The sequence below is a fragment of the Physcomitrium patens genome, chromosome 3 (genome assembly GCF_059467195.1).
Source record: "Physcomitrium patens ecotype Gransden chromosome 3, ASM5946719v1, whole genome shotgun sequence".
NCBI classification, from domain to species: Eukaryota; Viridiplantae; Streptophyta; class Bryopsida; order Funariales; family Funariaceae; genus Physcomitrium; species Physcomitrium patens.
Window position 1 is genome coordinate 20,516,608 of NC_143412.1, and position 144,179 is coordinate 20,660,786.

General features: G+C 34.2%; 8 protein-coding genes across 11 annotated transcripts; 2 read left to right on the forward strand and 6 right to left on the reverse strand.

Moving 5' to 3' along the window:
* Nucleotides 1–26,095: 26,095 nt before the first annotated feature.
* LOC112279867 (uncharacterized) lies at nt 26,096–29,370 on the reverse strand. Its single transcript, XM_024514600.3, has 3 exons — nt 28,684–29,370; nt 27,347–27,979; nt 26,096–27,101 (listed from the first exon to the last, which is right to left on the reverse strand). The coding sequence occupies exons 1-3, from the start codon at nt 29,368–29,370 to the stop codon at nt 26,598–26,600; spliced, it is 1,824 nt and encodes a 607-aa protein (XP_024370368.1). The 3' UTR covers nt 26,096–26,597.
* Nucleotides 29,371–31,268: 1,898 nt separating this feature from the next.
* Nucleotides 31,269–33,164, reverse strand: LOC112279423 (uncharacterized). 2 transcript variants are annotated; one of them, XM_073532912.2, is made up of 3 exons: nt 32,768–33,164; nt 32,395–32,476; nt 31,269–32,119 (listed from the first exon to the last, which is right to left on the reverse strand). In XM_073532912.2, exon 3 carries the CDS (start codon nt 32,112–32,114, stop codon nt 31,794–31,796), a length of 321 nt encoding a protein of 106 aa, XP_073389013.1. In that variant the 5' UTR covers nt 32,115–32,119; nt 32,395–32,476; nt 32,768–33,164; the 3' UTR covers nt 31,269–31,793. The 2 variants fall into 2 exon arrangements, with proteins under 2 accessions (XP_073389013.1, XP_073389012.1); XM_073532911.2 differs by lacking the exon at nt 32,395–32,476.
* A 2,806-nt stretch (nt 33,165–35,970) lies between these two features.
* LOC112279376 (uncharacterized) lies at nt 35,971–39,090 on the reverse strand. The gene is made up of 5 exons (XM_024513761.3): nt 38,761–39,090; nt 38,145–38,514; nt 37,419–37,826; nt 36,500–37,165; nt 35,971–36,187 (listed from the first exon to the last, which is right to left on the reverse strand). Exons 1-4 carry the CDS (start codon nt 38,973–38,975, stop codon nt 36,686–36,688), a joined length of 1,473 nt encoding a protein of 490 aa, XP_024369529.1. The 5' UTR covers nt 38,976–39,090; the 3' UTR covers nt 35,971–36,187; nt 36,500–36,685.
* A 5,519-nt stretch (nt 39,091–44,609) lies between these two features.
* Nucleotides 44,610–47,007, reverse strand: LOC112279819 (uncharacterized). Of its 3 annotated transcripts, none has more exons than XM_073532914.2 (3): nt 46,405–47,007; nt 46,046–46,261; nt 44,610–45,520 (listed from the first exon to the last, which is right to left on the reverse strand). In XM_073532914.2, exons 1-2 carry the CDS (start codon nt 46,891–46,893, stop codon nt 46,070–46,072), a joined length of 681 nt encoding a protein of 226 aa, XP_073389015.1. In that variant the 5' UTR covers nt 46,894–47,007; the 3' UTR covers nt 44,610–45,520; nt 46,046–46,069. The 3 variants fall into 3 exon arrangements, with proteins under 3 accessions (XP_073389015.1, XP_024370327.1, XP_024370326.1); XM_024514559.3 differs by having other exon boundaries at nt 45,321–45,710; XM_024514558.3 differs by lacking the exon at nt 44,610–45,520 and having other exon boundaries at nt 45,870–46,261.
* On the forward strand, nt 44,627–45,761 carry LOC112279818 (uncharacterized). Its single transcript, XM_024514557.3, has 2 exons — nt 44,627–45,193; nt 45,374–45,761. Exons 1-2 carry the CDS (start codon nt 44,687–44,689, stop codon nt 45,563–45,565), a joined length of 699 nt encoding a protein of 232 aa, XP_024370325.1. The 5' UTR covers nt 44,627–44,686; the 3' UTR covers nt 45,566–45,761.
* Nucleotides 47,008–48,264: 1,257 nt separating the features above from the next.
* LOC112279820 (uncharacterized) lies at nt 48,265–49,393 on the reverse strand. The gene is made up of 2 exons (XM_024514560.3): nt 48,794–49,393; nt 48,265–48,650 (listed from the first exon to the last, which is right to left on the reverse strand). Exons 1-2 carry the CDS (start codon nt 49,280–49,282, stop codon nt 48,459–48,461), a joined length of 681 nt encoding a protein of 226 aa, XP_024370328.1. The 5' UTR covers nt 49,283–49,393; the 3' UTR covers nt 48,265–48,458.
* Nucleotides 49,394–49,461: 68 nt separating this feature from the next.
* Nucleotides 49,462–52,591, forward strand: LOC112279822 (uncharacterized). Its single transcript, XM_073532915.2, has 2 exons — nt 49,462–50,437; nt 50,577–52,591. Exon 1 carries the CDS (start codon nt 49,462–49,464, stop codon nt 49,840–49,842), a length of 381 nt encoding a protein of 126 aa, XP_073389016.1. The 3' UTR covers nt 49,843–50,437; nt 50,577–52,591.
* An 11,469-nt stretch (nt 52,592–64,060) lies between these two features.
* Nucleotides 64,061–74,229, reverse strand: LOC112279942 (SAC3 family protein B). The gene is made up of 13 exons (XM_024514752.3): nt 74,069–74,229; nt 72,075–72,550; nt 71,298–71,557; nt 71,043–71,143; nt 70,470–70,685; nt 69,985–70,212; nt 69,738–69,829; nt 69,008–69,101; nt 68,667–68,759; nt 67,505–68,418; nt 67,099–67,225; nt 65,864–66,901; nt 64,061–65,432 (listed from the first exon to the last, which is right to left on the reverse strand). Exons 2-13 carry the CDS (start codon nt 72,437–72,439, stop codon nt 64,311–64,313), a joined length of 4,650 nt encoding a protein of 1,549 aa, XP_024370520.1. The 5' UTR covers nt 72,440–72,550; nt 74,069–74,229; the 3' UTR covers nt 64,061–64,310.
* Between the last annotated feature and the right edge of the window lie 69,950 nt (nt 74,230–144,179).

Below are 144,179 nucleotides of genomic sequence, written 5' to 3' on the forward strand. Positions count from 1 at the left end.
ATAGAACGTCGCCACGTAGCCCCTAGTTAGATAGTATATATAGAGACAAGAGTGAAGGCTTCTTCACTCTTGTCAACTCCTTTCTTGCTTCTAGTGTCACGGACATACATATAATTACCTATATGAATAGATAAAAGTATGTAAAAGTAGGTTAATTGTGTAATATCTTCTAGAGAAGCTTCTTAGAAGCTTCATAGACGCTGCTTTGACTTTATAGGAGTCTATAGTTGACTTTTAGGTTAGAAACTTGGTCAACAAGTTAGCCATGTGCCACGCATGTTAGAAGCTTAAAGAACAAGCTAACTACGTGGTCCATCCATAGAAAACTTGCCTTGCAAGCAAAGGCATGTGGCCTAGAAAGTCAACATATATTGGAGGTCTTATAGAACATCGCCACGTGGCTTCTAGTTAGATAGTATATATAGAGGCAAGAGTGAAGCCCTCTTCACTCTTGTCAACTCCTTTCTTGCTTCTAGTCTAGTTTCAAGGGTCTCTAGTTTTCTTGTATTTTGGCAATAGCCATTCCAGTTTCTTTCTTAATATACATATTCCTATTTTGTCCTATTTCTTTTTGAGAAAAGTCTCACTTACTCTTTAGCTTTCATCGAGTTCTTCTCCCTGACAGATTGACAAGAGTACACTTACAATATCAGAGCTTTGTCTTTTCTTGATTAAGAGTGGATTACCCCTTTTTCTTGATAAGACATAAGCGCATTAGAAGTTGCGGATTACCCTCTTTTAAACTGATATTGTTCTTAATATTTTCTTTGTTATCAATTCCTCTCTTCTATTTGTTTTGAGCATTGTTAGACATCTTCTCTTTTCTAAGTGCTACTATGGCAGAGCTTGTTGAAATGAAGAGTGCAATGGCACAGATGCAAGAACAATTGAGGGAGTTAATGCTTGCGATGCATCAACTCAATTTACCACCACAAGGAGCAACAAGAATGGTAGGAAGTGAAGATATAGAGATGATTGGGGCTGCTTCAACATCTGCACCAAACCATGTCCCTTCTCCCAGAATGGAACACCCTTCGAGTGTTAGAGAACCGAGAGTTGCCTTGCCCGAGAAGTTTGATGGTACCAGATCCAAGTTTCGAGGATTCATCAATCAGGTCCAACTAGTGATTGAACTTCAACCCCAGAGGTATCCAACTCCAGGGTCACAAGTAAGATTCATTGGTACACTTCTTTCAGGTTCAGCATTGTCATGGTTTTCATCTTTTCTTGAACGACGAGATCCAATATTGGATAATCTGGAGGCTTTTTTGGCGGAGTTTCGATTCATGTTTGGAGAACATGATGCAATTCGTGTTGCAACCAACAAGATCCGTATTTTGCGACAAGGCAATCGATCAGTAACATTATATGCTTCGCAATTTCGACAACTTGCAACTGATATCAAGTGGGATGATGCCGCACTTGTGAGTCAATTTCTCTACGGATTACAATATGAGGTAAAGAAATTGATGCTTAATTTACCTGATCCTCAAACATTGAGTCAAGCAATTGACTTTGCTGTGAAGTGCGACAATCGACTTTTTGAATTTCGATCCGAGAGTCGCACAAGTAGGCCTCAACGTTACTACAATTCAATGGCAACACCGACGTCTCCTCAACACATACCTTCAGAAGTGGAGGATATGCAAATTGATGCGGTACGTTTCAAACCTCTTACTGAGCAAGAAAAGTCTCGTCGTCGACAAGAAGGATTGTGCTTATATTGTGGAGAACCTAAGCACACTGCTCAACATTGTCCAAAGAAGCGACGTAACTACAAAATGAGGAGTACGGCTATCAAAGAAGACAGTATGTCGGAAAACGAGTACGTCCAGCTACAATAGGGACCGTGCGGCTGGAATCTTGTACAACTTCTAATGAAGGTCCTATCCTCTCCTCAGAACCATCTCCTTGTTTTATAATAGATGTGCGTTTAGGACCTAATAATTACAAAGCCTCTGCCTTGATAGATTCAGGAGCCTCAGCTTGTTTCTTAGATGAAGAATTTGCTAGATGTCATAGAATATCATTAATACAAAAAACTAAACCTGTACACGTAGAAGTCATAGATGGTCGTCCGTTGTCTTCTGGAGATGTAACTCACGAAACACTTCCTGTAGATGTAGTAATAAATGGTCATAGTAGTTGCATAATTTTTAATATAATTAGGTCTCCCTCTAATCCAGTAATTTTAGGCTTATCATGGTTAGAAAAGTATAATCCTCGAATAGATTGGATTTCTCGTAAACTTGATTTTCCTCGGAGCATTAGTAACAGTTCTATTAATCAAGTAAAAAACCATGAGTCTAGTATAGTAAAACCCGCACTTATAGGTGCAAAAGCATTTATACACGCAGCAAAAGAAGGATCAACTTTTGCTATTTATGCTGCACCTATTTCTGAAAGCGTAAAGACTTCAAGTGGCATTCCAAGTCAATATCAGGATTATCAAGACGTTTTTGAGAAAAAGAATGCAGATATTCTTCCTGAGCATCGCCCATACGATTGTTCAATCGATCTCAAGGAAGGAACTCAGCCACCATTTGGACCAATTTACAGTTTATCGCAAGATGAGTTGGCTGAACTCAAGACATATATTGACGAGAATTTAGCGAAGAATTTCATACGCCATTCAAAATCTCCAGCAGGAGCTCCAATTTTATTCGTAAAGAAAAAAGATGGATCTTTACGAATGTGTGTTGACTATCGAGGACTCAACAAGATCACAATCAAGAACAGGTATCCATTACCTTTGATATCAGGACTCCTTGACCAGTTAAATCAAGCTAAGATCTATACAAAAATAGATCTAAGAGGAGCATATAATCTAGTACGGATCAAAGAAGGAGATGAATGGAAGACTGCGTTTCGAACCAGGTACGGGCATTTTGAATATAATGTCATGCCTTTTGGACTCACGAATGCACCAGCTGCTTTTCAACATCTCATGAATGATGTATTTCGTGAATTCTTAGACAATTTTGTCGTCTGCTACCTAGACGATATCCTGATTTATTCTAAGAATGTTGAAGAACATGAAATACATGTTCGTCAAGTATTACAAAAACTCAGAGATGCAGGATTGTACGCCAAGATGGAAAAGTGTGTATTTCACACTACTCAAGTTGACTTTTTAGGATACATCATTTCAAATGATGGTCTTATGATGGATTCTAAGAAAGTCCAAACAATCATGGATTGGAAGATTCCAAAGACTGTGAGAGATGTCCAATGTTTCTTGGGATTTGCCAATTACTATCGGATCTTCATCAAAGACTTCTCACGAGTTGCAGCTCCACTTACACGCTTGACTAGTAAAGATAAATTCCAATGGAATCAAGAAGCGGAAGCAGCATTTGAAGCCTTGAAGACATCGTTTGTCTCTGCACCAGTCTTATATCGTGTTGATTTTTCCAAGGCATTTTTTATGGAAACAGACGCATCGGATTTTGCCTTGGGTGCAGTTTTATCACAAATGGGAACAGATGACAAACTTCATCCGATAGCTTTTCATTCAAGAAAATTCTCACCAGCCGAGATCAATTATGAGATCCACGATAAAGAACTTCTTGCAATCGTGGATTCCTTTCAAGAATGGCGTCATTATCTAGAAGGTGCTTCTAGTCCAGTCACTGTGTATACAGATCACAAGAACCTCGAGTATTTCATGTCAGCACGCGTGTTGAATCGTCGTCAAGCTCGTTGGAGTATGTCTTTGTCAAGATTCGACTTCATTATCACTTATCGGCCAGGAAAACAACAAGGTTTGTCCGATGCCCTGTCTAGACGTTCTTATTTTGCACCAAAAGAAGGAGATGCAGCTTTTGAGCAACAAAGAACGGTCCTCTTGAAACCGGAGCAATTTCATCTCCGAGCAGTGAAATCAACATTGACTGTTGATTCAACTTTTCTCAAGCAAATCCAGTCCAGTATGTCCTCAGACCCTCTTGTTCATGATATCGAGAATAATTCTTCCAAGTCTCATGATTCTTCTAAGTTCGAGTTCAAGAATAATCTATTATATTTTGAAGGACGCCTATATGTTCCAGAAGGAAAAGTACGTTTGCGTGTTCTTCAAGCACGTCATGACTTTCCAGCAGCAGGGCACTTTGGATATAATAAGACTCTGGAACTCATATCAAGAGATTTTTGGTGGCCACAAATGTGGAAGTCAGTCAAAGACTTTGTACAATCATGTGATATTTGTTCAAGATCAAAAATTCCTCGACATCGACCTTACGGACTTCTTCAGCCATTACCTATACCAGAACAACCATGGTCTTCTGTTTCTATGGATTTCATCACAAATCTTCCAAACTCAAGATCTTATGATTCTATATTTGTGATAGTAGATCGTTTCACCAAGATGGCACATTTTATGCCATGTACAAAATCTATCACAGGTGAAGAAACAGCTAAGCTTTTCATTGATAATATCTATCGCTATCATGGATTACCTAAAGATATCATATCGGATAGGGGAACTCAATTTGTGTCGAGATTCTGGAGGACTCTTTTCAAGATTTTAAAAGTGGACATAAAGCTATCCTCAGCTTTCCATCCTCAAACTGATGGACAAACAGAGCGCGTAAACCAAGTCTTGGAACAGTATTTAAGGTGTACCATCAACTACCAACAAGATGATTGGACAAACCTTCTGCCATTGGCAGAGTTTGCTTATAATAATACGGTACATTCCTCCACGCAACAAACACCTTTCTTTGCCAATTATGGCTATCATCCACGACTTGATACTTTTGATTTTTCAAAAGTTGATAATCCTGCAGCAGAAGATATGGCAAATCGGTTGTCAGAGTTACATGCAATAATGAAGGCGCAGTTGAAGAAAGCTCAAGAACGACAAAAGATAAATGCAGATGTATATCGTAAAGAGCAACCACAACTCAACGTGGGTGATAAGGTATGGCTACTTCGTCGCAATATCAAGACCACTCGACCTTGTGACAAATTGGACTATCGTAGGCTTGGTCTCTTTTCTGTTTCTGAACAGATCAACCCAGTTGCATATCGGTTACATCTACCGGAGTCAATGAAGATCCATCCTGTATTCCACGTGTCTCTTCTTGAACCATATAAGACAGTGGATATACAAGGAAGAAGACAAATGCCACCGCCTCCTATAGAAGTAGATAATAATGAAGAATTTGAGTTGGAAGAGATATTAGACTCAAGGCGGCGCCGAAATAAGCTGGAATATCTTGTTCATTGGTGCGGATATGATATTAGTGAGCGCACATGGGAGCCATCCAGGAATCTAGCAAATGCATCAGCTAAAGTCAAAGTTTTTTATCAACGACATCCATCAAAACCAAGATGAAAACCTCTCTTATAAAAGAGACAAGATTGAGGCAAGATAACATTCAATTTCCTATCCTTGTTTGTAACTTCTTTGCATTTTGTGATGCTAATTAGATGGAGAGCCAACAACCAGCGGATTCAACTCAAGAACCTTCGTTTGCTGACTTACCGGATGAGACATTGCGATTGTCACAACCTTCAAGATGACGCAACCGAAATGAAGACCCTCAAGAACGACATGTTCTTCCTCGAATAGATGGTGAGATACAACGCGTTTGGTATCACGACCTTGGAAGAGATTCTCGATGTTTGGTGATATTATTGGAGATAGGAACGACTCTTGATGGTGTTTCAAATGTATTATTTGAAGGAAGTTATGAAGGCCTCAACAGTGATCAAATAACAGGGTGGTCTTCTCGCCCTGGAATGGGACACTATCGATGGCTAAGAGGACCCATCAACTATCTTCGAAGAGAACAAAGATCAGAGTATGTAGCAAATACAATTCGCCGCATATTAGATTTTCTCAATATATAATCACCGCTCCTCGTGGAACTCGTCCCTAGAAGGGGGGGTAATGTCACGGACATACATATAATTACCTATATGAATAGATAAAAGTATGTAAAAGTAGGTTAATTGTGTAATATCTTCTAGAGAAGCTTCTTAGAAGCTTCATAGACGCTGCTTTGACTTTATAGGAGTCTATAGTTGACTTTTAGGTTAGAAACTTGGTCAACAAGTTAGCCATGTGCCACGCATGTTAGAAGCTTAAAGAACAAGCTAACTACGTGGTCCATCCATAGAAAACTTGCCTTGCAAGCAAAGGCATGTGGCCTAGAAAGTCAACATATATTGGAGGTCTTATAGAACATCGCCACGTGGCTTCTAGTTAGATAGTATATATAGAGGCAAGAGTGAAGCCCTCTTCACTCTTGTCAACTCCTTTCTTGCTTCTAGTCTAGTTTCAAGGGTCTCTAGTTTTCTTGTATTTTGGCAATAGCCATTCCAGTTTCTTTCTTAATATACATATTCCTATTTTGTCCTATTTCTTTTTGAGAAAAGTCTCACTTACTCTTTAGCTTTCATCGAGTTCTTGTCCCTGACATCTAGTCCAGGTTCAAGAGTCTTTAGTTTCTTGTCTTGTGGCAATAGCCATTCCAGTTTCCTTTTAATATACCTACTTGTTTATATTTTGACTTATTATATCGAGATAGCCTTTTGGTGTATATTTTCCCTCATCGAGTCTTTGTCCTTGACAGATTGACAAGAGTACACTTACAATATTAGAGCTTTGTTTTTTCTTGAGTAAGAGTGGATTACCCCTTTCTCTTGACAAGACATAAGCGTATTAGAAGTTTGCGGATTACCCACTTCTAAACTGATATTGTTTTTAGTTTCTTTGTTATCAAGTCTTTTTTTTCTTTTGTCTTGAGCAATATCAAACAAATTTTTCTTCTTAGTGTCATTATGGCAGAGCTTGTTGAAATGAAGAGTGCAATGGCACAAATGCAAGAGCAAATGAGGGAGTTAATGCTTGCGATGCATCAACTCAATTCACCAACACAAGAAAGAACAAGAATAGCAGAAAGTAGAGATATAGAGATGATCGGAGCTGCTTCAACATCTACAACAAATCACATTCCTTCTCCAATTGTACAACACCCTATAAGCACTAGAGAACCAAGAATTGCCTTACCTGAGAAATTTGATGGTACGAGATCAAAGTTTTGAGGGTTCATCAATCAAGTACAATTGGCAATTGAACTTCAACCGCAAAGCTATCCAACTCTAGGATCACAAGTCAGGTTTATTGGCACTCTACTTTCTGGTTCTACATTATCGTAGTTTTCGTCTTTTCTTGAACAACAAAATCCAATATTGGACAATTTGGAAGCTTTTTTGGCGGAGTTTCGATCTATGTATGGTGAACACGATGCAACTCGTGTTGCAACAAATAAGATCCAAATTTTGCGACAAGAAAATCGCTCATTAACAGTATATGCTTCACAATTTCGACAACTTGTAATTGACATCAAGTGGGATGATGCTGCACTCATCAGTCAATTTCTTTATGGATTGCAATACGAAGTAAAGAAATTGATGCTCAACTTACTTGATCCTCAAACTTTGAGTCAAGCAATCGATTTTGCGGTAAAATGTGATAATCGACTTTTTGAATTTCGATCCGAGAATCATTCACGGGAACCTCAACGTTATTACTCAATGGCAACATCAACATCTTTACCAAACGTACATTCAGAAGTAGAAGACATGCAAATTGACGCGGTATGTTTTAAACCTCTAACTGAGCAAGAAAAGATTCGTCGTTGTCAAGAAGGATTATGTTTATATTGCGGAGAACCTAAGCACACTGCTCAACATTGTCCAAAGAAACGACGCAACTATAAAATGAGGGGTACGACGGTCAAAGAAGACAACATGTCGGAAAACGGATTTGTCCAGCTACAATAGGGACCGTGCAGTTGGAACCTTGTACAATTCCTAATGAAGGTCCTATCCTCTCCTCAGAACCCTCTCCTTGTTTTATAATAGACTTATATTTAGGACCTAAGAATTACAAAGCCTCTGTTTTATTAGATTCGGGAGCCTCAGCATGTTTTTTAGATGAACAATTTGTTAAAAGTCGTAAAATACCCTTTGTACAGAAACCTAAACCAGTACATGTAGAAGTCATAGATGGTCGTCCTTTGTCTTCTGGAGATGTCACTCATGAAACTCATCCTATAAAAGTAACAATAGACGATCATGATAGCTACATAGCTTTTAACATAATTAAATCCCCGTCCAATCCAGTTATTTTAGGTTTATCCTGGCTAGAAAAATATAACCCTCGAATAGATTGGAATTCGCGTAAACTTGACTTTTCCCAAAGCATTATTAATAGTTCTACCAACCAAGTAAAAAATTATAAGTCTAGTATAGTAAAATCCGTACTGATAGGTGCAAAAGTATTTATACACGCAGCAAAAGAAGGATCAACTTTTGCTATTTATGCTGCACCTATTTCTGAAAACGTAAAGACTTCAATTGGCATTCCAAGTCAATATCAAGAGTATCAAGACGTTTTTGAGAAAAAAAATGCAGATATTCTTCCTAAGCATCGCCCATATGATTGTTCAATCGACCTCAAGGAAGGAACTCAGCCACCATTTGGACCAATTTACAGTTTATCGCAAGATGAGATGGCTGAACTCAAGACATATATTGACGAGAATTTAGCGAAGAATTTCATACGCCATTCAAAATCTCCAGCAGGAGCTCCAATTCTATTCGTAAAGAAAAAAGATGGATCTTTACGAATGTGTGTTGATTATCGAGGACTCAACAAGATCACAATCAAGAACAGGTATCCATTACCTTTGATATCAGGACTCTTTGACCAGTTGAATCAAGCTAAGATCTATACAAAAATAGATCTAAGAGGAGCATATAATCTAGTACGGATCAAAAAAGGAGATGAATGGAAGACTGCATTTCGAACCAGGTATGGACATTTCGAATATAATGTCATGCCCTTTGGACTCACGAATGCACCAGCTGCTTTTCAACATCTCATGAATGATGTATTTCGTGAATTCTTAGACAATTTTGTCATCTGTTATCTAGACGATATCCTGATCTATTCTAAGAACGTTGAAGAACATGAAATACATGTTTGTCAAGTATTACAAAAACTTAGAGATGCAGGATTGTACGCCAAGATGGAAAAGTGTGTATTTCACACTACTCAAGTTGACTTTTTAGGATACATCATTTCAAATGATGGTGTCATGATGGATTCTAAGAAAGTCCAAACAATCATGGATTGGAAGATTCCAAAGACTGTGAGAGATGTCCAATGTTTCTTGGGATTTACCAATTACTATCGGATCTTTATCAAAGATTTCTCACGAGTTGCAGCTCCACTTACACGCTTGACTAGTAAAGATAAATTCCAATGGAATCAAGAAGCGGAAGCAGCATTTGAAGCCTTGAAGATATCGTTTGTCTCTGCACCAGTCTTATATCGTGTTGATTTTTCCAAGGCATTTTTTATGGAAACAGATGCATCAGATTTTGCCTTGGGTGCAGTTTTATCATAAATGGGAACAGATGACAAATTTCATCCGATAGCTTTTCATTCAAGAAAATTCTCAGCAGCCGAGATCAATTATGAGATCCACGATAAAGAACTTCTTGTGATCGTGGATTCCTTTCAAGAATGGCGTCATTATCTAGAAGGCGCTTCTAGTCCAGTCACTGTGTATACAGATCACAAGAACCTCGAGTATTTCATGTCAGCACGCGTGTTGAATCATCGTCAAGCTCGTTGGAGTATGTCTTTGTCAAGATTCGAGTTCATTATCACTTATCGGCCAGGAAAACAATAAGGTTTGTCTGATGTCCTATCTAGACGTTCTTATTTTGCACCAAAAGAAGGAGATGTAGCTTTTGAGCAACAAAAAATGGTCCTCTTGAAACCGGAGCAATTTCATCTCCGAGCAATGAAATCAACAAAGACTGTTGATTCAACTTTTCTCAAGAAAATCCAGTCCAGTATGTCCTCAGACCCTCTTGTTTATGATATCAAGAATAATTCTTCCAAGTCTCATGATCCTTCTAAGTTCGAGTTCAAGAATAATCTATTATATTTTGAAGGACGCCTATATGTTCCAGAAGGAGAAGCACGTTTACGTGTTCTTCAAGCACGTCATGACTTTCCAGCAGCAGGGCACTTTGGATATAATAAGACTTTGGAACTCATATCAAGAGATTTTTGGTGGCCACAAATGTGGAAGTCAGTCAAAGACTTTGTACAATCATGTGATATTTGTTCAAGTTCAAAAATTCCTCGTCATCGACCTTACGGACTTCTTCAGCCATTACCTATACCAGAACAACCATGGTCTTCTGTTTCTATGGATTTCATCACAGATCTTCCAAGCTCAAGATCTTATGATTCTATATTTGTGATAGTAGATCGTTTCACCAAGATGGCACATTTTGTGCCATGTACAAAATCTATCACAGGTGAAGAAACAGCTAAGCTTTTCATTGATAATAATTCGTCGCATCATAGATTTCCTCAACATATGATGACCGCTCCTCGTGGAACTCGTCTCTAGAAGGGGGGGTAATGTCACGGCCATAATCATGTAAGCTAATAATTACATATAGAAATAGGTAGAAGTAAGTAAAAGTAGATAAAAGTAAGTTAATATTTAATATAGAAGCTTCCTAGAAACTTCCTAGACACTGCTTTGACTTCATAGGTGTCTTTAATTGACTTTTTGGATTAGAAACGTGGTCAACAAGTTGGCCATGTGCCACACATGTTGTTAGCTTGAAGATCAAGCTAACTATGTGGCCCACACGTAAAAAAACTTGCCTTGTAAGTCAAGGCATGTGTCCTACAAAGTCAACACATATTGGAGGTCCTATAGAACGTCGCCACGTAGCCCCTAGTTAGATAGTATATATAGAGATAAGAGTGAAGGCTTCTTCACTCTTGTCAACTCCTTTCTTGCTTCTAGTCCAGGTTCAAGAGTCTTTAGTTTCTTGTCTTGTGGCAATAGCCATTCCAGTTTCCTTTTAATATACCTACTTGTTTATATTTTGACTTATTATATCGAGATAGCCTTTTGGTGTATATTTTCCCTCATCGAGTCTTTGTCCTTGACACTTCTACAATCTTAAGCAATTGGTTGGTTGAATTGAAACAATTTTTTGTTAGCCAAAAGTTAACTTAATTTGCATCATTTTTGCAAAAGTTTGAAGATAAGTAAATAATGCAATAATAAGCTATTGTTGTGGATAGATTAACATCAAGGTTGAAGAAAGAAGACAACCAATATCTAAGCGGAATTTGGATTTTTTATTTCAATCTGATTATTAGGTTCTTAATTAGTTGTAAACTACAAGTTTATCTTCTATAGCCAAGTACTCAATGTATTTTTAAAGAAAACTATATATATATATATATATATATATATATATATGTATATTTCTTTTTGGAATTATTATTTTAACAAAGGACACCTTTTAACTTAAAAACCATAGATTATTATTCAATTTAAATATTTTTTTCAAATTTTCAACCTACTAATCATTGATGGACATGTATAAAATCAAATCTGCATCTATAAAGCTTATAAAAAGCTTGTGTATAAGATATTATCAATAATTATCTAATTCTACTCATTTCTATCTAAATCATCTTATCTATGTCATTATTAGTATTGATTATGTCCATGATATTACATCCTCTTCTAAGAGCAATTTTCATTAGGAACAATCATCACATGTTGAAGAAGTTCATAATGCAACAAATTATATTTGCTATATATTCTAATCTTAATTTGCTTCAAAAGTAATTGATAGATCTACCTAATCATTAATAGAGTCCCATATTAGGACAAAAAGACTATCCTATTACTTGATCATTGTTGAGGTTTTATGACTTTCTTCAAATAAAATATTTAAAATACTATTAAGAGTGGCTCTTACTTCTAATAATATCATCAAATAATAAAAATATCTTTTAAGGTGGGGATATCAAACTTGTTACATTTTACCATTTATTTGAAAAAAAAATATGTCATTCTTAAGGATCTTCATCTCTATTATGTCATCTTGAAGGTTATTAAAATCTCAATACCTCGTCTAATAATTCAACAAAAAATAGCTCTTAAATTGAAGTTGCTAGTTATTAATTTTCTATCTCTTAAAGGCCACTAATACAAAAAAAATTATAAATATGGATAGAAGATAGAATGCAATCTTCATTGAAATTTTTTTACTTTATAACAAAGAATTGTTTGAATCTTTATCTTATTTTTTTATAGATGTTATAAAATTTAAAATATATATATATATATATATATATATATATATATATATATATATATATATATATTAATATTTTATATTTATTTTACAAGATTCTTAGACGGCTTCTATGTATATTTATTAATATCATATATATACTAATGTATAATATAATATAATATAATCTATTTTAGTACTACCTTAAATTGTAGACTTCTTCTACTTCAAATTCTTGATTATTATCAACTTCTATAGAAAGAAGTGACATTTGTCTTCTTTCTAATATATTCACTATCTTGTGTGGCTTAAGAAAAAATACATGGAATATAAGATGAATCTTTATAGATTCTTATAAGTACAATTAGAATGCAATTAAATTGATATTTTTATAGTTGAAAATGATCCAAGTTTATAATTAGTCAAACCTATTATAAAAATACATTATCTTTATATTACAACAAAGTAATCATATCTTCTCATCAATATAAAATTAATGCTATTTTTTGTAATAAACATCTATATTGATCTCTTATTATTCTTGAGCTTCTTTTAATTGTGCCTTTATTATTTTTTGTAGCTTTGATAAAAAAAATTGTCAAATTTTTTGCCACCAAATCATAAACTTTTGAGAAGTTAAAAATATCAAATTATAGATGATAACCATAATTAGCATAGAATAGTAATTGTTGAATAGAAGAGTATATCATATTATTACAGGCAAACCTTGCTAACATCAAAAGAATTGTCTAATCATCTTAATAGTAGTTTATGGTGGATCTTAGATATTACTCCAATACTTGATTTATTCATTTTATTTGTCCATTAATTTGAAGATGGAAAGCTAAAAATAATTTTATATTTATCTTCAATTTTTTTAAAAGGATTCTTCAAAACTTTAATACAAATTCAGTCTATATATTTGATATAATATCATTTGATAACTTATGATAACAATAAATATATATATATATATATATATTTCTTTATATGTGATAGTTTTTATACATAATAAAAAATATGCAATCTCAGTGAAATAATCTACTATTTCAAATATAGAATTATAAAGACTTAAAATTAAAAGATTTGTGATAAAATCTATAGAAAGAAAGAAAAAAAAAACAAAACAAAACAAAACAAAGATGATGGTTGTGTTGGTATAAGTATTGGTTGGAAAAGATCATAAGATCAATGAAAGAGAATTTTTTATTTTAAATAAATACCACATGATTATATAAATCCTTTCATTAATTAAATTTTATTAATAAAAATTAAATCGATAGTCAATGTTGATTTCATTACTCAAAGATAAAATTACTATGGCTTCAAAATAATGATTTGTTATTGATCAAAAGTCACATGTCTTTTTTTTGACATAAGGTAAGATTGTTTAAATAAGAAATCTAATAAATCTTATTGTTAACTTATCTAATATATGATATTGAATATAAGTCTTAATAAAAATATATTCAAACAACCATGGCAATAATTTAAAATACATGTTAACAAAAAAATCTTGATATTCTTATTATTTTTATATTCAATCATTGGATTATAATCACCTTTCAAATAATTATACTATTCTTAAAAAAAATCCGCATTTGCAAAAAGTTTTTTGTTGTGGATCTTATAATTGATTTCAAAAGCTATTTTTTTTAAAATATTTTTTTTAAATTAAATTTATTTTTTTCTCTTAATTGTGACAATATGGCCCTTAAGGAAAAATTCGATGCATTTATTTCTACAAAAGATGTCTTAAAAAAAATGATGTATTATAAGATTAGTGTTGAAATAAAAATTAATTTCAAAGCTTTAAATATTGCTTCAACTTCTTTATTTTACTCAATTTTTTCTTTACACATTAAAAAAAATTAAAATATTTAAGTGGGGCTATAATTTGAAATAACTTCTTGATAAAATCAAATATTAATTAATAAATCTCAAAAATCATTGAACACTTTTTATTTTTCTTCAAATATTTTAATCTATGATAGTCTAAAATTTCTTAGAATCCATCATATGGCCATCATTTGAAATAATATATCCTAAAAAATCAACTAGAATAGTTTTTTTTATTTTGATATATAATTCTATATTTTTAAGTTTTTATAATACAAAATAAATATAGAGTTTATTTTCTTTTATATTCTAAGAATAGATTAAAATTTTGTTTAGATAAAAAAAAATATAATCATTTAAAAACTTTTAAAAGACATCATTTATCAAATTTTTGAAAAGAACTTGGTACATTTATAAGTCTAAAAGGTATAACATTATATTTAAAATATCCATACTTGGTTGAAAAATTAGTCTTCTATTCATCTTTTTTTTTTAATTTACATTAGATTCTATGCTCCTTATAGATCTATTCTTATATAAAACTTGATTTAATTTAATTAATAAAAAAGTCTTAATTTTAAAGATAGATGGTATATATTCTTGATAGTAATTTTGTTGTACCTTTAATAATCTTTATACATTTGTAATGATTTATTTCTTTCCTTCATAAAAAATATGAGCCAAGTGAAAAAAAATAATCTTAATTTAAATTTAAGACTATAAGAAGTTCAATATTTTTGAAGATTAAATTTTTTTAGCAATAAAAAATCTAAAATTATTAAATAAAAAAATATCTAATAAAATTAAATATTATTAAATTAATATTACTATATTTATTACATCTATAGGAATAAATTTGTGAATAACATCTCTAATAGAGAATAGATGGCCATTAATAAACTCCTACATGAATATATTTAATTTTCTTCAATAAAGATATTTTATATCTTTTAATAAAATATTCATTCAAAAAATAAGGTGAGGCTTTTGAATCTAGCAAAATAAAGGCTTTGTAATTTTTAGGTCTAAAACAAACAACTATTGTAAAAAAAAGAGAAGATTTTGAGGAAAAAATATGGCCTTTATTAAGAGTTGTAAAAGTTTTTAGCTACATAATTCCTATTGTAACTAGGCAAACTCATTTTCTAACATATTATCTTTTTTGACAGCCATACTCTTTATTTTGTGGTTTCATTGCCTCTTTAAATAATATTGTGCAATGTACTAGATTTTTCATAATATAAATACAATCTTTTTTAATAACCTTAAGTCTTTTCTTGCTTAATATGAGATTTAAAATGTATTGCATTAAATTACATATCTTATATATATATTTTTATTAAGACTTATATTCAATATCATTTTGGCCAAGTTTTCAACCTATTAATCACATATAGACATGGACAAAATCAAATCCATGTCTATAGAGCTTTTAAGAAGCTTATGCATAAGATATTATTAATATTTACCTACTTCTATTTATTTCTATCTAATTTTTTTTATAAAGTCATCATTAATATTGCTTATATGCATGATATCTAATTCTACCAATATTATTATAATTGGAGAGAAAAGAGCATTTTTTTTAGATATCTATATTCATAAAGTCTATTCTTAATGTTATAATGCAAATAAAAAATCCAACAAAATCTTCATGTAATGATATTCTTTGATTATAGATGGAATATTACAAATTATTATTGGCTATGTGTCACAAACATACTCATGTAAGCTACTAATTACATATACAAATAGGTGGAAGTAAGTAAAAATAGGTAAAAGTAAGTTAATTCTATAGTATTTAATATAAAAGCTTCCTAGAAGCTTTATAGACGCTGCTTTGACTTCATAGGTGTCTTTAATTGACTTTTTGGATTAAAAACGTGGTCAACAAGTTGGCCATGTGCCACACATGTTGTTAGCTTGAAGATCAAGCTAACTTGGTGGTCCACACGTAGAAAAACTTACCTTGTAAGTCAAAGCATGTGTCCTACAAAGTCAACACATATTGGAGGTCTTATAGAACATCGCCACATAGCCCCTAGTTAGATAGTATATATAGAGACAAGAGTGAAGCCTTCTTCACTCTTATCAACTCGTTTCTTGCTTCTAGTCTAGTTTCAAGGGTCTCTAATTTTCTTGTCTTTTGACAATAGCCATTCTAGTTTCTCTTTCAATATACATATTTCATTATTTATATTTTGTTACCTTTTTTTGAGTGGAGGCTCACTTGTCTGAATTTCTTTTTTCATCGAGTTCTTGTCCTTGACATATTGACAAGAGTACACTTACAATATCAGAGCTTTTTCTAATCTTGATTAAGAGTAGATTACCCCTTTTTCTTGATAAGATATAAGCATATTAGAAGTTGCAGATTACCCTCTTCTAAACTAATATTGTCCTTAATATTTTCTTTGTTCTCAAGTCCTCTCTTCTATTTGTCTTGAGCAATATTAGACATCTTCTCTTTTCTAAGTGTTATCATGGTAGAACTTATTGAAATGAAGAATGCAATGGTACAAATGCAAGAGCAATTGAGGGAGTTAATGCTTGCGATGCATCAACTCAATTTACCACCATAAGGAGCAACAAGATTGGCAGGAAGTGAAGATATAGAAATGGTTGGAGCTACTTCAACATCTGCACCAAACCATGTCCTTTCTCCTATGGTAGAATGCCCTTCCAATGTTAGAGAACCAAGAATTGTCCTACCCGAGAAGTTTGATGGCATCAGATCAAAGTTTTGAGGATTTATCAATCAAGTGCAACTTTTGATTGAACTTCAACCCCAAAGCTATCCAACTCCAGGATCGCAAGTTAGATTCATTAGTACGCTTCTTTCAGGTTCAGCACTATCGTGGTTTTCATCTTTTTTTGACCGACGAGATCTAATATTTGATAATCTAGAGGCTTTTTTGGCAGAGTTTCGATCCATGTATGGAGAATATGATGCAATTTGTGTTGCAACCAATAAGATCCATATTTTACGATAAGACAATCGATCAGTAATGTTGTATGCTTTACAATTTTGACAACTTGCAACTGATATCAAGTGGGATGATGCTGCACTTATTAGTCAATTTCTCTATGGATTACAATATGAGGTAAAAAAATTAATGCTCAACTTACCTAATCCTCAAACATTGAGTCAAGCAATTGACTTTGTTGTGAAGTGCAACAATCACCTTTTTGAATTCTGATCTGAGAACTGACCTCAAAATTACTATAATTCAATGGCAATACCAACACCTCTTCAATACATACATTCAAAAGTAGAAGATATGCAAATTAATGCAGTACGTTTCAAACCTCTTACTGAGCAAAAAAAGACTCGTCGTCATCAAGAAGGATTATGTTTATATTATGGAGAACCAAAGCATACTGCTCAACATTATCCAAAGAAATGACACAATCACAAAATGAAGAGAATGGCTGTGAAAAAAGACAATATGTCAGAAAACGAGTTTGTCCAGCTACAATAGGAATTGTGTTGCTAGAACCTTACACAACATCTAATAAAGGTCCTATTCTCTCCTCAGAGCCCTCTCCTTGTTTTACATTAAATATTATTTTAGGACCTAAATATTACAAAGCCTCTGCCTTATTAGATTCAAGAGCCTCGGTGTGTTTCTTAGATGAAGAATTTACTAAAAGACATAGCATATCTTTAGTAAAGAAAACTAAACATATTCATATGGAAGTCATAGATGGTCGTCCATTGTCTTCTGGGGATATTATTCACGAAATCCTTCCTATAGAAGTAATAATCAATAGTCATAATAGCTTTGTAGTATTTAATATCATTAGATCTTCCTCTAATCCTGTCATTTTAGGTTTATCGTGGTTAGAAAAATACAACCCTCAAATAGATTGGATTTCTTGAACTCTTACTTTCTCTAAAAGTATAACTAACAGTGTAGTTAATCAAGTAGAGAGTCATAAGTCTAGTTCAATTAAATCCATATTTATAGGTGCAAAAGCTTTCTTGCATGCTGCTATGAAAGAATCACCATATATTATTTATGCCACACTTGTTTCTACTCATGGAAAGACTTCAAGTGGCATTCCAAGCCAATATTAAGAATTTCAAGATGTATTCGAAAAAAAGAATGCGAATACACTTTCGGAACATCGTCCCTATGATTGCTCAATTGACCTTCAAGAAGGAGTACAACCGCCATTCGGACCAATCTATAGTTTATCACAAAATGAGTTGATTGAACTCAAGGAGTATATTGAAGAAAATATAGCCAAGAATTTCATACGCCATTCTAAATCTCCGGCAGGAGCTCCAATTCTATTTGTAAAGAAAAAAGATGGATCATTGCGGATGTGTGTTGATTATTGAGGACTCAACAAGATTACCATCAAGAACAGGTATCCACTACCTTTAATATCTGAACTTCTTGATCAGTTGAATCAAGCTAAGATCTATAGAAAAATAGATCTCCGGAGAGCATACAATCTAGTACGCATCAAAGAAGGAGATGAATGGAAGATTACGTTTCGAACTAGGTATGGACATTTTGAATACAACGTCAGGCCTTTTGGACTTATAAATGCACCAGCAGCTTTTCAACATCTAATGAATGATGTTTTTCAAGAGTTTTTGGATGATTTTGTGGTTTGTTATCTAGACAACATCTTGATCTATTCTAAGAATCTAGAAGAACATGAACTTCATGTTCGTCATGTGTTACAAAAATTAAGAGATGCAAGACTCTATACCAAGATAGAAAAGTGTGTATTTCACACTACTCAAGTCGATTTTTTAGGTTACATCATTTCAAATGATCGACTTATGATGGATCCTAAGAAAGTTCAAACTATTATAGATTGGAAGATCCTAAAAATGGTAAGAGATGTCCAATGCTTTTTGGAATTTGCCAACTACTATCGGATCTTCATTAAGGACTTCTCTCGAATTGCAGCTCGACTTGCATGCTTGACTTATAAAAACAAACTCCAATGGAATCAAGGAGCGGAAGTTGCTTTTGAATCTTTAAAGACAGCGTTTGTTTCTACACCAATCTTGTATCGTGTTGATTTTTCCAAAGCATTCTTTATGGAAACAGATGCATCGGACTTTGCTCTGGGTGCAGTTTTATCACAAATGGGAACAGATGACAAACTTCATCCAATAGCCTTTCATTCAAGAAAATTCTCAGCAACAAAAATCAATTCTGAGATCCACGACAAAGAACTTCTTGCAATTGTGGATTCTTTTCAAGAATGGCATCATTATCTAGAAGGCGCTTCCAGTCCAATCACCGTGTATATGGATCACAAGAACCTCGAGTATTTTATGTCAGTACGTATATTAAATCATCGTCAAGCTCATTGGAGCATGTCTTTATCAAGATTTGAGTTCATCATCACTTATTGGCCATGAAAACAAGAAGGTTTGTCTGATGCCTTGTCTAGACGTTCTTATCTTGTACCAAAAGAAGGAGATGCAGCTTTTGAGCAACAAAGAATGATTCTCTTGAAGCCGAAGCAATTTCATCTTCGAGCAATGAAATCAACATTGACTATTGATTTAACTTTTCTTAAGCAAGTCCAGTTAAGTATGTCTTCAGACCCTCTTGTTCATGATATCAAGAATAATTCTTCTAAATCTCATGATCCTTCTAAATTTGAATTCAAGAACAACCTACTCTATTTCGAAGGACGCCTATATATTCCAGAAGGCGAAGCACGTTTATGTATTCTTCAAGCTCATCACGACTTCTCAACAGCAGGAAATTTTGGGTACAGTAAAACTTCAAAACTAATATCCAAGGATTTTTGGTAGCCACAAATGTGGAAAGTAGTCAAAGATTTTGTATAATCTTGTGATGTTTGCTCAAGATCAAAAACTCCTCGTCATCGACCTTTTGGACTTCTTGAGCCATTATCCATTCGAGAACAACCATGGTCTGCTGTTTCTATGGACTTCATCACGGATCTTCCAATCTCAGGTTTTTCTGACTCTATATTCGTGATAGTAGATTGTTTTACCAAGATGGCACATTTTATATCATGTACAAAATCTATCATAGGTGAAGAAACAGCTAAGCTCTTTCTTGACAATATCTATCGCTATCATGGATTACCCAAGGATATTATATCAGATAGGAGAACTCAATTTGTATCAAGATTTTGGCAGACTCTTTTCAAGATTCTAAAAGTGGATATAAAACTATCTTCGACATTCCATCCTCAAACTGATGGACAAACACAGTGTGTTAATCAAGTTTTGGAGCAATATTTAAGATGTACGATTAACTAATAACAAGATGATTGGACAACTCTTTTGCCATTGGCAGTGTTTGCTTACAATAATACGGTACATTCTTCTACAAAATAAACACCTTTCTTTGCTAATTATGGTTATCATCTATGACTTGAAACTTTTGACTTTTCAATAGTTGATAATCTTGTTACGAAAGATTTGGCGATTCATTTATCGGAGCTACATGCAACGATGAAGGCGTAGTTAAAAGAAGCTCAAGAACAACAAAAGGTCAATGCGGATGTCTATCGAAAGGAACAACCACCATTCCTCTTGGGTGATAAGATATGGCTACTTTGTTGTGATATAAAGACCACTCATTTTTGTGACAAGTTGGACTATCAAAGGCTTAGACCATTTTCTATTTCTGCACAAATCAATCCAATTGCATATCGTTTTCATCTTCCGGAATCAATGAAAATCCATCCAGTATTCCACGTATCTCTTCTTGAACCATACAAGATAGTGGACATACCAAGAAGACAACAAGCTCCACCTCCTCTTATAAAAGTGGACAATAATGAAGAGTTTGAAGTAGAAGAAGTCTTAGATTCAAGGCGGCGCTGAAATAAATTGGAATATCTTATCTATTGGTGTGGATATGATATTAGTGAATTTACATGGAAGTCAATAAAGAATCTTGTAAATGCAACAAAGGCGGTGGAGGCTTTTCATCGACGACATCCATCAAAATCAAGATGAAAACCTTCTTTATAAAAGAAACAACATCTAGGCAAGATAACATTCTACTTTCAATCTTTGTTCGTAGCTTCTTTGTAGTTGTGATGCTCAGGAGATGGAGAACCAATAACCAGTGGATTCGACTCAAGAGCCTTCATTTGTTGACCTACCAGACGAGACATTACGATTGTCACAACCTTCAAGATGATGCAATCGAGATGAAGATCTTCAAGAACGACATGTTCTTCCTCGAATAGATGGCAAGATACAACGTGTTTGGTATCACAATTTGGGAAGAGATTCCCGATGTTTGGTGATTTTGCTAGAGGTAGGAACAACTCCTGATGGTGTTCCAAATGTTCTATTTGAATGAAGTTATGAAGGCCTCAACAATGATCAAATAACTAGGTGGTCTTTTGGCCCTGGTATGGGACACTACCAATGATTGAGAGGCCCTATCAATCATCTTCGAAGAGAACAAAGATCACAGTATGTGGCAAATACAATTCGTCACATCATAGATTTCCTCAACATATGATGACCGCTCCTCGTGGAACTCGTCTCTAGAAGGGAGGTAATGTCACGGACATACTCATGTAAGCTACTAATTACATATACAAATAGGTGGAAGTAAGTAAAAATAGGTAAAAGTAAGTTAATTCTATAGTATTTAATATAAAAGCTTCCTAGAAGCTTTATAGACGCTGCTTTGACTTCATAGGTGTCTTTAATTGTCTTTTTGGATTAAAAATGTAGTCAACAAGTTGGCCATGTGCCACACATGTTGTTAGCTTGAAGATCAAGCTAACTTGGTAGCCCACACATAGAAAAACTTGCCTTGTAAGTCAAGGCATGTGTCCTACAAAGTCAACACATATTGAAGGTCCTATAGAATGTCGCGACATAGCCCCTAGTTAGATAGTATATATAGAGACAAGAGTGAAGCCCTCTTCACTCTTGTCAACTCCTTTCTTGCTTCTAGTCTAGTTTCAAGGATCTCTAGTTTTCTTGTCTTTTGGCAATAGCCATTCTAGTTTCTCTTTCAATATACATACTTGATTATTTATATTTTGTTACTTTTCTTTGAGTGAAGGCTCACTTGTCTGAATTACTTTTTTCATCGAGTTCTTATCCTTGACACCATGTTGTTATATTGTAATACAACTATTAGATAAAATAAGAAAAAAAAATATTATATTTATAAAAGAATTTAATTAAAAATATAGTAATAAATTAATATAAAAAATATTCATAAAAATTATGAAGATTGTTTAAAATAATTTATTATTAATATTTTATAAAAAATCTTTTATTTATTTTATAAAAGTATATAAATTACAAAAAAAATGTAGATTAAAAAATAATATTATAGTATCTTATGGCAAAAGTGAAGAATATTTTTCAACAAAAATTATCTAAAAAAATCTTTGATTAATATCTAAAGAGAATTGGTTGTGAACTAGGATTGAAACTAAACCTCAAGGCACAAAATTGCACATTAACAATAAATGTAAGATTGTTATAATGATTAAAAAGTAGGATTGGAGAAGAAACTTAATAGAATTTTTTTTAAGTATTACTTTTTAAGGGTTTAAGTAGAAAACTACTTTGTGAAAGCTTTGCAAAGTCAAGGTATTTTTGAATAACTCTCTTTTTGTAGAATATAAAAGAAGTTACATTTTGCTAAAATATTTTGATTTTTATAGTCAATTTACAAATCAAAAAAAATCCTTATAAAAGTAGTTATTGTGAATGCTCAATGAGAAATTCAATTCAATTAAATAATTAAATAAAATATTATTAAAATTTAAGTAAATTGGCATCTCAAAAATTATATTTTGAGAGTTACTAGAGATTTTATAATTTTGAATAATTTATCTATTGTATTGAATTTTATTTTTAATAAGTCAATATTAAAGTTAATTTATGAAATTTATTTTAAAAATTAGAAATTAAAAAAAAAAAAAAAAAAAAAAAAAAAAAAAAACTATTGATGCTAGAAGATTGACATCAAAGTTGGAGAAAGAAGATAGCTAATATCCAAGCAGATTAGGAACTTTTTTTTCTCTATTTGTAAGTTTAGTTTGTTTTAAATTTTGTATACTTATTGTCAAGTAGTAGATTGAGAAGAAAATAAATTTTGAATTAAAATAAAAATTTAAATGGAATATTTATTTAGATTTTAAATTTAATATAGAATTTGATTATAGCTAGTTTAAGATTTTATTATAACTACTTAAGGTACTTTTAGGATTTTAATAGGATTTACTTAGGATTTTTTTTATTTTTTTATTTTTTTTAGAATATACTTAGGATTTAATTATGGTTGTTAAAGATTATTTAAGTTTTATTTTGAGTTGATTAGTATGTAATAAGATTTTCTAGGATTTTTTTAAGGTTAATAAGGTGTAGTTAGTATAATTGGAAGTTTTTCTAGATTGCTTAAGATTCTCAAAAAAAAAATTAAATATATTATGAATTGTTTTTGAGTTGTGTATCTAAAGTTTTAAAAAAAATAAAAATAAAAATAAAAATAATCTATAATAGATGTCTAGTGCATTCTCAGATTAATTTTCACATTACAAAATGTATTTCCAAGTTGTGATACAAAAGGTATCTAATATCTCAATTGGTCTAATATCCTAAGGTTGCAAAATTTCCAAGCTTGGTGGTTTTAATATGATATGTATCATATTGTTTAAGACTTGGTATAATTGAGAAATATATCAATCAAGAACCTTAAGAATTCTATTTCTACAAGAAATTTAATAAGATACTATAAAGTATTTACAAAGATTTGATTGAAGTCTTGTACTCCTAAGGCTATTAAACTTCAATTTGCATTCTCCATGCTACTTGTGAAATGGAAGCATAAGCTCAAAAAGTACAAAAATTCATACTATTGTAATCAATGTCCAATAGGTTTCTCTATTTTTCTATTACTTCTAAGATAGAAGTCATTTTGAGGGAGTTTGAGGCTATGTGTGATATAAATTGTGATGACTATTCCAATGACTTGTTCCATTGGGTTCAATTTAAAAATTAGGATTAATTAATTATTAAATCATCCATAGCAATTAAAGTTGCAATAAAATTAGGATTGGCTTCATTAGTAGAATTATGTTTTGCTTTGTATATGGATCTAGTTGCACCTTATCTAGCCTTCTTTTTCTTATATCAAACAAAAATAAAAGGATTTGTACTAACAACTATAATTATATACATGCTCTAAGATGAAATAATTAATATATTTACATAAATATTTAACTTGTCCATTAGAACCTTAAAGTTGTTCCTCTTTCACAAAGACTTTGGACATCTTTAATCAATTTTGATCTTTGCCAAGCCTTTGTCTTTGCCAAAAAATAGCAATCTTTAATTCTATAGTTAGTATCTAAACAAAATTCACATATTGGTAGGTTCAAATAATTGATAAATATAGATTTTTGATATTAGTCTCTAGATTATTCATCTTCATTTCAAACTTCTATTCAATTTTCAAATCCATTGGAATGCAAAAATGTAGCTTTACTAAATTTTTATTATCTAAACCATATTTTAGAATGTTTTCTAGCCCAATTGCAATCTATTGAATTATAATAAGAAATTATTTTAATGAATCTTTAAAAGAATTTTTTAGCATAAGTTAAGTTAGGATCTTGAATGAATCCAAATAAAAGATATCTTTTAGATTTTGAATTGGGTATGAATCAAAATTTGGATCCCAAGATTGAAATATATAATTATTAAGATTCAATCTCTATGACAATTGAATTAAAAGCTATTGAATAATTTCTTTAAAAGAGGTTTTAAATAAAGATAGCCTCAACAAAGATTTTTTTGATAAAGATAGTACCTTGCACTAATTATTCAAGTTCTTCTTTTCAAACTTTGAGATCGAAAGCTTCTACTATTTTCCCTATAAAACAAGCAATTATAGTGTTTTGGCACAATTTGGCTACTTTTTTCACTAGCTCTGTATCTATTATAATTTCATATGATTTGGTGCAAATGAATAACCTTGCATAGATTCTAGAAACACCAAAAAAAAAAAAAAAAAAAAAAAAAAAAAAAACTCACTTAGAGAAAGTTTGGTTGTGTGTAGGTAGTAATGTTGGCAATAGAAATTGTAAAAGACAATAATCTAGTGTTTGAATGTTATGTCTATGCATAGGTTAAAACTTATAACTTGAATGATAAAACCTTCACATGTGAGAGCCATCTTCATGCCACCAACATTATCCTAGCTTATTCATTGTATGTCACCATAACATTAATTACTACTTTGAAATTCTAAAAAAAATTTAAAAATCAAAAATAACAATATTCTAATTAATTGTAGGTTGCTTGTTCTTAAGCTAAACAAAAACACCAATTATAGTTGTGTAATGAAACCTAGATTGTGCCCCAAAGGCTTTCTAAATACTTAAGTACAAAAACTCCAAATGCTTGGATTTTGTTGTCCAATCTTAAATGTGTTTTCTCCAAACCATAAAATTATAATTCTATTTTTTTTTTTTTTGTTATATAAAAAATTACTAAAAAATGAGATTAAAATTATAGATTTCTTAATCCTACTCAAGTCATTCACATTGTTTTAGAATCTTTCTTTCAAGACTTAATGGATTGATTTTAGAAGTTCCAGCAAGAATTTCAATAAAATACATTACTAAAATAATTCTACAATTCTTGAATAAAAAGCCTGTCAAAAATCTTTTTGTTCTTATACATCAAATCTTGCAAGCAAAATTGAAAAAAAAAAAAAAAAAAAAAAAAAAAAAACTGCAAACACCCTTTATGTGGTCAATTCCACTATTGGATCTTACTCATTTTTTAATCTATGAATCCTCTGTGTGACATTATAATTGATTTATCTCGTCATACTCTACCATAATGACTTAGCGACACTAGTGAAGTCCATGTCTCCGCCTCTACTTCAATACCCGACAGTCGATAGAATTGTATAACCCGATACTTCTGACACAACTGCAGACCGAGGATAAGACGCACAAATAACGCTCACTGATATCACGGGGTTAATATATGAATTGATTGGCGCAGTAAATTAGGGTGAATTAGTATCCACATCTGACAAAACAAAAGGAGGGGGGGGGGGAGAAGAAGAAGAAGAAAAGAAGAAAGAGAGAAAAAGAGTTGAATGGTGACTCCTTTTGACTGGTTTCATTGGATTCACTACACATAAAATGCTTTTGCAAGCATTTCGTTTTGTGTATCGAGATAGAACTGTAAACAACGCAACGTTTCTGACAACTCTATACACACATATACCACAGCAAAAACTACGCAAAAAAATGCAGAGAACCGTCTCAATTCTACATATTAATCACACGTAATACTCCAAGTTCCAAAACAGTGTCTAATCGGACTGCACAGCTCCCATGAATGCGCAGCTCTACTCTTTACTTATTCCTATGCGAAAACGATGTGAAGTTGGGATTCAAACGTTGCCTAAATGCGCCCATGAGCACCACAAGAAGAGCCTTGCCTAATTCGTCGCGGAACTCGCCTCTTCAAACACGCTTCAAAATCCTTCATTCCTGACCTCAAATTAGGGTTCATTATTAGTCCTCCCACATTCTTGGAAAACAATCGGAAGTCGCTGCCAGAAAAGAAGCTCCTTCCTCGAAGTAAGATCCTATTTCTTCATAATTTCGTCTAGTTCAACATCAGTCACCCATTTCCAATAATGTTTCTTCACTCCTATCGCACAGCGAATTCCACTCGCATGCCCGTTTCCTGAGAATGTTGGTGCTCCATTTGTTGATCCATTTGTCGATACATTTGTTGGTGCTTCGTTTGAAGAACCCAAATGCTTTGCAGGTTCGTTTCTAGAAGTGGCATCGTAACGTTTCCCCTCATTCTCTTCCGTGCAAAACTCAGAGCTGGGAAGGCCTCGCACTGAAGCCACCATAGAGTGTAGGACATACCGAGTCAACAATCCAGGATATGAAAATGAATCTCGCTCTTCCTCTTCCCGTTGATACGTTTCAAGGATCATCTCCACCCGATCACGAGCTCCCATTTCAGGTCCAAGCTCTTCAAACACACCTCTTCTACATGCGTCCTCCACGTTCTCACCGGGACGCATTTTTTCAGATAGTGGCCTATTCCTAGACTTCATTCGCCCATCATCCATTTCCTGATAGAAGAAAAATGGCACAAAATGGCATGAACACTACAGCGGAAAGCCAAGACATTCAATCCAGCATATATATATATATATATATATATATGATATCTAATAACCACGAAAAATATTCAGTAAGGCTACATGAAAAGTAGGTTCCACAAGATTTCAACACGATTTATCACCTTGTGCCAAGGTCAAGAGCTTGGCACTACAAAAATTCGCTCTTTTATGCGAACATGCCCAGAGTATGATACCTGACTAGACTCAATCAAAAACATTCCAGCTTCATTACGAATCTTCACGACTGCCACATGCACCGTCCTCTTCGGCGGCTTCGAGTCTTCCAGAGAGATCTCTCCATCAACCAACTCAGTCCACAGGTTCCCAATCCGTTTGGTCCCTGAATCGACACCCCAGGAACTGACGGATGGCTTCTCAACACCAATCCTTTCCTCTAGCCATTTTGCAAGACCCTCCGCTGACCCTAACTCAGCAACCGTCACGCACTCAGCGTTTGTGGCACAGAGCTCTGCTTGCGGGATCGACGAAGCAGCAGCAACAGCCGCCGCAGATTTATCTCCCCCAGACATCACACAGTGTGTTGCCACATCCGGGGCATGCGGTGAGTCTCTCGACATCCTCGTCCTCGGTGAAGGCGAGATATGAACCCTTGCTACGTTGTCTAAGCCATGACTATCTTGGCATGTCCCACCGCTGGCACATACAGCTTCCACAGAAGTTCTAAACTGCTGAAATGACGTCAAAGACTGGAGCTTATTATGTGAGATGCGGGCAGGGAACCTATGCCACGCCTGCATTTGATTGAATGCGACTGGTGGGTCAGTCCCGATTACTTCTATCCCAAGGTCTGGAATCCATGTGCAAATCTGCGATGGCGAAGCAAACACTATCAACGATGATAAAAATGAATCAAGAAAAGTGCACAATTCTCAGAATAGCAAATTGCACCAAAAACTCAATTTCTTCTCCCGCGCTTCTTGCATTATGATCAATCTCCCAACAGATATAGGTTACTTCCGTTTACAACACTTCCCCGCAGACCGACCAACAACCCATAAAAGGAACCCCCACGAGTAACCAGGCACCTGGGTTACCCTAGATTTGAAAAATATCCTTAAAAATCCTGCACTCCTCTTCAATATATTCCGCCCCTCAGAAAACTGATCACAATTTTTTCACTTCCACACACACACACACATACACACTCTCTCACACAGAAAAAAACAAAAACGAACAAACAAATCAAAACAGAAAGGAAAAAAATCGCAGCCGATTCATACTCAGTACTCCAATAACACCAACTCCTAAATACATCAAACCAAACCCAACTCGTTAACTAAATCAGCACTGGAGTCACGCCAGCGAGAATCACAAAAGGAGGCCCAAATACGACTTCCAATCCCTCAAAGCAGCCAAAATCCAATCCACCCACGTGAAGCAAAGAGCACAAACACCTCACCTCAGTTTCAAACCCCGTTGCACACCATCCAACATCTCACAACCCAAACCCCAACCATCCAAAACCATCATAATCATCATCAACAACAAAAACAACAATAACGACAAATACCTCGAAAATCAGAGACGACACCGGGGATGGCGACCGCGGGGTGGTGAGGGGGGTAAGAGAGTGGGCGATGGAGGAGGAGATGCGGCAGGGAGAAGCGGTGCAGGCAAGTGATGACGGTGATGGTGGTGCCGAGGGTGCCACAAGCCCACATGACGCATGATGGCACCAGCAGGTCCCAGAAAAAGTGATGACGATGACGATGACGACGACGACGAAAACGCAGGCAGTAGCAACATCACAGATGAAGAAGAGGAAGAAGAAGAAGACGAAGAGAAGCGAAGATCGGCGATGGAGAGCAAACAAACAAAGATAAGATCCTCCTCCCTCCCTCCCCCCACCTCCTCCTCCGCCGCTCGCGCAAACTGCCTGTGTGAACGGGTGCTTCCCGCGCAAGCGATTGCGGATCCTCCACGTCAGCCGCAGAGTGACGTGTCCGATATGGTGACTGGGCTTGAGAGAGTGAGTTGGCACTTCCGTGAGCACGTCAGCACTGAGTTGGTGTAACGTTGTGGTGGCTATTAAGATTTTTCCCTCTCCTCCCCCAATAATGCCCCTCTCTCTCTCTCTCTCTGTTGTTGTTGTTATTGTTGTTAATATTGTTTTGCTTTTGCTTTTGGGCTTTCCGCGACGTGGCCCCAGTGCTTTGTTGTGACTCTTACTCTCTGTTTTTTTGTCTACTCTATTCATGGCCAGGTTTTCTCCCCCTTGGAGGACTTCCACATGAATTGTTCCCAGTGGACGAAGTTTCTTGTAAAAATTTCCCTTGGATCATCCTATTTATTTGTAGAGATGTATTATTTATAGTCAACTAATGATATTGATTTGTCAAATTTATTTTTTTTACAAGATATTGACTATGACCCATGAATACACATGGATTTTTTTTTTTTTATTATTGACGTACATCCATAAAAAGTTGGTTGTTTACAGATCTATTTGCTTGTTGAGTTTGACAAATGTTTCACATAAATATGCTCATTGTGTGGTTTGTGTGTGTGTGTTGGACATAGAATGATTATCTATTCTGATCGAATTTTTGTTGAATAAATAATCAGAATCAAATTTGCAACTGTTTACATGCCTAGTTATGATTACTACAAGGGTAATTTGATTTTTGAAAAGTGTTGAATTGTGCAATTTTTTTATAAAGCACACGTAATCAATACCTCAAGTGGATAAGGTTTTAGCAAAAATAACTATAATATTTAAAATTATCACAAAGCCATTTGTATTTGAACAGAATATTAAATTCAGACTACTCTAAACTTTCGCACATTGCAACATGCAAACATTGGAAATGTATCCGTTATTGATCCAATAAACTTTAAAATGAAATTATAGCTATGATAAAGAATGATTTTGCATGTTGCAATTTCAGAAATTGAATTGTGTAAGTAGTACATGTATCCATGTGACCCAAGACAGATTTGAATGTCAACAATACTAATATCACTTAAACACTCACAAAACGTATCTGAAATTCAAAAGTACTTGACACTGGAAAAATACACACAACATTATAGCAATATGTTTATCATACCTACATACACATATATTTACACATCAAATATTTATTCAACTTCTAAACAAGTCTGCATACAAAAACTAACCACGCCACCTGAGTTTAATACACTCTTTGATTGCATCGTTGAATTACGTTGGTTTCAGTAAAGGTAAAAAGACTGCAGTGAAAGAAAACTGATTCAATATTGCATTTAAATGCGTGGAATATGACTACACATGCACAAAGTTTGATCAACGGAATAAAAACTGTTATCAGAATTGCAACTGTTACAGTCTGCTTTAAAATGCACCATTAATAAGAAAAAAACTATAATGAACTGTCAAAATATACATGTTTTGGATGCATTATAAAAGGATAAGCCTCAGGTGGCATGGATGATCTTCATAATATTGACAACATGTATACATTCGTACATCTATACATATAACCGCAGCGTTGCTGTTTTAAGTCTAAAAGTATCATTTGCACGAATGTAAATGTAATTGCTTACATGTACGTATAGACATGCAAGCATATATTTACTAGTGTGCACAATATATTGTTAATATACAAATAGCTGCAGTTCACTGCAGTTGAACCGCTATCAAGCTACAGGATACTTCGAAGTGTCGGTAGGATCAGTGCACAAGTGTGGCAGAGAGAAGGACAATGAGAGTAAGACGAAGGAGCTAGTCTAACTGACAAGACAGTGATTATTCAGCTTAACGAGTATTGCCAGTGCAGCGGTAGGGGGAGCAATGGATCAACACAAGGGAAGGTAATTCTACACACGCAGCATCAAAACTGAGGTGTAGCAATTTGACACGTGCCAAAGGATGAAGATGTCCTTCTATTCAAGTCGTAGGTTCGCTCAGTTTCTGTGGCGCTTGATTCGCATAGTACACACATTGGAACGTTGGAAGGGGGAATTATTGAAGGGGGACAAGTGGCTCATGTAAAGGCCGTTGCAAATGATTAACCCATAGCCCAAGAGAGACTGACGGTCGGGTGTACACCCCAAGAAATCTAACCAACCACCATTGGTTGCCATGCAAACTCTTTACACGAAACGTTGCAGGAATTCGTTCAATGGACGTTGATATACGTATTGCTAGCTAGCCGGACTTTGGCTTAATGTACAGGATAATTATGCCTATCTGTGGACATTTGTTGACACTGTTACATAAAATATATTCCCATGGCATGAGAGGGAAGGCCGCATGAAATCAATTGACAGCTCTGAACCCGGTGTGGAAGGACGGCCACTGTGTGTACTAAAGCTCGACATACTACGCTAGTTTGGGATGAGAATCGGCGATCCCGGTGACCTATAGCCATGTCGAGATTGAAAGAAAAGTAGACAATCAAAACTGATATATGATGATCCCATCGGCGCTGCCTGAATGGAATCTCGTGGGATGTTCTGTATGAGACTTGCTGGTGGAGTATGAGGCCACAGCTGCCAGAAGAAGCGGAGGAATCGATTCACGACTGGAGGACGTAGTGCACCTTTCAATAATAGGAGAATGTGCACTCCAGAGACGATCGAGTCAGGTGAGGTAGTTACTGTGCGGGATCATTGGGGTGATTCTTGCAGTCGTCGAGACTAGCAAAAGTATACAGGAAGAGCACCAGCAATGTCGCACAGGTTGATCTTGCGCAGCGTACAATCCATCTTGAGCAGCTGCCCCTCGAACAGGTCGTCGTGGTCGACGATGTGGGGGTTGTTCTCCAAGATGAACTGGTCGTTGCACTTCTCGCTGATCATTTGGAGGGACTCGCCTCCTCGGACCACGTAGGTTGGCCCGCATGGACACCCTCGCAGCATACGCCCCTGCACCAAGCTTGGAGAGACGGTTGTCAACAGAAACAGAATCATCACGGAAGTCACGAACCCTGTTGAAGCAGTCGCGTTGGTGAAGGCCATGGCTTCTGCAATTTTCCATCAACCCCAAACTTTCGAATGGTGAGACCCAGTTTAGAGAATGCAGTATCAACTGACTACTACTACCTAAACCCTTTCATAGAATCAAATGAAACAAGATCAAATGAGTGGTTTTAGGACCATGACCATGAGGAAAATATCTATCGAGGTAGGCAGTAAGGTCAACCAATGTCAGGGGTGATCATAGTGCATTCATTTCTTGGCAGCACGTCAGAAAGAGCGAATTCCAAAACTCAGATTCTAATACAGAGGGATCACGCACAGTGTTTGAACTCGATCCGACTAAAGTGATCACCCAATAGCTGTCAAATTCAGAGCGGCTGAGGTTTCACTCAGCTCGCTAACTGCAACACACCGATCCCAATCTAAGTAAGTGACATTCGTCTGGTTCGCTGCCAATTGATTTGTAGACAGTCCACAAACCGCGCCACACACGACATGCGCAAAACTTCTTGTGAATGCCCTCGCGGTCTACTCAGCGTAACCGGTCCTCCTCTACAGCACTCACAACAAATACTCGACACCCGCAAAAACCATGAAATCGATTGGGCTCCCAACTCCACGCCCTAAGGCAAGTACTTTCACCCCTACTCTTCACCCCAAGATCAGACCCGGAGACGACACTCAATACTCACCGTTTCCGCACTGAGCTTGTCTCCACTCCGCACCTTCAGTCCTGGCCTTCACACCTGGCAATTACAAAGCAGCGCGCAACGAAAAACTCACCGTAACACTACCAGCAAGACAGCAAACTATAACACCAAACGAGAAAGAGCAAGTGGCAAGTACAAGGCTTGGAGCAGCAACTTAGAGCCTAAGCTAGGAACCAGTTCTCAGAAAATCACGCACTGTAACAGCCAACGGGGAGCATCAGTCAGCAAGCAGACAACCAACAAGGAAACGATCCTCAGTGGTGACCACCGAAAGCTGTGAGCGGAGAATAGCAAGCGCGGCGTGATGGCGCGGGAATCCCGGGCAAGAGGCGGAATGGCATGGAATGAAACGGGATTGGGAGGCGCGAGGGTGATGGATGAGCGCCGCAATAAGGCGGTAGCGGGGGCGCCATCTAGGCTTTATAGCGGAGTGAAAGCGGGACCCACCATCTCTCTCTCTCGTTCTCTCGCTCACTCACTCCCTGTTCGCCTCATTCCTCCCTCCTCTTGCTCGGGTTGAGGACGTTGAGAGAGACCCGTTGTGGAAGCCCCTCCGTCCCTGACACGCTTAGCCCTGCCTCGCCGCGCCGCTGGATCCCCCATCTGATGGCACAGGGCGCGTCGTAGGCCTGCAGTTGTGGGGAGTGTGTGGCGTCACCCAACAAACGACCACCTTTGGAGGGTACCATACCCTAACACAGCCCCCACTCTGCTTTTATTACCTACCGTTGGGTACAAATTCTGCCCCTCATCCCAACCTCTGTATTAGGGAGAATTCTTTCACTCGTTCCAATCTACATTTGGTTGAATCAAGGTAACCCACAATAAACTAACAGTGTTTGTCATGGTAACGGTTATGTTAACCACATTGAAGGATATGTTTTCTCATATAACAGTATTGAATAAAGAAGAAAAAGTTCACTCGATGTTGAAAAACACGTACTTTATTTCTTGTCTTTCGCTAAATGATTCATCAAACAATCGACTGTAAACTGACTTCGTGCAGCCACTTGTATTTCACGAAAAAATACATTGAAGAAAAATTGTTGTTACTTAGGATTTGTTACGGCAGAGCATCTCATCAGTTTTTAAATTTTCCTCTCTTTTTTTCTTTTTTTTCTTTTTTTTTTGGATCTTCAAAGTTTTCCCACAGATAGATGTGAATTTGTTGTAATCTTCTTTGAAATGTGTTCCCATGACCACAACTGCAATGTCATTTGTGTGAGTGTGTGTGTGTGAGAGAGAGAGCATGTTCCTGGGGGCATGAGAACGTGAGACCTCTGATTCCGTAAACCCTTCATCCCTATTGACTTTGGTCTTGCACAAGTCCAACAAAAGGGAGAATCAAGGGATGAGACAGCACTTTTTTTTGGTGACGATGAATAGTCCCAATTGTGGTTGTTGGTCCTTCCTTTGCACCGATCCAGTGCTCCTTCACAAAACCAACACTTTCACAAGGTGGTTGGTTTGAAATCAGATTTATATAATATTTTCATAAGTAGACGTATGGACATACGAAAGCAGTAAAATGTGATTGAATCTCATTATGACTAATGTGGATACCTCTGCTGAGGGTGAGCAAGCAAATATTTGCTTTATTTTAGAAGGGAGAAACAGTATGAAATTAAAATAATCTCAACATTTGCTAATTTTTGTGACGAAGTAAAACAATTTATTAATTTGTATGCTTTTTGAGATGGATAATGAGGTGTCTGCATGCTTATTGACAAATAAATTCTGCTTGACAGGTAAGTTGAAATGATAAATTGTGTAGAGTAATGTATTTGCTTTCTATTTGTTAAGGTGAGAAGCTGGAAGATACTGTCGACGATTATTATGGAATGAAGTATGTAGGTTGTCTATTTTTTATTTTTTATTTTTTATGTTTTTCTGTGCTGAAATTAATCGTACTAGTATTCCATAACCGTTTGGGCAGCTCTAACTTTATCTAGGTGCATGAGCGTTTCTTTTATGCTTACTTATTCTTGCTCTTTTATTTTTCATCTTACTTTGATCTTCCCCCCCTTAGAAATTATAAGCTTAAAATGTCTCTTTGAGGGAGTCGGAGCAAAGCAGCGGAAGTGAGCTGGCTTCAATCTTTGACACAAAAAACTTTTTCTGTGTTGTCCTTTTGTAAACATCAGGAGGTAGGGAGCTGAGGAATTTGGACTCCTTGACAACCACTTGCAAGTAATGTACTTGACCAACTTCTACTTGAAAGATTGTGTATTGTACATATATACGGTCATGCCCCATGAAAAATAAGTCCTGGAAGGAACAAGAAAATCAACCGACATGCTTGGACAACTCAATTCGAAACTCAGCTTTTAACGAAGTGCAAGTATTTTCAAAAGGTTAACACTCGTGGTGCTTTGGGCAGGCTTTGTCATCCTTTGCAGCAGACCTTTCAGGATATGATTTTCAAAAACCAAAAAGGTGTTACATTCTTTAAGTTTGTGAAGGATATTTGTTGGGTGACAATTTAACTTTATTTTCTTGGTACGCAGCTGCTTACAAACTCACCTCTACCTTGGACAACTATTAGAAGGACAATTTTTCAATAAGGCTTCTTTCAGAATTTCAATTCTGTAGTGCAACATCACGTGGATCGAACGATTTGTTTCGCTTGATCTCTGACAGAACGTTGTCAGCTTCGGATAAAGCAGAACTTTACGAAACATGCTGCGATGATTTATTCCGCGGCGAGAAATACGACATTCCATTAAGACAGTTCATCCACAAAGCTATTCAATCACATTAGTTCTGTCTCGATGCAATAGACAATAAATGAAATTCCAACACATTGATTTGCCTTTTTTTATTCGCACAACTAAATACCTATTTGTCAACATGCTCGGATAGAATGAGAAAATTGTTTTCCGGTGTAGATATAATAATATCATAGGAGGGAAAAAGGAACACATTTACATATACATGCTCGTCAAAGATTTCTGACTCGTCAAAAATGATGGCTCTTTACAATGTGAGCTGTCTTTCTTGGGCGACTCGGATATGCCTTCCGGTAGCTCAAGTGCAATGGTAGCCACCATGGACAACTCAGGAACTTCTTTCGAAACACCTCGATTTTGTCCAACTTCGAAGCTGTACATTGAGAGAAAGAGAGAGAGAAAGAGAGACAGACAGACTGAGCGAGGCCCCGCTATCTCCACATCAAGACAAAGGAGTGGTAAACCAGGAGATTTCCTGAATTCTGAGGATGAAAAATCCTTGGAAGGTTTTCTTGGGAGGGCTAACAACATAGTACATTACTTCCATACTGAAGTCACGACTAACCTTATGCGACTACAGTCGACGAGTTAGTAAACCAAAGTCATCTACTGAGCTTGACAACAACTACGTGGCCAAGCTGTTGGAAGAGATCAAGTATTGGAACTTCGCAGCCTGCAGACATTACATGAAGGAATTAGAATGATTTAGAATCCCGTTCAAAGATTTTTCTTTTCTATTCCTTTTCTTCGCTAATTTCAGTTCAGTTATTTGACTTCAAACCATAACAACAATCAAGGACATAGAGAAAACTGGTGCAGGTGTGCGACGAGTTCACCATAACATCGGCCTTAACATACCGTACTATAAAAATAGTTAAAAGTACGAGATTTCAAGACGAGTTGCCAGAACCCACCGAATAAACTTCAACTTCATTAAATTGAATCCTAGATGCGAGCAGAAAAAGTTAATTGGTGGAAGACCAACCTTCATGTAGGCATAAATTCCTGGATTGTTTATCGTCTTTGGCAAGGTGGACCTCATTCAAGTTGTGCATGCAGTGCAACACCTTTGAAGGAGAAAAATGCATATGATTTCATTCTCCCGCTGTCTTCAGACTTGCACACGCTATCGTCCAGCCCACCCTGCTGTTAAGAGCAGAACCCGAAGCCCTCACGGTTTTCTTCGGATCGCATATGATCTCCCAATTATTTCTCTCGTTGAAGTGTCGGTATCACTTCCAGTCTCATCACCAGAACCGTATAAATTACTTTCCCATTCATCATTACTATCCGAGACATTGCTAGTTGAAGCGTTATCATTGCTTGGAACAGACCGATCTGGAAGATCAACATCACTGTCTGGATACTCCCAATCACTATCATCGTCGTACTCAGGACCCAAATCGTCCACTTCTGTTATGTCATCGTCGGATATATCTGTAACCTCATCAGAGTCGTCATCGCTTTGTTCCACTGACACAGGAGCTGGAGGTTCTGGAGGTGCCATGCCAGGATTTTCCTCCAACCAACGAGCTCTGGCAGCTTCTTCACGAGCCATATCTGCCCGCAGCTCTCTAAGATCCTTCTCCCATTTGACTATTTGATCTTTCAATGAACCAATAGATTGCTCATGCTTTGATTTAATGAGAGCCTAGCCACATACCATAAATAGGACACGTTCAGGGGATAGCTACAGCCTCAATATAGCACTTACATGCACGTATGAGAAGTATCAGTACGTAGCTGTAAACTTATACAAAGGAATGAATGATGCTGGATTGATTGGAGTGTTAAAACCTAAAAATATTTTTGGATTTTTTATTTTTATTTATATTCTTCCTTTTTTTAAACAAAAACAGTTGCAAGTTGGGAAAGAAAATTATAATTTGAGGGAGTCTTCGCACCTTTCGTTTGTTGAAGTTTTTAAAGATAATCGGTATATCAACTTTGGGCCGCTTATAATTCCTACCACGCCACATTATGATAGTAGTGCCTTGATGGATGTCGATCACAATACCCCCGCTAAGTCTCTCTAGCGTCTCGCCCATCTCCTTAATTTTCTCTTTCGGAAAATTGTCACAGTCTATCCGCACGGTCTCATGCTTCTTCCAATGCATGTGCATGTTCTGGATTGTACCCCCATAGATCCCTCGCCTCCCAACAGGCACATAATTTTTGTTCTTGTAGCCGAGCTTCTTCAAAGCATACAGTTGCTCTGGGGTAAGTACTTCTGGATCGGGGTCAGGCTCGGGCAATGGCGGCAATTCGAATTTCTTGAGTTGCTCCTCATGCAACGCTATCTTTTTCTTGCACTGAAAGCAACCAAACACCACAAACAGTCAAATTTCAGTGACATATTATCTTAACTACTCCTGTGAAGGTTTTGAAAATTGTTCTTAACACCTCAAAATGCCTACGATTCTATTCAGACCACCTCTTAAAGGTCGAAATGCAACACGGACTGCACATTAAAAAAAAAAAGCTGATTATTTTGAGGCAAAACAAGCTCTATTGGTAGGACCTCTAATTAAGGCACCCATTCTTGGACGCATGAGTGCCAATAGTGTTAGTGGTAGGGGGCTAAGGACTCTTCATAAAAACCAACAACAAGTCTAGGTTGGTCATACAACCTTTTCAATACGCCAAAGAAACGTCTGCTCGGGCGTCATGCTGGCTTTCCTCAGCTTCTTTGCCAACCGAATTTGGCGAAGTTTTACTCGAATTTGCTTTGCTTTCTTCTTCTTGGCAGCCCTCTTTGCTGCTTGCTCAGATTTGCTATATTTGGTCTTCCATCGAATTCCACCCGTTATAAATGGGTTGGAGGCAGGCGAAGGTAGCAGAGAGCCTCTGGAACTCCACCCCGGCTCAATGCATCTCAAATAGACAAAGGCCATCGCACCGTATTGTCTAAATTTTTCCCCTTGCTGGAGTAACAGCGACATTGATGACATATGCCTGGTTGCCATGTGCAACTTCCTACACGTTACATCCTCGCTAGAGCTGCGAATTTACCACGTCACAGGAATACATAATGTGTCAATCACAAAACTCGATAATTCTCGTGCGACTCCATTCAGTGGATACTACATAAACATGCCTTTACACTTACAATCCATTACAAAAATCGCAACGAAAGGTTGAGCACCATGCTCGGTATCCACCATCCCCCTAAACCTCTCATCAAAATCATGTCAATCGTCGCTAGAACCGAAATGCTTAAAAATCAAAGTTGAAACAATCAATCACCTGGCGACAAAAGTTAATCCGAAACATTCCTTCCGCGCCGACACGAGCCCCTTGGATTCGCGATCACGATCGCCTGGAGAGGTATTCCGAGATGGCAAGTCTCTCCCACGTAGAACGTGAGACGCAGAAAGATCCACACGGCCCTGCACGAGACGACCAAAGTATTGACCAGCAGTGCGGCAGGACCGGGAGACGGATCGTGACGCCCCGCCCATCGCCGATCTCAAAATGGCAAGCGACAAGGCGATGGAGAGGAGGCAATGGAGGATCGGGCCCTGCAACCGAATGACAATCGGGCTCCAACACTGCGAAGCAGGGTTTAGGGTTTAGGGGTTCTCGCTTGATGGCTGTGTATCGAAACTTCCTCCCCACCCCCCCCCTCAAACCCTAATTCCCAGTGCCTGAAACCAAAGCTTTGGAAAATGAGAATTTCAGTGTCATGAAGTTTTTGCCCCTTTTAGATTATTCCTTTTATTGCCACTTCACATACCATTTTAAACCATTGGTGTGTGTGAGTGGGTGTGTGTGTTTTAATGAGAATATTCAAGGAAACAAGTGTTATTTTATTATCTATGTCTTAGAACCATGTGAATCATTAAGTAAACTATTATTTTTATTTAATTGTTGCATCAGTTGAGTGAGCTGTTGCTTGTACTTACTTCTTCAAGAATGGGGCAGTGTATTTTATTTTCTATTTAAGATAAAATATTTTTTATTTGGTGACAACATGTCTCCGTAGGTTAAAGTATAAATTACAAAAATTGAAATTACAAGACTTGAATTGTATTTGACAAGGGTGTCTGTAAATATAAGAGATTAGTTAGTTGTCCCATTATGTAATTTTGAATATTCAAAAGGATTTTTTTGTGTACATGTGGAGATGTTATGATACCTTCACATTCTTGTGTTTTCATTTTTTTCTCCCATACAGCTTATGTGTTACTATGATCTTGGAACATGCTTGGATTTTTTCATCCTAAATGAATTTCAAGGAAGTGGAATCTTCAAATTCAGTACTGCATATTATTGGCATGTAAACACAGAAACAATCAAATCTTGAGATGATTTTCAAGCAGTTGAATTGTGTGAACTTTGATTTTTTATAAGTCTTTTTCTGAAAAATATAATTTGTGATTACAAAAAAGTAAATATACATATATAGTAAGAAGTAGAATCGTAGCTTTAACACTCGATTTATAAATTTAAAAAAGTTAAAAAAACAAAGGCAGAGTGATTTTATATAATTTTAGAAATGATGATAGGATTTCAAAAACATGTGGTGTATGCAATCAAAGTCCATAATTGTGTGGATGTAGATGAGCAAGTCATTTTGAGTTGAAAAATAAATACATTAGTAGGAGATTTAGGGTTTGAAGTGGGATTTGGGATGCAAGGATTTTGGTGTTCATGACTGGCTTCTTTGTATCCCATAATTGTAGTTCTTTTGTTGTTAAATAATATTTCACTCTCTATACTAAACCAGTTTCACATCACCCTCTGGTTCTCTCTCTCTCTCTCTCTCTCTCTCTCTCTCTCTGTGTGTGTATATATATATATATATATATATGTTAATAAAATTGTAACAAATGATAATATCTCCAATACAATTTTGAAGCTTAATTACTAAATGTTTATTCATTTCATTATGTCATACTTGTCCATTTGTTTGTCAAGCAAATGGACAAACAAATAACTTGTCCAGTCAAATTGACAATATTGGCCTCACCAATTCTTACACATTTTGTTTCATTATTTAGCACCTACATGATTTTTGTATATTAAATATTTTTTAAGATTACATATCTTTTTTTTTTTATATATATATTTTTTGTATTTCCTAGAAATTTGCTGTTTGATTAAACGTTTTTATTTGTCCTTGAAGATTATTAATTGGATGAAATTTTGAGAAGGAAAATTAAATTTTTTTAAAGAAAATTTCAAAAATTAAAATTTAGCACGTTTTATTTATGAGTTCTTGAAAGAAAATTCAATCTGAAATAAAAATTTATTTTTGAATGTGAGGCAAAGATTAAGAATTTCTTGAAAATCATTCTTAATTCTATTTTATCAAAAACTACAAACCAATATTTTCAATTGTTTGAAACTTATTTAATTTGCAAATCAATTTTTATCACACTAAAAAAAATTAAATTGATATTGTGTCATTGTAATATTAATGATTTTTAAATTATAGATATATTAAAAAAGAAATAGATTTTGACTATCATTTAGTTTTTCAAATTCTTTATTTATAAAATATATTGAGGTTTTAGTGTCTCAAAGATCTTGAATTAAAATTTTAAGATTTAAAGTTATAATAACTATAGAAAGTTTAAATCAATTTCCAAGATCTAGTCGTAGTATAAGACTCATATTTGATGGTTTAGAGTTGTTTCATTGGAGGGTCCCTATTGCTAGTAGATATCTTTGTTTTTTATTTTATTTTTTAAAAATTTTATATTCCTTACCTTTAAACCTTGTTGATTTTATATAATAGTCTTGTAACTTATGACTTATTTTTCCACAATATAAATATAATTTTTTCTTATAATATATATATATATATATATATATATATATATTTAAAGTATGAATAGCTAAAATTAAGCTATATTAATTTATATAGGTCTTAATCTTGATGAATAAGTTTCTAAAAAGTTAGAAGTTGTTGTCTTGACTTGATTTATTCTTCTTCAATTAAATCTTTGCACTTAATATTTTCTAAAGAATTAACTATAACATGCAATATCTTAAGCAATAAATTTGTTTTAATAAATCTTCTTTAAAAAAAAATTAATAACAAATCTTTAGCACTAATTTTTTATCCATATCAAAATTGATTGATAAAAATTTAATTTTTCCAATCCATTTTGCAAGCAAGATTTTAGAATTTGGCAATATAGATGGTAGCTAATTATAAATTTTATTTTAATTTTTTATTTTATTTTATTTTTACTACATGTTCTTGATTGCTTTCTTTGAATGTAGACATATACACTTCTAAGAATAAATTTAAATCATATAAGAATTGTAAATCCTTTTCTATGAAAACTGCAAATCAAGAAAAGACTCCCAAATAAAAATGAGCCTATAAATCCAACTTAAGTGAGTCCATTAAGATATTGAGAAGGATACAACTTAAATAGAACTTCACTTATTGTAGAAATCTTTTAAATTTTGATCTTGTTTCGTGAGACTTTATCAGCATACTAATCATTTTTTCCTTCATATTTATAGTAGCAAGATTTTTTGGATTTACATGTGAGATCAATCTACTTGCTTCTCTCAATTGCAAAAGTTTTTGGTATATACATTAGACCTTATTGTTGATTTCTTTCACAAACATAGGAATAATACTTCTATAATAATAATTAGTGATATATAAAATTCTTATCTTAAGAATATTGCTAAGTTTGTGAAGATTATCAAATTTTATAAATCTATTTTCACTTCTTCAAGGAGTAGCATCCATAGTTTGTAATAAAAAACTTTAAAAAATCCTTAATTCATATTAGAAATAGATAATTTGTAATACCTGATACTTTTTAAAAATTTCTAGGAAGAAAAATAATCTACTTTCTTTAAAAAAAAATGAATATTAAAAAATAAAAAATATTAGTTTAAAGATGGATAGTCTAAAATCTTTAAAAGACAAAAATAAAAAGTAAAATAATTTACTTATTTTTAGAATAAAATAAGTATAAGAAATTAGTAGTATTTTTAAATTATCAAAGATATGAATCACATTAAAATTATATATATATATATATATATATATATATATATTATCAAAATAGAGAAAGTAATCAATTAAAAGATGCATGTAGAATTGAAACAAGAATAGCCATTGCCAAGTGCAAAATAAAAAATAATAATAATAAAAAAAAAACACAAGAAAGTCATTGACAAGGGTGAAGAAGGCCACACTCTTGTCTCTATAAATACTATCTACTAAGGCACTATGTGGTGATGTCCAATAGGCCATATTACACATGCCTAATTTATAGGACAAGTTTTTGATATGTGAACCACAAGACCAACTTATAATATAAGTGGTTAAATGTGTAATATATAGCAACTTATTGACTAAGTTGTCAACTTATCAAATCAATTATAAACATGTATAAAGGCTATAAAACTTTTAAATGCTTTCTAATAAGATATAAATAATTTAACCTCCTTCTATCTATTTCTACTAATCTATATAAATATACCAATAAATATGGCTATTTGTTACAATAACCTCTAATTCATTAAATATAATTAGGTAGTCAAAGAATATTAATTGAAGAATATTAAATAATTGATATACATAATTGAAGAATAAATAAAAATAAAAAATTAAATATATATATATATATCAAATAAACCTAAAAACTACAAAATAATGATTGTGATAGTTTGTTGTCTATAGCTTTATAAATTTTATTATTTTGAATTAAAAACCTATATTTTTTAAAAAATTGATAAAAACATTCAATATAAGTTGTTATAAGTTATATCTTTAACCAACATTCCAACTTCGAGACTATATTATTATTATTTTTTAAAATTTTTTACTTAAAATTTGATATGTTTTGTATAATTTTATTTTTCTTAAGATTTATATGATTTTTGGCAAATAAAAATATTAAAATTTGGTGGTTGTAGCCATTTTAATATTTTAATTAGATTTGACAAAGAATTTTTATTATTTTTTATATTTTATATTGTTAATTTTTCTCTCTATATATATATTTATTGAATATCATGTTGAGATTTTGCACCTTGTTATAACTACACCTTAAGCATTTTGAAGTAATTAGATTCTATGACAATGCATGCTAAATTCTCATTCAAAATCAAAAACTTGTAATTTTACAAATCACCATAAAGCTTATCTTGGCATGAATCAATAGAGCCCCCTTCAACTCTTTTAAAGAATTAATCTTGCACTTTTCGATGCCAAGAGAATGTCAAGTTTCCATTCTTTAATATATTTCTGAAATAATTTTAATCTCAGATACAGATTACATCATTGCTTATCCTTTAGACATTCTTCTTCATGTTGATAATGAAGAAGAAATAATGATACCTAATGATGATTATAATCAATAAACATATGTATACACACAGATATGACACAAGTCCAATTCATTTTAATGTTGTGATTTTATATAATTATTATTTTTATTAAATAAAATGAATTTACATACATACATACATACATTCACTTTTACTGTGTAATATTTTGCTATAGGTTTTTTTGATATTTCGATTTTTTTTTACAATTTTTTTATATTTTTAGCTTCATTTCTATGCCATAGTTATTTGATAAACACAGACATGAAATCTATCTGTATATACATAATTTCATACATTGTTGAAAAGTTTTGCTTCTTACTGAACATCAAAAAAGTCTAAGAAGTTTACGGCTTTAAAAATTTAAAAATACCACAATCATTATATTGTAGTTTTTAGGGTTCATATGGAGAACTACTAAAGGTTGATTGCAAGAACTGAATAACATACATACATTATTGAAAGGTTCAATTGCAAACCCTAATGTTACACAGACGTGGGACAAGTGGAAGCGGAGCAGTGACAATCATGAGGAACAAACAACCTTATCCAAGATAACCCATACTTCACCTCTCATTCCATCCACGTAAGCAAGAAAATCCACCCTCCTAATCGTCCTGCGCCACGTGTCATAGCATATCCATCCCGTGACCGCGCCACTTGGGACTTCATGCACACGTTCCTTTGGTGTTAGGTGCCACGTTGGCACGCTACCAAACAATACCGCCATCCAAATGGGACCTATTAAGACAAACGACACTATAAAAGTTTCCATTTCAACACCGAAATTTTAGTCGACTTCCATTAAGAGCATTCTCACTGCATCGAGTTTTGACCGGCGGAGAACAAATTAGAGGTCGCAGCGATGGAGTCGGCTTTGATGGCATGCACAAACATGGTCGTTGGAGCTCAGGCTTTAAACACCGTCACAAGGACGACGACGACGACGACCAGACACGAGCAGCTGAGCTCGGTGCGCCGTCTTGGTGGATTCCGGTTGAGTTCGGCGAGGAGCGTCAGTGTTCGTACACCACTAAGGCGGGGCCCGATTGTGGTGAAGGCGGAGGAGGGAGTGACTGACAAGGTGCAGAATGCTGCTGGAGATGCAGCTAACAATGTGAAGGAAGCGGCTGGCACTGCCAAAGACAAAGTGCAGGACGCTGCGGGCGCGGCCAAGGGAAAAGTAGAGGACACCGGAGATTACTTGTCCGGAAAAGCTGGTGAGGCTCAGGATAAAGCCACGAGCGTGGGACGCGATGCGCAGAACGAAGTTTGGAAGCTAGGCGACAACGCTGCCGATGCAGGTAGGGAGATGGAGGACAGTGCAAAGAGCGCGAGCAGGGACGCAAGAGGCGAGGCTGAAAACCTTGATGTAAGTGTATCACGCCATTGATGCTATTGATACAATTGCTGTATCCTACTTGATTGCTGTATTTCCCATCACTCCGGCAAAGTGGCTCGGCTTTGTTCTGAATAGTCATGAAAGTCGAAGAGAGATGTGTTGCTTAAATCTGTTCGATTGCTAAGATTCAATTGCTTACGGTGATTACAGAACAAGGCTCAAGACGCCTTAGACAATGCTGGCGAATCTCTAGAGAAAAATGCTGACAAAGCGTCCAGCGCCGCTCAGGATGCCGGTAGAGACGTGCAAGGGAAGGCTGAAGACGCTGGTGACTTTGCACGCGACACTGCTCGGGATCTGAAGAAGGATGTTCAAAAGGGTACCGACCGCATTTCAAGTTAGAAAGAAGTATTAAAACGTTGGTTCTTCGTAAACTTGCTTGTATGAATGTAACGAAGTGTGTATCTTGTGGCGGCAGTTCAACCATGCTTTGTAAACTCTAAATTGCTGATAAGGTGTCTACAGTATGAAATGCAATTTCATCTACCTGTCAATAATATGAACAGATTGTATTATAAATTTTGCAGATTACTAACAATGCACGTATCAGTTTTATCCTACCATGACCGTATGAAAATATTATATTTATTTTTATTAAGTAATGATAAATAACATATAGAAAAACTCCAAAATTTACAATATGTACTTCAGATAAAATATTTCTCATATTGCACAACATAAATACTCAGCAATTGTTTGGACAAATTTTCGCTTCTAGTTGTATTAACGTCAACATTTTCATCTCCTACACGCTAATTACATATTCTTTACAGATATGCCACTGCAACTACTAATATAATATATTAGAAAAATATCACTCACTATGATTGCTCCTTGTGTCCACTTCTAATTGGAAATACGATCCGCGCCTTTCTGGGCATCTCTCTTCAAGTCATGCGCTGTGTCACGGGCACCATCCGCTGCATTCTCAGCCTTTTCCTGCAAATCCTTCCCCGCGTCCTGAGCGTTGCTCTTCGCCTTCTCTGCATTCTTCTGCAGCGAGTTCCTGGCATCGTCTATGGCATTCTGAGCCTTGTCCTGCAAACATCATCGAAATGCATTCAATCTCAGCGCGAGCCCACAACCATATAACAGCAGCAACACCATCCGGGACAATGAGATGAGCACACTGCTCTAAAGTATGTGATCGGAGTGAGCTTCGGAGGCAGACGAAAACTTACACCAAGCTTCTCAGCTTCGCTTCTCGCGTCCTTGCTCGCATTCCTAGCGCTGCCCTCCAAGTCCCTGCCTGCGTCGTCAGCCTTGTCGCCCAGCTTCTCCGCCTCGTTCTGGGCGTCGCGCCCTACATCCTGCGCCTTGTCCTGAGCCTCTCCAGCCTTTCCGGACAAGTAGTTCCCGGCGTCCTCTAACTTGCCCTTGGCGGCACCGGCGGCATCCTGCACCTTGTCCTTGGCGGCTCCCGCGGTCTCCTTCACTTTGTTGGCTGCATCTCCCGCCGCATTCTCCACCTTGTCGACCACGCCCTCCTCGGCGCGCACCACAACGACGGAGCGCGCGGGGGAAGATCGGAGACTGAAGCTGGAGTGAGCGACGTTCAACCTCAGACCTCCGAGACGGCTGACTGATCCCAAATGCACTTGGCTGGTGGAGGATACCACGTTGATGGGCTGCACCGCGGCAACGTTCAGGCTGGTCATCATGGTCGCCATTTCTACAGTATAATATTCAACTGAGTGTGAAGCTGAAGACTATCGTGAACTCTGCGAAGATAATATGAAATACCTTGGTACTGCAAAGTGGAGACTAAGTCGATCGTTTACAAAGAATTACAATATGGTCCAGAACCAGGGTGAAAGGTTTTTAAAGCAGAAGGCAGCGGTGGCGATGGCAAGGATAATGCAGCGTTCATTCCAACTTAGATGACAGTCATGTGCAGGCTCGACAAGTGGCTGACCTCGGAAGCCAGGAAGTACTCCGCACGCGGCGCATCGCCAGTGGTTGGAGTGCGGCGGGACAATCACGGTCCAGTTGGAGGATCTAGATGCTGAGGAAGAAGTTTTCAGATAAGATGTTGCCACGGAATTCCGCTATAAGTTGGGCTTGTGTTGACACGTCTTTCAAACATATTCTCTGGTCCAGTTCCATCATGGGTCATCTTCAGGCTTTCCATAAAAGCCTAAAAGCATGTAGATGAAAACAGCCGTCGATTGAGCACCACCGGTGGAATCGAAACTTATGGATTCGGAATCCTATGAGAACAGTATTGATGAACTCCTCTTTGTCAAGCTGAGTAGGTTGTGATGAAGGTGAATTTCGAGGATATAGTCGAAATTCAAACGCGTGCAAATGCGCTACATTAATTTCTTTCATCCACGGAAAATTTTACTAACACGCTTCTTCACAATATTTGATTTTCACTTCTTGTCGGTGTCATGGGCTTGGAAAGTTGTGAAGCCTTGTAGAGTATTCATTAAGAATTTGTTTCTACCTTACAGTGCACAATTTGGTAAATTTCTTCGTGCTTCGGAGATGAAATTCTGAACCTAATTTATTCTAAGCTTCATCTTTGTACTCTTTTGACGTGTTTCTACTTGAAATTGCCATTCAACGCTCACATGACAAAATTATTGGTAGCTACTGTAGTAAATGTCTTCATCAAATAAACATAATCCCCAGAAGCATATTCAAAATGTACCATCTTGCATTCAAGATCATGTGTTATGCCTGTCCAGTGCTTGTTTCACTGGTTACGAACGGTTACAACGATTCGGTTCTATGCAAGGTGAATCAGAAGTGTGAGAAGACAAAACTCAGGTAAAATTCTATTAAAGAGCACCTTGAAGCCACACCAAGACAGAAAATGGTGACCACAGTCCTAAACGTAATGCTGCTAAACGTAATTCCCGAGAAAGTGAGGCTTTGCAACAGCACGAAGCAGCAGCACACAAAATTCTAAGAAATTTCTCGAAAATTCCCATGAGCCTCACAGTCAGAAACGAAATTACACAGCGCGGAGCAATTTCAACATTACCGAAAAAACCTTTACACATTCATATCAATCACAGGTTTAATGCGCCATAAATTTTAACATGATTTGCTTTAATAGAATGAATACACGCATTGCGATAGCTGTACAGAGTTTTGCAGCAACAAGATTTCATACCTACAATACGATACAGGTAACAGCATATTTCAACAATGAATGCGCTTTCAGCCTACATTTTACACACTTCAAGACATTTACACCCAAACTACTCTGTTGATGCTGCTATCCTCAGTTGGAAATGCGGTCCGCACCCTTCTGAGCATCTCTCTTCAAGTCATGCGCTGTGTCACGGGCACCATCCGCTGCATTCTCAGCCTTTTCCTGCAAATCCTTCCCCGCGTCCTGAGCGTTGCTCTTCGCCTTCTCTGCATTCTTCTGCAGCGAGTTCCCGGCATCGTCTATGGCATTCTGAGCCTTGTCCTGCAAACATCATCGAAATGCATTCAATCTCAGCGCGAGCCCACAACCATATAACAGCAGCAACACCATCCGGGACAATGAGATGAGCACACTGCTCTAAAGTATGTGATCGGAGTGAGCTTCGGAGGCAGACGAAAACTTACACCAAGCTTCTCAGCTTCGCTTCTCGCGTCCTTGCTCGCATTCCTAGCGCTGCCCTCCAAGTCCCTGCCTGCGTCGTCAGCCTTGTCGCCCAGCTTCTCCGCCTCGTTCTGGGCGTCGCGCCCTACATCCTGCGCCTTGTCCTGAGCCTCTCCAGCCTTTCCGGACAAGTAGTTCCCGGCGTCCTCTAACTTGCCCTTGGCGGCACCGGCGGCATCCTGCACCTTGTCCTTGGCGGCTCCCGCGGTCTCCTTCACTTTGTTGGCTGCATCTCCCGCCGCATTCTCCACCTTGTCGACCACGCCCTCCTCGGCGCGCACCACAACGACGGAGCGCGCGGGGGAAGATCGGAGACTGAAGCTGGAGTGAGCGACGTTCAACCTCAGACCTCCGAGACGGCTGACTGATCCCAAATGCACTTGGCTGGTGGAGGACACCGCGTTGATGGGCTGCACCACGGCAACGTTCAGGCTGGCCATGACGGTTGCCATTTCAAAGAAGAGAGATTTCTCAGAATACACTAGAAACAGAGCTGATTGCTGGGTACGTAAGGAAAAGCAGAATTTTGTTTAACACAGAAGATACTACGACAGATGTCAGTGTCAAATTACAATGGTTCGAGACAGATCTTTGCAAAATATATAAGTGGAAGGAGGTAACAGCGAACGGCATGGATAAGAGAGGTGAGACGCCGACTCTGAAGAACTCTTGCATCGGCAGCCAAGTGGCATTCGATCAGAGTCGTCACTTTTCTGGCACCCGTTGTGCGATGATTGGATGCTTGTTGTATCGGTCCACCTGGAGGATTCTATGTGAAGAAGAATACTTCGGTCACGGACGGTCCACGATTGAGGCTGTAGTACGAGAACCGCCGGACCTCACGGTTGCCGAAATCAGGGCATCAGATTCTTTCTACCTTAACTACGCTGGTTCGATGGCAAGCGGAGTGATCGATGCCACACGAGCTTTTCAAGACATTGATGTCGAAAATTCAGACCCTGAAATTTGCATGCACGCAGCAAGTTTCATGGATTTCATTCACTATCGTTGATTATGACCTGGAAACTTCACCCAGCGGGCGATTGAATCTGGTTTTGTAATTCTCTGCAGCTGTAGCGTAATCATCTACCCAGCTCTGTCGTAGTTTAGCGGGAGGCAGGCTTGCATCGTTTACATCAGAAGGTTCGAGATTCCCTCCTGGTATCAATGCAAGGTATTTTCGAGGTTTGCGCTTGCAGAGCTCGGCAGTGTCTGGATCGGAGCTTGTCGCTTCACCAAGACGTTCTTCGATTGCGAGATTGAAGTTCACTCAAGGTTTATTGGTGTTCGAGCTGCTGACTGCTAGTGGCGATTAATCATCTCGACTTTCGCAGTCAATTTCGCGATTTGTCGATTGAACACCATTTGCATGAAGCTCTCGGAACCTCTGGCTTAACTAAGATATTCGATAAGTATTGAAATATGACGGTGTGATAACATCGGCATCATGTTAGCCTTTTTTCATTTTCAGACAGCTACTCTGCTTTGAGATGTCCTCCAGAGTATGTTGAGACGTCGATGTGGCAACTGAGCCAGCACACCGACCAAGTTTATCTCACCACTCACCGTTTCCAACACCTCTACCACGCTCAATTTCCTCGGAGCAGGTAATTATTTACTAAATGCTTTCACATCTTTGTGTAGAAAGCACTGCAGATTCATCTGGTAGGGAATGTGGATGGTGCCACTTTTCCAGGAGGCTCTTTACAAGGCAATAATGGCCATGGTTGAAAATCTGTGGTGCAGGTGCACATGAAGATGCTGCATTTTCGGGTTAGATTTTGTAGGCCCAAATACAAGTTCATTCCATTCTCTCTTTATGGGTTCTTTACTAGTTTCACTTCTCTTTAACCTACATATTTTTTTTTTTTTTTTTTTGTTTTTTTTTTTGTGTATAATAGTTATTTTGCTTGAAGCTTTTTGTTTTGACAATAGAGAGAATTTTTTGTATCATAAGAATTTTCTATTAATTTTGATAATGTCATATGAATTATTCAATTTCTTAAGTTTTATTTTGTTTTTGAAATGAATTTAAGTTTTCAGAGGTGGTTTTTAATTGTGATTTTACCAATGGATTCAATACATTTGCTTTAACTTACATCTACAATGGTGCAAGATTCATCTTGTTTTAAAGACATGGACCATAGATTGTTATGTTTTGTATTAAAAAAGACATGTAATTTTGTAGAATTAATATAAGTTGTTTCTTTAGTATTACAAAGTAAGGCTTGAATATTTTTATACAATTTTTTTTGTTAGTTTTATATTATAAAATTTTATTTAAAGATATAACAAATAATATAGATGTAATTTTAGTTTTTTTGAATAAAAATAAATGATTCATTATTTATATATATGTTAAGATAATTTTATCAATTTATTAAAATACATAGAGTTTTCTTTGAGCATGGAATTTCAACATTAGGATATGAAGACATTTGAAATGAAAAAAGTAGATTCTTTTAATACAAAGTAATGTAAAAACTAATTTGTTTAATTTAAAAGAAGAATGGAAAGAAGTCAAAGGTATTTTTGGATCCAAAATTTAAATTCTGCAACCAATATTAGAAGATTTAAATCAAATTATTGCAAGAGCAAAGAGAATGGTGACAAGTTATTTAAAAAATTGGCAAGAAGTTGTTTTGATGGCAAAAAGTTATTTAGATAACTACTCTTGGAATTAAAGTGGTTTTGTGACATAGTCTATGATATTTTTACTAAAAGAAAGTTATGTAAAAATTTAGAATTTTCAATACAAAACTAATTTGATCTATGTGATTTGGAAGAAATTGAGCAAGATAAAAAAAAATACTTGTATGAAAGATTGTGTGAATAAGCAAAAGAAATTTCTCAAGATTCAAAAACCTTTAAGCCAATTATTTATATTCTTTGATGGAAAAGTTGTATCTATTAACTTGAAGGTGGTGAATTTGATAAAATAATATTTTTTTATAATTTATTTATCCAATATATTGAATAAATTCCAAAATTTTGAAAAAGAATACAATTGCGGAAGTATTTGAGATATGGTTAGGTTTCAAAAGAATCACCAAAGTTATATTATTTGAGGATCTTAATGCAATTAGCATTTCTAAAAAAAAGGTCTTATATTTTTACAATTAAATCATTCAAGCATTATCAAGGTCTTATATTGTAGCTATTTTTTAAAATTAAATAATATTAAAAAGTTCTTAATTGATATAGAGAAAAGCAATAGAATCCTTGTACTATTTTTATTTGATAAAATATCCTCAACAATGACAATTTTAAGCAAAAATTGCTATAATGATACAAATTGCTATTGAAATGTATTATTTCTATTACATGAAGATGGTTCATTGTGACTTGAAGCCTAAAAATATTGTAATCATGGTCTTTAGAAGAGACAAGTTCAAAAAATATAGTACATACATATGAAGTTTATTGACTTGGATATATCAAAATTTGTAGTAAATAATAATAAAGTTCTAATGAAATGGGACTAGTCTAACTTGAGAGTCTAAAATTCTTCTAATCTACAATAACATATAACTTTATTGTAAGGTAGGACAAAATAAACCAGAATAAAATTGAACAAAATTAAATAAAATAGGACAAAAAAGTTAAAACTGTACAAATAGAAATAGAATAAAATAGAATTGAATAGAAAGATGTAAAATCAAACTTAACTAAGAAAGAAGGTCTAAGGCCATACTTAACTAGATGCCCCATAAGACCATGGCCAATCCTATTTATACTTTGTTCTATCACCTTAGACTTTTTAGAATATTTTTAGATGATGGACTCTATTTAGATAATTACCTTAAACTCCTTCTAGAAGGTTTCATAGTAGGCCCCATCTAAATAACTGCCATAAATTCTTTCTAGAAGGTTCTATGATAGACTCCACTTAGATAACCTTAGTAAATTCTTTCTAAAATGTTCCACGGTGGATCCTATCTGGTCCACTAATCTAACCATAATTCTAAAAACTTCCATAACTTCTCAAAAATGGTTCTAATTATCTATTCCTACGTTTCAATAATACATATATTTTATCTATACCTTGTTATTATTAATTTTCCTTCACTAATGTATATCATCTTCGTTTTGCTCTCGATGGTATTTCCAAATTGTCTCTTAGCAATAGGTGAGGTTTTGTGCAGGTTCCCTTGTTGCATCGTGGATAGAATAACCTTTCCAAAGAACTTTGTACTAAAGTTGTGGACATCTACTACCACGGCAAAGGTTGCGATGCTCCAAAATGCTATTCACTTCATTTTCTTGTTGGTCATAAACTACAACTAGTGGTGGTAGTGGTTGATGTCAATTTGGAAAGCACTTTGGCTTGGTATGAAATTCCTTCATTTGCAAAATATGAAAAACTAGATGGACTTGAATATGTGGCAGAAGCTCAAGGTGGTATGTGACATCAAAAATCATTGCAGAAATCTGAAAAGGTCAAAGCCATTGAGGTACTAATTTACAGATTTGAATTGATGTAACAAGTGGCAAATTGGCATTGAAAAGTAACATCTGATCATCCTCCCGGAAGATCTTGTATTGTCGGTGGTTATTTGCATACTACTTGTATTGATTTTGTGCAGCAAAGAGGCGATGTATTGCCTCTTATAAGGTTGTTATAAGCCATTATATAAATTCCTCCAATGTCGGGTTGATGTCAATGGAATAATAGAGAGTTGCTTATACAATTGGATGTTAATCGATGAATGATTGGTACTTGTTTGAATATTATCATTGTAAGCAAACTCCAATGGCATCAAGTATTCATTTCAATCATTATGATGAACCACCACAAATGCCCTCAACATATCTTCTAAGGTTTGATTTGCAAGCTTTATTTTTCCATCTATTTGAGGATGGAAGACTGTAGATATGGCAAGTTGTATGCCTAGTAACTTAAACAAGGCTTGCCAAAAACTTTGCATTATTAGAGTAGAGAGAATTTGCGTCAAGAAAATGCTGGACTTTTGATTGTCACTAATTATTCAATCAAGTTTTAAAATAAGGAAAGCCCTAAGTTTATATATAAAATTTCTATTTTTAAGCAATTACACCAAATATATAAGCCTTAAGTAACTAACAACACCCAAAATATGATAAAATCCTCTAAAACCTTGTATATCCTTATATGGAAAATTTTCCAAACTTCAACACCTCACATTTCTTAATCCGACCATCCAAACAAACTCAAATTTTACATGACACACTGATGTAATCTTATTAATTTTAATAATAAATTTCAACTGCAAATTCATGGCGGATCTTAAGATATCTTCAAAACCCTAACAATGGCTTTAAACCCTTGACTTTATATATCCAAGTATAATTTTCTTAATATCTCACAAAAATATAAGCTCAAATTCCATGAAATTTTTATATATAGCTTTTTGACACAAAATATTATAATCTTCAAAAATTTTAAGCCAAAAATTTATCCAAAAAATGAAGTTATGGCTCCAACCATTAATATAAATAAAACCACTTATTTACTGCCTTTAATTTGAAAGTGCCGCCTTCAATTCCCTATAACTCCTTCATATAAACTTCAAAAGTAATAATTCTTTCATGAAAGATATAGGCCTTGAAATTGTTGTTGTAGCCGCATCTTTCAATCTTCAAAATCTGCCGTAAAACTCTTCATATCTTCAAAAGAGTAATAGTATATATAAAAATTAACACCTTAAGTTCAAACAACTATATATTCTTTACCATAACTCCAAATCTTCTAATTTTTATATACAAATTGTAATCCAAATCATAAAATTTACAATCATTGTCTTTAATTTCCAAATGCCCTCTTTGAAGTTGCCAAAACCTTTGTTAAGATTGCAGGCAGCCTCCTGAGAGCCTATTAGGTATGGTATTCGACTAATAGGGATGAAGTTCTCCATTCCTTACCTTCATCCGACCTTACCTTACTTTCATCCCTCCCAATTAGCCTCATACTAGTTTAGATTTTCATCCTTAGGCTTCCACCTTCTTCCAAGGCTTCATAATAAACATTTAGATCCTATATATATATATATATATATATATATATCAAAATCAAAACAAGTAAAAGAAAAACAAAGTAAAGTTTCTTATATCAACTTCTTTTAATTTAATATACTAACTACTCTAATATACATTTAGATTTATTAACATATAATATGTTTTAACTAATTTTTATATACTATAAGCATTTACAATTCGATACCATGAAGTGTAGATCTTGATCTAAAATGATGACACAAAATAATCCATGGTGACAAAAGATAATATCAAAGAAGACTCGTGGAAGCACTGGGGCATTAATACCTAAGTGCAGCATGACCAAGAGAAGTTGCTTTGAGAGTCAATCTTTAAAGACAGAAACTGCAATATAATTATGAGGTGTCTGCAGCAAACATGTAATGAGATCTATAGTTTCCTGCTTCCAACATGTTGTAGGTAGCAAAATTGGCTATAATAGTCTAGAAGACATTGCGTTGCATGTTTTATTACTTTTATATCACTTGTACAAGTACATAAAAGCTCAAACATCACAATCCAAAGTTGTCCAAAATCATGTCCTTGAGATTTGTTTTAGAGTCTTTTCTTGCCTTAGATGTCCAGATATAGGGATATCATGTCCTTCTTGAAATATACATATTTGAAGTATAGCATTGTTGGATATATAAATTTGTCTCTTAAAATAGAATAAGCCATTACTAAGACTATAATCTTGATAGTCTATATTATCCACCTTCAATCAATTGCTAATTATCTTAAAATAAGCATTCCAATGTATAGCTTCCTTCCATTCTACCTCTTTGATTAGATTTGGAATAATATTTCTAATATTAGTAACTTTTGTCTTATCTCTTAATTTATCTTTCAAGTCTAGTCTCTTTCAACCTCTTTCATAGATCACATAAACAGTATAGTATGTTATTACCTTTGCTTGTACTCAAGCTAGATATCAAAAATTTGCAATTATTCTTCTCAATGAGGATGTCATGATTTCATATTTTTTAAATGCAAATCATGTGGTAAGGGCCGATGATTACTCCATACAACCATTGGCTTCTTCAACAGATTGTGTCACCACATCTTTGTAGCATGTATAATCATTAATTGTTCTTGATCATGTGTAAAGTAATTATGCTTTGTCCTTCTCAACTTGCATGATTCATATGTGACAGATTGAAGGCCCCTACCAAAGTCTTGTTGAAGAACCGCTCTAGTGGCAAAGTTGGAAGCATCAATGTGAAGCATACAAGGAAGATTCAAATCATATAGCTGCAATATTTGAGTAGTAATGAGTGTCTCTTTCAACCTATTAAAGACACTTTGATGCTCTAATTGCCATTCAAATGGAGCACCTTTCTCCAATAGGTTTGTCAATGAAACATTGATGTGTGTAAATTATCAAATAAAACAATGATATAATCCAGCAAGGCCTAAAAATGAGTCGACTTTAAAAACATCCTTGGAGGTTGGCTAATCCTCTACTACTTTTACCTTGCTCTATACACACCTTTGGAGGACACCACATTTTCTTAAAAAGTGACTTCAGACTTCCAAAGTTCACGTTTTGATTGCTTACAATAGAAGTGACTAACTTGTAGCCGGCTCAATACTTCTTGTAGGTGTTGCTTATATTATTTAGAGATTTTACTATATAGGAGAATATCATCAATGAAGAAAAATACATACTTATCCAAAAGGTCCCAAAACAATCTGTTTATGTGATCTATGAAAGAGGCTAGAGCATTAATGAGGCCAAAAGATAAAACCATCCATTTGAAATGTCTATAACACATACAAAATGCCGTCTTTTCTATATCCTTTCTTGCAATAAGTGTTTATCAATAGCCGCTCCAAAGATCCAATTTATTAAAGATGGTCATACCTCAAAGTTAGTCAAGAATATCATCCACGCGTGGAAGTGGATATGCATTCTTAACAATCTGCTTATCAAAGCCTCAATAATTGATGCAAAGGCAAAGTCTACCATCCTTCTTGGATGCAAAGAGTACAGATACTCTCTATGGTGATGTGCTTTCTCAAATGATGTCTTTTTCTAAGAATTCATCTAATATCTTTTGTAACTCTTCAAGTTCTTTTAGTGTTAGGTGATAAATTGGTTGACTTGTTGGTTTAGCTTTAGGCAATAGTTCTATTTGAAAAGAGGCACCTCGATTAAGATGTATGCCACTAGATAGGTCGGTTGAGAAAATGTTCGGATATTCTCATATGAATTGATCTATCTCTTCTACTCCTTTGGCTGCCTTTCCTACCACTAATGGAAGATTTGGAACCATCATATATATTGGTTGCTTATGCTATATTGGCTTCTTCATAGAGGTCATCCCTACAAATAAGTCTTTAGTTGTAAATTGACTTTCTTCTTCACTTGATGTGGAGGTGCAAAGAGTCACCTTACGTCCACTATCTTTAAACGAGATTGTTCTTACTACCCAATCAACTTAGTTATTTCATATATCTAGTCATGACATACTAAGGATAATATCATATCTTAGCTTTGTTACCTTAAATTTCTTTCTTAAGACATAAGTGTCAATCAACTTTAAAGTTTCTTCTTCACATGTCTCACTCAATACGTTCTCTTGATCATCTATAAGGTATATACTTCCTCCTTTAATTGCCTTAGTTTTAATTCTAAATCGATTGGCAATTTTAGTTGAGATACAATTTTTTGTAGAACCACAATCTACAAGCACTCAACATGGTTGTCTTCTTAGTAATCCTGTTAGATGTATCAATTGTCTCTTTTTATAGTTTTTTTAAAGCCATGCCATTTCTCTCTGAGAGATAGTAGCTATCCCTAATATTGGCCCTTAGTGCCTTTACTAGAAATCCTTGTTTTCTTGCTCTGTCTCATTATCAACTTGGTGAGTTTGGAAACTATGAACTTGCCTTATTATGTTGGTGCTTGAATTTTGATGTTTTGAACAACCTTTGATCTGATGGCATGGCTCCCAACAATAGAAATACAATTCCTTTTATATCAATATTTATCATCATTGTGATGTCAATGATCTTTGTAGAGCATCAATCTCCATTGGCATTGGTTATTGTGCCATAATATTAGGTAATGGCATAGAACTTCGTGCTATAGGTCGTACTCTATATTTTTTGAAATCTATAGTATCAATCTTCTTTGCAATCCAAATTGTCTCTTCAAATATTTGTAGATCCCTTAGTTCCACCTCTCGCTAGATCTTAGGTTTCAAACCTTGTAAGAATCAATTCATAATCTTTGCCTCCGAAACATTGTCAATTTGGAGACATAGGGACTTAAATCAAGTGACATAAACTTGCATCGACCTAAATTGTGCAAGATTTGACAATTAATTATGTGCTAATTTCTCTACAATGATAGACCAAAATTGATTCATAAACTCGATTTCAAAGTCCTCCCAATTACCAAATTCACCTTAAGCTCTATAGCTTTGAACTCAATGTCGCTACTAAATGGCTGCCACATCTCTCAAATAACTAGTTGAGTACATAATTCTTTTAGTAGTATTTTTTCTAAATAGTTAGAAGTATTGTTGCAAGTTGAAGAGCTATTGACATACATCTTCTTGTCTTAAAGTCCTAAAATATGTATTAGGCTTATTCTATTTCAACCTAGCAGATGTCAATTCCCTTATTCTTGAGGCTTCTATTTGTTCTTGCAAAGTAGCTATCTGGCCTATGAAGGTGCTATATTTGAGCCTCCATGTAGGATTACTCTACCATATCTCCCATTGTGTAAGTTCTTTACTTGACTCTACTATTGTAATGTCTTATCACTTCTCGGTTGACTTTTTAAGAGTAGCTTGTAGTAGCATCAATATAGTATCTAGTGTGATCACAAGAATTGACCTATAGACTAAATAATGACTATCGATACACTACCAAAGAATAATCTAACATTCACTCTGATACCAATGAAATGGAATTAATCTATCTTGAGAGTCTAAGACTCTTCTAATCTACAACATAAAACCTCATTACAAGGTAGGACATCTAACATATAATTGGCAAAATGGAGCATAAGAATAAATAATTTTAGAAGCAAAAAATTCAAATATTAAACCATGTATGAAACTTAATCTATTAAAAGTAGATAATATTAGGTTTAGAATATTATGTTGTAAAATTTTGATACAAAATAGAAACAATTTTAACAAAAAATGATATTCCATAAGATATAAATTATAGAATGCAAAGCTTGTAAAATATGAATTGTGACTCAAGGCTTGCATCAATAATTGGAGCATTTTTATTTTTAAAAATATTTCAAAAAAATTATATTTGAAATTAATTTTAAAAACTTAAAATAATAAAAATATTATTAAAAGATCTACTCATATAAAAAGACAATGATTAAATTGAATCCTTGTACTTAGATATAAAAAAGTAGTACTTAAATTTTATTCAAATACTATAAATATTCAATTTATATCAAGTTTTAACAAATTATGTCTAATTAATGTTGTATTATTAAAAAAAATTAACAATTTATAAACCTCCAATCAAGAATATAATTAAAAATAGTAATTTTTTAAAAAAAAATATTAAAAAAATAACATAATTGATGTGGTTAGAATATATGGTATAAGAAATAAAATATTATTAAAGGCTTTTTAAATTTATATTGATAAAGTAATTTACCATCAAATAAAAAAAATTATTAATTTTAAATTATAATATTAATGAAACTTTGCATGATAATACATTATTTTTCTATTATAAAATTATATAGAACCTAAAAAAATTTATTATTTAAAAAAATTAAATAATATTTTGAAATCATTGGATTGAAGTAATGAAGCAAAAGATCTTATAGAAGAAATATAATCAATAGTGTAATTATTTCAAAAAATATATCTTCTTTTGATATTTTATATTATTTTGAATGTTAAAGATTTCTATCAACTAGTGGATATTTTTATATTTAGTAAGTATACAAGAAAATTAATAGATATTTGATATAAATAGAATATTTTAAAAAGTCTTTTAAATAAAAAAAGATATGATGGAACTAATTTCATTCAACTAAATAAAAGTGAAGTCATGAAAGTATTTGTTATACATGCCTTCCAAGATAGATATTGTAATATGTCATACTTAGTCAAAATGTTCATGGTGGTGGTTAAAGATTATGCATTACATCCCTTGAGTTGAAAAATTATGATTTATTTTATAAATAGACTAATAAGACTATATTTGAGAGAAAGTTTTATAAAAAATAAGAAGTATATTAATATATAATAATTCAAATGATATTTGAAAAAGACAAAAGTCTAATTTTAATGACCTTAATAATAATGATTATAGCAAGTGTATTGTAACTTAAGTTGATTTGCGGATTTTAGGTATGTTACATATGGATCATTTGATTTTGTAATATTATCTTTATAACTAATAACATATAAATATGTATTTTTTAACAAAATATTTTAAATACAAAAATCATTTATTTCATAAATTATAAAAATTAATTGAAATAAAAAAGAATATAAAGGTCAAATAATTTCATCATTTTTTAATAAGATATATGAAATACAAAAACATAAATATATTAAGTTCCTATATAAAGAAATATTATTAACAAAAGTGATTAAAGATCTAATATTTTAAAAAAAGAGATATAATAATTGTATAAGATAATATAAAAGTATTTACAAATATTATATATTACATTAATATGAAAAAACTTGTTGTATTAAATTTTATTTAATTTAAATATTTAAGGTCATTTTTTTTATTGAATCATATAACATTGTATACTTAAAATAATTAATAATTAATTTTAAATATGGATATTATTAGTAAAAATAATGTTAGATAATTCTTTTTTGGAAGAATATACAAATTTATCAAATTTAAATACTATGCTTATATACATAAATACTTTAAAGTGATTAAATTTAAATTATAAAAAAAATTAAATTATAAGAAATACTGTATATTGTGAGTGTAAAATTCCACCCTTCAACCCAAATTACAAGATGGCCTCAATTAAGAGTTTCTTGTAATGGGTGGTATAAAGTGGAAGTAACAAACAACAAGAACTAAAGGAGAATAACACAAAACAAGTGAAACAAGTGCAATCAAGCAATTGTACACTACAAAACGAGTCACAGTCTGTTCACTGGATTTTCACCCAATAAAAGGTAAAAAGTAAAATTTAAAATTATATTTTTAGAAAAGGTAATTTTTTTAAATATTTTCAATGATGTAAAAAACATGTAAATCCGAGTTACTATGAGTAAGTTATGAAGGATTAAAAATAACAACAAATGGAAAGTTAAGTGAAAAATATTTTACCTCAAGGGTAACTTGTTAATAGATCAAAGGTTCGAACCTCACCAAGGCTCACATGTAGTGTATATGGGTTGTCTAAAGAGGCCTTGAGGCCTTAGTCTTATCTTCCTACCTACATCCAAGGTGCTACAACCCATATGGGACTTGTGCACCTCCCTTCGTATAAGGACTATACTAGCTGCTGGTCCTCTTATTTTCTACTAGTAGAATTAATATTTTTACATTTTTGACTTCACCATGGTGTTCAAAAACACTCAATTAGCCTAATGACATTGTGTGGCCTTCAAACCTTGCTCTATTTCTTCATAATGGCTTCCCAAGTGGTAAAACTCAATTTTATCCAAGTCTTAAAAATTATCCTAAAAATTCATAGAAAATTCTAAATAAATTCTAAATAAATTCTAAAAATTCCTATATTATTTCTATAATTCTAATATCCATTCAAAGATATAATTTCCTATATTGATGATTTTTTATAGTGATAAAATCAATTTGAATCTACTAAAAATTCTAAATAATTTCTAAATAAATTCTAAAAATTCCTATAATGTTTTTATAATACTAATAGCAATTTAAGGATATAATTTCTTATATTATTAATTTTTTTATAGTATTGGAATCAATTTAAATCTACTATAAATTCTACTTTCTATATAAATAACTAAAAAGAGATGAGGTTCTTTCTCATGCTTCTTCTAACTATTAACTAACATTTATAGTTTTTGTATAAGTAATACATATAGATATAAGATCAATTAAATATTGATTTTAGTAACTAATCCTTACTCCTCAATAATAAGTAAAAATACTAAATCAACTAAAATAATTACCTCCAAGACTTACTAAGACTCCATTTCTTCTCCATTAATACTATTCTTCTTTCTTTAACATCTTCTAAGCACATCTTTACGTAATAATTGTAATTTTGGCACTCTACATGCATTCTTTTGTCTTAAAACAACTAGTGAGTTAATCTGATGACTCACATATATCCAATTTTTTCTTTAAGTAGAACTAATTTAGTAAATTGTGACATTTTGCGTAAAATATGGCAAGACTTTAAAAACTTACAATCTTTGAAAGTACTCATATTAAATAATTATATAATACTTCAAAAAATATATGCAAGATTTGATGCCATAAAAGATTTAAAATAACTATTAAATGATTATTATAAGAATATGACTTTTTTAGATATTAGTGGGTTTGAATAATTAAAAGTTGTATCAAGAGCATTTGATGTGCATATAACTTATAAGATTGTTGCATTTATTAGAAGAAAAAAAATTATCAAAATATATCTATATTTATTTTTATTTATTATCTAATGTGAAAAAATTAAGAAAAAAAAGTTGGAAAATATTTTTAATTCGTATCACCAATTATTTATTTATTTATTTATTTTCTTCAATTAAATAATTTTATTTTTATCTTTTCTTATGAATAAGAATTGATTTTTCCATCAATAAATATTTAGTGTTACATATCAAGGTTCTAGTTCAACATATCTAACTAAAACTAAAACCTAATATTATTTTAGCATTCAAAATTTGTGTATAAACACAATATTATTTTATTTTTATTATATTATTATCATTATATTAAAATATATAATAATATTAATTTATTTTAATAAGTAAAAAATCCTCCTCTTTTTTTAACATAGAACTTTACACATAAAAAGCCTACAGTGTGGCACTTACACTCAATCACATATGCTGAACAAGTATGTAAATTAATAAGATATCTTGTATATAGCCCATCTAAGATTGCATCTTCTATGCACTTTTCTTTTGTATTACACATACTTACTCTTTCCTTTTAGCTTCACTTCTAAACTCATGTATTAATTGACAAGTATACTAATAATGTTTCTACACTAGATTGAAGCAAACCCCCTTAAAAGTAAAGGCATTATTACCTACCAAGCCACTATCTAATGCAACAAGAAATTGCCAAATGTCATGCTACAACTACCATGGTCTTTCAAATAGCCATACATCTATCCATACATTGCTACAATTCTAATATCTTAAATCTTGAAACTCTATATTTTTTCAAGTAATCTTAATAAATACTTTGCACAATTTCTATTGATAATAGTTGGTTATTTTATTTTATTTAGGAATAACACCTAAAAAACAATATCCTACTAATATCTACATGTATATGTTATCCTTGTATAAGCAACAATGTAATAGATGTTTAGACACACTTGTTAATTATGTATGATTATATCAATTGATTAAGTCTATATTTTGTAAGACAATAATTATTGGATACTTAGAAATAATTGGATGCCCTTGGGGAGCACTTTTTGTCAACCTTTTTAACTAAATGATTACAAAAGACAAAGAAAAATGAGAGGAGATTTAGCAAGAAGCCAAAAGAAAATGGGTCTTACATGCTTTGTAGGTGTGAAAAAGGCACTTAGGATTGCTTCCAACAAGTAGACTAACCTTACGTGAGTTCAGCTCCACACCCTGTAATATCCATTACTCGATCCTTTTCCGGTGCATTTGCAATCTCTTTTTTTTGCTTTTCGAATCTACTCTAAATCTGGATTTCATCACATTCATGCTTTCATCTCGTTTGCATTTATCAGATATTGTTATCACCTGCAAATTGCGGTAGCAGAAGGCAAATTGGCGAATTCAAAGCCTGCAGCGTCAGTCGAGCCAAATGCGTTGTTTACCGCATTGTACGCCGTGTTTCTTGAGGCGAATGCAATATCACCATTGTCAAAGCAGCAGTTATTGAGGGGATCACAAAGCTTCTACTAGATTCTAAAGACGTACTTACACTTTCAATTCTGTTTACGGGCGTGAGGCAAAAGTTGGGCTTGAGACAGTTCTAACCTTTCATAATTTGACCAGCCTCTTTCAAAATTGATGCGGTGAGATTTGAGGAAACGTATACGTAACTAAAAGGGAACTGCACAGTGAGAATAATGCATTCATGGTTTAATACATAAGTATACATGATGAACTACTTCTGATCTCCAAGATTCTACCCTTGCAGCCCACGAATTTTACAAGATCATTAATCCCTAGATAATCTCACAATTTCTTTTTTCATCTATTCTGCAAGGTAGTAGTCTCATTAGAGCAGATCTCAAAAGATATCATACGTCAAAAGAAAACTGTGGGTGGCCAACGATTTAGATGACATCCCTCAGACATGAGCGATGCCAAATGTATATTCAAGTTTTCGATCAATACTCTTCTGAGCTCTCCAGCACCTTTCCAACATATCATCAATACTTTCCATGCCACTGCTGGTAATCGATATACATGGTTTAGTGTGCCCACTCTCCCTCCTTTCTACGGTCCTGTCATAAGATATATTACCTTCAGTATCAAAGTAACTCCTCTCGTTAGAAGCGCCTTCAGCGTCGAAGTCGGCTCCCAACCGGGTGTCAGCGAAGCACATATCTGAGCTGGCCCGACGTAGTGCACGGTCAAAGTTACTGTCCAGCTTCGTGAACATGATGTCTATTTCTATTTCCAATGGTAAGCGAGGAATTTTAAATGTCCCAGAGACTTTATGGCCGAGACTATTTTCAAGCGGTGAAGAACCAGGAGATCCAGTGGCCTGTAAGTCACTAACACCAGTGGTCTCTGTCCACATAGTGGATGCTCCAGAATTGATTAAATTTGTGTGGAGAGGCTCGATGGCATTCTCAAAAGAAGTTCCCAATCGCCTCTTCTTCAAGGAAGCAGATGGATCTTGTTGCCAGGACTCTAAAGACGGTGCAAATACTGACCAGGTGTTTCCTTGCACCACGAAAGGTGACATATCCTCCATGTTCTGTGGAGTTGCATGTTCTGTTGATAGAATCGTGCTCTCATGTTCTTCAAACCTAATCCGATCTGCGTATGACTTGGCTAAAGTCAGCTTCTCTTGAAGATTGCTCCTTTCTTGTTGCTCCTCTCTGTCGTCAAATACGAGATTAACTTGCCTCGTCCTGCCAAAGGGGGTCCCAGCGGCAATTTCTTTTGCAAAAGGAATGAGCTGTTCCACTTCATCCAGTTCCAATGGTCGCTCCACCTCCTCATCTTTTGATACAATGTAGACAGTTGGGGGCGGCTCGCTGTTGAGTAGTAGCAAACGAGTTTGATAGATGGCTTGAAAAATGTTCGCCCAACGAGGAACCAGCACACGTCCTGAATCAGTCCATTCAAGAGAGCTATTCCTTTGCACCATCACCTGTACTTGGCGGACAAGGACAGGATCGTCTTCCTTTAGTTTATCAACAGAAGCAAGGTATTTTTGCAAAGCCCTTTCCACAGCTGCCTGTAAACCAAAATGCAACCAATATCAGTAACCGACAACCAAAGAAAGATCGCACCAAACCTCATTCAACAGGTAAAAATAGTCGAGAGTGATTACAGACCCACAGGGAAGAGGAAAAAAAAAAAAAAAAAAAAAAAAAAAAAAAGTCCAGCTAAAGATTCAATATCTAAGAAGACAAAACAAAACAAATAAATAATGCACTATTAATGCTGTTTAATCAGAATAGTGCCAGGTATAGACTACTTTAAAACACATTTCAGGCATTTTGTGCAAAGATTGCAGATAAGGAGGTACTACATACTAATAACTAATGCAACGAAAATTAGCCAATTACAGTATCCCTATGACCAACTACTTACCATGCCAGATAAAACCATTCAAGTTATGAAATTTCTACATGAAAAAAAGGCAACATTGAAGATAGATAATACCTTTTGGTACCGCACATTCTCCCACGCACTTGTGGGAGAGCTTGGCTTAAGCTGCTCAATCAGAGGAAATCTGGGCAACTGAGCCAAATGCAGAGCCTTAAAAATTGGATCCAACAGATCTGGTTCATTCCATCCTTGCTGAGGCAAAACTCCAGGTAGCACATCCCTCACTTCAGATTCAGCCTCAGGAGGTGGCCAATGAGGTGGTGCAGCACCCACAGCTTTGCGAATTTCCATAGCAGCTGACTTTAATGAGCGATTGAAGATACTTATGCAACGCTCAGGAGTCACATTTGTAGAGGAACTAGCCAAAAGAATCTTACCATGGCCATCTAAGTTGTTTGATACTAATTCGCGGACATGGATAGGACGTAAGTTGGGCTGACCAGAAGCACTATTAGCTAGCCATACCAAACCTCCAGAAATAAACCCATCACTGTAAAAACCTCCATCATTACGTGATGACACAGGTGACACGTTTTGCCAACCTATTCGAAGTCCTTCAAAATCAAACAACCCTAGAGAAGATTTCAATTTCTCTGTTTCTGCTTCAATGTTACGTTCTTTGGGCGAATAAAGAAGTAAAAGTGGAAGTCGGACTCCAACGGGAAAAGTTTCCACCAATGAGTGCAGTCGAGCTCGTTCATCAATGATTGAATGCCCCTTCCGGACCAGGAACACAAGACCACTAGCTCCATGCAATGCGGTCTCTTCTTTGTTTTCATCTATATCCGTAACTTCAAACCATAACCCCGGAGTGCGGCCATCTGAATGAACTTCTGGGATGACAAGCTGGCGTCTAGACAACTTGTTAGATAACCATTGCCCAGCCACATTAGAGGGATCTCTATCGCCAACTGACAGAAGTAACTTAAATGTAATGAACTTCGTTGTAGGAAACATATGTTCAAACAACGGAAGCACCAGTGATGCCACATCTAAGGGTTTCCACATCTCATGAATTTTCTCCGAGCGCACCCTCGTAACTTCATCCATCGACGTTGATGCGAGTCCACCGCTTGCTTGTGCAACAAGTGCCTGACAACATCAAGCCAAAATATTCACAAGAATAAATAAATTAATATCATTTTGTCTGGTTAGAATGCTTATAACTTCAGCTTTTAAATCATCACAAAAGAATTTTGTGCAACATTATAAGACATTTCCACTTGAACCACATAGAGAAGAGTGTTCGTAAAATAAGGCAACAGTGGATGCAACTAAAAATAACTCACGCCTTCTTTATCAGATTTGGGACCAACTAAAGGGGACCCAACAGACAGAGAACCCAATGCAGCCTCTGCTCTAATCTTGCGCCTACGCTTCTCCTCTGCCATGATGGCAGCCCTGCGTTTCCATCGTCTGTTACCACACAAGTTGACAAGAGTGTCATTACCCTGTAGTGTGGCGAGACGTCCAATACATAAAACGAAAAATTGGATGACTTTATGGAAAGATACAATGTTCAACTGCTGGGAAAACCATGATTTAAAATGAACAATTTCCTTATGCACTCCGCAATTCTCAAGAGGTGAAGCAAGACATCAACTGGGACGAAAAAAGATTGGAGAAGAAGAAAAGAGAATCAGAATGAAAAATTGCAATCAAAGGTCAGGGTAATTAAGCTAGGATCAGAGTTACCTAAGCCAAAGCCGTTTCTTTCCAGCGCTTGCCTCTGCCCTGTAGGTAGCTAGTCTTTGCTCTTCCTGACGTTGTCTTTTCAATTCAGCATCAGCAGCAAGCTTGGCTGCCCAGTTTGCAGCAGCAACTTCAGCTACTTCTGCTGCGCGTTTCCTCCTCTCACGTTCCCTTTCTTTTTCCCTCTCAGCCTCTTCAACTTCCCACTCCAGCACTTTTTGTGCCCTAATCTCCTCTAAAGTAGGGCCAGTCTCAGGTAAATCATCTACTTCTTCCTCTGGTTCCACATCAATAGCTCCTTCTGCAGTAACTAATTTCTTATGCCCCTCCTTCAAGTCATTGTCTTGAGTTAGTCGCCCTGGGTACGATTCCCGCTTCCGGCCCCTCTGTGGACTAAGAATTTCTGTGGGGGGGGTGGGCAGTAAATGAATTTGTTGAGGGGTGGGCCACAACGGTATACGATTTGAACCAAAAATATTTGCGGATGGCATCGCCTGGCCACCGTTAAGAGGAGATATTGATTTGTAGGGAGGGGAGATGCGCATGTCCTCAGCTTCTCGACTGGCACCTGGACTGGATCGTCCTGGTGGTGTAGTCCAAAGCTGCTGCACTGGAGATACTTCAGGCGTCTCCACCACAGAGAGCAGATCATCATCTTCATAATCAGCCATCTCTTCTTCTTGTATACCAGGTGTCATCGGGGTAGCTACCCAACTATCGACTACAGGCTGTTGTTGCCCCTTACCTTCAACGTCCTCGACAATAGTAGAAGACCGTTTTGCTTCCACTAGACGTGAACGGCGCGTTTCGTATTCTGCATCCCGATTGAGTAAAGGGCCATCCTTTATAACATATTCTTTCTCAAAGGATTTTATACTGAAGCCGTGGTACTCCACCAAAGTTTCAATGTCTTCACTCTAGTTATCAGGAGAAGACCCACATCAACAATATCAAGAATTCGCTGGTGGCACCATTCCTCTATTCCCAATTCTCAACTGCCCAGGGCTAAAAGACTCTGGTGACAAGTGACTCATCTACAAAAATACATTGGACCTGGGACTATAGTGCAGACACTGAAAACAACAATACCTACTGTGGGAAACTATTGCTTGAGAACTCATACAGATATGTAATGAATAAAACATGATGACACAGATTCATGTACCTCCATACCCAGCCACTTAACAACTTGTGTGACGGGAACGCCCTGATTCTTCTGTAGACCGCTATGAAGCATTGCTAAAGCCTCAGTTCGAAGCTGTGCATAAAACGGGATAACATCACATATCAGTACTGATTTAACACAAAATTTGAAAGAAGACTTCTACTGCAAACAGAGAGAATCTATGATCTACTTCATTGCGTAATGATTCGAGTTATGCATGTGTGTGTTTATATATGTATATATTTTTTATTTTTTTCCTTTGACCACAAACTTAGAATAGCTACAAAGCATAGTCAGCAACAAAGCACAGATATTAATTTTCGAACAGTGAGAAAGATTACCTTCGAAAAATGAGCATGCATGAGACATGCTTGAAGATATGTGGCCTTCCTCGCTAAACGGAAAAATGCAATATAATTACCCCCACGGCATGCCCTGATAAATCCAGTTGAACACACCCACCCAAGCGGAAAAATCTTTCCATCAAATATTCATGTCTGCTAAGAAAGTGTGCATTAGTGCGAGAGCACAAGAGCTGCTTCCTCCTTGAATTCAGTCATGTCGAGCCCAAACAAAGACTACACCAACAAGGCATCCTCCGCAATGTCCAAATATACACTCTTCAATTGCTTCCAAGGATGATGCAGGTTTTGGAATATTGCCAAACTCCACGTAGACTTTGTTCAACCTATTTCAATTGCCATCCTGCAATTTTGGCTAACAATAACACCAGCAGGATTGACCAAGTACAACCATGAGAAAATACCAACTCCCATAAGATGGACTTCGCAAACCCCCTGCCATCTCAAAAAGAACACCTTACAGAGATGTTTCAAATTGGGTGTATCATTGCAGAAGATCTAAATAGAAGAACCTTCTGACCTAATCAGTGACTGTAAACACTGTGTGCACAAACATGTTTATATCGGTCGAAGACTACATCCCCACACCAATTCTAAAACCACTTCGAAAGTTCAGCATCAATGTGCTACCTGCGAGAATAATAACAAAATCAAGATAGAATTTTACAAAAATTGAAATAGGACAGTGCAAGAGACAAGTAATGCAGACCTGGCAACATCCCGAGCGAACAATACTTGGCGAGTATTTCGCATCTCTGGTGTCATTTTTGCAAGGTCCAAAGATAGCTCCGCAGGTTCAACCTAAAACGAACCAGCAGAATGGTTCGATATTCAATACATTCATGTTATTTAAGGTGAAAGAACAGGCCTTTCGCTCATAGAACGTTAGATTTTGAAACCACTAATCTTTAAGTAATACTTGGTAAAAGTTTTAGAGAAGAGTCTAGTATACTCACAGAATACCCTGGGTGTTTGTCAAGCTTCAAAAGAGCATAGTAACCTCGAAACTCTGCCTCTGTTTCCACTTGAATTCCTCTTTTTCGATGATCATCATACATTTCAAAGAGATCTACAGAGGCTTTGTTCATCTGCTCAATATTTAGATGGGCGTCGAAACCTTCATTGAAACCTTCCCCTTTCTTATACTGACAAAGCTCATGCATCGCAAGAATGTGAAATCGGATCTGGCCAAGAATATAGAACCCATTTAAATTGGAAGTAAAACATTCAAAAAGGAGAACGTATACCATTTATTAATGATACACCCAACGGATATAATTCAAAAGAGAATCTCTGGGAACACTAAAATAACGAATAAACAGTAAATTCACTTTCTAAATAACAAGCACGCAACACTACGCCTCTCAAACATATTCATCAGTAGTATAAGAGTTTCTAGCTTCACTTGAGGTAGGCAATGCTCAAGATGTCGAGTGCTCACCATCTGCTCGTGCATAGTGATGGCTTCACGGTTGAATATGTGTTGCATACGTAAGTCCATGCGCACCGCTCTCATTCTATCCCATAAAAAACTATGGAGTCTCAAAAGCCCTTCATCATAACCTTGATTGATCAAGGACAACAAATAGTTCATTGTCATTTGAAGAACTGGAAGTGGACGAATCAAATGAGGTTCCCGAGAAGGAGTCCTTGTGTACTGCACAATAACCAGAAGCCAAATACTTATTAGAGCAACCAACTTACGCTCACAGTACTGTAAAAGCGACGCCAGCTAGGTAACTCTGAGACTCGAAATTATTCTTATCAAATATGCCCAGAATTTACACTATTACTCACGAGGTTACTAAGACATTCTTAGGAAGATATTGATGCTACAAAGATCTACAGAATTACGCTTGGCCTCACTTTAATCTACTGCTAATACGTTGACACCATCAAGGATGATCTTGCATATAAAAAAGACAAGTGTACAATAAGGCATTAGAATCAGAAGTTACAAGAAAAGCTAGACCAGCGGATGCAGCCAACAAATACTCAATCACATCAAGTGTACCTTCTTCACTGCCAAGTCAGCGCTTGTAAGATTACGGTCCCCATCTACTCTTTCAAATTTGTCGAGATCACCTTTTCTCTCACGTTCATGTCGTTCGATTTCTGTGAATCACGCAGAGCATGCAAGTAAAACACTTTCAGTAATTCGACCAACCCTGCATCGCATAGTGCTCTGCTTCTCTACATCCCTGTATCCGTCTCACATTCAACCACAGGTGGCACATGACACTGCTTTGCACACGAGAAAGGCTTTCACCTGAGCACATATCCTCGCAGGTCCCGACAATTGCTTCCGTGTTGTTAAAGTCCTCCCCCAGGGCATCTGTTTCCATAGTGTCATTCTGAGAGCTGTCTCCTACAGGTTTCGGGCTTTGGTTCAACTGCCTAGATTCTCGGTTAGGGACCCGATGATCAGCCTTCCCCGAGCCACGGGTAATATTTGGCTGTGGCACAATATCGGGAGTTTCTTGACCTTGTGAAAAGCGTAGAAGTCTCTGTGCTTTTGCAGTTGCTTCTCTGCAATACCGTCACAGTGAGCTGGAGGATAGAATACATTATCCAAGCTAACGAAGAATAATACAAGCTAAACATAATCAAACATCTGCTTCTGAACCATCCATCCTCCATATATCGATGGAAACCTTAAGGTTGACATGGAGGAGAGAAAGGAAATTTTACTTGATAAATATCTTATTACTAATAATATTTTATTACTGCTATTACTAATATTATTGTCGCTGCTGTTGTTGTTGTTGTTGATACTACAGTTACATTTGCATCTTGAGAGCAAAATCTATAAGATTAACGAAGTGCAACTATAGGCACAAAAAGAATTCCCATACATATAAAGGGAATCACTTGATCAATACTATCCATAGTACAATAAGTCATTCAAGCAGCCAGTGCTACATAATAATAGACCAGGTCTATGTAAATTAAGACATACCGAACAATTAGTTGATTTACCGTTTACTCCATTTTCTAGGTCACTGGAGGTTGAAGGTGCAAACTTCGACGGGCAGAGTTGTCTTACCTTAACATCTCGGCATCACTTAAGATTGCTCCCACTGTACTTTGTTTAACAGGAGGATGAGCCCCAGCTGGAGGTGCATTACGCATGCGAGTAGGGCTGGGCCTCCTTTTGTAAACATTTTGCTCAGTTTCCGCGTTAAAACCCTGAGCACCAGGTCTGGCACCCTTGAGTGCCTGCCTGCTTGGTCCAGCTCCAAATCCAGGACCCGATCCACCAGCAACCTTTCCTCCAGCCGTTGCAGTTCCAGCTTTCGCTCCGGTCGTTCCAGCTCCAGGCTTCCCTGCCGCAGCTGCTTTCCCAAACACTACACCCTGGCGCGGCGCCAATGGAACAGCAACCGCCCTTCCGAAACCGGATGAATCCATGGCTGTAACTGTAAGAAGGTGGAGATCAAAACAACAGTCCTGCAATCATCTGCTCATCACTGCCCTGTGGACAAGTGAGCCAAAGACTACTTGTTGTACATCTGGAGTAAGCTGCGACAAACCAGCACATTCAGAAGTTGAATTAGTATCGATGAAATCTAGTAAACAAACTCTTAACAGATTCCACAAAATCACTTTGTTTCGAACAAATCTCAAAGTATTTGAGATAACGAGTTGCTCTAATGACGTAGGTAAGTTGCAACCAGTAGCAGGAATTCTCTCAATCTGTAACTTCGCAGTTGTAAGTGTCTGCTGAAACTAGATCAGAATTATGAGTACATCAACAAGCATGAAAGAGTAGCTGTAAAAGTAGATTTGTTCTAAAACTAGAAGAAAAGTAGTAAATTAGTATTGAAGCAATTGAATCAACACCTGAGGCACTGGATTAACTCCGATTCCGCCAGTTACATCAACAAACTATAGAAAAACCTCCACTGCTCTCTTCTCTCACCAGTTCAGCATTACAGTATCTTAGAGAAAGAGATCAAATAAAAGCCAGCCCAACTCCGAATCTAAAGGCTGCCAGAATTTCCCTATTTATCAGAAACCTACAATCTCAAGAAAAGTTGAACCAAATCCAGCTCCACGGTATCTAGAATATGATATCCGGACAGGTCAATAGGGATACTGCTGGTAGACCATGAAGAGCTTTGTCCAGTTCACACTATAATCGAGCAGCCAAGGGGAATTGGAGAGCCCTACGAAGGCCGACGTTGCCCAAATGTGACTAATTAAGAGAAACCAAATTCTGTTCCAAATGCAATCCTAAAACCAGTAAGTGGCGATACCACTTCTTCAAATATAGAAATCAACTAACTCCTAGATGTACAGAGCCTTAATACGGTAATATCCCGTCTTTCGAAGGATAAATCCAATGCGACAGTTCGGCACCAATTGCGTCCCCCTAACGCGTGAGTCATTCAAGTGAAATCATTCCGAGACAATTACTTACAAATACACCTTTGGCGTCCAATTGAACGCATTTGTTGAGACAAAGTTTTTCTCGTCAAATTCCGACAATGTCCTAAGTTTTACTCCAAAAGCTTGTGGAATAAAACTCAAGAAAAAATTCGGATTCCACCGCTATCGAAGTTACTCAATCGGCACATCACCCTCCAAATTCGATCAACTCACACCACGCTCGATAGCTATACGGTCAACATCAGTTTCTCCTCAGTAAACAACTATAAAATCCCCTGGTCCCCTCACCCCCTGCCTCCACTCTTCCCAAACGCAAAATCTCCTAAAACCGAAATAGCTTTCCTGTCTCCTCTCACCTCACGTATTCGCGGCAAAGATCACAAAACCAGTAATTCAAGCACCTAGCTTACTCTTAGCCAAACCCTAACAAACCAACCAAACCTAAACTCAATCGAAGCGTGCGAAGAACTCGCTTCAACTGCCATTGTGAACCCCACCGCTACAAATGCTACCAGCTACAGCACCAACCCTGAAGAGCTCGCTCAGAAACCACAAGAGACTAGAGCGATGAGTTCTCCTAAAAACGGAACAGAACATGGAGGCGATCGCAACCATTGAGCTAGAGCAGTGTGGCATTTGCGGAAGCACCTGGAAACGGAGATTGCAGTGACTGGCAGTTCGGAGCTCGGACTCCGACTGTCGCGATTCCCCTGGTTCAGATCGTGGTTGAGAAAGATCGTTCCCGCGGAGAGAGAGACAGGGAGAGATTGTGAGGGAGCATAATTAGGGTTTGGCTGATCGAGTCTTTGACAACGAATTCATGGCGCATATTGGATTCGACCACCGTGGAACGCTGAGAGGCATCGGGAAAGCTAAAGGCACCTGAAAAAGGTAAAAGGAATCAGAACGCTTAAAGTCAGTTCAAAGGTAAAGCTATTGAAGAGTTGATGGCATCTGAAAGTTAAAGGTCGTGATGAGAGCTGGATTGCTGCTTTGTGAGCCCAAGAGATTCTACTCCTTGGTTTATGTGTTTGCTCTTTATTATTTGTAAATAATATAGTATTTTTCTTCATATCTTTTTAAAAATAAATTAGATTTAAAGAAATTTATTTTTTTTATTTTTTTATTTTTTTATTGTTACAATTGTTGTTGTTGTATATCTGTAAGTTTTAAAGTGGGAAGAAAAAACGGGAAGTAATTATTGAAATAAATATGTATGTTTGTGACATTATCCACTCTTCTAAAGGTGAATTCCATGAGGAGCGGTGTCGTGTTGTGGTTCAGCTACCATGTGAAAATAATGTGTCTATATATTTAATACACAATATATTAGACAACATAGTGAAAGCCATGATAATGGATTTTTGTTGGTTATAGGATGTGGATAGATTACTACCTCTAAAAGAAGTTGTTTAAAAGGACTTCTATTAGAATTTATATAACTTTATTTTCTTTTGATAGTGACTTTTGAAGCTAGTTTTATTGGTAGTAACTTTATACATCTAAAGTCACCTTTGTTAGAAATTGGTGATTCTTAAAGTTTTATTTTGGTTCTTTAATTTGATATTTAAGGCATATAATATATAAATCTTATATAAAAAGGGATTGAAGAGGGATTTTAGTAGCAAAAAAGATAGATAGGGTATTCATATGAATGAATGGACATAGATGATATAAATCTCCATTCCTATTGGTGAAAAATCATGTCCAATGGGCTTCAAGGAAGTTACCTAAGGCTATATTAGGGATTAGGATTAGTCTTTCAAAGGAATTTGAATATTGGAGGCTAGGATCACCAAGTTCAGGTTTTTGGCTATGATTTTGGTACAAATTTTGAGTCATTTAGAGTTTTTATGAAAGAGATATAGGCACTTAAAGTCAAGGTATTGGTTTTGTATCTATTGTCACTCTTTTGGATATAACACATGCATATAGAAAGTAATTAAGAATTAGTGATTGGAATTGAAGAGAGTACTTTCTTGGCTACACTTTACATATACTATTTGATGAATTCTAAGCTGGAATGAAGTAGATATTGGAAGTTGACATCAATGCTTGGAATCTAAGGAGTAGTAAGTAAACCGAATTGCTAGTAGTTGTATTTTGAGCTATATCTTGTGCAATTTGATAAGATTTTACCTAAAAAATTTTAAAAATGCATATTTTCATATTACTAAACTTTATACATAAATTTTGTGGCATTTAGATTTTAAATTTGTGAGATATGAAGAAAATAGTACTCAGGTGCTTGCAAATTAGGATTTGAAGCACTTGCTAGGATTTTTAAGATGCCAAATGATTGGTAGAAAATTTATAGTTGAATTTTTTTTGTAATAATGCTTAAGGATAAATTCTATGTTATCTATAAATTTGAAAAAAATTAAAAAATTGGATTAAGTGATATGAATTTCTAAAGTTCAAGAAGAATAAATATTTTGTAGGAAAAATATATTTTGAAGAGATTTCATTATAATTTGAGCATTTTATACAAAATTAAGGGATTTTTTGGAAGTCAAGACTTAATATACATATTGAAGATGGATATATAGAGCTATGATTAAATTTTGATATAAAGATGAGTTTTTTAGAGGAGATTATGGATTTTCTTTGGAATTATTGAAAATCTAACTTACTAGTAAATGATTAGTTATGATTTGGTATAATCAAGAATGTTAGGAAATTTTTAGATATTTTAGGAAGCCTTATGTACAAATCTTCTTAAATATAAAAGATTTTAGTAGTACAATATTTTTTTGATATTGTAGTATTTATTTGTCTTTTACATTAAAGATTAAATAACTTATTGGAGCTTGGCTAATACGTTAGAACTAAATTCTCTACAACTAGGTACCCAGTGTAATCTCAGATAGAAAACCATGCTATACAATAGTAGTGATCATATGTTGAGGAAGTCTAAGATGCAATAAATTATATTTGCTACATATTCTCATCTTTGTTTTTTTTAAAGATAGTTGATAGATCATTTCAGCCATTGATAGTATTTTATTTCAAGGCAAGAAGACCACCTTGTTATTTGGTCATTATTAAGGTTTTCGTAACTTCTTTCAAACAAAATATTTATGATACCATTGAAAATTATTCCTACCTCTAATAAAATCACCAAATATTGAAAGTCTCTTCTAAACTTGTGATATGAAATGCATTGTATCTTATCATTTATTTAAAAAAGAATATATTATTTTTAAAGATCTTCATCTTGATTATGTCATCTTGAAAGGTGTAATAATCACAATATTATATTTGATATATTAGCAAATAATGGCTTTTATGTTGAATTTGTTAGCTATTGGTTCTTCATCTTCATAGGCGACAAATACACAAAAACTACAAACAAGGATAGAAGGTCAAATGTAAACTTTTTTAAACTACAATTCTTTTATTGTAAAAATTTACTATCATTCATCTTAATTTTGATGGATATTGTCAATAATAAATATCAATTTTTTTCTATATTTATAAGTTTCTTGATTGACTCTCATATACTTTCATTAATATCATATCTACACTAATAAATAAGATATTCTAACCTATTTTAGTACTATCTTGAATCTAAGTCTTCTTCAACCTTATAATCTTACTTATTATCTATTTTTATAAAAAGATGTGATATCTGTCATTTTCTTGATATATTTATTCTCTTGTATGGCTCAAAAAGAGTCACATGGAATACAAGATGGATCTTCATAGACTTTTGTTAGTACAATCAATAAATAATTAGACTAATTTATATATATATATATATATATATATATATATATATGATTCAAGTCTATTATAACCTAACTTGTCACAAAGGCAAATAGTCTTGATATTATAACAAAATAATTATATTTTATTGCTAATATGGAATTGAGGTTGTTTCTTCTTATAGCATTTGCATTGATCTTTTGTTATTTTTGAGCTTCTTTTAGTTGTGCCTTTATTATTGTATGTAGTTCAAATAAATGATTTGTCAAATCTTCTACTATAAGATTATTAATTTTTAAAAATTCAAAAATATCAAGTCATAGATAGAAATCATAATTGATAAAAAAAAATTATTAAAAAGAAGAATGTATTATATTAATATAAGCAAATTTTATCAATAATAAAAGAATTGTCCAATCATCTTCAAAATACTTAATAGTGCACCTCAAATACTACTTTAGTACTTGATTCACTTGCTCCATTTGGCCATCAATTTAAAAATGGAATTTCAAAGATATTTTTATGTCCATCTTCAAAAACTTAAAAATAATTTTCTAAAATCTTGATATTAATTGTATCTTTCTAACCAATATAGTATTCCTTAGCAATCTATGATAGCAATAGATGGTGTCAAAGGAAGACTTAATTATTTCTTCACATGTAATAGATTTTATATATAGTACAAAATATGTGTGACCTTGATGAATCCATCTACTATTATGAATATAGAGTTAAAAGAACTTGTGATCGGTGTCATAATGTAACACGACTAATAAGTGAAAGAGTGTAGAAATTATTATAATGTAGGAGATCTTAGTTTAAAGTATTAGAGCAAATTATCTTAGAAATATAGTTAATAGTCAAAAGGGTAGTAAAACTAAAAGGTATCAATGCTGCCTTTTTAGAAAGGTGTCTTCTACTTATTTTGTAGGACCTTAAATAAGGCAAAATAAAGTAGATTGGAAAAATAAATGATATAGGCATCTTTAGAAGGAAGTTAAAAATAAATTTTAGCAAAATTTACTTAGAAAAACTAGATATTGATACCCGGAGAAGATCAGTTATGAACCTGGATCGAAATCAGATCCTAAGACACAAAACCGAGTCTCGACAATGACTCTGGGGTTCTTTAGTAGATCAGAGAGTGGGGTTTGATAGCAAACTGAATAAGGTTTCTATAAGCATTAGTTTTGGGCAATTTAGAGTTGTTATGACTTTATAAGAGCTTTACAAAGTCAAGACTATTTTTGGATGACGTAGATTTTGTGAAATAAAATAGGATTGACATTTCTAGTGATTTCAAGTGTTTTATAATAGATCTATAGATGAAATTTTGTGGATTAATGGTCATAATTGTGCTTAATATGTATTGTGAATCTTAGCTCGATCTAATGGTTGAATTAAGCATTATTAAGGTTTAAGTGGATCAAGGTCTCAGAAAGTAGAATTTTAGGTTCAATGAAGGTTTTTAAGATCTCTTGCAATCTATTAGTTGGATTGGAGTGAATTTTTTGTGAAAAGATATTAGACTTATTTTTCTATATGTATGAGAATTGAAAAATTGATCGAATGGTAAAAAAAAGAGATATTGGCTCCAAGAGATTGGCATTAAGATTGAAGAAGGATGCCGGCCAATACCTGAGCACATTTATGAGATTATCGTCTATTTGGTAATTCCAATCCCTTTTCAAATTTTTTGTGCTTGTTTTTAATTTAGTTTTTAAGAAATATGTAAAATTTGAGTTAAGATCAATAGTTCATTCATTAGTTATTGAGGTTTAATCTGTTGTAGAAATTACTAGGGTTTAGGATTTGTTTGGATTTTATTTAAGGTTAGGATTTGGTTTAGGGTTTAGGGTTTGGTTTAGGGTTTAAAATTTGATTTAGGATTTAAAGTTTGATTAAGGTTTGATTTAAGATTTATGATTTGGTTAGGATTTGGTTTAGAATTTAAGATTTGATTTAGAGTTTAGGATTTGGTTTAGGGTTTAAGATTTGATTAAGGTTTGATTTAGGATTTAGAATTTGGTTAGGATTTGATTTAAGATTAGAATTTGGTTAGGATATGATTTAAGATTAGAATTTGGTTAGGATCTGATTTAGGATTAGGATTTGGTTTAGGATTTAGGATCTGATTAGGGTTTGGTTTAGGATTTAGGATTTGGTTAGGATTTGATTTAGGATTTGATTTCGGATTTGGTCAAGATTTGGTTTAGGATTTAGGATTTTATTATTGTTTGTTTAGGATTTAAGATTTACTTAGTTTTTGGCCTAAAGTTTGAATGAAGTTCAATAGGATTTTAAGTAGGATTAAATTAAGATTGAATTGAGATGTATTTGAGATATATTTGTAATCATTCTAATATTTCTTTAAGATTTCTTATTATTTTTTTATAATTCCCTTGAGGTTTCTTTGAATTTGATTAAAGCTTACTTAGTATTGTTATGGTCTAACTACAATTTAGTTAGTATTCTATTAGAATTAGAATTTTGTTGTTGCAATTTCCATTCAACCTTCTACAGGTAGGTACCCGGAGCATTCTCAAGCAAGACTTCATGTATTACGACACTAAAAGATCCATAATAAAGTCTATAGAAACAAAAGACTATAATTATTTTGATATACGTAATAACCAAAGAAGTCCATAAAGTCAATAACAAGGGATTTTTGAGCTTGAATAAATATTACATGATTGTACAAAGTTTTTAAGTACCTTTTACATTTGAGACCACCAAAAATCTCTAAATATTAGCTCCAAAATTTTGTTATATCCACAACGTCTAACTATTCAAAGTTATGATGAGTTTGAAGAATATATAATTATATTTTATTTTTTAGAATATATAATGGTTCTTTGAAATAGAATAGATTATTTTTAAATTCAAACTTAGAAGTAATATGAGACTTAGAAAAAATATTCTTAATATCATAAAGAAGATGATCAAAGAACATACTTAATTGAACTTGCTTGAAAAAGGTTGAATAAACAATTAATATTGATTTTATTATTTAAAGATGGAAATGCTCCAACTTCAAGAGTATCATTTTTTATTAATCAAAAGATACATCTTTATCTTTTGGTACAAGATAGGAATGTTTAAAAAGAGCATATGTGAAACCATGTTGTTTTTTAAATTGATAAGTGATCTTGAAATCAAATCTTAATAAAGACATGCTCCAACAGACTTAGCAACAATTTAAAATATGTTTCGACATGTATCGACTCAAGGTTCTTGTCATTAGTATATATGATGATTGAATTAGAAGAGCCTTCTAGATAATGATGTCATTCTTAAAATGAATCCAGAATTGTAAAAAATTCTTTGTCATAGATCTTGGCTACTAAATTTTTTAAAGAATAAATAGCTATTTGGTGGAATTTATGATTTATTCTCACTTGTGATAAAACCTCATCTATAGAAATTTTTTTATAAAAAATGCCTTAAAAATCAATATAATATGTATAAAATATAAAAATAAATATTATCTTTCTGACTTCAAAAGATACTTCAACTTCTTTGTTCCATTCTAATTTTTCTTTATATGTGAAAAATATAAGAAGAGCCACAAATTATTATTTTTTTTTTCATAAAGATCTAATAATAATTGAGAAATCTTAATCATATTTTTTTTATAAAGAATATCTTTAAAAAATCAATGCAATAATTGAAAAATCTCAAAAATAGTGAAAGATGTGTAATATCTTTTCAAAAATATCTTAATAATATCAATATTGGTTTCATGATTTTTAGATTTTAAAAAATAATTCTATTACAAAATAAAGTAAAGGATGTGAGAAATAGATAGGTGCATGGTCCCTAGTTGTATGGTCCCTATTGTAGCTCAAGATATTAGTTTTTTGACATATTGTCCTCTTTGGCAACTATGCTCTTCATTTTGTACTTGTATTACTTCATTACACAATGTTGAGAAGTATGCTTAGGTTCTCCTTAATATAAGCTTAATCTTTCTTGATAGTATTAAGTCTTTTTTTGCTTAATAAGAATTTTAAAATATACCATGTCAATTTTTATAGGTTCTAATCTTTATGAATAAGCTTCTATGAACATAGAGCTTATTGTCATGACTTCACTTCTACCTCTCCAATCAAATCTTTATTCTTAATGTCATTTAAAGAATTGATTGTCACATGTAATGGCTTGAGTAATGAATTGCTTAAATGAATTTATTCTTAGCATTGTTAATAGTAAATCTTTGATGTTATCTTTTAAATCATACTAAAATTGATTGATAAGAGCATTATCATTCCAATCCATATCATAAGCAAGATTTTATATTTAGCAACATATATGGTGGTATTAAGGACATAAACCTCAAAGAATTAAAATATTAATACATTCTTATGTCACTCAAAAATACTAAAAAATATCTTAAAGATAATATAGTATTAAACTAAAATGTCTATTGCCAAAGACAAGAAGACCAAATAGTCTTGAAAGAAGACTAAGGACAAAAAATTCATTTACAAGAGTAAAAAAGATTTCACTCTTATTTCTATATATACTCTTAACTAGGAGCTACATGAAAACGTCCTATAGAACTTCCAATATAAGTTGACTTTATGAGACACATGTTTTAACTTGCAAAGCAAGTTATGTTTATGTGTGCCACATAGTTAGCTTATTTTGTTGTTGTGATATAACATGACTAATGAATGAAAGACAGAGAAAAAAGAGAAAAATATATGTATATATATATATATATATATATATTATAGAAGATCTTATTTGAAAATATTAGAACAAATTATCTTAAAAAAATAAATAATAGTAAAAAAGATAGTAAAACTAAAGAGTGCTAGTGCTATATTTTTGCAAAATAGGCTTCTATTTAATTTTTAGGACCATAAATAAGGCAAAACAATGTAGATTAGAAAAATGAATAATATAAGAATGTATGGGAGGAAGTTAAAAGTAGATTTTAGCAAAATTTACCTCAAGAAGTCAAGAATTGATACTCAAAGAGTACCAATTGTAAATTTGGATCAAAATCAGATCCTAAGGCACAAAATTGTACACCTACAGTAACTCCAAGGTTATTTGGTAGATCAAAGAATGGAATTTGAAAGCAAACTTGAAGAAGGATTTTTAGACATTGGTTTTATATCAATTGAGTCAATATTGAATTTTTGAAGGATTTTCAAAGTTAGTAATGTTTTTAGTTGATTTAGGTTTTGAGAAATAAAAATATATTTACAAATTTGAAGGTTTCTAGAATTTTGTCATCTATATGGGTGAATTTTGCATAGTATGTTGGTATGCTAGTTGTAAATATGTGTGCAAAATTTATAGTCAACCAAATGATTAGATCAAGGCTTGATTTTTAACATTTTAGGTAAAATTTGGGAGCAATTCAATGGTTCAAGAAGGAGATATTAGCTCTAAAAGTTCAATATTCAGATTGGAATAGAATGCTGCCTAACATCCAATTAGATTATCTTGCATTTTTTTCAATTAATAAATACAATTGATTTCATTTTTCTTGTGTTTGTTTCTAATTAAGACATTAAAAAGTATGCAAATTTTGATTTGATATCAATGGTTCAATTATTATTTATTGAGGTTCCATTTGCTATAAAATTTATTAAGAGTTTCTTTAAGATTTAGGATTTAATTAGGATTTGGTTTCAGATTTGATTTAGGATATGGTTTAGAATTTGTTTAGGATTTATTTAGGATTTAGGATTTCATTAAGATTTTATTAGGTTTTTATTAAAATTTAACTTAGAATTTAATTAAGATTTAATTAAGATTTTAATTAGGATTTTATTAAGATTTGACATAAGATTTGATTAAAGTTCAATTAGAGTTTCAATTAGGATTTGACCTAGGATTTGACCTAAGATTTGATTAAGATTCAATCAAGATTTTAATTAGAGTTATATTAAGATTTTTTTTTAATATTTGAAAGGATTTTTTATATTTTATTTATATCTTCTTTTAAATTTATTTTGGATTGGTCAAAATTTGATTAGAATTATTAAGGTCTTTTGAAGGTTATTTAAGATTCTATTAGACTTGATAGGATTATTCTTGCATTCTATTTGTCTTCCATAATTAAGTTCCTAATGCATTCTCAAGTAAGAATGGACATAATATGACATATTTGATGAATCCGATGTGAAAAGCTTAAGGTGGAAGGTATTTGGAATTATTTTTGATTTACTTGAATTTTAGAAAAAAAATGCAAGAAAATAAAAAGATAAACTTTTGATGGTGTTTCAAGTGGAGTTGGAAGTGGAGCTACAAATGAAAGAGAAGATATGTATTTTGAATCCAATTTTGCAAGCATGTTTGAGGCTTTTGTATTATTCATGCAACAACAACATGTTAAAGATTACAAAGAGATTATTGCAAATAAAACATTATAAGCGATTATTGATAAGATTGATCAATTTTTAAGAAAGGATATTATAAAATATTAAGGTATTATCTAAAAGAGATGGAATTAAAGTATGTTTTAGAGAAGGAGATGGTTCAGTTATTTGAATTACCTACTGTACCAGAGATAAGAAATTAAGTGAAGTTCTTTATAAGAAATTTTAAAGGTTTATGGGAGAAATTTTCATTAGCATTGGAAGATGATTTTTTTTAAAAGATAGTGATTAGGTTACAAAAAAGTCATTTTTTGAATAGATTGAAAGACTTAAGAAAGATCTAGCAAAAAAATTATTAAGTATAATAAGTTAAAGTTAAGATATTTATATTGTTGATGCATAGAGATAGATAGTTGGAGTCATCTTTGAGAAGTTTCTAGAATTTTTTAGAATTTGTGCTAAGTTAATAGATTATGTAGAATCTACTATGGAATATTTTGAAAAGAACTTAGGATGGTTATCTAAGTCAGGTCTATCATAGAGCATTCTAAAAAGATCTTAAGATGGTTATTTAAGTGGAGTCTATTATTAAAAATATTCTAAAAAGTTTTAAGATGGTTGAACAAAGTATAAATAAGACTAGCCAAGGTCATTTAGGAAACTAGTCTGGTTTGACTTTCAAGCCTTTTTCTTAATAATGTTTGATTTTGCATCTTCTTATTTAATTTTGTTCTATATTTTTTTATTGTTGACTGCTCTATTCTATGTTGTGATAGAATTTATGTTGTTGTGGATTGAAAAAAGAGTCCTAGATTTTCAAGATAAACTAGTTCTATTTCATTGATATTAGAACAAGTCATAGACTATTATTTATAGCATGTCGATAGCCATTGTGTAGTTCAAGGTCATTTATTGTGGTCACATTGGTATTATGTTGAGGCTACTATGACCTACTCTTAAGAAGTCAACACAAAGGAAAGAAGGTATTACAATATTAGAGTTCAATAAAGAAATTGTAGTATAAGAAATATGGCAGAGTAATCTTAGATAGGAGCTTAGATACAATACGTCCTAGGCTAGATAGCTACCTTGCAAGGACAAATAAAAGCTTTTAGGATAAAGAAGTTGAAATTTACTAAGTTCATATTGAATAAGCCTGGTACATACTTTGGAACTTTAAGGCAAGAAGATGTATGCTAATAGATCTTCAGTATAGGACAATATCTTGAACTATTTAGGACAAATATCAATGACAAAATTATGTATGCAACCAACTAATTGAAAGATTCAATATCTATTTGGTGGTGACATTAAGTTCAAAGTTATAGAGCTTAAGGTGGATTTTGTGATTGAAAGGAGTTTGAGATCAAGTTTAGGAATTATTTTTGAGCCATCAATGCAAAGAAGATAACACATGATCAATTGATAAAACTTATATAATCTAAATTGATGTAAATTCATGTCTCTTGAATCAAATCTCCATGTCTCTAAATTAATAATATTTTAGAGGTAGTGATAATGGATTGGTTTCTACAAGGATTAAAACCTAGGATCCAGTAAGAAGTGGAACGAAAGGATCTACAAACATTTGAAGAAGTAATTAGGATTGTAGAGAAGGTCAATGCTATAGATTTTAGAAATTGTGGAGCACAACTTATAGCATGAAGTCTTATACTACTATCTAATACTATGGCACAACAACCAATGTCAATGGAAATTGATGCCTTATAAGAATCATTTATACTATAAAGATGAAAAATATTAGTACAAAAGGAATTGTATTTTTATTATTGGAAATCAGGCCATTAAATTAGAGGTTGTTTAAAATATTAATATTTAAGTATCAAAAAATTAATGTGGATTTACAGTGTCAAGATTCATCAAATCAATAATAAGATGGAGTAAAGAAACAAGGTTCTTTAATAAAGGCATTAAAGGCCAATACTAGAGATAGTTGCTATCTCTTAAAGACAAATAACATAGCCTTAAACAATTATAAAAAGAATCAACTACTATATCTAACAAATTAATTAAGAAGACAGTCATAACAAGTGCTTATAGATTGTAGCTCCACAAAAAATTGTATCTTGGTTGAAATTATTAACTGACTTGGAATTAAAATCAAGATAATTAAAAGAAGAAGTATATATCTTGTAGATGACTAAGAAAATATATTAAATGAGACATATGAAGAAGAAACCTTTAGGTTGAATGACACTTACATCTTAAGAGAGAATTTTAAGGTATTATAGTTAAGATATAATATTATCATTAATATGCCATGGCTAAAGGTGGAAATTAATCAAGTTGATTAAATAGCAAGGACAATCTTCTTCAAATATGGTGGACTTAAGGTGAATCTTTGTATCTCCACATTGAGTGAGGAGAAAAAATGACTTACGGCTAAAGACTTACTTGTAAGAATGACCTTTATGAAGAAAAAAATATAATATAAGTAATTGGTATATATGGTGGTTCTAAGTCTTGTGGCAATGGTAAAAAAGACAATAAAAGGAGTAGAATAAATAGAACAACTCATATGAGAATATTATGATGTCTTTCCAATTGACCTACTTAATGGCATGCCTCTTGATCAAGGTGCCTCCTTTCAAATAGAACTATTGCTTAGGGCCAAGCTAGCAAATTTATCAATTTATTACTTAGGACCAAATTAGTAAGTCAACCAATTTATTGTCTAGCATCAAATGAACTTAAAGAGCTACAAAAGATATTGAATGAACTCTTGAAAAAGGGCCTCATTTGAGAAAGCACATCACCATAGAAAACACTTATAGTCTTTGTATCGAAGAAAGATGGTAGATTTTGAATTTATATTGACTATTGTAGCGTCAATAATTAGATTATTAAAAATGCATATCCACTTCTATATATGGATGATCTTTTTGATCAATTTTGAAGTATAACTGTCTTTAGTAAATTCGACCTTTGAAGTGGCCATTGATAGATATCTATTGTAAGAGAAGATATAAAAAAGACAATATTTTGTACGCATTATGGACATTTTGAATGGCTTATTTTACCTTTTGGCTTCACCAATATTCCAGCCTCCTTCATCGATCACATGAATAGATTGATTCAAGATCTTTTGGATAAGTATATAGTTGTCTTCATTAATGATTTCTTAGTATATAGTAAAATCCTTGAAGAGCATGAATAACATTTATAAAAAGTACTGCATTGGCTGTAAGATAGTTGCTTCTATTACAAACAATTAAAGTGTAAACTTTAAAAATTGGAGGTGACATTTTTAAATCATGTGGTATCTTTCAAAGGCGTGCGCTTGGAACAGGATAAGATAAAAGTAATAGAAGATTGGCCAACACCTAAGGATGCTTTTAAAGTCTTTTTATTCTTATATCTTGTTGGAAATTATTGCCATTTTGTTTGGAAATTTACACACATTGCTGCCTCATTAATAAGTCTATTAAAAAAAGGTGCCTTATTTGAATGAAAATTGGAGTAAAAAAGGGCCGTCGATAAGTTAAAGGATGCACTTATTACTACTCAAATGTTGCAATCGTATAATCTCAATCTTCCTTATATACTTGACATTAATGCTTCCAACTTTGCTATTTGTGTTATGCTTCAATGAGACTTTGATAAGAATCTTTAATTTGTGGTATTTGAATTGTATAAGCTAAAAAAGACAAAGCTCAATTATTCTATGCATAATCAAGAGTAACTAGTAATTGTATATGCAACAAAGATATGCTAATATTATTTGTTGGAAAATCCAATGATTATTTGAACTAACTATTGGCTCTTGCTATATGATTTGTATCTAAAAAATATGAAATCATGACATTATTATTGGGAGAAACAATTACAACTCTTTGACATTTAGCTTAAATACAAGCAAAGGCAACAACACTGTACAAGATATCTTATTATAGAGACTAGACTTAAATTCCAAATCAGAAATTAAGACAGAAGTAGCTATCATTAGTATTGTCAATTCAAACCTAATTAAAGGGCCAAAATGAAAAGAAGCTACATATTGAAATGCTTATTTCAAAATGATTATTGATCAATTAAAGGTTGGTGATATGCAATATCAAGATTATCATCTTAGTAATGGATTGCTCTATCTTAAAAAGTAAATTTATATACCTGACAATGTTATACTCCAAATATGCATACTTGAAGAGAGAAATAAGATTCTAATATTTGGACATCTAAGGCATGAGAAGACTGTAAAACATATCTCAAGGACATGATTTTGGATAGGTTTGGATCATGATATTTGAGCTTTTGTGTATTCTTATGAGTCATACTGATGTAACAAAGTATGCAATACAACATCTCTTAAGCTATTGTATCCAATTCCACTACCTATGATATGTTGAAAGTACGTGACTTTGAATTTTATTATGTATTTTTTGTAGATACATTATAATTATACTAATTTTTTTGTCTTTATGGATTGACTTTTAAAGTAATTTTACTAGGCTGCGGTGCACTTGGATATTGATATCTCAATACTTGCCTAGATCTTCTTTGATAGTATCTTTTATTTTTATGGATTATCTCATATCCTCATTTTATAATGAAATCCACACTTCACAAGAAGTTTTTGATAGGCCTTGTTCAAGCTATTGAGAAGATGACTTATCATGTCTATGGCCTTTATTTTCCAAATAGATAGACAAATAGAACATTGTCGGGGTAGAGAGAATTTGCCTCAAGAAAACACTGGACTTCTGGGTGTCACTAATTATTTAATCAAGCTTGAAAATAAGGGAAGTCCTAATTTTATATATAAATTTTTCCTTTTGAGTAATTACACCAAATACACAATCCTCAAGTAACCCACAACTTCCAAAATATGATAAAATCTTCTAAAACCTTGTTTATTCTTATGTGGAGATTTTTCCGAACTTCAACACCTCATATCTCCTAATCCGACCGTCCAAACAAACTCAAATTTTACATGAGGTACTGATGTATTCTTATTAACTTCTACAACAAATTTCAACTGCAAATTTGTTGCAGATCTTGAGATATCTTGAAAACCCTAACAGTCGCTTCAAACCCTTGTCTTTAAACATCTGCGTGCAATTTTCTTCATATCTCACAAAATATAAGCTCAAATGCCACGAAATTTGTATGTATAGCTTCTTAACACAAAAATTCACATTCTCCAAAAGTTTGAGCTAAAAATTCATCCGAATACTCAAGTTATGGCTCCAACCATTACTACAAACAAAATCGCTTACTTACTACCTTTGATTTGGAAGCGCCGCCTTCAACTCCTTACAACTCCTTCATATGAACTCCAAAAGCAATAATTCTTTCATAAAAGATGTAGGCCTTGAAATCGCCGTTCCAATCACACCTTCCGATCTTCAAAAGCTATTGTAAAACTCCTCGTACTCTCAAAAGAGTAACAATATATCTTAAATAAATACCTTAACTTCAAATGGCTATAACTTTTTTACCCTAACTCCAAATCCTCTAATTTTTGCACACAAATTGTACCCCAAATCCTAAACTTTACAACCTTAGCTTGTAATCTCCAAATTCATCCGAAAGAGGAACCCTAATCCCTAATATGGCCTCGGGCAGCCTCCTTGAAGTCCATTGGGCATAGTATTCGACCAATAGGGATGAAGTTTTCCATTCCTTACCTTCATCCAACCATGCTTTGCTTTTATCCCTTCCAATTAGCCTCCTATTAGTTTAGATGTTCATCCTTAGGCTTCTACCTTCTCTCAAGGCTTCATACTAAACATTTAGGTCATATATATATATACTTAATGTCAAAATCAAAACAAGTGAAGAAACAAAGTAAAGTTTCTTATACCAATTCCTTTTAATTTAATCTACTAGCCACTCTAACATACATGTAGATTTATTAACATATAATATGTTCTAACTAATTTTTACATACTATAAGCATTTACAGTATGACATTCACCTCCTCCAAACCTGCACATCCTCCGGTATGTGCCACATGTTATTGACTTCATCTTCTTGAGATTTATTTGAGTTACTCATAGGCTCTTCTTCTTCATCTTCTTGGTCTAAATATTGAGGTAAGAATTCTTGAAGGTCTTCTATTTGAAATAATCCATTTCTTTTCTTGAAAGTTTTCACCCTCTTCTCTGCTATTGGATTCCTTATGATAGCTCCATCTAACTCACATAAAGTATATGTGGCATTATCATGTACTGTAACCACCACATAAGGTCCAAACCATTTTTTTGTAAATTTCTTTATAGTACTATGTTGATGCTCAAGGCTGCTATCATAAACTAGAATCCAGTCTTCAATCTCTATAGGCTTAGGCCTCAACCTATGAGTCTTATCAAATCTTTCTTTATTTTTTAATATTGCTTTCTTTAACCTCTCAACTGTAATTTGTAGGTCTTCAAGTAACCTATCCAATTGTTGGATTCGAAGCTCCAATAATCTTTCTCTATTTATATCATCTTTTCAAGATAAAACATCCATGTAGGATAGGTTTGTTCTGTTGGCATCATAGGTTTTTGTCCTAACATTAACTCCATGGGCATATAACCAGTGACAGTACTGTGAGTAGTTCTATAAGCCCATAAAACAAATGGAAGCAGTTTAGGCCATTGAATTGACTTATCTTTACATGCCTTAACCAATGCATAAATGATAGGAGGATGACCCCTCTCACTCTTTCCATTGGCTTCAGGATTATAAGAAGTAGTCAACTTCAATTGAACTCCATACTTGTTGAAAAATTCTCTTGCTTCAACAGCATCCAATTCTCCTCTATCAGCTCTCATCCTCCCAATTCTACCATATCTACTAAAGATGTCTTCCAATATAAATCTACATATTGTTTTTGTAGTCTTGGTTTTCAAAGCCCTTCCTTCAACATAATTTGATAGCTCTTCTTTTGCCAAAACCAAATATTTAATACCCTAAAGTCCTAATGGCATAGCTACCAAATCAATCATCCATTGAAAATGTATTGAAGGTGGATAAATAGGATGTAATCCATCTCTGTACCTAACTTTAGATTGTAGTTGACACTTTGTGCAGAAGCTCACAAAGTCTTCTACATCCCTGTTTAAATCCTTCCACCAATATCTTTCCTTGATCTTGGTATATGTAGCCCAAATTCCTATGTGCCTTGCTCAAAGTGTATCATGATATTCTCTTAAAACCTTAAACTTAGTTTCAAGATCTTCTACTATCCTCAATGGGATTTTATCTCCTCGTTTTGGCCTCTTCCATGGGAATCCATTTTTAAGCAAATAACCATAGGATTGATGTCTAATATCTTTGAAGGTTTTATCCATCCACCCTTCTTGTTTCTTCATTGTACTTAAATAAATTCCAATATCCTTCAATCTGCCTTCATACAAACCTTCATAGAAGTTTTGAATCTTATCACCAAAATCCATTCTACCAGTAACAAATGGATTTCCATAACTCTTCTCTTTTTAAACTTCACCTCCTTCGTGTGCCATCATTTCCTCTTTAAAGGTATATCTAGCTCTAGACAACATATCTGCCACTAAGTTTTCTTTGCAAGTGATATGTATTAAAATAGGATTCAATGTTCTTATGTAGGCTATCCATCTTAACATGGCAATGTGTGGAGTAGTACAGTTAATTATCATTCTAAGTAATGGCAAATAGTCTGTTTCTAAAACCATACTTGCTCCAATTAAATAATTTCTTTCAACCTTTAAAGTGGTGAGTGCTCTCAAAAGCTCTCTTTTAACTTGTGGATAAGTTCTTTGCCTCTTTGTAAGAATCCTAGCTCCAAACCTTATAGCAAATCTTCTCCCTTCTACATCATTTTGTCCAATAGTCCATCCAATTGCTATAAGACTTATATCTATTGTTACAACCACTGGTCTTCTACATTGATAATCCACTTGTTTAAGCAAGGGTGGTGAACTCAACATCTTTTTTAGATTTTCCATAGCTATTTTTTATTCTTCTTTCCAAACAAATCTTTTACCCTTCCTTAATAATTTATATAGTGGCTCTGAGATATAGGTAAAGTAAGGCACCCAAATGTGATAGAATACACATGCTCCTAAAAACCTTCTGGCTTCTGTAACATTTTTACAAGCCTTTATTTTAGATATAGCATCAATTTTATCAAGGTTTGGTTTTCTACCATACCTGCCACACATGTGTCCCACCACTAGAATCTCATCAATTCCAAAGCTTGATTTCTTCAAAGATAACGTGAGATTAACTGATTCCAATCTCTCCAATATTCGAGCCACATCTTCAATATGCCTCTTAACTAACTTTTTACAACCTTCAACCTCTATAGTCTCATCCTTGTCTTCTTCTTTATCTCCTTTTATAGGTATATCATCCAAAAATGGTATGGTTTTTTTAGGAATAAATTCTTTCAATATTTGATTCATAGCATTTTATATATGAGCCATTGAGTTGGTTGCACCTTGAGGTAAGGTATACATCCTCATTAAACCCAAAGGAGTCTCAATTGTAGTTAAGTCCCTACTCTCTTTAGCCAATTAAAATTGGTCATATCTCGAATATAAGTTTTCAATAGAATAGATGGCATGACTTGTAAATTTTTCAGCTACTTCATCTACTACAGGACCTGATCCCATATTTCAAATAGATAATCTATTTGCAGATTGTATATCCTGAATAAACCTTAATGCCCCTAACTTCTTGGATACTATGAACCATCTATTAGAATAGGGAGCAATTGAAGGTTCTAAAATATCCATCTTCACCTTCTCTTTTAGAAGTTCTATCAATTTTGAAAGTAAAGCTCTAGGCACATGTATAGGCTTTAAATCCCATGGAACATGCGACACAATAAAGATTACCATAGATACTACAACATTAAGATCCATACATCCAATTTCATCAGGAGTTGAGGCAAATGCCTTACTATGCCTAATAAGTATTTTTTGAAATATAATTTTCTCCGTTAATGTCAAGAAATCACCCCCTCCATTCTTCAATTTAATTAATGACTCTTGAATAAATTGATGCCTAATTCCACGTCTTTTCCTTAGACTTGGCTCCTTAATTGCTTGGTTGATATGATCTATAGTATCAACTGGTAATTGAGTAGCTATAGGCTTTACCTTTCTTGCTACAACTTTATATTTAGTTTATACTCTAGCTTCATGTTTCAATCTATAGCTTGTAGCAAGCCCACCAATTACCACTATCTTTTCTAATTCTTCATAAGTCTCTCTTGAATATATTTCTACTATAACATTTCCATCTATGCTTATAGCTAAATTTTCAAGAACCTTTATTAAATCATCTTCCAAACCTATTTCTTCTATTACTCCAACTATGGCTTCATCACTTGAAATTAAACACACTCTTTTTAAGTTTTTCTCTTATTTCTTCACCCTTCTTCTATGTACAGAATCAAAATCTTTAATCTTTCGAATATTCACAAATCCATTACTAGTTAAGTTTAAAAATCTAAAATTCATATTATCTACAATGGGATTTACAGATGACTTATTTGCATCCATGTATCCCCATTCTACAAGGGTGCTTTTTAGAAATCCACAAAGTTTTTTCCTAACTCCAAAGGCATCACTCTTCATTGTTCTCTATGCCTTTCATGAATAGGTTTCACAGTAATAAATTGCACAGCTTTTCTTCCATCCCAACTGTGAATCCTGGCATAATGTGAACCATCATTCAAGACTCTAGTTTCCATTCTAGCAGCTATAATATAAGGTTGACCAAGTATTACCGGATATGTAGCAGAATTTTGCATGAAGAAATTTTGCTCCACTTCCACATCTTCAATTTTAGTCCTTATAGCTAGGCAAGCTCCGTATAAATCACCTTGTTGGTTGTTTGTAGCTCTAATTATCCAACCATGATTGGTATCAACTGGCCACTTATTTTTTTCATATATTCACCTTGACATGATATTGATTTCTGATCCATGATCAACTAAAGCCAAAATTGGAACTTTAGAATCTCCCAACCTCACATATGTCTTTGTAGTAGCTCTAGTCCAATAAAGAACTGAATAGCTACTACTTTCTATTCCATCATTATCACATTTAGAACAAGTATTCACACATGTTTCTTGTACATTCTTCTGTATTCTAGTAATTTTCATAGATGTACATTTCATTTGATGCTCATTTATAGCTTCTTCATATTTATTTAAAGCCTCATTCTCCATATCAACCTTAATTTAAGCTTCTGGTATTACAAATTATGCAAATACTTGTCCTATCTTTTCTTCCTCATCCATAATTACCCGAGTATCCAATGCCTCTATCATAATAGCTTCAACTGTCATTTGCCTCTTTCTCTTTATTACATTGATGATCAACTCATGAAAATCTTTTTTAGCTATACCAAGAGCCTCTCTCAAAGTGAATTCAATTTTTGCATCTAAGATCTTTTCTTCCAAAATGCTCTACATATTTGTAGATGTTTCAATGTCAGATTGAAGCTTATAAGCAAGATTTTTACCTTTAGGTTTGCTTATATCATCTTTCTCTTTCTCTTTGCTCTTCTCCCACCACTCTTTTGGTAATGGTGCACCACCAGGATGAGTAGAAGAAGGCATTTTCTCCGATTTTTGCTCCTTAAAAGCTTCTTTATTTTTTGGAGACCTCCTCTTATTTTCAGGCTCAATAACATCTTCTTCATGAATAGCTCTACCTCTTTTTTCTTCAACCATGGCATTGTGTAAATCATCATCATATTTATCTCCACATAAATATGTTTTAATATTAATAGCATCAACTGGATCATTCTACCCAGTCATTTTTCTGATAGCTTCAGCTCTCCTCATCATGACTTTTGTAGTTGGTAGGAAAATAGCCTTAAGTACTTTTTGTTCAATTGTAACAGAGTAAGACTCAGTTCCTTCTCCTTGTATGGCATTATTTCTTGGTATTTGCTCTTCTACCAATTTTTTCATGCCACCCTTCCCAAAATTTTTCTTTAAAGGTTCATCTGACCCTGTGAGTCTTATCTTGCCCTCTTTGAAGTATACAATATCATCCTTGATTGCACCTTTGTAGTTGTCACATTCATCATGCTTGTGCTTTGGATTGTCACACTACATACATCTCTCTACAAATCCCTTTGAGCCTTCAATTGTCTTTGATGAATTTACTATTTGGGATTTCTTTAACTCAGTCATTTCCACCTTCAAATCTTGTATACCTTTGATCAATTCTTCAAGAGTACCATCATTAACAGTCTTGATCATCGTTTGAGGTGGTCCTTGATTCTGAGATGTAGGCACTAGTTCCAATCTCGATATTAAACCACAAGTCTTAATCTTCTATTGTTTAGCCAAAAGTCCCACAGTCTCTTTTACTAGCTTCCAATTATTTGTAAAACCACTCTCAGATGTCTTATTTGTTAGATAAAAGAGAAGCTTATCTTTCAAATATTCATCAGCTGCTTGTAAAAATAATCCAGTTTTCCTTGTTTCCAAGAGTTGGTTCTCTTGCCATGGTAATTGTCCAAATTTGGTCTCAAATTCCCTAATTAATTCATTTGGAGTTAATTGATTCCCTGGCCTTTGCTCAATCCACTCCAAAAAAGTCTGTCTTGTCATTCTTTATGAATCTTCTTCAAAAAATTCATCTTTCAAGAGTTCTTCAAATTTCTTCCATGATATAGTCTCAGAATGTAACTCTTGCATCCTTTCTCTGATTTCTGGTACCACTGCCAAATCAAAGGTGGTAATCATCTTCATCTCTGAAACTTGATGCACCTCTATTTCACATGTATAAATCCTTAAGAATTTGGTGTTATTCCTTCTATCAAACCTCCCAACTTTGTCCACTACTACTTGTAAGGCCTTAGTAGTGTTTCTATCTTCTCCATACACCTGTTGCCTTTCTTCCATAAATTCAGCAAATGCCCTGAATAAATCATGGGTACCCACTCCTCCTAATAATCCAAAACCTGGATTTCGATCCCCTATTTCAACTTGTTGAAAAATCAATGCCTTAAGGCTTTCTCAATGGAAGCACCAATATATAGGGATAGAGAGAGTTTGCCTCAAGAAAACGCTGGGCTTCTGGCTATCACTAATTATTCAATCAAGCTTGAAAATAAGGGAAGCCCTAAGTTTATATATAAATTTTTCCTTTTGAATAATTACACCAAATACACAATCCTCAAGTAACCCACAACTTCCAAAATATGATAAAATCTTCTAAAACCTTGTTTATTCTTATGTGGAGATTTTTCCGAACTTCAACACCTCATATCTCCTAATCCGACCGTCCAAACAAACTCAAATTTTACATGAGGTACTGATGTATTCTTATTAACTTCTACAACAAATTTCAACTGCAAATTTGTTGCAGATCTTGAGATATCTTGAAAACCCTAATAGTCGCTTCAAACCCTTGTCTTTAAACATCTGCGTGCAATTTTCTTCATATCTCACAAAATATAAGCTCAAATGCCACGAAATTTGTATGTATAGCTTCTTAACACAAAAATTCACATTCTCCAAAAGTTTGAGCTAAAAATTCATCCGAATACTCAAGTTATGGCTCCAACCATTACTACAAACAAAATCGCTTACTTACTGCCTTTGATTTGGAAGCGCCGCCTTCAACTCCTTACAACTCCTTCATATGAACTCCAAAAGCAATAATTCTTTCATAAAAGATGTAGGCCTTGAAATCGCCGTTCCAATCACACCTTCCGATCTTCAAAAGCTATTGTAAAACTCCTCGTACTCTCAAAAGAGTAACAATATATCTTAAATAAATACCTTAACTTCAAATGGCTATAACTTTTTTACCCTAACTCCAAATCCTCTAATTTTTGCACACAAATTGTACCCCAAATCCTAAACTTTACAACCTTAGCTTGTAATCTCCAAATTCATCCGAAAGAGGAACCCTAATCCCTAATATGGCCTCGGGCAGCCTCCTTGAAGTCCATTGGGCATAGTATTCGACCAATAGGGATGAAGTTTTCCATTCCTTACCTTCATCCAACCATGCTTTGCTTTTATCCCTTCCAATTAGCCTCCTATTAGTTTAGATGTTCATCCTTAGGCTTCTACCTTCTCTCAAGGCTTCATACTAAACATTTAAGTCCTATATATATATTTTTTTTTAATATCAAAATCAAAACAAGTGAAGAAACAAAGTAAAGTTTCTTAGACCAACTGCTTTTAATTTAATCTACTAGCCACTCTATGTCATGGACATACATTGGAAGATTCTTCGAATATTCTTCTAGAATATTTTCTAAAGATTCTCTAAAGATTCCTTTAGAAGGTTCTAGAAGATTCTTAGAATATTTCCTAAAGATTCTCTTAGAAGGTTCTAGAATATTCTTAGAAGGTTCTAGAATATTTTGATAGATTCTAGGAAGTTGCTCGAGAAGTTTCCTAATTAGTAGAAGTTGTTGGAGAAGTGTCCTAGTTAGTGGAGGTAGCTCGAAAAGCTTCCTATTCAGTAGTATATATAGGAGTCGAGGCTGAAGGGTTCTTCAGTCTCGACAACACATCTCTTGGAGTTCTAGCTCACCTTTTTGGTGTTGTTCTTGTACTCATCTGATTAATCCAGTTCTTCTTGAACTTCTTGCCTAGTTTTTTTGTCTGTATTTTGTATCCGTGACAGTTTGTCGAGACTCCATTTTCACTGGTATCAGAGCTAGTTCCTTCTTGTTAGAGAGTGGATTACCCCTCTTCTTGAAGGTGTGCTAGTGTTTTAGAGGTTGCGGATTACTCTCCTCTAAACTGATATCTCTTCTTTCTCAATATTGGAGCCTTATTCTTCTTGGAGAGAGTGGATTACCCCTCATCTTGGAGTCTTAAGGCGTTTTAGAGGTTGCGGAGTACTCTCCTCTGAACCAATATTGTCCTCTTGTCAAAACTCTTTTTTCTTCTTTCTGAAGGTTAGCCGAAGGTTAAGAAGTTAAAATGGCTGAAAGTTTGGAATCCAAACTAGACGCCATCATAAATGCTCTTGCCTCGTTGTCACATAGCACAATTGAGATCGAAGGAGTCGTGGTAGGACTCCATAACAATGGAGCATCTGGGATAGCGCCATCTAAAGCATATCAGCCTCAAACTTCTGTGCCAGAAGAAGCAGTTCTACCTCCATTTCAACAAGATCGAGTAGTCCTACAACGAAAGGAGCCTCGAGTTAGTCTTCCGGATAAGTTTGATGGAACTCGTTCCAAGTTTCGAGGTTTTGTCAACCAAATCAGGTTGATAACAATTTTATAGCCCGAACGTTATCCGACGGAGGAAGCGCGTGTTGGGCTTGTTGGAACCTTGCTTACAGCACAAGCTCTGTCTTGGTTTACTCCCTTGTTTGAGAAGCGATCGCCAATCCTGAGCAACTTTGAAACGTTCTTGGAGGCGTTTGCAGAAGCATTTGGCGAGCATGATAAAATTCGATGGGCTACAACAAAGATCCGATCGCTACGACAAGGAACACGCTCTGCATCAGTCTATGCCTCGGATTTCAGACAATTGGCAAGTGACATTAATTGGGGTGAAGAGGCGTTGGTGAGTCAGTTTTATTGGGGCTTGAAGGATGATGTGAAGGACTTGCTGTTATCTCTTCCTGATCCTCAAACGCTCAACGAAGCTATTAGCCAAGCTGTAAAGTGTGACAACCGCCTATTCCAGTGTCGCCAAGACCAACGTCCAAGACACCAAATGACTCGTTACGACGTGACTATGTCTGTAAATAGCTTAAACTCACATTCGGAGGCAACAGACATGCAAATCGACACGGCGCGTGTCCGATCTCTTACTCCAACAGAGAAGAAACGGCGTATGGAGGAAGGGTTATGTTTGTACTGTGGAGAAGAAGGTCACAAGGTTGGAAATTGCCCAAAGAAGCAAAATTGGCACCCTGTCAAGACTAGAAGTACGATGATTCCGAGAAAACGACGACGCCCAGCCACAGTAGGAACCGTGCGGCTGGACAATCTAATATCACGACAACAATCAGGTTCCTCCTTCTCTGTCCAACCTGCCCGTTGTTTTACAATTCCTTTGTTTTTAGGCCCTCAAAAACAAAAAACTTTAGCTTTATTGGATTCGGGGGCATCTACTTGTTTTTTAGATGAAGAGTTTGCTAAACGCCACAAGATCCGTTTAGTACAGAAGTCCAAACCTGTTCACGTAGAGGTGATAGATGGACGACCCTTATTGTCAGGCAACGTTACCCACGAATCAGAACCTATAGAAGTGGTGTTTAAGGACCATAGTAGTCACATTATTTTTAATATTATTAGAACCCCATCAAGCCCTGTTATCCTTGGTCTTTCTTGGTTAGAAGATCATAATCCGTCCATTGATTGGAGGCTATGAAGGATAACATTTCCTGAAAAAAATAATAATAAACCTGTTGGTAGAACCTACATGAAGAAATCCATGTTTATTGGAGCGAGAGCGTTCCTAAGATCGTCCAAGGAAGGCGCACCATTTGTCATTTATGCAGCTCCAATTAGCGGCGAGAATATCTCAACATCGAATATACCAGAGCAATATAGGGATTTTGAAGACGTGTTTCAGAAGAAGAACGCCGATATACTGCCGGAACATCGACCATATGATTGCGCCATAGACTTAGAGAAAGGAGCGCAACCACCTTTTGGTCCAATATACAACCTATCGCAGATGGAGTTGGCAGAATTGCGAAAGTACATCGATGAGAATCTAGCCAAGAATTTTATTCGACATTCAAAGTCGCCAGCTGGAGCACCAATCCTATTCGTGAAGAAAAAGGATGGCTCACTGCGGATGTGCGTGGACTACCGAGGACTCAACAAGGTGACCAAGAAAAATCGCTATCCCTTACTTTTGATCTCCGGCCTCTTAGATCAACTTGGACGTGCAAGAATTTTTACAAAGATTGATTTAAGAGGAGCCTACAACCTTGTGCGAATCAAAGAAGGAGATGAATGGAAGATAGCCTTTCGTACAAGGTATGGCCATTTTGAGTACAATGTCATGCCTTTTGGTCTTACCAATGCTCCAGCGATCTTTCAGCATATGATGAACGACATCTTTAGGGAGTACCTCGATGACTTTGTTGTCATCTATCTGGATGATATTTTGATATTTTCCAAGAATGAAGAAGAACATGAGAAGCACATTTGTTTGGTTCTTGAAAAACTAAGCGAACGAGGACTCTACGCCAAGTTGGAGAAGTGTCAATTTCACCAGAATGAGATGGAATTTTTGGGCTTCATTGCGACTACAAAGGGCTTGAAGATGGATCCAAAAAAGGTAGAAGCAATTATATCTTGGGAAGTTCCGAAGACGGTTAGAGATGTTCAGTGTTTTTTTGGATTTGCTAACTTCTATCGGATCTTCATCAAGAATTATTCTCAAGTTGCTGCACCACTCACGCGTCTAATAAGCAAAGACAAGCTCGAATGGGGATCACAAGCAGCAAAAGCATTTCAAGATCTCAAGACGGCATTCACTACGGCTCTAATCTTAGTACACCCTGACTTTGCAAAGGCTTTCTATTTAGAGACCGATGCTTCAGATTTTGCTTTGGGAGCTGTGCTTTCACAGATGGGCATAGACAAGAAGCTTCACCCAGTTGCGTTCTATTCACGAAAGTTCTCTGCTGCTGAGATCAACTACGAGATCCACGACAAAGAGTTGCTTGCTATAGTGGATGCCTTCCAAGAGTGGCGTCACTTCCTCGAAGGAGCTGCACATCCAGTGACTGTTTATACAGACCACAAGAATTTGGAGTACTTCATGACAGCTCGAATTTTGAATCGTCGTCAAGCTCGATGGAATATGTCTCTATCACGATTTGACTTTATTATCACCTACCGCCCTGGAAAACAGCAAGGATTATCTGACGCATTATCGAGGAGATCGTATCTTGCGCCAAAGGCTGGAGAAGCAGCATTTGATCAACAATGTACAACATTGTTGAAACCAGAAAAATTCAGGATTTTTGCTACTGTTGCAACTATCGATGACGGCTTCCTCAACGAGGTACGTACTGCGACCATTAAGGATTCTATAGCTCTTGACATCAAAAAACGTGTCGATAATGACAAGTTTAAGGTGGAGGGAGATCTTCTGTATTTTGAGGAGCGGTTGTATATCCCAAAAGGACCAACTCGACTTCGAGTACTTCAATCTCGCCACGACTTTCCAACTGCGGGACATTTTGGATTCAACAAGACTTTGGAGCTCATTTCACGAGATTTTTGGTGGCCCCAAATGTGGAAGGATGTGAAGGAATTTGTCCTTTCTTGTGATGTTTGTTCAAGATCCAAGATCCCTCGACATCGTCCATATGGACTTCTCCAGCCATTGCCTATTTCGCACCGACCATGGTCTTCAGTTTCTATGGACTTCATTACGGACCTACCGCCATCGAATTCATTTGAGAGCATCTTTGTTGTGGTGGATCGATTTACAAAGATGGCGCATTTCGTGCCTTGCAAGAAAACATCGTCAAGTGAAGACACCGCAAGACTCTTTCTTGATAACATATATCGTTATCATGGCCTACCAGATGATATCGTGTCGGATCGAGGTACTCAGTTTGTATCCAAGTTTTGGAGGTCCTTCTTTGAGATATTGAAGGTGGATATTAAGCTCTCTACGGCTTTTCATCCTCAAACTGACGGTCAAACGGAGCGGGTGAATCAAGTTTTGGAGCAATATTTACGATGCACCATCAACTATCAACAAGATGATTGGACTGCATATCTACCGCTTGCTGAGTTCGCATACAACAACACTCTTCATGCGTCAACTCAACAAACACCATTCTTCTCCAACTACGGATACCACCCCAAGCTCGATTTATTGAGTTCTTCAGCAAATAACAACCCAGCAGCTGAAGGATTTGTGAAGCAACTATCGGAGCTTCAAGCGACGTTGAAGCTTCAATTGCAATCTGCCCAAGAGAGTTACAAGGCATCTGCAGATAAATATCGAAATGAGGCGCCTACTTTTAAAGTTGGAAGTAAAGTATGGCTTCTTCGACGGAATATCAAGACCAAGCGGCCATGTGACAAATTGGACTATCGGAGATTAGGGCCATTTGTTATCGGGAAGCAGATCAATCCGGTGGCATATCGTCTGGAGTTACCAGCTACTATGAAGGTACATCCAGTCTTTCATGTGTCTTTGTTGGAACCTTATCGAGAGTCAGCTTTTCCCCAAAGAGTACAAAGTCCGCCACCAAGTATCGAAATTGAAAACCATGAGGAATACGAGGTGGAAAAGGTATTAGATTCACGGCGTAATAGAAGAAAATTGGAGTATTTAGTGCATTGGAGTGGATACGACATCAATGAACGAACGTGGGAGCGTGCCGAAAATCTTGCCAATGCGCCAAAAAAGGTACAAGAATTTCATCAACGATATCCTCATAAACCTAAGCTGATTCAACGATAGCTTCTTGCTGAAGCTTGCTCATCAAGTAGCATAAAAAGGGAGGAGGGCACCTCCAAAACCCATAGTTCGATAGTGTAGAACTTTGTTAGCAACTATAGTTTGCTCTCATCATTTTAGCCTTTAGACATGGATAGTCAAGATACTACACTTGTTATGTCATCTCAAGCGACTAGCTCACGAAGACGACCGCGAGATGAAGAACCGCCTGCACCACGACGACGTCGGAGGATACCGAGCAACAGATCGCTAGTAATTGTATTTGAGGTCGAGCCTGCCTACGACGGTCAGCCAGAAGGTGTGTTTGGAGGACAGTTCCACAATGAAGACACAGAAGTCCACGCTTGGTCAGAGGTTGAAAGTGTTGGTCACTACCGCTGGCTCCAAGGGCCGACGAATCATTTGCCTCGCGAACAACAATTGGAATTCATAGCGGATGTGATGCGACAGATTTTCATTTTCTTGCATTGGTATTGACTGATAACAACATTGCTTCTCGGAGACCTCGAAGCTAGAAGAGGAGGTGATGTCATGGACATACATTGGAAGATTCTTCGAATATTCTTCTAGAATATTCTCTAAAGATTCTCTAAAGATTCTTTTAGAAGGTTCTAGAAGATTCTTAGAATATTCCCTAAAGATTCTCTTAGAAGGTTCTAGAATATTCTGATAGATTCTAGGAAGTTGCTCGAAAAGTTTCCTAATTAGTAGAAGTTGTTGGAGAAGTGTCCTAGTTAGTGGAAGTAGCTCGAGAAGCTTCCTATTCAGTAGTATATATAGGAGTCGAGGCTGAAGGGTTCTTCAGTCTCGACAACACATCTCTTGGAGTTCTAGCTCACCTTTTTGGTGTTGTTCTTGTACTCATCTGATTAATCCAGTTCTTCTTGAACTTCTTGCCTAGTTTTTTTGTCTGTATTTTGTATCCGTGACACTCTATCGCACATCTAGATTTATTAACATATAATATGTTTTAACTAATTTTTATATATTGTAAGCATATACAGTATGACAGCATGTAAATTAGATCTTAGAGAATATGCTATAGACATTTATCATAGTTCATTATGATGATAAGAATGAATATTTGATGCCATCTAAGTTTGCTTACAATGAAATTATTCAAGCAAGTATTGGGAATTTTCTATTCTTCTTCAATATCAATTAACATTTGATTGTGCCAATAAATCTTTATTTTCCTATTGACACCAATAATTCAGTTATAGAAGAGCTTATATAATGGCTTACAATGGCCTTACATGAGTGTAAGCTCTTAATTATATTCTAAAATTTAAATTTTTGTTATTTTCTTATTTTGTGATAATTGAGCATGTTAAATTAGGATTTATATAAATAGAATTTAGTTTGATAGAATTTTTAGGATTACAACCCTTGATCATATAAATTATAATCTAATTCCTTAAATTAGATTAATTATTACTAAAGTGGTAAGAGTTAGAAAATTAGAATAATATTTTAATTAGTTTAATAATTTAGAGGTTGTTAGTCATTACTATGATGATTCACTAAAAGCCTATGAATGCACCTATAATCATTTACATGCTTTAGGAGTTAGAATTATAATTCTCTAAAAGATTTAGTAAAGTTAGCAATGATAATTTTGAGCTTTCTTCCAAATTTGACAAATTCAAGCAACATGGTGGTTCTTCTAAATAATAGAAGTCTTTTTAATGCAGTGGTGGCACTAGATTTATTCCATGGAGTGAAGAAAATAAGATCAACACCTTCTCCTTCAAAATACAAGTAAAGCAATGAAATTCTCATTTTGAAGAATTTTACAAAAAATTGCCAAGATCCTTGTAAGTAAAAACTTCCATGAAAATTATAATTGAGCATGGATTAAGGCATGTGAGTACTTGATCTTAGCTTAAAAAGGTGTTCTGAACACAATGATGAAATTAGATTTACCAAAAAATGCTTTCTTGACCACTTACAAGAGCCATCAGCCTTGATAACGAGATTGACTCTTGGATGAATGAACGCTGTAGAACTAAATTAGAGATCTTAAAAATCAAGGGTAGAGATGTAGCCACCCTTATATATGCCTCCACTCAATTAAATAAGAGTGGCTTGGTTTTCCAAGCCCTCTTTCTCTCTTCTTTGGAGTGAAGGGCAAAGCCATGCTAAAATTTGGCCAAAATCCTAATCTTAATTTTATTTAGATTTTAAATCTCATTGTATACCTTATGATTGTATGTGTATGGATTTTGAATTGTGAAGGATGGTCATTAAGTTTTAAAATATGCTTCATTGAGGTAGATAGCTCCCTCGCCCTCCCAAATACCCCAAGGGTTTCAAGGACCTCGGATTTTTCTAAATTAGTCAATTATTTTCTTTTTTTTTAATATAAAACTTCAAAAAATTATAACTTTTATTGTTAGCTTTTTGACAAGATGAGATTTGCTTGATTCGGAATAAGAAGGAATTTTTGGTGAATTTTTGAATGTGAGGGAGTCGACTACCTTTGTAGTTTGGATTAATTAAGTTTGGAAAGGCATTTTTCAGTGCCTAACAATTGGCTTCATTTGAAATTTTGGAAGCATCAAGCTTTATAAGCTAAGCTCTAAAAGGTACATGTTTTGTTGAATTTAAAGATAGTTTGAATTTTTAGTGAATTTCTAAGTGAAAAAGATTGATTGCCATAGCAGTTTGGATCATTCAACTTTAAAGGAAGAATTCTTAAGAGTACAAAAAGATTTTTTGAATCAGGAGTGTCTTTAAGTTAGTCTTGTAACAACCTAAGAATCATTCAAATCAATGCTGATTATAAATTTTGGAAAATTTTAGAGTAGAAAGGGATTACTATCTTCAATTCTTGCATATTGTCAAGGTACCTTTGCTTTCACCACTCTTATTTTATTTTTACTATTATCTTCATAGTGACTTGTAATCTCCAAATTTCACCTTCTCGCTAATAAATTTTAAGTTTTAAGTTTTAATCTTTAATATTTTCACTTTAACTTTTAATTTTAACTTTTAATTTTAACTTTTAAGTTAAAATTTTAATTTTAATTCTTAAAATTAATTTTTAATTTTTAATTTTTAACTTAACTTTTAATTTTAACTTTTAATTCAAACTTAAGTTTTTATTCTTACGATCAATCAATAATAACAACTTAATTAATTATTTTACTATATTTTAATAATAACCTTTATTTAATATTTTAATTTAATGTCGATAACCATTGCTTGGAAGGTGTTAATTTGAATTGAACTACAAACACATACATTTAAATTAACTCAAAAATTTCACAATTAGGAGTCCTTCCATTTCATTCCCTAAACCTATTGTGTGGAGTCAATTTAATGAGTGGTGAATTTGGAACTCACAATGAGGTACGACATTGCCTTCTTACCGCATAGAATTGATAAAAATAATATGCAGATAACCACCAACAATAGAAGATCTTCCAAGAGGGTGATCAAGTATTATTCTCCAATGCCAACTTGTCACTTATTACATCAATCCAAATCCATAAGCGAGTACTTCAATGGCTTAGATCTTTCCACATTTCTATAATAAATTTTTATGTTGCATATCACCTCAAGCTTTTGTCTCATTTTTAGATCTATCCAATCTTCCATATTTTGTAACATCAAGGAATTTCATACCAAGTCAAGGTACTTTTTGAACCAACATAAACCACCACCACCACCACTAGTTGTAATTGATGATCAAGAAGAGGATAAAGTGAACAACATTTTAGAGCATTGCTATTTTTGTTGTAGTAATAGATGTCTACAACTTTGGTACAAAGTTCTCTAGAAAGATTATTTCATCCACAATGCAATGTGAGAACTTGTACAAAATCTCACCCTAAGCCAAGAAACAATTTGGAAATACTATCAAAAGTAAAATATGAACGTTGCACATTAGTAGAAGAAAATTAACTATAACGGTGTTGTGTTGTGGTTCGGCTACTATATGAAAATAATGTAAATATGTATTTAATATATAATTTATTAAGTAACATGGTGAAAGCCATGTTAGTAGATTTTAGTTGGTTGTAGAATATAATTTGATTATTACTTTGAAAAGAGGTTGTTTAAAAAGATTACTATAGAATTTGTATAACTTTAATTTCTTTTTGATAGTGGTTTTTAAGATTGGTTTTGGTTGATAGTAACTTCTAAATATTTAGAGTCACCTTTGTTAGACATTGGTGACATTTAAAAATTTATTTTGGTTCTTTTATTTGGTGTTTAGAGCATCCATTATGTAAATCTTATAAGAAAAAGGATTGAAGAAGGATTTTGGTAGCAAAGGGAGGAATTAGGGCACCAATATAGATGAATGGAGATGAAAAATAAAAATCTCCATTCCTATGGGTCAAAAATCATGACCAATGGGCTTTGAGGAGGCTGCCCGAGGCCATATTAGGGATTAGGGTTAGTTTCTCGAGGCCATTCGAACTTTGAAGGCTAGGGTCAGAAGGTTTAGGTTTTTGATTAAGGTTTTGGTGCAAGTTTTGTGTCATTTGGGGTTTATATGAAGAAGTTATAGGCGCTCAAAGTTAAGGTGTTAGTTTTGGACCTACTGTCACTCTTTTGGGCATAACGCACGCGTACGGATGGCAATTGAGGATCGGCGACCGCGACTGGAGAGAGCACTTTTGCGGCTATACTTTTCACATACTGTTCACTGGATTCCAAGTTGGGATGAAGGAGTTATTGGATTTTGAAGTCAGCACATGCAATCTAAGGGTAGTAAGTAAACCGATTTATTAGTGTTTGTCTCTTGAGCTATATCTTGAGCAATTTTGTAAGGTTTTGGCTCAAAATCTCAAGGAATGTGTAATTTCATGTTAGTAAACTTTGTGCATAAGTTTTATGACATTTGGAGTTCGGGTTTTTGAGATATAAGGAAAATAGTTTTCGGGTGCTTGTAAATTAGGGTTTGGAGTGTCTGCTAGGGTTTCTTAGATTCCAGAAGATCGGAAGTGAATTTGCGGTTGGTTTTTTTTGAGGTACAAGTTAAGGGTAAATTCTACCTATCTTGTAAATTTGAAACAAACTGAACGGTTAGATCAATAGTTATGATTTTCTAAAGTTCCGGGCGAGAAAACCCTTCGCGGGAAAAATATGTTTTGAAGGGATTTTGTTATATTTGGAGTTTTATACAAAAATAAAGGAGTTTTGGAAGCCAAGAAAAGAATCATATAAAGGTTTAAGGTACACTCTCTACAGCTAGATACCCAGTGTATTCCCAGATAGTAAATCACGCCATACGACAACGGGGTTTTGATAAGATATTTGTATTGTTGATGCATAGGAATAGATAATTAGAGCCATATTTGAGAAATTTATAGAACTTTTTAGAATTGGTGCTAGATTAGTGGGTTATATAGAAGCCACTATAGAACATTCTAGAAAAAACTTAAGACATATATCTATGTGGAGTTCTCCATTAAGAATATTCTAAAAAATTCTTAAATAGTTGGACAAAATATAAATAGGATTGGTTTGGGCCATTTAGGCATCTGATTAGGTGTGGCTTTGAATCTTTTTGTCTTAATAAAGTTTGATTGTGTATCTTATTGTTCAGTTATATTTTCTTTATTTTTATTGTAATTTGTTTTATCCAGTATTATGATGAGATTTATGTTGTGGATTAAAAGAATCTTAGATTTTTGAAATAATCCAATTCTTATTTATTAAGAGAGTTTTAAAAATAATATTCTTATTTATGAAAGAAAAAAAGGTAAATATTGGATCTAAATAAAATAATACTTTTTTATTAAGCGGCTAATAGAGACTTATAAGAGAAGTTAGAAATCTTGCTTGAAGATAAAGAAGAACATGAAAGATTGACAATAAATTAGAAGAAAGTAGAAGACATAGTAGGGTTCTTTGCAAAAAGAAAAAGAAGAAAGATTAGAGTGGGTATTCAAAGACCATTGCCAATATCTAAGATAAAAATATCTACTATCCATCTTACAACTATAATCCAACCTTCAATGATTGCAACAAAGAAAGAAGAAATGGAAAATAATGAAATCATAGAAATGATGAAAGATTTACAAATAAAATTTGTAAAACTTGAAAAAAAGGGTCAAATATTAAAAATATCAATAAAACAAAAATCGAGACTAATAGATGGTGTACTGCATAGGTGCATGTAGTATGATAGTGTAGATCATTCAAGAAAGGAATGTGAAGATTTTATAGAAGCATTACCAGAATGAATTATTTTTTTTAAAGATAGTATGATATATTTAAAAAAAAATGAAAAAAAATTGGAGATAAACTTTGGTAAAGGAGAGATAAAAGTATTTACAAAAGAACTATTTAAAATCTTAAGAAACTAAGCATCAATATATTAGATGGAAGAAAATTCAAGAAAATTTTTAAGCATAAAACTTGAATTTCTAAGAGAATTTAATTCTTTATAGTCAAGTACAATGAATTATGTTGAAAAGGAAAAAAAAATTCTATAAATGATTTAAAACATGTTTGTAATAATATTCAGCAAATTATTAAGTGGAATGATCTAATAGATGGATAATCAATGCATTCTCATATTGTAAGGAGTCAATATGAATCATTTATAGAAAAAAGCAAAAAAAAGATGAAAATAATGAAGGGCCATTAAAAAAAACTACAAGAGGAGAAAAAAAAAGACAACAAAAGAATCCTATACATGAAGAGACAATAGAGAATATTTCTACAAAGGAAAAAAAAATTGTGAAAGAAAAAGCAAAGATTCTTGCTTATAAAATACAATCAGATATTGAAATTGCTACAAATTTGAAGAAAGTATTTAAAGGAGTGGATTTTAAGTGAAAAGATTTAATTTAAAATTAGTGAAATCTTAAGAATTATAAAGCATGAATTTTATGAAGTTATTATTAACACAATAAAGAAAAAACGACAATCTATAGGAGATAGTATGACATCAAATGCACAAGAAAAAAGAGCAATGGATAGCAATCAAGATGAAGAAGATGAAATGTAATTTTTTGGAGATGTCTTACAATTATGATTTATAAAAAAAAAAGATTTGATTCAAGCTTCTAGTTATTATTCTTGAAGTCATTGGACAAGAGCTATTAGAGAAATTTTGATAAAATTGGAAGATTTAAAAGAACTAATTATAATATTAATTGATTATGATTCTAAAATTAATTTGATATCAAAAGAATTGTATAATAAGAAAAAATGACCTATTGATATTGAAGATAGATGGATGGTAAGAATACCAAATAATTCAAAGAAAGATTTGTATGGAACTTGTCTAAACATCATGGTGATGATAAGAGATGTTATTTATAAATAAAATTTCTTTATGCAAGTCATTTTTATATATCTTATCATATCTATGGTTATTTTCATAATTCTAAATGAATCATGGAATTCAAGGCCAATTCTAGTTCCAAAGGCCTATTTGCCAAAGTTACTTGAATTACTCAATAAAAAATTATGATATAAATTTTACAACCATCTATTGCACTATATTCCAATCGATGGTTCATAATATCTAAAAAAAAAGAGACATTGAGGTTTATTCAAGATATACAATCAATAAATAAGATAATTATTAGAAACATAGATTTAAGTTTAATTATAGATGAATTTATAGAGGTATTTGCAAGGAGAGTAATTTATTCTATAGAAGATTTTTATTTAGGATATGTTCAATTTCAATTGGCAATACAAAGTAGAGAATTGAAAATTATGAAGAGACTATTAGAATTATTCATAATATATATATTTTTACAAATGACTACAAATTTTGTGACATATATGATGAATGAAATGCATACAATATTAAAAGATTTTATTTCAAGAATAACAATGTCTTTTTTACATGATGTGCCAATTAAGGAATGTCAAGAAGTAAAAAAAGTAAGACATTAGATTCAAAAAGATGTAAGAAGTTTGTGGAAGATCATATTGATGATTATAAGAAGATTTTGATAAATTTAGAAGAAGTTCATTTAATATTATTGAAGACAAAATCCATGTTTAAAGAAAAAAATATTTTGGTAGTAGAACACTTGTGTAGATCATTTGAATACAAGCTAATATAGAAAAGATTGATATTATTAAAAACATGAAGGAATGTACAAATATGATAGAAGTCAGAAGGTTTTGAGAAGCATGTATTTTCTATCATATATGGATATCTCATTTTGCACATGTAATAGATTTATTGTATGAGTTGTTAAGAAAGAATAAAGAATTTCAATAGAAAGAGAAAGAAAGAAAATCTATGAAAAAATTAAAAGAACTTCTTTCCTTATGTCCAACTTTGAAGAAAATAAATTACAAATGTGGAAAGCTAGTGATATTAATAATTGATGGAAGTCCAATAAAAATAGGTTGGACAATTGAACAAGATGATGAACAAGGAAATAGATATGTAATAAGATTTGAATCAAATTTTTTTAAATGCTAGGCAGAGGATATATGTACAAATCAAAAGAAAATTATGAAGTATAGTAATAGCTATGAAAAATAAAAAAAAATACTTGATTGATGCATTGGTAGTTATAAAAATAAATTTTCTATCTTTATGAGGCATGATTATAAGTTATCCAACTCTTGATATTGCCATATTAAGGTAGATAGCATACATCAAATTTATGAATTCAAAATTTAAATATATTGTACAAAAAAAAATTCAATTGCAGATATGTTATCAAGAATAAGGTATTATAATGAAGATATGATTGACTTAGAAGAATTGATGTGAATACAAATTTTTATATTAATGCATTATCAAAAAAAAAGGTTTATGTTTGAATATACCATTAGAAAAAAATTCAAGAGATTTTTATGAAGAAGAATAGAAAGATGTTGAGAAGTATTTAAGCACATCAAAGTATAAGAAGATTGGAATAATCACGAATTTAAGAAAATCCATAAAAAAATCTATGGATATTTTTTACATGATGGATATTTATGGAAGCATCCAAAAGAGAGAAGAGAAGCACTGCAATAGGTTACTTGTGGTTTAGAAGCTCAACAAAAGTTTATGAAGAAATTTCATGAAAGTTTATAGGCAAGGCATTGAGGTATTTGGACAATAATTATTAAATTGAAAGAAAAATATTAGTGGAAAGGCATGCACAAAGACATATCAAATTTTGTAGGATCTTGTGAAATTTACCAAGTGTATTCAAACATTCAGCATTGAGATGGATTACATCTCACATATCTTTTAGTTTTATATTATAAGTGGATGGTAGATTTAATGGCAATGCCTATGAAACTTGAACAAATGAAGTATTTAGTACTTACACAAGAAGATGTATCAAATATGGTTGAAAGATAAGAATTAAAAATAAAGGATGTTAAAAGTATATGCTAATTTTTATTGCAAGATGTAATTTATTGCTATGGTTGTATTAGAAAAATTATAGTTGATAGGAGTAAATTACATGCAATGAAAGCATAATTTTTTTTTATTAGAATAGGAATTAATTTTTTTTAAATAATATATAATCTACAAAGTAACAATAAGAGTGAGCATGGATATTTACCTATTGTTAAAGCATTAATTATAGTATGCAATGGCAAAAAATATGAATGGCTTTGACTACTATCATTTATACTATGGGCTGATTGTACAACTCATAGTTTAATTATAAGTTATATGCCTTTTCAATTAATATAGATGTTGTGATGTAATACCAATAGAAGAAGTAGTAACTATATGAGGTGTATTGCTTTAGAAGAATGATCTCAATAGAAAAGAACTTTTAGCATTATGGATTCAACAATTAAAAAAAAGATCTGATAATATTGAAGTGGTAATAGAGAGATTGAAAGAAGTAATGAGAAAGAATAAAAAAGATTTGATAAAAAACATCGACTACAATTTAAAGCAATTAATGATAGTGATTGGATGTTAGTTTATGATAGTAGCTTGGAAAATCAACATAATACATTAAGAAAGTTTGTAAAGAGTTGATTTAGATCTTATGTTATTGTAAAATATGTAAATAAATTTTGTGGTAAGTTATTAGTTGGTTATTGATAACCTTGAAAATTAGACTTATGGTTAGGCAGTTTAGTTAGTAACAATAGGTTGTTAGTGGAACAAATGGTTAAGAATTCAAAGATTCATAACCTTTGGAATTTACTGGCTGATGGTCCATCTTTTGGTAGGATAAAGAGGTTGAGAAAGGGAGATCGAGGCCAGACTATAATAGTCGTAAGCGAGGAGTAAGCTTAGTACTACTTCTTTATTTTCTTTGCTTTTATTATTTTCTTATAAAGAATTGTGATTGAGAGAAGTATTGTTGAAACTATGATTAGAATATTGTGAAATATGACTTTGGACTAACCGTTTTGTAAAAAATCTGTGACCTTGAGAATTGAGATTATCGAATTGTGTTGTATTAACTGAAGATATTGAATTCTATATAATGAATTGAAAAATTGAATATAATAAGTAAGTTGGAGATCAGTAATTGAATATATATAAATTACAAAGAGAATAAGTGGGAGATGAACTGATAAGAATATGGAAGTATTGTTGAATTAATATTCATAGAATAGATTATGTATTGAATAAAGATAGAAGTAGTAAGCCTTGGTATTTTGTAGTTTAATAATTGATTTTAGATAGCTAGAGTATAGTCAATTGTGACACTAATAGATCCAATTCATATAACTATTCTTTCTCCGTGTCGAACCTACCTCTATTAGTTCAATTACTTTGGTATATTGAAGCTTGAATACAACGAGAACAACATTTTGGCATCGTTTCCAGAAAAATGATAAGAATATGAAATGTTAAAAATTGATTGTATGAGAGATGGAATTACATGTTGAATGAGAATGTGAGAAGAACGAGTTTTAGGGTTACAAATATGTGAGTTATAATTCAAGGCAGTATTGATTTTCTAAAGAAGAATGAAATATTATGAGTGATAATCATGAAAGGGAGGATTATCAAAGAATTAATCGACAAGCGAAAGAAAGACAGGAGCGATTATGCATAAGAAATCTCCTACGGGAACGACAAAAAGGAATTGTAGGTCTAAGTAAAATCAAAGGAAGAAAAACTCAAATTCAAATAGCAAGGACACCAGTGATAACACCAATGGCCGCGGGAGTGCTAGAAGTACCAATTGCAATACAAATGGAAGTAGTAGGAGACCAAACTACAAGTATGGCACCATTATCCATTTTTAGTGATTGGTCGGACTCTAATTCTGATCACCATATATCTCAATTCTTGATAGCCTATGTGGCTAATAATAGTAGAACTGAAGAATTGGTCGTGAATTTGGCTAAAGATAAGGAGAAATAACATAAGCTTTTTAATATGAGACCTAATGTATGGTGTAATAATTGTAAGGAACAAGGTCATTTTGATATGAAATATCCATCACCTAGACAAATGGGTGTTCAATGTACATTTTGTGGAAAAAAGCACCTTATTCAAAACTGTTGGCATTTACAAAGGCAACAACAGTTCAATAACCAGATGTTAATACAGCCAACTCAATTGGATGTTAATCAAGTACAGACTTGAAATATGGGTGGTTGAAATAGTAATCGCCTAAATCGACCTAATTGTGGCTTTATAAATTTTTAAAATACTAATTATAATCTAGTTTATGGAACAAATATACAGAACGGTGGAAATAATCAAAGGAGTAATTCCCAAACTATATCAATTCAGTAGTCCAATTCTCGACCAGTAGTAATTGGTGAGTCAAGATCATTTACTATCGCTATCTGGAATTGGCCTAGTAGATATATTCTAGTGGAGACTCCAAGTATACCTAATGATATGGATCGAAAACCACTATGTTGCTATCGATGTCAGCAAATTGGTCATTATGCTAGTAAATACTCTAATCTAAGGTTTATAGACAAATATACTCCAGTATGTGGAAATTACAAGCAATTGGATCATTTTCATTATCAATGCAATGTTCCATTTAACTCTAATAATTAAGATCAAAAGATACAATCGACTGTGTAAATTGTAGAAGAAAAAAATAACGGAACACAGGAATCACCAATTCATTGGGTGGAAGTAGTCCAAGCTGTTCTTACAAGAAATCAACAGAGGGATAAAGGACCAATTCAAATATTAGAAGAACCAATTCTTGTAAATCACGATGGACTATTATTGGGCAAAAGTAACTTAGTATAAATTTCGAGTAGAAATCCAATATTAGACATGGGTCAATCCTCTCCATTTAATTTTGTCAGTATATTTGGTCGACCACTGAATTCCAAGGAACCAATATCAGTCCAATTGGGAGAACAATCTTATCCATTGAAAGAACCGATTTTATAGGCTCCAATAAATTTAGTTCTAGTAGCTTTATCAATTTTTAATATAGAGAAAACCAATTTACCTATGTCTGTGTCTAGGACTGGGAAGAAGAAATTGACATTGAGAATTACTACTAATACAGAACCATATGATATTCTAAAAGATTTGGACATCATACAGCCCACGATCTCTATGAAGCAACTATTGGCGGTAGCACCTGAGTTTCGAAATATCTTCAATTCCTCATTAATTTGTCGCAGATCTTGAAATAAAGAAATTTAAGAAGTAAGTTTGAATCCCGATCCGGATGCACCAACAATTGATGTCTCAATTGATGGAATATTAGTATTGGGAGTGCAAGTAGATGGAGAATCTAGTGTAAATCTTATGAATGCCGCTACAATGGAGGAGTTGGGTTTGGATCACTTATTACCTATTATAGTAGTTTTGAGAATGGCTGACTCCAATCGAGTTAAACCTATGGATATTTTACGAAATATTGATACAGTAATTGTAGGGATTACTTACAAAATTGATTATATTATTTTTCGATTGCAAAGCTCTATATTATCATACCCAATTTTATTAGGGCAACCATTGTTGTATCAAGCTAAAGCTCGAAATGATTGAGGTCATGGTACATTGAAAATTGAGAAAGGTAATGATAAAATTGTGCTTCAAATGTACCCTATCTAATATCACGGAGAAACTCAATTTGTCAATTTAAAATTCACGTCGGATTGTGAAGATGAGTATACAGAAGAAGAAATTGGTGCACCTAATCTAATTTATGCTGATACAAAGCAAGTTGTCGAGTACACTAGAATAAAATATCAGTGCAAGAGACCAGAAGAGTACTTAGTTCTTCCAGATGTTATTGATGATTTTGATCATATGAGTACATATTGGATGAATAGACAAGATGTTAATCATGTTAGTGCTATGGGACTAGAGCTGAAAAGTTCTAATTTGTCAAATTTTATGAAAGATTCTGAAATTGAGTAGAATATTATTTTAGAGACTCCTAAAATTTGACGATGTCAACCAATTAATTTAGGTACAAGGGAGGCTCTCCAAATCATTCAAATTTACAATGGTATAAAAGGCAAGGAGGAAGAAATTTGGGTGGATTACTTTTTAACGCATAAAACTACTTTTGCATAGTCGTTTGTATATTTGAAAAGAATTCCAGCTGAAATTTGTGAGTATCGAATTATATTAGAGAAGAACGCTATATTAATACACCAAAGACAATATCCACTTAATCCAAAATACTCACTTATGGTAAAAGAAGAATTGGATAAACTCTTGGAGGTTGGATTTATTTATCCAACTCCTTTAAATGAATGGATTTTACCAATTGTTATGGTACCAAAAAAAAATGGAAAAGTTTGCATCTGTCAAGTTTTTTGCAAATTAAATGCGGCTACCAAGAAGGATTATTTTCTTTTACCATTCACAGATAGTATATTGGATGTTATCACTGAACATAAATATTATTCATTTCTTCATCGATTCTCCAATTATAATCAAGTTAAAATTACAAAAGAAGATCAATTAAAAACTACTTTTACCATGGATTGGAGGACCTTTGCCTACAAGGTTATGCCGTTTGGGCTTTGTAATGCACCAGCTACATTTCAAAGGGTAATGATATAAGCCTTCTAAGATTATCTACGAATTTCAATGGAAATATTTATAGATGATTTCTGTACATTTAATACGAGGGCCAAGTATTTAGAATGTCTAAGTCAATGTTTGAATCAATGTACCAAATATGGAATTTCTTTAAATTTACAAAAGTACCAATTTGGTATATCTTCTAGTAAACTATTGAGTTATATAGTTTTGATGGCAGGCATTGCTACAAATCTAGATAAAATAAAGATTATAGTAGAATTAAAGTAACCAGACAGTGTTTTGGGTGTTCAAACATTTGTCGGCCATATTAGTTATTATCGACAATTTATCTATCTATTTGCAGTTATATGCCTTTTCTTGACAAATCTCTTGAAGAAACCACCAATCGATGGAACTAGTCTAGTTTGGACAAAGGAATGTACAATTGCATTCGAAACATTAAAACAAAAATTGGTTTTAACACCAATATTGGTAGCACCTTATTGGACAAAACCATTCCAAGTTTATGTGGATGCATCTAATATTGCGATTGGTTTTGTGCTAAGCCAGAAAGATGATCGGGGTTTAAAACACCCTATTTATTATGCAAGTCGTCAATTGGTAGTAGCTGAAAGAAATTATACAACAACCAAAAGAGAAGCATTAGGGATGATTTATTCCATACAAAAGTTTCGACATTATCTTCTTGGTTATAAATTTTTTTTCCATGTTGACCATGATGCTTTAAAATATATTATTCAAAAGCCTCAATTGAGTGGTTGTATTGCACAATGGATTTTACTCTTGGAGGAATTTGACTTTATTATTTAGGTAAGATCAGGAAAATCACATTCTAATGCAGACCATTTATCTCAGTTATCCAATATATTGGATAATGAATCCATTAACGATGCACTACCCGATACGCAATTGTTTGTGGTAGATATAATTATTCCAAAGTATAATAAAATAATTCAATACTTGATATTTCAAACCTTTCCATCTAATTTTAATAAAAAACTTAAACGATGCTTAATATTAAAATATGCACCTTGTATGATGATTGGTGAAGCTTTATATAAACAAGGCAAGAATGGAGTTTTGCGACGCTATATTTATTAGACTGAAGTGAGTACTATATTGAAAGATTGCCACTTGGTTAGTTGTGGTGGAAATTTTACGAAAGACAGCACGGCTCGTAAAGCTTTACAGGCTTGTTATTAGTGGCCAGTAATGTTTGCAGATGCCTACCAATTTTTCTATCATTGTGACCCATGTCAGAGAACAGGTCGACCTACTAGAACTTCAGCAATGCCATTGGTACCAATTCTGGCTCAAGCGCCTTTTGAAAAATGGAGAATTGATTTTGTGGGACCAATCACACCAACTTCAAGAAATAGACAAAAATAGTATATACTGGTAGCAATGGATTACATAACAAAATAGGCTAAAGCCATAGCTACAAAAATTGATAGTGTAAGTACAATAGCAACCTTTTTATATGAAAATATTATGCACGGTTTGATTGTCCATGAGAATTGGTTAGTGTTTGAGGAACTCACTTTATAAGTAGTACAATCGAAGTACTTATGGCTAAATATGAGATAAAATATCATAAGACTACATCATATCACCTTAGAGCCAATGGACAAACAAAAAAGACTTATGGAATTTTATGTAAAATCTTAACAAAAATAGTTTCAGGAGGGAGAACAGATTGGGACACTAAGTTGTTTGCAGCGTTATAGGCATACCGTACTGCATATAAAGTTACTACTAATGCTACCCTTTTTCAATTGATTTATGGCCAGGAAGCAATATTATCTATTGAATTGGAAGTCCAAAGTTTACGAATTCCTATAAATAATAGATTGGAAGATCATGATTCATTACGGCACCGTTTAGAAGAATTGAAAAAATTTGATAAAATTAGAACCAATGCATTAATGATAATGGAAACTATACAAAAAAGAAGGAAGACTTATTATGATAGTAAGCTTAGACCAAAGGCTTTTATGCTAAATGATTTGATACTTCTTTATGATAGTCGATTTAAAAATTTTCTAGGAAAATTTCAAGTTCAATGACATGGGCCATATCAAATTATTGACGGATTTCCAAATTATTTAGTGCAATTGGAAGATTTTATGGATACTAAATTTATGACATGGATCAATGGCAATCAGCTTAAATTTTATTATACATAAATTCGAGATGAGTTTTTTATTATAAAAGGGGGAGAGAGATAAATAATGATGATGATAAGGTAGTTAATGTAAGGTGATAAGAAGTGTGAAGAATATAGATGGAATTAGTGACGACGGTAGTAAAGACTGGTTATTAGACCTAGTTAGTAGGATATTTCATCATGACAAATTGTAAGAAATAAGGGGGATTCAATTCAATTGATTGGACCATATTAAGAAGTATGAGGGAGGCTCTTGACAAGCATCGTGTTTTCTTTTGTGTAAGCAGTCATATTTGTGTATTTTAAAAGATTAGTTGTGAGTGCTTGCTTGTGTTAGAATACAATGGTAACTAAGAAGACTAAGAGAAAATTGAATAGGGAGGACAAACAATGCAATGTAAGGCGCAAGGATGAGTTGCCACCATTGGAGTGTATTATTGTGACTAATATAGAGCTGATTCGATTGGATGTTTGTTGAACTAAGGAGACATAGTAAGATTTTTGAAGAGTGCATATACATGGGTTTTTGTGCATTTCGCAAAACTTACTACCAATTGACGTTGCACTCGAGGAGGTTAGGATTAAAGAGAAGTGGATGGCGGAAAAGGAGAAGGTGACAAACATTGTATCTGACGAAGCAAAGATGGAGACCGATTGGAAGGAACAACAAGAGCGGCTGCATGTAGAGATTGCGATGTTGCACACTAAACTAGCCGCATTAGAGAAGGAGGCCAATAATTTAGTGTGGACTAATATGCCAGTTTCAGCAACAACACCTTCGGAGATACCTTTGAAACTGATGGAAGAATGGCAAAAGATGTTGGAAGAGCGTGATAACCAAATTGTCTGTCTTGAATCTCAAATATAGAAATTGGGTTTGTTGAATGAAGATCTGACGGCACATTTGGATGGAGAAGCCTCGAATATTAAGTCAGACGACAATGATGTAATAGAAGAGGAGGTCACCAATTCAAAGGGTAGTAAGCCAATGCCATTGACTGAAGAAGCCAATGATGCTATGTCTTTATAAGTTGAGGCTAAATAATGTTTGCAAGGACACTGCACAATTAAAAATAGAGTTATGTAGAATATATAAATAAATTTTGTAGTAAGTTACTAGTTAGTTATTGATAATCTTGAGAATTAGACTTACGGTTAGGCAATTTAGTTGATAACAATAGGTTGTTAGTGGAACAAATGGTTAAGAATTCAAAGATTCATAACCTTTGGAATTTACTGGCTGATGGTCCATCTTTTGGTAGGATAAAGAGGTTGAGAAAGGGAGATCGAGGCCAGACTATAATAGTCGTAAGCGAGGAGTAAGCTTGGTACTACTTCTTTATTTTCTTTGCTTTTATTATTTTCTTATAAAGAATTGTGATTGAGAGAAGTATTGTTGAAACTATGATTAGAATATTGTGAAATATGACTTTGGACTAACCGTTTTGTAAAAAATCTGTGACCTTGAGAATTGAGATTATCGAATTGTGTTGTATTAACTGAAGATATTGAATTCTATATAATGAATTGAAAAATTGAATATAATAAGTAAGTTGGAGATCAGTAATTGAATATATATAAATTACAAAGAGAATAAGTGGGAGATGAACTGATAAGAATATGGAAGTATTGTTGAATTAATATTCATAGAATAGATTATGTATTGAATAAAGATAGAAGTAGTAAGCCTTGGTGTTTTGTAGTTTGATAATTGATTTCAGATAGCTAGAGTACAATCAATTGTGACACTAACAGATCCAATTCATATAACCAATCTTTTTTTCTATTCGAACCTACCTCTATTAGTTCAATTACTTTGGTATATTGAAGCTCGAACACAATAAGAACAACAATTATCAAATAAATGTATGACAATAGAACTTACTTATTATGAGAACTTGATGGCACAGAATTGAAGATACCTGTAATATGTAATCAAACTATGTTATTTAAACAAAGAGGTGAAGATATTAATTTTAATGAAGAATAAAATCTATTATAAGATATTGAAATAAGAATAGAAGAGCAAATTGAAGATTAAAAATTTGACTAAGATGAAAAAAAATTCTATATCAATATAATGAAAAAAACTTGGTGCATATCGAAAGATGCACAAGTTCAAGCAAGGTAGATGTTGTGATATAACACGACTAATGAATGAAAGAAAAAGAAAAAAGAGAATATTTATATATATATATATATATATATATATATATATAGAAGATCTTATTTAAAAATAATAGAAAAAATTATCTTAAAAAAATAAATAATAGTAAAAAAGATAGTAAAACTATAAAGTGCTAATGCTATATTTTTACAAAATAGGCTTTTATTTAATTTGTAGGACCATAAATAAGGCAAAAGAATGTAGTTTAGAGAAATAAATAATATAGGAATGTATGGAAAGAAATTAAAAGTAGATTTTAGCAAAATTCACCTCAAGAAGTCAAGAATTGATACTCAAAGAGGACCAATTGTCAATTTGAATCAAAATCAGATCCTAAGGTACAAATTTTATACCTACAGTAACTCTAAGGTTATTTGGTAGATCAAAGAATGGAATTTGAGAGCAAACTTGAAGAGAGTTTTTTAGGCATTAGTTTTATATCAATTGAGTCAATAATGAAATTTTGAAGGATTTTCAAAGTTAGTGATGTTTTTGGTTGATTTAGATTTTGAGAAATAAAAATATATTTACAAATTTGAAGGTTTCTAGAGTTTTTTCATGTATATAGTATCGTAATACGTGAAGTCTTGCTTGAGAATGCTCCAGGCACCTACCTATGGAAGATAGAATAGAAATTGCAACAACAAAATCCAAATTCTAATAGAATATTAATTAAATTTTAATTAGATCATAATAATGTTAAACAAGCTTTAATCAATTCAAAGAAATCTTAAAGAAATTACAAAGAAATAATAAGAAATCTTAAAGAAATACTAGAATGATCAAAAATATATTTCAAAAAAATATCAATCTATTCTTAATTTAATCCTAGTTGAAATCCTATTGGACTTCAATCAAACTTCAAGCCAAAAACTAACTAAATCTTAAACCTTAATTAAATCCTAATCAAATTCTAAATCCTAAATCAAAACCTAATAAAATCCTAAATCCTAAATCAAATCCTAATTAAATCCTAATCCTAAATCAAATCCTAATCAAAATCTAAACTTTAAACCTTAAATCAAATCCTAATCAAATCCTAAATCCTAAATCAAATTTTAACTAAATCCTAATCTTAAACAAAATCCTAACCAAACCATTAACCCTAAACCAAATTCTAATCAATTCCAAGTAATTTCTATAACAAATTTAAATTCCAAAAACTAATGAATGAACCATTGATTTTAATTCAAAATTTGTATACTTTTTAAAAATTAAGTTGAAAATGAGCACAAAAAAAATTAAAAAGAATCGAAATTACTAAATAGATGTTAACCTCAAAAATGTGCTTGGATATTGGCTAACCTCCTTCTCTTATCTCAATGCCAATCTCCTAGACCCAATATCTCTCTTTTTTACCATTTGATTGATTTCAAAATTTTTATATATGTAGAAAAATAAATCTATGAAGATTCAATTAAGATTTTAATTAGAGTTATATTAAGATTTTTTTTTAATATTTGAAAGGATTTTTTGTATTTTTTTTTTATATCTTCTTTTAAATTTATTTTGGATAGGTCAAAATTTGATTAGAATTAAAGGTCTTTTAAAGGTTATTTAAGATTCTATTAGACTTGATAGGATTGTTTTTGCATTCTATTTAGCTTCCACAGTTAAATGCCTAATTTGTCTTCAATCAAGAACACACGTACTATGGCACCACAAGCTATTAGCACATGATCAATTTATTGATCAAATTTCTAACCTACCAATAAATTACAAATATGTGTAAAATCAATGTAGCATCTATCAAGCTTTTAGAAAGATTTTCTAAAAACTATTTTGAAGTAAATCTACTTTTATATACTTCTACTTAATCATATAGGAAAATATTAGAATAAATATGTATGTTTGTGACATTGCCTTTTTTTGTAAAGATGAATTCTATGAAGAGCGGTGATCATATGTTGAGAAAATTCAAGATGTAGCTAATTGTATTTGTCACATACTTTGATATTTATTCTCTTTGAAGATGGTTGATAGGTCTTTTCATCCATTAATAGTATCTCATGTTAAGATGAGAAGACCACCATGTTATTTGATTGTTATTGAGGCCTTTACAACTTCCTTCAAATAAAATATTTAAAACACCATCAAGAGTCGTTTCTATTTTTAATAAAATCACCAAACATTAATAGTCTTTACTAAGGTTATAATATCAAATACATTATATCTTGCCATCTATTCAAAGAAAGATATATCGTTCTTAAAGATCTTCATCTTAAGTATGTTAACTTGAAGATTGTGACAATTGCAGCATTTCGTCCTATAAATTAGCATATGATAGCTCTTAAGTTGAATTTTTTGGTTGTTGGTTTTTCATTCTTTTAGTGTCATAATTATAAATAAAAATAGAAATTAGAATGCTATCTTTTTTAGATCTTGTTTCTTTTATAACAAAGATTTGTTATTCTTCATCTTGGTTTTGGTGGATGTTGATAATGAAAAGCCTCAACTTTCTTTGTTGCATTCACAAAATTCTTTATTAGCTCTTATTTTTATATACTAATATCATATTTTTGTTTATGAAAAAAATATTCTTATCTATTTTTTATTTTTATGAAATAAAATAGGATTAATATTTTGAATAATTTGAAGAGTTTTGTAGTAGATCTAAAGATATAATTTTATAGGTTTGTGGATATAGTTATACTTAATGTGTATTAAAAATTTAAGATCAATCAAATCATTAAATCAAAGTATATGAAAGTTTTTGTGGATTGAGATCTCAAAAATTAGAGTCTGAAGGTCAATGAATATTTTTAAGATCTTTAGAAAAGTCTTGATTGAATTGAATAGTAATATTTTTTTTAGAGATTAGACTTAATTTTCAATAATTTAAATAAATTTTAGAAGAAAATCAATAATTCAAATGGAAGATATTAGTATTGGAAGTTCAACATTTAGATTGGAGTAGGAGGTAAGCCAACATATAAATGGATTTTATGTCAAAGACATACACTAGGAAATTGTAGAAGATTCTAGAAGGTTTTAGAAAAGCTTTGTAGTTTATAGAAGCTACTTGAAAAGTTTTCAAGCTCATGGAAGCTGCTTGAGAAGTTTCTTAGTTTGTGAAAGCTGCTTGAGAAGCTTCTTAGTTTGTAGAAGCTACTTAATAAGCTTCCTAGCTTGTAGTATATATAGGAGCCGAGACTGAGGAGATCCTCAGACTTGACAATACACCTCTTGGAGCTCTAGCTCACCTCTCTAATATTGTTCTTGTACTCATCTGATTAATCTAATTCTTACTAATTCTTCTTGAGCTTCTTGTTTAGATTTCCAATCAATATTCTAAATTTATGACAGTTTGTTGAGACTACACTCATCTTTCATATCAGAGCTAATTCTTTCTAGTTAGAGTATAGATTATCCCTCTGCTTGAAGGTACTAGAATTTTAGACGTTGTGGATTATCTTCCCCTAAATTGATATTTCTTCTATTGTTATATTGGAGTCTTATCTTTCTTGGAGAGTGGATTATCCTTCTTCTTGAAGGTTTTATAGCATTTAAGAGGTTGTAGAGTATCTTCTTCTAAACCAAAACTGCCCTCTTATAGAGTCATTTCTTTTCTTCTCTTAGAATAGTCGGAGGTCAAGATATTAGTATGATTGAAAGTTCGGAGTCTAAGTTGGATGCCATTATGAATGCTCTTACTATGTTGTCATATGGTGTGATTTGCTATCTAGAAATACACTAGGTATCTAACTATATAGATTGTAGCTTAAACCTTTATATAAATCTTGTCTTAGCCTCCCAAAACTCTTTTATTTTGCATAAAACTCAAAATATAACAAAATCCCTTCAAAACATATTTTTCGTGCAAAGGGTACTCTTGTCCCAAATTTTAGAAAATCATAACTCTTGATCTAACTGTTCAGTTTGTTTCAAATTTACAAGATAGGTAGAATTCACCCGTACATTTTATCACAAAAAAACCAACCGCAAATCCACTCCCCATCTTTTGGCATCTAAGAAATCCTAACAAATGCTCTAAATCCTAATTTATAAGCACCCAAACACTATTTTCTTAATATTTCAAGAATCCAATACTCAAATATCATAAAACTTATGCACAAAGTTTATTAATATAAGATTACATATTTCTTGAAATTTTGAACAAAACTTTGTCAAATTGCTCAAGATATAGCTCAAGAGACAACCACTAGTAAATTAGGTTATTTATTATCCTGAGATTGCATGCATTGACTTCAAAATCCAATAACTCTTTTATTTCAACTTAGAATCCAGTAAGTAGTATATAAAAAGTATAGCCGCAAAAGTGCTCTCTCTAGTCGTGATTACCAATCCTCAATTTCTATTTATATACATGCATTATGCCAAAAAAAGTGACAGTAGCTTCCAAATCAATACCTTAATTTTGAGTGCTTGTATCTCCTTCATATAAACTCCAAACCATACAAAACTTCCACCAAAACCATAGCCAAAAACCTAAACCTTATGACCTTAGCCTTCAAAACTCGAATGACCTCGAGAAACTAACCCTAATCCCTAATATGACCTCGAGCAGCCTCCTCAAGGCCCATTGGTCATGTTTTTTGACGAATAGGAATGGAGATTTTTATTATTCATCTCTATTCATCTATATTGGTACCCTAATTACTCCCTTTGCTACCAAAATCCTTCTTCAATCCATTTTCTTATAAGATTTACATAAATTATGCTCTAAACACCAAATAAAAGAACCAAAAGAAGTTTTCAAAGATCACCAATATCTAACAAAGGATATTCTAAATATTTAGAAGTTACTATCAACCAAAACCAATCTTAAAAGCCAATATCAAAAGAAAATTAAAATTATACAAATTATATAGTAATCTTTTTAAACAACCTCTTTTTAAGGTAATAATCAAATTATATTCTACAATCAACTAAAATCTACTAATATGGCTTTCACCATGTTATTTAATGAATTATATATAAAGTATATAATTATATTATTTTCATATAGTAGCCGAACCACAACACGACAACGTTATCACAGAGAACTGCAGAGATTGAAGGAATCATTGCAAGACTTCATGATGATGGAGTATTCGGGATGGCACAATCGAAGGTTCATGAGACTCAAGTTTCAGTACCAAGAGAAGCAACTTTGCCTCTAGTTCAATAAAGACTATTAAACTTGCAACGAAAGGAGCCCCGAATTAACCTTCCAAATAAGTTTAATAGTATGCTGTCGTATTGTAAATGCTTACAGTATAGAAAAATCAGTTAAAACATATTATATGTTAATGAATCTAGATGTGTGTTAGAGAGGCTAGTAGATTAAATTAAAAGGAATTTGTATAAGAAACTTTACTTTGTTTCTTCACTTGTTTTGATTTTGACATTAAAAAAAATATATATATAGGACCTAGATATTTAGTATGAAGCCTTGGGAGAAGGTGGAAGCCTAAGGATGAACATCTAAACTAATAGGAGGCTAATTGGAAGGGATAAAAGCAAAGCATGGTTGGATGAAGGTAAGGAATGGAAAACTTCATCCCTATTGGTCGAATACCATACTTAATGGGCTTCAAGGAGGTTGCCCGAGGCCTTATTAGGGATTAGGATTCCTCTTTCGGATGCATTTGGAGATTACAAGCTAAGGTTCTAAATTTTAGGATTTGGAGTATAATTTTTGTGCAAAAATTAGAGGATTTGGAGTTAGGGTGAAAAAGTTATAGCCATTTGAAGTTAAGGTGTTTATTTAAGATATATTGTTACTCTTTTGAGAGTACGAGGAGTTTTACAGCAGCTTTTGAAGATCGAAAGGTGCGACTGGAACGGCGATTTCAAGGCCTATATCTTTTATGAAAGAATTATTGCTTTTGGAGTTCATATGAAGGAGTTGTAAGGAGTTGAAGGCGGTGCTTCCAAATCAAAAGTAGTAAGTAAGCGGTTTTGTTTGTAGTAATGGTTGGAGCCATAACTTGAGTATTCGGATGAATTTTTAGCTCAAACTTTTGGAGAATGTGAATTTTTGTGTTAAGAAGCTATACATACAAATTTCGTGGCATTTGAGCTTATATTTTGTGAGATATGAAGAAAATTGCACGCAGATGTTTAAAGACAAGGGTTTGAAGCGACTGTTAGGGTTTTCAAGATATCTCAAGATCTGCAACAAATTTGCAGTTGAAATTTGTTGTAGAAGTTAATAAGAATACATCAGTACCTCATGTAAAATTTGAGTTTGTTTGGACGGTCGGATTAGGAGATATGAGGTGTTGAAGTTCGGAAAAATCTCCACATAAGAATAAACAAGATTTTAGAAGATTTTATCATATTTTGGAAGTTGAGGGTTACTTGAGGATTGTGTATTTAGTGTAATTATTCAAAAGGAAAAATTTATATATAAACTTAGGGCTTCCCTTATTTTCAAGCTTGATTGAATAATTAGTGATAGCCAGAAGCCCAGCGTTTTCTTGAGGCAAACTCTCTCTATCCCTATATATTGGTGCTTCCATTGAGAAAGCCTTAAGGCATTGATTTTTCAACAAGTTGAAATAGGGGATCGAAATCCAGGTTTTGGATTATTAGGAGGAGTGGATATCCATGATTTATTCAGGGCATTTGCTGAATTTATGGAAGAAAGGCAACAGGTGCATGGAGAAGATAGAAACACTACTAAGGCCTTACAAGTAGTAGTGGACAAAGTTGGGAGGTTTGATAGAAGGAATAACACCAAATTCTTAAGGATTTATACATGTGAAATAGAGGTGCATCAAGTTTCAGAGATGAAGATGATTACCACCTTTGATTTGGCAGTGGTACCAGAAATCAGAGAAAGGATGCAAGAGTTACATTCTGAGACTATATCATGGAAGAAATTTGAAGAACTCTTGAAAGATGAATTTTTTGAAGAAGATTCATAAAGAATGACAAGACAGACTTTTTTGGAGTGGATTGAGCAAAGGCCAGGGAATCAATTAACTCCAAATGAATTAATTAGGGAATTTGAGACCAAATTTGGACAATTACCATGGCAAGAGAACCAACTCTTGGAAACAAGGAAAACTGGATTATTTTTACAAGCAGCTGATGAATATTTGAAAGATAAGCTTCTCTTTTATCTAACAAATAAGACATCTGAGAGTGGTTTTACAAATAATTGGAAGCTAGTAAAAGAGACTGTGGGACTTTTGGCTAAACAATAGAAGATTAAGACTCGTGGTTTAATATCGAGATTGGAACTAGTGCCTACATCTCAGAATCAAGGACCACCTCAAACGATGATCAAGACTGTTAATGATGGTACTCTTGAAGAGTTGATCAAAGGTATACAAGATTTGAAGGTGGAAATGACTGAGTTAAAGAAATCCCAAATAGTAAATTCATCAAAGACAATTGAAGGCTCAAAGGGATTTGTAGAGAGATGTATGTAGTGTGACAATCCAAACCACAAGCATGGTGAATGTGACAACTACAAAGGTGCAATCAAGGATGATATTGTATACTTCAAAGAGGGCAAGATAAGACTCACAGGGTCAGATGAACCTTTAAAGAAAATTTTTGGGAAGGGTGGCATGAAAAAATTGGTAGAAGAGCAAATACCAAGAAATAATGCCATACAAGGAGAAGGAACTGAGTCTTACTCTGTTACAATTGAACAAAAAGTACTTAAGGCTATTTTCCTACCAACTACAAAAGTCATGATGAGGAGAGCTGAAGCTATCAGAAAAATGACTGGGTAGAATGATCCAGTTGATGCTATTAATATTAAAACATATTTATGTGGAGATAAATATGATGATGATTTACACAATGCCATGGTTGAAGAAAAAAGAGGTAGAGCTATTCATGAAGAAGATGTTATTGAGCCTGAAAATAAGAGGAGGTCTCCAAGAAATAAAGAAGCTTTTAAGGAGCAAAAATCGGAGAAAATGCCTTCTTCTACTCATCCTGGTGGTGCACCATTACCAAAAGAGTGGTGGGAGAAGAGCAAAGAGAAAGAGAAAGATGATATAAGCAAACCTAAAGGTAAAAATCTTGCTTATAAGCTTCAATCTGACATTGAAACATCTACAAATATGTAGAGCATTTTGGAAGAAAAGATCTTAGATGCAAAAATTGAATTCACTTTGAGAGAGGCTCTTGGTATAGCTAAAAAAGATTTTCATGAGTTGATCATCAATGTAATAAAGAGAAAGAGGCAAATGACAGTTGAAGCTATTATGATAGAGGCATTGGATACTCGGGTAATTATGGATGAGGAAGAAAAGATAGGACAAGTATTTGCATAATTTGTAATACCAGAAGCTTAAATTAAGGTTGATATGGAGAATGAGGCTTTAAATAAATATGAAGAAGCTATAAATGAGCATCAAATGAAATGTACATCTATGAAAATTACTAGAATACAGAAGAATGTACAAGAAACATGTGTGAATACTTGTTCTAAATGTGATAATGATGGAATGGAAAGTAGTAGCTATTCAGTTCTTTATTGGACTAGAGCTACTACAAAGACATATGTGAGGTTGGGAGATTCTAAAGTTCCAATTTTGGCTTTAGTTGATCATTGATCAGAAATCAATATCATGTCAAGGTGAATATATGAAAAAAATAAGTGGCCAGTTGATACCAATCATGGTTGGATAATTAGAGCTGCAAACAACCAACAAGGTGATTTATACGGAGCTTGCCTAGCTATAAGGACTAAAATTGAAGATGTGGAAGTGGAGCAAAATTTCTTCATGTAAAATTCTGCTATATATCCGGTAATACTTGGTCAACCTTATATTATAGCTGCTAGAATGGAAACTAGAGTCTTCGATGATGGTTCTCATTATGCCAGGATTCATTGTAGAAGTTAATAAAAATACATCAGTACCTCATGTAAAATTTGAGTTTATTTGGACGGTCGGATTAGGAGATATGAGGTGTTGAAGTTCGGAAAAATCTCCACATAAGAATAAACAAGGTTTTAGAAGATTTTATCATATTTTGGAAGTTGTGGATTACTTGAGGATTGTGTATTTGGTGTAATTACTCAAAAGGAAAAAATTATATATAAACTTAGGGCTTCCCTTATTTTCAAGCTTGATTGAACAATTAGTGACAGTCAGAAGCCGAGCGTTTGCTTGAAGCAAACTCTCTCTATCTCGACAACGCTGTCGTAATATGTGAAGTCTTGCTTGAGAATGCTATGAGGACCTAGCTGTAGAAGGAAGAATGCAAATTGTAATAAAAAAATCCTAATTCTAATAGAATACTAAAAATGCTCTAATCAGTTCATAATAATACTAAGAAAGCTTAATCAAATTCAAAAAAACCTCAAAGAAATTTCAAACAAATAATGAGAATTCTTAAAGAAATATTTGAAGGATCACAAATATCACTGAAATATATCTCAATTCAATCTTAATTTAATTCTAGTTAAAATCCTATTGAATTTCATTGAAACTTTAGGCCAAAACCAATTGAATCTTAAATCCTAATAAAATCCTAAACTCTAAATCAAATTCTAAACAAACCTTAAACCAAATCTCAATCAAATCTTAAACCAAATTATAACCAAATCTTAAATCAAATCCTAACTCTAAATCAAACCCTAATCCAAATCCTAAACCCTAAACCAAATCCTAATCAAATCTTAAATCCTAAATCAAACCCTAATTCAAATCCTAAATCCTAAACCAAATCCTAATTCAAATCCTAAATCCTAAATCAAACCCTAATCAAATCCTAAATCCTAAATCCTAAATCAAACTCTAATCCAAACCCTAATCAAACCTTAAACCAATCTCTAAACCAAATCCTAACCAAATCTTAACCAAATCCTAAATCAAATCCTAGTGATTCCTATAACAGATTTAAACGTCAATAACTAATAAATAAACCGTCGATCTTAACTCAAATTTTGCACACTTCTTAAAAAATAAGTTAAAAACAATCACAAAAAAATTGAAAAAGATCGGAGTACAAAATTGACAATAACCTCAAAAATGTGCTTTGGTATTGGTTGGTCTCCTTCTCCAATCTTGATGCCAATCTTCTAGAGTCTATATCTCTCCTTTGCACTATTTGATTGATCTCAAAATTCTCACACACATAGAAAAACAAGTCTTCTATCTTTTTAGTTAAGTTTCACTCCAATCCAACTAGTTGATTGCAAGAAATCTTAAAAATCCTCATTAGACCTAAAATTCTATTTTCTGAGACCTTAACCCACTTAAACCTCAATATCCCTCATTTTAACTGTTAGATCGAGCTCCTATTCATAAGACATATTAAGCACAACTATGACCATAAATCCACAAAATTTCATTTATAGATCTGCTACAAAACTCTCGAAATCACCTAAAATGTAAACTCTATTTTATTTCATAAAATCCAAGTCATTCAAAACAAACCTTGACTTTGCAAAGCTCTTACAAAGTCATTACAAATTCAAATCACCCAAAATTCACACCTATAGAAACCTTATCCAATCTACTATAAAATCTCCATTCTCCGATCTGCCGAAGAGTCCCAGAGTCATCGTTGAGACTCAGTTTTGTGTCCCACGGTCCGATTTTGACCCTGGTTCATAACTGGCCCTCTCCGGATATCAATATCTAGTTTTTCTAAATTATTTTTGTCTAGAATTTATTCTTAACTTCTTTCTAAAGATGCCATAATCATTTATTTTTCTAATCTACTTTGATTTGCTTTACTTATGTCATTTTTAATTTTTCTACCGTTTTGACTATTAACTATATTTCTAAGATAATTTGTTCTAATACTTTAAACTAAGATCCTCTAAATTATAATAAACTCCACACTCTTTCACCTATTAATCATGTTACATCATGATAATGCATTCTAAGTTTCAAAATTTTGTCAATCAAATTAGATTTATAACAGCTTTAGAGCCTAAATGCTATCTGACGGAGGAGTCATGTGTTGGACTGGTTGGAACTTTGCTTACGGAGCAAGCTCTATCATGGTTTGCTCTTTTGTTTGAGAAAGGATCGTCAATTTTGAATAACTTTGAAACTTTTTTGGAGGCATTTGCAGAAGCATTTGGTGAACATGATAAGGCACATTGGACTACAATAAAAATCTGGTCGCTACGATAAGGGGCACGCTCTGCGTCAGTTTACACATCAGATTTTAGACAATTAGCATGCGACATCAACTAGGACAAGGAAGCATTGATGAGTCAATTTTATTGGAGCTTGAGAGATGACGTGATGGATTTGTTATTATCTCTTCTTGATCCACAAATGCTCAACGAAGCCATTAGCGAAGCTGTGAGGTATGATAACCACTTGCTCCAACGTTGTCGAGACCAATGCTCAAGATAACATATGGCTCATCATGCTCCAATTATGTCAGCAAGCAACCTGAATTCACATTCAGAGATAGAAGACATACAAATTGACGAGGTACATGTCAAATTCCTAACTCTAGAAGAAAAAAAAAACAACGTATGGAAGAAGGACTATACTTGTATTATGGTGAAGAAGGCCATAGAGCTAGAAACTACCCCAAGAAGTAAAATTGATGCATTGTCAGGATGAGAGGCACAATTATTTAAGAAAATAAGGATGCCTAGTCATAATAGGGACTGTATGGCTAGACAATTCAATACCACAACAACAATCAGGTTTTTCTCTTTTCACTCAGCCTGCCCATTGTTTTAGCATTCTTCTATCTTTTGACCCTCAGAAACTAAAAACCTTAGCATTATTAGATTCAAGAGCATTTGCTTACTTTTTAGACAAAGAATTTGCTAAAAGTTATGAGATTCTTCTACTACAAAATCCTAAACTTGTTTGCGTAGAAATAATAGATAGACGACCTTTATTGTTTGGTAGTGTCATCCATGAATCAGAACCTATAGAGGTGACGTTTAAAGACCATAGTAGTTATATTATTTTCAATATTATTAGAATCCCCTCAAACCCTGTTATACTTGGTCTTTATTGGTTAGAAATGTATAATCCATCTATAAATTGGAGGTTATAAAGGATGACATTTCCTATAGAACATTTCGAGAGTAAGCATGTTAAAAGATCTCGAATCAAAAAACCCTTATTTATTGGAGCAAGAGCATTTGTAACATCATTCAAGGAAGGCACACAATTTGTCATTTATGCGACTCCAACTAGGAGAGAGAAGATTTTGACAACAAATATATCGGAGCAATATAAGGATTTTGAAGACGTATTTCAAAAGAAGAATGCCGACATGCTATCGGAGCATTGACCATACGATTGTGCCATAGACTTGCAAGAATGAGCACAACCACCTTTTGGCTTAATCTATAATTTGTCATAGATGGAGTTAGCGGAGTTGGGGAAGTTACATTAACAAGAATTTAGCCAAGAACTTCATTCGTCATTCGAAGTCGCTAGTTGGGGCACCAATCTTATTTATGAAGAAAAAAGATGGCTCATTGTAGATGTGCGTGGATTATCGAGGTCTCAACAAGGTGACAAAGAAGAATCGTTATCCATTACCCTCAATATCAGGTCTTTTAGAGCAACTTGAGCATGTAAGGATCTTTACAAAGATTGATCTAAGGTGAGCTTATAACCTCGTGTGAATCAAGGAAGGAGATGAATGGAAGAAAGCTTTTTGTATAAGGTATGGCCATTTTGAATAAAATGTCATGGCTTTCGATCTTATCAATACTTTGGTGGTCTTTCAATACATGATGAATGACATCTTTTGAGAGCACCTTGATGATTTTATTAACATCTATCTAGATGATATTTGGATATTTTCTAAGAACGTAAAAGATCATGAAAAATATGTTCATCTAGTCCTTAAAAAACTACGTGAGCGAGGACTTTATGCCAAGTTGGAGAAGTGCTTGTTTAACCAAATTGAGATGGAATTTTTGGAATTCATTGTAACTACGGAAGGCTTGAAGATGGACTCTAAGAAGGTGGAAGCAATCATATCATGAGAAGTTCTAAAGACGATTAGAGATGTACAATGTTTTCTTGGCTTTGTTAACTTCTATCGGATCTTCATCAAGATATATTCTCAAGTTGCTTCTCCGCTTATTCTATTGACATATAAAGACAAGCTGAAATGGAGACCTCTAATGAAAAAAGCATTTTAAGATTTTAAGATAGCATTTACTATGGCTCCAATCTTATTACATTCGGACTTTGCAAAGACCTTCTATTTAGAGATCGATGCTTCAGATTTTACTATGGGAGCTATACTTTTATAGATAGGCACAGACAAGAAGCTTCATCTGGTTGCATTCTACTCTCAAAAGTTTTCTACTGCCAAGATCAACTATGAAATCCATAATGACAAACTTCTTACAATAGTGGTTTCTTTTCAAGAGTGGCATCACTTTCTCAAAGGAGCTGCGTATCCAATGATCATATACTTGGATCACAAGAATTTAGAGTACTTCATGTCAGCTCAGGTTCTGAATTGTCATCAAGCTCGATAAAATATATTGCTATCCAGGTTTGACTTTGTTATTATTTATCGACTTAAGAAGCAATAAGGACTATCCGATGCATTATTAAGGACATTGTATCTAGCGCCAAAGGTTGGAGAAGCAGCGTTTGATCAACAGTGTATAAAATTCTTGAAGTCGAAACAATTCAGGCTTTGCTCTACTATAGTGCTAATTGATGCTGACTTCCTCAATCACGTGCGTACTGCAACTATTGGAGATTTTGTAGTCCTCGATATCATGCAATGTATCGATAATAACAAGTTCAAGATAGAAGGAGATCTTTTATATTTTGAAGAGTGATTGTATATTCTAAAGGGACTAGCATGATTTTGAGTTCTCCAATCTTGACACGATTTTTCAACTACGGTGTCGTATTGTAACACGAGTATATAGTGAAAATAAAAAAAGAAAGGAGAATTTTATTAATATTCAGTTACCTCGAATATTGGGAGCATCGACCAACTCCAACGCAAATACTGAGTGGTCAGGTTCAGTCACCCCGTTACAGTCAGCCGGGGCATACTAAAATGCTCCGTTCGATTCCAATAACGGGAGTCAGTAGGAAGAGAAGGACCAATTCACACGACCGGTTCGAAGAGCCAATTAGATCCAATTTCGAGAATCCAATCCGGGTCCTCTTATCCAATATGAGACCTATATTGGTGGGGCAACCCAATGCAGTCTAGTTACGGGAAAATCCAGGTTATTACGAGCATCTTACCCAATATGGGACCTGAATTGGTCGGGCGACTCAATGTGGTCCCGATTACGGGGTTTCGATTCTGTTTTGGGCTGTCCTGTTCTCTGTGCCATTTCAGGGAACGTTGTTTGCAGTAAATGGATCTCTTAAAGGTAAAAACGGAGGAGAAGGCCTTAATGATGTGAGCCAATTTCGGATCTAAGCTCTGATGGCGGGAGCCAATTCCGGATCTAAGATGGAAGATTGAAAAAATTCAGAGGATAAGGTTAGGAGACAGAATAGTTTTAGAGGGGGGGGAGGATTTTGAGGATCAAGGGGACTGGAGAAGAGCTTCATGCTTCGGGTCGGAGAAGAAAAGACGAAGAATTGGATTTTTCTTCTTCACAGAGTTTTGGGAAGACTGAGGCAATCGTTGCTGAAGTCAGTGTTGTAATGGTGAATCGGGATTTTTAATGAAGTGGGTTTGAGTACTCTTGACTGTTTTGTGAAATCGAGTTACGTCTGTGATTGAAGGATTAAATGGGTGTTTATAGGATTGAGTATGCGGAGTGAATGAAATTTATTGGATTAATCTAACAAGACAGTCAGTGGATACAAGTTCGTAAGTACAAAGCGGTATTGAAGATTAACAGTTTGGGTTGTTCGGGGTTCTCTGTAACGTCTAGAGACCTACCGGCTGGGGCAAAAAAGACTTCAACAAGCAGTCGAAGAGCATCCGTATAGATTTACGATACATTATTGCAGTCGTTTATATTCTAGCAGTCAAAAACTGATAGACTGCTTGACTATCGGCGAATCTCCATACTACCTTCTAGAGCCAGACGCCTGGCGCGTTCTCGAGCAGGAAAGCACGTAATACGACAAAAGTGGTGAACTCGACGTGAAAGCTTGAGGTGGAAGGTATTGGATTTCGGTTGATTTTATCTTTATTTTTATGGAAAATGAAAATAAAAATTTTGAAGGATTTTTGGGAGGAGTTTCTGGTGGGGAGTCTTCTAAAGGACAAGGTATGCACATGGATCCGTCTATTGCTAGTATGTTTCAAGCCTTCTCATTGTCAATGCAGCAACAGCAAAGCAATGATCGAAAGGAAGCTTTGGCAACCAAAGCATTACAAGCAGTGGTCAATAAAATTGATCAATTTGATGGGAGGAATATTTCAAGGTATTTAAGATGTTATGTTCGTGAAATGGAATTAAATCGGGTTTCTGAGAACAAAATGGTTGCACTATTTGGACTTGCCACGATACCGGAGATAAGGGACCACATTACATCGATTACGGATCATTATGGGAATTCATGGGAGGATTTTTTACATGCATTGAAAGATGAATGTTTCTTGGAAGATGCTGATCGCGTTACTAAGAAGCTGTTTCTGGGATGGATTGAACGGCCCAATAAGAATTTGCAAGCAACAGAGCTACTAAGGGAATTTGAGAGGCAGTACTCTCAATTATCGAAGGTAGAAAAATTGACATTGGAGCCGAACAAAGTTGATCTATTTCTTCAAGCTGCTGATGGAGAATTGTAAGAGATATTAGAACCCCTTCTTGAAGACAAAGAAGAAGATGAAGGATTGACAATGAAGTGGAAGAACGTTGAAGATGCGGTGGGGTTGCTTACAAAAAAAGAAAGGAGGAAGGATAGGAGCAATATTCCGAAAACAGTACAAGCACCCAAAGCTCCAATACGTACAACACCACTGACAATGCCTACAGTTCAACCTTCGACATCCTTGTCAAAGAAAGCAGATATGGGTATGGAAGAAATTATACGAAGAATACGAGATCTTCAAATCAAATTGGCAAGACTTGAAGAGAATACTTCTATAAACAATTCGAAGAATGTTTCAAAACAAGGATATGTACAAAGATGCATTTGGTGTGATGATGCTTCACACACTAGAAAAGATTGCAATGAATTTAATAATATGATACGGCAGGGAATTATTTGCTGGAAAGATGAGAAGATAACATTGAAAGATAGGGAGGATCTTCTTCAAACCAATTTTGGCAAGGGAGGAATGAGAGAATTGGTTCAAGATTACTTAAATGAGAATGAAACAGTAGCACGAGAAAGTGCAAGTTATGGTGCTAGAGTAGATGATGAAATTGGTGGAAGTACGGAAACTAGTGAGTTTTGGGTTTCTGTCGTTTCTACAATGCAAGAAGGGAAATTACCTCGAGAAGCATTATTGAGAATTGCAGCTACAATACGAGGAAGAACAGGTTGAGAGGATCCTGTTGAGTCTCTTTCAGTTCATGCATATATTGCTAAGAGCCAACATGAAGCCTTGATGGAAGAAAAAAGACGAGGAAATTTTGATGATACTAGAGAAGGAAATTCTTCTAAGAGGCAAACTCGAGGAGACAAGGCTCGGGAGGCAGCTTCACAAGAATTGCCAGTAAAGGATACCTCAGTATCATTGAGAGAAAAAACAACAGAGACAAAAGACAAATGCAAATCAATTGCTTATAAGCTACTTTCTGACATTAAAGCGGCAACAAATTTGAAAGGGGTGTTGGAAGAACGTATATTAAACGCTAAGGTGGAATTCACATTGAAAGAAGTCTTGAGAATTGCAAAGAAGGAGTTTCATGATGTTATCATTGACAGCATTAAGCGAAAGAGGCAATTAATGAGCGAAACTGGAATGAGTCATGCTATTGATGCAAGAATATGTAGAGATGAAGAAGAGGTTGATATTGGTTACAAGCAACCAACAAATAAAAAGAATGGGTATAATCAGCGAGTCCATTTCGAAGATTCTAGTGACAAGGAAATAGAAACTTTGAGCCATTATACTCGAAAGCATTGGGCAAGGGCGACTACTGAGGTATTGGTGAAGGTAGGAGATATAGAAGAACTAATAGTTGCTTTGGTGGACCAAGGTTTTGAAATAAATCTCATGTCTAAAGATCTTTATAAGAAGCAAAAATGGCCAATTGATATGGAACATGGATGGGCAATATGAGCAGCTAATAACACACAGGGCGAATTATATGGAGCTTGTCCAGATGTCAAAATTCGGATTGGGGATGTTGCGACGGAGCAACATTTCTTCGTTCAAGATACAACGTCTTATCCGTTGATTTTAGAACAACCTTATATCACGGCAATACGGATAGAAACAAAGGTACTTGACGATGGTTCTGCTTATGCTAGGGTACGGAGCGAAGATGGGAGGAAAGCTGTACAATTTCTAACAGTACCTCCTAACCATGAACGGAATCGAGATAGGTTGAGGGAGAAACCATTGCCAAAGATTGTTGAAGGATTTAAGGATTTTGGGGAGGTACCACTGTAAAGCGAGATTATGGAGGTACAAAAGAGGAGGTACTCTCGCGAGATGAAGGTGCCTTTGATGCGAGTTTTATTAGTATATTGGAGAATGGAAATATTATGTATAAGAAAGTTGATGATTTTAAAAGAAAAGAAAGAAAAAGATTATATGATATTGAAGGATAATTACGTAAGATAGGTACATTGCAAGATGATGAGAGGATTTTAGGTGTTTATGAAGAAAATGGACTGGAAGATTCATTGGAATTGATTACATCTATTGGGTTAAGGGATAATGATAAGATTGTTGAGATTCATTCGAGAGAGGTTTATACCATGCTTGAATCTTTTCAAGCACCAGAAGTCACAGTAGAGACGAGATATAAAACGGTAGATAAGAAGGTAAAGCCTGTTGCCGGACCATTACCAGAGGATTCTAAAGAACAAATGGGAGAAGCATCAAAAGAAGCAAGTTTAAGAGATCTAATGAGTATTGGACATCAGTTTACTGAAGAGACTTTTGAAGAATTGAAGATTGGTTCTGATGGTTCTTTATTGCCGGAGGAAATTACTTGCTTCAAAAAGATGTTGGCTAAACAAGGTAGATCGTTTGCCTTCAAATCTCATGAAATTGGGTGTGTGGATCCAAATATTATAACACCTATGGTTATCTTCACTGTACCGCATGTACCTTGGAATCTAAGACCGATTCTAGTACCGAGGGCACATTTACCTAAATTGGTGGAACTATTGAAAGAAAAGATAAAGATGAAAATAATGGAAACCTTCATTTGCGCCGTATTCTAGTCGATGGTTTACGGTACCTAAGAAGAATGGGTCACTACGGTTTATTCAAGATATGCAGCCGGTGAATGCTGTAACTGTCAGGAATGTAGGAATTGGACCTATTGTGGATGAATTTGCTGAGGCGTTTGCTGGAAGGGCGATCTATTCAATGGGTGATTTGTATTCAGGTTATGATCAATTTCAACTTGCCGAAGGAAGTAGAGATATGACAACGATGAGAATACCGCTTGGATTGGTTAGAATGTGCACTCTTCCTCAAGGCGCGACCAACTCAGTTGCGCATATGATGAATGGGATGAATAAGGTATTGAGAGATTTTATTCCGGAAAAGACTATGCCTTTTCTGGATGATGTTCCTATAAAAGAGTGCAGAGAAGGAGACAAGGATGAAACTTTAGATACGAGGGGGTGTCGCAGATATGTTGTTGATCATATACAAGATTGTGAAAAGATTTTAACTCGGCTTGGAGAAGTTCATCTTACATTATCGGGTATGAAGTCCATATTAGGAGTGCGAGAGGTTGTAATTGTTGGACATTTATGCGGATCTTACGGAAGAAAACCAGATCTGACTAAAGTTGATGCAATTGGAAGGATGAAAGAGGATTGTGGCTCTTTAACAGAGGTTCGCAGGTTTTTGGGTGCATGTGTATTTTATCGAATCTGGATCCCTCATTTTGCTCACATAGCGGATCCATTATATGAACTGTTATGCAAGGGTTACCGATTTGAATGGGAAGAAAGGCATATTCAGGCAATGCAAAGATTGAAGAAATTATTGATGTCACCTCCAATATTGAGGAAGGTTGATTATAAGTGCAATAGACCAGTGGTTCTTACTATAGACGCTAGTCTAATTGCCGTTGGATGGGCTCTAGGTCAAGATGATTCAAGTGGGAATAAATTTGCAGTTCGATTTGGGGCTAAAGTTTTAAGTATTCGTCAGCGTGCATATTCGCAAGTCAAAAGAGAACTTTGGGGAGTCGTTTCGGCTATGAAAGCTGAAAAGGACTATTTGATTGGGGCAGTAGTAGTAATTGAAACAGATTGCTTGCCATTGCTTGGAATGATTATTAACTGTTCAATGCCAGATATTGCAATGTTGAAATGGATTGCTTATATTAAGTCACTAAATCCAGAATTTAAGCATATCACTGGAAAGGACAATTTAGTAGCAGACATGCTATCTCGAGCAAGATACGAGAGGGAGGACGAAATGGTTGAAGACATTGATGATGTCGGATTGAAATTCTATTCAATATCAAATCTCAACAGAGAAGACAAGCTATTTCTTGAAGAATCTTATGAAGGAGAATTATTGGATATTGGTCATTATTTGAATACCTTGTCTAAGCAGGGGAATTGGTCTACACAAAATTCAAACAAATAAAAAAAAAAACATATGGATTTTTACTTCGAGATGGATTCTTATGGAAGAGATCGAAGAAAGGAATTGGAATGCCACAACGAGTGATAGGCAAAAAGGAAGAAAAACTAGAATTATTAAAGGAGTTTCTTGATAGTTTATGGGCAGGGCATAGAGGAATCTGGGCTACTTTTGCTAAACTCAAGGAACGATATTGGTGGAAAAATATGTATCGAGATGTGCTCTCATTTGTAGAGTCATGTGAAATCTGTCAATCGTATTCTAATATCCGACATCGAGATGGTCTTCATCCTACGTATCCTCTGGCTATTTATTTTAAATGGGTTGTTGATTTGGTTATTATGCCGGTTGGATTATGGCAGATGAGATATTTGGTTTTAGCTCGTGAAGATTTATCAAATCAAGTAGAAGGAAGAGCATTGAGGACAAAATCTACAGAGGAGATTTGTAGGTTTTTGCTTGAAGATGTCATTTGCCATTACAGGTGCGTAGGAAAAATCACTACAGATCGTGGAGAATTAAATGCATAAGAAGCTCGTAAGTTCTTTGAAAAATGTGGAGTTAAACTATCACTGACTACTGCTTATAATCCGAAAGGAAATGCAAAAAGCAAACGTGGTCACCCGCCGATTGTGAAAGCATTGGTTAAAGCTTGTAATGGGAAAGTTAAAGAGTGGCCACGGCTTTTGTCATTTGCATTATGGGCTGATCGAACAACACATAGTTCGGTGACTGGATATATGCCAGTAGAACTTATGACAGGTCAAAAACCAATTATGCCGATTGAAGAAAAGGTACTTACTTGGAGTATGCTACCATGGGAAGATGGATTGACAAGAGAAGAACTTCTGGCTATTAGGATTCGACAATTGGAGCAAACAACAGAAGATGTCCTGATAGCATTGGGAAAGTTAAAAAGAGCAAGGTTACAAAACAAGGCGCGATTCGATAACCAACATCGGTTGAGACCAAAGGCAATCGAGGAAGGTAACTGGGTAGTTGTTTATGACAATAGTCTGGATAATCAACATAGTACTTTGCGGAAATTTTCAAAATGTTGGTTTGGACCATATGTGGTAATAACTGATCATGATAATGCGATTTACTCATTACGAGAGTTAGATGGTTCAAAATTGAAAATATCAATTGCAGGGAAGCGAGTAATAATATTTAAACGAAGTCACGCAGAGATGAATATGGAAGACCTTAATGAAGGTATAGAGATTCCGCAGAAAGAAGATGAAAGTGATTTGGATAATGAAGGTGACGAAGACGAACTGGACAAAGACGTAGGGGATATATTCTGAATCAAACCGCAATTGGGTAAATTGGTGCATACCGGAGGATGCACAGGTTCAGAGGGGGTGGATGTCGTGTTGTAACACGAGTATACAGTGAAAATAAAAAAAGAAAGGAGAATTTTATTAATATTCAGTTACCTCGAATATTGGGAGCATCGACCAACTCCAGCGTAAATACTGAGTGGTCAGGTTTAATCACCCCGTTACAGTCAGTCGGGGCATACTGAAATGCTCTGTTCGATTCCAATAACGGGAGTCAGCAGGAAGAGAAGGACCAATTCACACGACCGGTTTGAAGAGCCAATTGGATCCAATTTCGAGAATCCGATCCAAATCCTCTTACCCAATATGAGACCTGTATTGGTAAGGCAACCCAATGCAGTCTAGTTATGGAAAAATCCAGGTTATTACGGGCATCTTACCTAATATGGGACTTGAATTGGTTGGACGACTCAATGTGGTCCCGATTACGGGGTTTCGATTCTGTTTCTGGCTGTCTTGTTCTTTGTGCCATTTCAGGAAACGTTGTTTGCGGTAAATGGATCTCTTAAAGGTAAAAACGGAGGAGAAGGCCTTGATGACGTGAGCCAATTTCGGATCTAAGCTCTGATGGCGGGAGCCAATTCCGGATCTAAGATGGAAGATTGAAGAAATTCAGAGGATAAGGTTAGGAGACAGAATAGTTTTAGAGGGGGGGGGGGTTTTTTTCTGGAGAATCGAGGAGCTAGCTTCAAGCTTTTTGCAAGGTTACTAGTTCGTTTTCATTGGAGGTTTTGGGGATCAAGGAGACTGGAGAGGAGCTTCATGCTTCGGGTCGGAGAAGAAAAGACGAAGAATTGGATTTTTCTTCTTCATAGAGTTTTGGAAAGACTGAGGCAATCGTTGCTGAAGTCAGTGTTGTAATGGTGAATCGGGATTTTTAATGAAGTGGGTTTGAGTACTCTTGACTGTTTTGTGAAATCGAGTTACGTCTGTGATTGAAGGATTAAAAAGGTGTTTATAGGATTGAGTATGCGGAGTGAATGAAATTTATTGGATTAATCTAACAAGACAGTCAGTGGATACAAGATCGTAAGTACAAAGCGGTATTGAAGATTAACAGTTTGGGTTGTTTGGGATTCTATGTAACGTCTAGAGACCTACCGGTTGGGGCAAAAAAGACTTCAACAAGCAGTTGAAGAGCATCCGTATAGATTTACGGTATATTGTTGCAGTCATTTATATTCTAGCAGTCAAAAACTGATAGACTGCTTGACTATCGGTGAATCTCCATACTACCTTCTACAGCCAGATGCCTGGCGCATTCTCGAGCAGGAAAGCACGTAATACGACAACGGGACATTTTGGATTCAATAAGACATTGAAATTTATTTCTTGAGCTTTTTGGTGACCTCAAATGTGGAAGGATGTCAAGGACTTTGTCTTCTCCTGTGACATTTGTTCAAGATTCAAGAATCCTCGGCATCATCCTTATGGTCTTCTTCAGCCATTGCCTATTCCATGTTGGCCATGGTCTTCAGTTTCTATGGACTTTATTATCAACCTGTCGCTATCAAATTCATTTGACAACATTTTTGTTGTGGTAGATTTGCTTATAAAGATGGCACACTTTGTCCCGTGCAAGAAAACATCTTCAAGCAAAGATACAACAAGCCTCTTCCTTGATAGTATGTATCGATATTATAGTTTACTAGATGATATCATGTTGGATCGAGGAACCCAATTCGTATCAAAGTTCTAGAAATCCCTCTTTGAGATATTGAAGGTGGATATCAAGCTTTCTTCAACTTTCCGTCCTCAAACTGATGGCCAAATGGAACGGATGAATCAAACTTTGGAGCAGTATTTACGATGTAGCATCAACTATCAGTAAGATGATTGGACTGCATATCTATTGTTAGCCAAGTTTGCATATAATAACATCCTTCATGCATCGACTCAACAAACACCATTCTTTTCCAACTATGGATATCATCTGAAGCTTGATTTGTTCGATCCGTCAACCAATAAGAATTTGGCAGCTGAAGGATTTATGAAACAACTATCAGAGTTTCAAATTATGTTGAAGCTTTAATTACAAACCACCCAAGAAGCTTATAAGGCATCCGTAGATAAATTTCAAAATCAAGCACCTACTTTCAAAATTAGAGATAAAGTATGGCTGCTTCAATGGAATATCAAAACCAAGTGGCCATGTGATAAGTTGAACTACCAAAGATTTGGACTATTTGTCATCCAGAAGTAAATCAATCTAGTGGCATATCGTCTAGGGTTACCGGCTGCTATGAAGGTACACCCAGTCTTTCATGTTTTTTTGTTGGAGCCTTATCGAGAGTCACATTTTCCTAGAAGAGTACAATGTCTACCACCTAGTATTAAAATTGAGAACCATGAGGAATACAAGGTGGAAAAGATACTAGATTTGTGTCGTCGTGTTGTAACACGAATATATCGTGAAAATATAAAGAAAGGGGACTTTTATTAATGTTCAGTTACCTCGAATATTAGCAGCAACGACCAACTCTAGTGCAAATACTGAGTGGCCAGGTTCAATCACCCCGTTACAGTCAGCCGGGGCATACTGAAATGCTCCATTCGATTCCAATAATGGAAGTTAGCAGGAAGAGAAAGGACCAATTCACACGACGGATGAGCCTGGTTTGAAGAGCCAATTGGATCCAATTTCAAGAATCCAATCCGGGTCCTCTTACCCAATATGAGACCTACATTGGTCGGGCAACCCAATGCAGTCTAATTACAGAAAAATCTAGGTCTTACTACGGGCCTCAGCCAATCTGACGCGAAGGACCAATTTGATCCAATTATGGGAACATCTAGGTCTTACTACGGGCCTCTTAGCCAATCTGACGCGAGGGCCAATTTGACCCAATTATGCGATCATCCAGGTTACTACGGGCATCTTATCCAATATGAGACCTGAATTGGTCGGGCGACTCAATGTGGACCCGAGTACGGGGTTTCGATTCTGTTTCAGGCTGTCCTATTCTCTGTGCCGTTTCAGCAAACGTTATTTTTGATAAATGGATCTCTTAAAGGTAAAAGACGAAGGAGAAAGCTCTGACGGCGGGAGCCAATTTCGGATCTAAGCTTTGACGGTGGGAGCCAATTCCGGATCTAAGATGGAAGATTGAAGAAATTCAGAGGATAAGGTTAGGGGGGGAATAAGTTTTTGAGAGGGTTTTTTT

What these genes read in the sequence shown, in the direction of transcription:
- LOC112279820 (XM_024514560.3), bottom strand. Translation starts at nt 49,282, where the DNA reads ATGGCAACCGTCATGGCCAGCCTGAACGTTGCCGTGGTGCAGCCCATC. An exon ending in GCGAAGCTGAGAAGCTTGGT is followed by an intron (nt 48,651 to 48,793) that starts GTAAGTTTTCGT and finishes TGATGTTTGCAG; the next exon opens with GACAAGGCTCAGAATGCCAT.
- LOC112279867 (XM_024514600.3), bottom strand. Translation starts at nt 29,370, where the DNA reads ATGAATAGAGTAGACAAAAAAACAGAGAGTAAGAGTCACAACAAAGCA. An exon ending in TGTCGTCTCTGATTTTCGAG is followed by an intron (nt 27,980 to 28,683) that starts GTATTTGTCGTT and finishes TCGCCATCGCAG; the next exon opens with ATTTGCACATGGATTCCAGA. An exon ending in TTTTGATTGAGTCTAGTCAG is followed by an intron (nt 27,102 to 27,346) that starts GTATCATACTCT and finishes TTCTTCTATCAG; the next exon opens with GAAATGGATGATGGGCGAAT.
- LOC112279822 (XM_073532915.2), top strand. Translation starts at nt 49,462, where the DNA reads ATGGATAAGAGAGGTGAGACGCCGACTCTGAAGAACTCTTGCATCGGC.
- LOC112279423 (XM_073532911.2), bottom strand. Translation starts at nt 32,114, where the DNA reads ATGGCCTTCACCAACGCGACTGCTTCAACAGGGTTCGTGACTTCCGTG.
- LOC112279819 (XM_073532914.2), bottom strand. Translation starts at nt 46,893, where the DNA reads ATGGCGACCATGATGACCAGCCTGAACGTTGCCGCGGTGCAGCCCATC. An exon ending in GCGAAGCTGAGAAGCTTGGT is followed by an intron (nt 46,262 to 46,404) that starts GTAAGTTTTCGT and finishes TGATGTTTGCAG; the next exon opens with GACAAGGCTCAGAATGCCAT.
- LOC112279818 (XM_024514557.3), top strand. Translation starts at nt 44,687, where the DNA reads ATGGAGTCGGCTTTGATGGCATGCACAAACATGGTCGTTGGAGCTCAG. An exon ending in GCGAGGCTGAAAACCTTGAT is followed by an intron (nt 45,194 to 45,373) that starts GTAAGTGTATCA and finishes CGGTGATTACAG; the next exon opens with AACAAGGCTCAAGACGCCTT.
- LOC112279376 (XM_024513761.3), bottom strand. Translation starts at nt 38,975, where the DNA reads ATGGGCGGGGCGTCACGATCCGTCTCCCGGTCCTGCCGCACTGCTGGT. An exon ending in GGATTAACTTTTGTCGCCAG is followed by an intron (nt 38,515 to 38,760) that starts GTGATTGATTGT and finishes GTAAATTCGCAG; the next exon opens with CTCTAGCGAGGATGTAACGT. An exon ending in AAAACTTCAACAAACGAAAG is followed by an intron (nt 37,166 to 37,418) that starts GTGCGAAGACTC and finishes GTATGTGGCTAG; the next exon opens with GCTCTCATTAAATCAAAGCA.
- LOC112279942 (XM_024514752.3), bottom strand. Translation starts at nt 72,439, where the DNA reads ATGGATTCATCCGGTTTCGGAAGGGCGGTTGCTGTTCCATTGGCGCCG. An exon ending in TTAAGTGGCTGGGTATGGAG is followed by an intron (nt 68,419 to 68,666) that starts GTACATGAATCT and finishes CCTGATAACTAG; the next exon opens with AGTGAAGACATTGAAACTTT. An exon ending in AAGAAACGGCTTTGGCTTAG is followed by an intron (nt 67,226 to 67,504) that starts GTAACTCTGATC and finishes GTGTGGTAACAG; the next exon opens with ACGATGGAAACGCAGGGCTG.